Below are 144,179 nucleotides of genomic sequence, written 5' to 3' on the forward strand. Positions count from 1 at the left end.
AGCCCCGTGTGCTCTGGTGCCCTTACCTGGGGTAGCTACCAGCCGCCTGCACCACCAGCCCCAGGTGCTCTGATGTCCTTACCTGGGGTAGCTAACAAACATCTGCACCTCCAGCCCCAGGTGCTCTTGACGTCCTTCCGTGGGGCAGCTACCAGCCGCCTGCACCTCCAGCCCCAGGTGCTCTGATGTCTTCACACACTAATACACATTTACACATAAACTAAAAAAACTTTAAAAAGCTCACGTAAGCTTTTTATGTTTGTATTTCCATCAATCATTACATCAATAGTTGCATAAAACTTAAACATTCTTAAATAAAAATTATATAACTATACATTATATAAGTCCTTCCAGTTCAAACTATTTTATTTTATTTTTTTTTTTGGTTTTTCGAGACAGGGTTTCTCTGTGGCTTTGGAGCCTGTCCTGGAACTAGCTCTGTAGACCAGGCTGGTTTCGAACTCACAGAGATCCACCTGCCTCTGCCTCCCGAGTGCTAGGATTAAAGGCGTGCGCCACCATCGCCCGGCTCAAACTATTTTAATACACTGGGTTCACCCCACATCGGAAGAAAGAAGAAAGCATCGCACGGTTCATCAGTTATTCAGAAGGCTTTGATTTCTCTGCCAGCAGTTCTTACTTTATCTTATTTAAACACAGAGACCATAGTTATGCTTTTGACATGCTTTGTGCAACGTAAAACTCTCCCACTCTCCCAGTCCCTCAGGTCCAGCCCTTGAATTCCTCCAGCCACACTGTTAGTTTCTTAGAGAACGTTACTCAGAACATTGGAAAAGGAGGGCCGAGCAGAATGGGTCACAGGAATTTATTATACAAAATAATATATAGGGAGGAGAGGGGGAGACGGACAAGAAAGTGAAAGAAAAGGGAGGAGGGAGGATTTTTACCAAATAATAGTTCACATTTGATTATTACTTTGTATAGTGAAAAAATAAATATAAAAGTGAAGTTCAGCATCAGTTTCAATAAATGAATGAATTTTTTTTTATGAAACTCAGCATTTTTTCCCTGAATAACCTGCAGCAAAATAGAGATCAGATAGTCTGATGATAATATGTACCAAAATTGTCAGTAACATGAAGCGTAGTGATCAAGTTTTGAAAACATTCTGTTAAAGTGATCAATAGGGCCTAAATGTTCCCAGTTGCTTCTTCTACTTGACAGATACTAACAGCCTTAGTTTTATAGTAAATATAAAAAGACAAGATACAGAAATTAGCTGGGAATAGTATACTATTCTTTACATATGCTTATCATAAATAAATAAAAAAATCCAAGAAAGGTCCATGGTCAGGAAGAATGTTTATTAAACCTGGAAACTCTGATCCCCAGTATATATGAATATAATGCTCTATTTTCTCACATTTTGAGCCATTTTGATTCCCAGACAAATAGAAACACTATAATGCTCTTTGAAAGATGATCAGTTATTGACCATAGGAAAAAAACCCTAGATATTGAAATAGTTTTTCAACATTCCCTCAGACTTTTTGTGTATATTGGCCTCAAAAGCTCACACACCAGGGGAAAACTTTGCCATTCCCCTAGGCCTGCCCTGGGAATGGCTTTGCCTTTCCAGTGGGTCTGAAGCATCAGGGTCTTGGACCTGGTCATGTCTATGTCAACAGTATACATCAACTCAGGAATTCATCCTCTTCCCATACACCCAACATCTCACCTGCCTGTTGTTCAAAAGCTCGCGAATCACATCACCAATGAAGAGAAGTGAAAAAAATGTAAGTCAGATACTGGAGAAGCCCCGTGAAATCTGTCCTCTGCTCACAACAGCCGTGGTCACCTGTGCGGGCTCAAGCCAGTCACACGTGACAGCATCGAGGAGGGAAACCTCTACTCTGCTGAGAGCTGACAGCTGCGGAAGAGAGAAACTCACTGTCTTTACAGTGAAGACACTGAGGAATTCCCACAGCCCAGAGGATGTCCTTACACACGTGTGTGAACGAGGACACTGATGAATTCCCACAGCCCAGAGGATGTCCTTACACACGTGTGTGAACGAGGACACTGATGAATTCCCACAGCCCAGAGGATGTCCTTACACACGTGTGTGCATGAGGACACTGATGAATTCCCAAAGCCCAGAAGATGTCCTTACACACGTGTGTGCATGAGGACACTGATGAATTCCCACAGCCCAGAAGATGTCCTTACACACGTGTGTGAACGAGGACACTGATGAATTCCCACAGCCCAGAGGATGTCCTTACACACGTGTGTGCATAAGCAGCACTAACTAGACCTAGTGACTTATTAAAAGAGAGAGAAGGAAAGGGGGAGCCAGGAAGTAATGAGGGTCGAGATGTGTTGGGGTCCTCAAGTTGGACGAATGGAGTGAGGTGGATATGATCCAATTTAAATTGTATATATGCATAAAAAATTCAAAGGTTTCAAACTATAAAAATGTTCACTGCAAACTCTCAAGAGCAGAGAATGTCCTATTGGCAAATTTTGTATTCTGGTTGTTATCTGAATGTTTAATATGGTAAACTGATTGGTGCTCAGTGGATGACTCCTCAGAGACTTCTTTCTGGTGATCAAAGGTTGAAGAGCTAGATTTTGAAGATATGAATATACACAAAGTGTGGCTTTTATGAAAGGTCAGCCAAATTTTAGGTTGGAACAATTTTATAATCTATTAGTGATTAAGATTTTGATTAGTGATTAAGATAGCTTTGAACGAATACTTCCCAAACTTAAGCTTGCTTATCAAAATATGAGAGGCATTTACCATGTTAGGAGTGGTAGAAAGTTCGATTTACACTCCTGATCAGCTGTTTCGGAGTCCATCTTCACTGACGTATTCATAGATTTCAGAGCATTGGTGTGTGTGTGTGTGTGTGTGTGTGAGAGAGAGAGAGAGAGAGACAGAGACAGAGACAGAGACAGAGAGAGACAGAGAGAGAGAGAGAGAGAGAGAGAGAGAGAGGACATCATATCTTTTCTAGATTTGTTTCGTTAGTGAAAAGGAAATAGGATTTTGCTTTTACTCCTGCCAGCAAGCCCCGTTTTGTAATCTGAGAACACTAGGCGGCAGGATGAGACTGCAGATCCCCAATTCCTTAAAGACCAAACATTCACTGTTTTTTACAGTTCTCCAGAGTTCCTACTAAAAGTATACCGTGTGACTCTTCAACTTCTGCATTATGTGTATTACAAATTTCTTAACACTTATAAATACTTAAATTCCAGATAACACGGTTGTGGGAATTTATTTTGATGAATGAAAGTTTGAAAAAAATAGAATAAATTACAAATTGCTAAAAACTTTCACAAGTTATATTAATGACAATAGTTGAATAATAATGTCTTCTAGCATAGGGAAAGTTTAAAACTATCTGTCATTTTTGAATTTAATAATTAGTTTGTTTGCAAATATAAACTTGGCCATTTAAAAAATGAACTATGAGTCAAGATGTCAAATACAAATTTAAATACAACTTTCATTTTCCACAATGAAGATTAGTATTCAAAAATGTGAAGCATTTCACAACACGCCCAGCATAAATTGATACCATTAGAGGAGAAAGCATCGTTTTCACTGTGATCTGACTCTGCTCCAGAAATAGAATGAATTATTTTAAACCTTTCTGGGAAAGGAGATTGTTGGGCCTCCAACAAATGCTCGCACTTCAACTCTTGTTCTTTATGTACTGCTTGTCCATACAGACAGAGCCATGGAACAAGAGTGACTACATGTAATTTCTCACCCAGACGGGAACACTCCTGACCCTGGTTCTGCCTTTGGAACTGAGAAATAAGACACTCAGCCCAAGACTGCTTGCAGCCAGGGAGCTCACTTCACCTTACTTAAACCAGGAATGTCCAAGATTTCAGGTCTAAAATCCATTCTACCTGCTCTATCTCATGCCGTATCCGCCCGTCCTCTTTCTTCTTTCAGTAGACTCTCACAAATACCACCAATCAGACAATAAGAACCACGAACATTCATATCTACCAAGGCATATCAAGAAAGAGGCTTTTTGAATAGGTAAATATCTGGTTGATTCTGATGTAAGTGGATGCTCTTAGGGAACGCGTCATGAAATGTTGTAGGAAATACTACAGGCTCATGAAATTGCTGTTGTTATGTGAATGACATGCATGGATTGCTCACTTTAAATACAGCTTTTGCACTTGTGAAACTTTAGGCACAGGAAGCCTTATTAAAGCATTATTACTTACCTTTAATACATAATTTGTACAAACATGATAAAAATTGGTTCTTTGGTTTTGGACATAGCGTACTCATTCTCTCTCGATGTGGTGTTGGGTGGAAACTGTTTTACCAAATGCAATTAATTATCCTTTACTTTCAAAAAAGTCTTAACAGTACCTGCTAAGTAAAGTAGTAAATGCTGAAGTCAACTTGTTATCTTAATAAACTTTCTTTTGATATAAGTGTGTAAGACTTATGAGTTTCTCAAATAGTGAATTCTTCTAAGGCATGAAGCAATTAAACTTTTAATTACATCAATGATTTAACAATAAATAATGAATTTTGCATGATTAGAAACACAAAGCATTGCTAATTTAGAATATAATATCCGACAGCATCCACAAACTATTTTAAAATGCTTTCTTTGACCACCCTTGCACGTTCTCTGGGAATGGTCTATCTATAGCATGCTCCATGTAAAAGGGTTTTGTTTTGGTTGTTCTTAAAGAACCACATTTCAAGGCAGTAGCAACAGAAACTCAAGCGGTCAGTTAAGTCAGCAGAACCCCAAGTTTGTCACCCACGATTTTCGTTTTAACTGGTTTAACTTGTGGCTATAAGAGCTTGTTTTGGATCCTCCTGATTAATTGCCTTCTGAAGCAAGGGCCGTTTTGTAGGGGAGCTATTTGCCTTATTTAGAGGCGTTGGTACTTCTGAGCCCCATAAAGGACCAAAATGGAAGAAGTAAGTCCTGCAGTAAAATTTTGAAGTGGACAAACTTGGCCGTTCCTCAAAATGCCTTTCATTTGTGTAGCGGTCTTCACTAGACAGAAAAGTGGACGGGAAGCCCTCTGCATGGTGCCTGCCACTATGTGGCTGTACTGCCAGCATCATCTGCTAATTACAGATAATGTTATATTATTATGTAGACAGTGTTCTGTTGCATGCTGCCTGCAGGCCAGAAGAGGGCACCAGATCTCATTACAGATGGTCGTGAGCCACCATGTGGTTGCTGGAGTCGAACACAGGACCTCTGGAAGGGCAGCCAGAGTTCTTAGCCTCTGAGCCATCTCTCCAGCCTCCGAGAATGTGGTTTCTTGAATGCTTTTCACTGTCTTTTACATGACAAAACAGAAGACACTTCTTAGTTGTGCTTTATTTCCTAAAGAAGAGTTATTTTGAGTGCTAATCTGAAACTACAAACTTGATCACTACTTATCAAATGATTAAGCAGCTTCACTGTGTTCTGGGAAAGGTCACAAATGAGACACACGTGGGATCTATATGACTGGATGGCTGCATTAGCAATACCCCGCTGGCTCAGAAATGCCTCACTGATTTCTGGAAATGGTATAATTTCATTTTACTGTAGGTATGCAAACATTTGTTGTCATGCTAAAGCATACATGTGAGAGGTTTCACCCAGTCTTTTCACTTGTCCCTGCGTATCTCAATACTCTAGCCTCCCAGAAGCCCTTATAGCATCTATTAATATAGCATGTATTAATACAGCATGTGTTCATCTGATTATTGGAATGTATGTTTACTACTCTAAGACACATATACGATACTAACCAGAATTATCCTAAATCTCTATGCCACAGCCATAAACCTGTGTGCTCAACCAATAATCTATTCTAAATATTACAAGTTGTCTTAAATTCTCCGTTTGTAAGAGCTCCTTGTACACCTGTCATACAGGAGAATGGTCACTGGCTTGTGATTCTCCAGGCATCATCTCAGAGAAAGAATTCCTTTCCTTACGAAGACTCTGCTTTGTTTGAGCAAATCCAATGAATGAATTAAAAAATGTTAATGCTTTAACATTTATGGAAATATGTGTAGCTTTCTACACACCAGTCTGTCCGGCCAAACATTCTTAGAATGGGATATATGAACATGGACTGCGATCATTTGGAAGTTAAAATCTTATTATTTTACTCTGGGCTTTACGTTGTAAATACCCTACCTAGAAGTTCTGTCAAGATCACCCCAGCAAGCGTGAGGACCTGCATGGGTCGTAGCCACTCTATTTCTTTACTCCTTGTTCCCTGTGCGCTTGGGACTCCACATCAGAGCTCTGCCTAGGCACCCAGGAATGTCTTTGTTGTTCTTCTGATTAATGGTTATTATTTAAGGAGGCAGCAGTGATTTACAGAGTTGATTTTTCTTCTTAAGAGAGGAAGGAAACAGCACAACAAAAATGTAATGTAACAGTTCCCTAAAGAAAGCAAAACTAAAATTCTATACAAAGTAACTTCCCAATGTACCTCACAGGCTTACTCTGGCTCCTAAGGCCACGTTGTGTCATTTCAGCCTTTTATATAGCTCTTGCTATATGGGTGATTGATTGAGATTGTCAATTATGTCTCTTACATATATACATATATATATCCTATTATATATGCATACATAAAATTGAAGATTTTGTAATGAATTTCTTCCACAGATCTAGATTGCAAAAGTTTAGAAAGACCACAGCCACATGCTATTCTTAGATTCTGTAGCCTCTGTCTTTACTTCCGTTACTAATCTGCACGGACTCCGGGCTCCTCAGTTTGATACTATTAGTCTGTGCCTTTGACCTCAGTCCTGTGAGATTTTCTTGCTCAGAAGAGTAGCTTACAACTTTCTAAATGTTATAAAATACATTGATTCAAAGTTTAAAAGATATAAAGAATTCTGGATATTATTTCATCCTTTGTTTTTGGTTTGCCGGTGAGAAATTCGGTGCCAAGGTCATGTGACTTTTAGTATTGTCTGGTTTCAGGAGTTATGATTATTGCCAAATCTCATAATTTATCATATTATCATATTAGACAAAACTAACTAACAATATATTTCAGGTTTACAGTTTTTTCCCTACTAATACTCAATGTTTTCTTAAAATACTTATGATATAATTATGTTTAGAGATGAAATGTTTTAAAAAATTAAAGTTTTTACTATATAAAATTATTTCAGTGTATCATGTTATAAAATAGCCACAAAACGTTTTCTTTAGGTTTATTTTGAGATAAATATAATGTTTAAGTTATATACAGTGACATAATTACATCAAAATTTTAAAAGTATGTACAATGATTTTACACTCTGTACCCAAATTGACTTTATAATACATACTTATGTCATGAATGAGTAAAAGGAATTTTTAGAAAGAGCAGGCCAAAGCTGCTTCATCTCCTTGTGCAAAATTGATTGTGGAACTGGATCACATTTAGTGCTCCGAATTATTGAGTCTGAAGTAATTCTGATGCTCACAACTCCATGCGCATTTAAGAGAAAGATGTGACAGATAGCACTGGCTCCATTTGTTCCGGGAACTCTAATTCAACACACACACACACACACCCCTACACTTAGATTGCCTTCAAATCACAGTCAGCAAGTTCCAACAACTCAGTCTAGGTGAAAGCCAGCCAGCTTTGGCTGGTAACAATGTGTTCATACAGCAAAGGATCTCTGTCTGTTCAGGCTGCTTCTTGCTCTTGTCAGAGGGAGAAGCGAGCTGTAGCTGCTTTCCTGGGGTAAGCTATTTGAGAAAGAAAGTAACCTAACACTAACTGCAGGCGGGGCGGGGTGATGTAACAGGAAGCGGTGATGTTTCCCTTCTGTGACTGATCACTTACAATCTGACAACACTCCCCATCTCCTCAGAGCAAGCCCTCTCTCTCCAGCGGCGCAGTCCTGCCTTGACTCAGGCTCCGCTGCTTGGAGCCTGCAGGACCACATTGCAAGGCTGAGACTCCCGCACCTCGTCGCCTGGGAACTCTCTCCTGTGGAATCTCAGAAAATCAAATCCCTCCTGTGACTACTACACACAGAATTTCCTTAGAAGCTGTGCTTGGTAAGTGTATTACTCAAAATATGTATTCTTAGTAAAATTCTCAGGTAGTTTGGCAGTGTTTCTAGTGGCTTTGAAATAATGTTGAGACCGCCTTTTTTTTATTCTCCACAGGGAAACTAGATAGTGTTACTCCAGAGTGCATACCAGATCTATTACTAGTGTATAAGAGTGTTTACAGCGGTGTTTAGAAAATAAAATTACCAACTAATAACAACGTGAATGGGCTGAAAGGCAAATTTCTGGACAAATTTTGAATCCGGAAACAATACCGTTTAAAACTAGTTCTGCTATTAGCTAAATTCAGCTCTGACAGCTGGAAAACATCTGCCTCTCAGGAAGGGTCTTTAAATTTTCCACATAATCAGTATTCTAAGGAAGGGGTAGCAGAAGACTCACCAGGTCCAAGCCTTCCTGTGTGACGGAACACAAAGCAGGACTGGTGCTTTTTACTTCTGTTCACACTCAGAACTAACGAATTCTCATTGTTCTTTGTTGCCTGATCTGTGTAAATACCTTTGCTTTTGTTTTGCTTTGTTCTTTGCTGTTGCTTGTTTGTTTTCTTGGTGGGGATGTTCCTGAACTGTTTCCACTGTATTAAATACATCTAAATACTGTACTAAATCTTGTTTTACAAGTAAGGTAAGGAAAAACAAAAAACCAAAACTAAAAACAAAAACTACCTAACTTAAACAAAACAAAACAAAAAACCCGAACTGCCCAGTGTTGTTAAAAAAAAAAATGCAGTGATCTCTACATTACTTCACGGTTTTTAAACTCTGAAGCCCAAGAGCTGTGTTACTTCAACTGTCCTGCAAACTTTCAGGGAGGAATATGATAGGAACTCTCTATAGATAGAAAAACACGGTGCTATGACAAGCGAGTGTATTAACTCCTTAAACTGAGGAATTCAGTTAGGTATTCAGAGAAGCATCCTGGAACGATGCTGAGATGAACCATCTGTAGTCCCCTCTCCCACAGTACAGACCGTCCTGAGAACTTCAGAAACTAGTGTCCAGTTAGCAAGTGGTTGTTATGGAAGCATTGCAAATTATCGCCAGGGGATGTCAGACATCAGATCTGGATCCAAGTGGTGTTTATTAGCATAGTTATTGAATTCTATGTTTTCTTGTTTAAATGAAATTGTACACTGCGAGATGCCTTTCCATGCTAGCTGCCCTTCTGACCACAGCCACCCGTGGTCTGGCAAACAGTGTCTTACAAATTCATCCTGAGTAACTCCTCAGTGATTCTTGGCTCTGTGCCCAAAAATGTTTTTCAATGTAATGGAAACATTAGTTTCATATACTTGCAATTTTTAAAAACATTGCAGCTGATTTATGTTTTCAGGTTTATTATTATTATCCTCCTCATCATCATTATCATTATTATTATACCATTGGGTTCTCAGCTGTGCAGACATGGATAAGGTATTTTTAAGATATGACATCTTACAAATGCTCATTAAGTAATTAGAGAAAGAATCAACACATTAAATAACTTAATGCCATATAGTAACAGAAATTGCAAAGCTTTATTCTAAGATGGATTATTCTCTGAAATTAGGTATTATACTAATAAAATATTGTAAATTAGTAACTTTACAAACTCTTTTGATTTTTGTTGAATTAATGCTCCAAAACACAATCATCTTGTATAATTTACTTAAATATCCTCACTTGTATTAATAACATTATTTAAAATAATCTTTATTACCAAAAACCGTAACAGAAAAATGCCAAACAGTGAATATTGATGGTCATTAGACATAGACATGACTTGAGTTTATAACCGGGAGATTAAAATAAGAATTTATATCGTTCTAGAATAAATGTGGCTTTTAAAATAAATAAACAAATGTCTGAGAATGAAGCTATATTTTTTATCTTAGTTTAACTTTACAGGAGATATGCCTTTTAGCATCCTGAAATCAATGCCTATAGTCTGAGACAAGTCCTAAGCATGTCAAATAAAATACAGAATTCAGAAGCGTCATGTCTCCTGTGATCTGAGCTAGGTTTTCCCTAGATTGTTCTATTTGTAGCGCGGTATGTTTAGATGGCTGTTTGCAGCCAGTCCAACAACAGCAATAGTGTTACCAGTTTATCTCGGCTTACATTTTGATAGCCACTATTTATTTAGAGTTGTTTTCAAATTTTGCAGATAAATTAATGCAATTATCCTTAACGAACTGAAATAGGTATTCACTAAACAAAATGTATTTCATGCTTCATACATGACTTTGAGTGAACCTAGTAAGTCTAATTCTTCTTCTAGAGGTACATTGATGTTACCTTTCCAGAATTCAGATCAAGTCCAAGCATCTAATTCCCTGCTTTTGTTTGGGATTTAGGAAAGCTTCTAAAGCACTGATGTAAGTCGTATCTTATGGCAGTCTTAATGGAAGACAGGGGTCACGTCTCAAATTAAGTTGTGGTACAGCTCAGCTCCTGACTCAGAGTTCACTCACAATGAGGGTGAGTGACCAGTTCTCAAACCATGAGAGAAGAAACATTTCTCTGGGCCCAGCTATGAGGACCAGTTTGTGGATGAACTCTAAACATGTATTTATTTTTGAATGTAGTTTTTTTCTACAAAGAACTATACTACAATATTAAATTTGTAAGAGTATCCCAATGCAACTGCATAGAGACAAAACTTTGCAAAACTCCAAATAAAACCTGCGTCCCAACCAGGCATGCCAGTCTTCCCCCCCTTTGCTTATATGGAAGTTCTCTTCCTGCCCCAAGCATTCACTAATGGCAGCTGCACAAACTCCAAGGATCTGAAGTTTACGCACTTTAATTTTTAGGTGACTAGAGAAAGAAGTGGAAACAACACATTAAATAACTCAATGTTTTTATTACTTTTAAATTCGTGTGTAACTTTGAATTGTATCATATTAAGTGGAACAGTAGGTAGAATACTTGCAAAATTTGAAGAATAAATAGGAAATTATCATGCTTAAGGAAAAATGAAAAATTTGTGAATCATATGCCATAATCATATTATAATATTCACTTGACAAAAATAAATACATTTTAATATTCTGTTGCAATTCTCTGGAAAGCAGAAATGCCTCAATAAATCCAGGTGATTATTTTTTCATGTGTAATTAGTATTATAATATTTGTCAGTCAATTAGTTTAAGACAACTAATCTCAAAACTTTTTAAATTAATTCAGTTTTTAAGGTAATAAATTATTTTAGAAAAAAGAAAAAAGTTTAATTTTTACAGTCACATTAAATGTTTTATTCCCAGACAGGCAGTGGTGGCACACTCCTTTAATCCCAGCACTAGGGAGGCAGAGACAGGTGGATCTCTGAGTTTGAGGCCAGCCTGGTTTACATAGAGAGTTCCAGGACAGCCAGGCTATACAGAGAATTCCTGTCTCAAAGAACCAAAACCAAACCAAACCAAAACAAAAAACCCCAAGCACCACCAGCAGCAGCAGCAGCTCTCCCCACAAACTCAACAACAACAACAAAATCATTTTACTCTCTAATACTATTAAATAAATTTACCATTGGCTATGAACTGAATTAGGGTCTCTTAGTTTGGTAGAATTATTATCACATGATAAATTTTATTTTTACAGAACACATTCCTTTATTTTTTCTTCAGTTAGCTTCTTTATGTAACACTATATTATGTAACATGAACACATTAATGTACTGTTTGCAAATATGGTCAAAATAGGGTATTAAGGTTTTTAAAAGTAAAGGAGTTTAATCCATACATGGTTTTAATAAATATGTGACATTTTTCTACCTTCTAGTCAATTAAAAGGACAAAAATGTCAAATTCACCTAAAGCAACATGAGCCAAAGAAATGAAACAACAAATAACCAATTACTTAATAATTCTATGATATTTGAGTTATAATTTTCTCTTTTATTACTGTCTTTGGGTGGAACCTGTTTTTAAGAGAACTCTTGCTCCCCTTAGGACTGTGCCATTTTTTTTAAATTAGAAGAAACCGCCTTTGTAGAGCACACACTGTTGTAAAGACGTTGTCATCGTTCTCTTCAAGCCTAACCTGAGTTAATTGTGTTTAACCTGAGTGCAGTTAGAATAAGCAGCAGGTTGGTTTGCAAGAGTGTTCTCCTTACACCCCAGTTCCCTGGAAGATCCTTCACATGCTCTTGTATAAATAAGGCTGGCTTTAACAATGAGAACTAGTATAAATTTGTCTTACAGCCAAACACCAACCTGAGACTGATAATTATGTGGTTATCTTGTGTGTATATCTAACTCAGTTTAGCCTACTAAGTAGAATTGGAAGGGAAAATTGAGACTTTGGTCAGAGTGTCAGGGAAGAATGAATGCATTGCATTTTTAATGAAATGGTAAAGCTGTGGAAAAATAATTTCATCAGTAAAAATTGTTATTAAGAATTTTGCAGCTATTTTTATTATGAGAGTCCAAAGAGAGACCTGCTTCGTAAATGGACCTAATATTAGAATAGCAGGTTTAGTATTTTATGGAACAGGCTGCCTATGTGTGCTCCTTCAAGAACTTAATTTCAGTAAAGTTATATTTTAAAGACCTTTGTAAGAACATTCCGATGTGCTTTGTTGGCTAAGTCGAGAACAACTTGTATAATTTACCTTAGACATTTAGATATTATGTCCACACACGTGGCCTAGTAGACTCCAGCCCTCCAACACCCACGCGCTAGCCTCCAGCTCACCCCTTGTTCCTCCATTATCTATAAGCTGCGAGTGAGACTCATGGCTTCGTAAGGTCCAATGTGATGTGGGAGAATACATGGGATGCACTTAGCAGAATGTTTGCATCTGAGTAGGTGCTCAATATGTCTCACAAACCATCAGATCTTTCTGGAATGCAACTGGAGATGTAATGTATATCTGCACAAAGGTTTGTTTTTAAAACCTGCATTTAGACCATGAAAACAAAGTCTGCTTATGTGATGGGGCCCAAGCAAGTGTAACTTACAACTTTATTATTCAAAGGATTGTCCTTCTGTCCCCCTGTAGCATGTGGGCTTGTATGTGTAATCCGAGCCCTTACAAGGCAGAGGCAGGAGGAGTACCCCGTGTAGAGGTCGGCTTAGGCTACTAATAAGCCCTAGGAGAACATGGGCTGCAGAGTGAGAAGCTCTCTGAAGTAAGTAGATAAAAATAGCTGTCAAGAGTGTCAGGGAAATTTTAGTGATAAATACTATAACATCCAGAGACGCTTAAAACAAAAAGGATACCGAGAATGACCCAACAAGCTCAATTTATGTGATTGAAAGTCTTCTTGGTTATTTGGGTTTTTAGGCTGTCTTGTAGGAGATAGTCTAATTACTTTCTAATGGTAAACACATGTTTTCTTTCTTATATATTAAAATCTCTCAAGAATACCCATGCAAGAAGATGGGAAAACACATTTAGGTTATGAAAGGGTTGAAGGCAATTTATTGTAAGAGTTTGCTTTTGAGTATTTGTGGATTATGACCTTCTTGAGAGTGTAGTAAAAACTGAAAACACGTTCTGTGGAGACTATCAGCATGCAAACAAGCTTCATTCACAGAGAGACATTGTTAATGTCATTGCACGGATTCACAGGACTTCCTGTCTGATGGAGTTTGCTTTCCTGACTCTCATCCACAGAGGGGTTTCACATTTGCTTTGTCCAGACTACACTCTGCTGCCGTGGTGGTGGTGGACTCTGAGGAAGAAATTGTTCTTTTTGTTTTTCGCATCATGGTTTAATCCCACAGGGAAGACCTCTATTATAGCTCAGTTGACTACATAATTATTTCTATTAAGAAAATACTATGACTGAACTGCATGGCATTGGCAGAGGGATTAAAGGAAAGGAATTCTCATTGCTAAAGTATGAAAGGTTAAAGCTGTTTTAGAATCCCCCAACAGAGATGCCTATGTGTGAGTGTTCACAATTCATTAGCTCACTCTTTATTTCAGAGTGATCAGCTTCTAACCCACAACCCTCAGCTGTCCACATTAACACGTGGATGCAGAAAACATCTGACTTATCAAGTTCTGATACTTCAGACAAGACCACAGTTAACAACTGACCACTGTTCTTGGGGCAAATGAAGAAAGTAGAATACTAACAATACCACATTGAGTTCACACCTCTACCTGAGCTACTTGGCTCCTGCCCAAAACAGGGGCTAAAGAGATGGCTCAGTGGGTAAGCGCACCAACTGCTCTTCCAGAGGACCTGAGTTCAGTTCCCTGCACCCACATGGCAGTTCATAAATGTCTGTAACTTCAGTTCCAGGGGATCTGACATCAATGCACATAAAATAAAATTAAATTATTAAACAAACAAAAGCCCCAATATAGGGCTTTCCACATAATGAGAGTTTGTTAAGTCAAAACAATTTTGACTACTCTTTGTTATTAATTTTGATATATTTGATTAGGATGGAATTTTGTTCTTTAAGGACTAAGAGAAACATTAAGATAATTAAGGTTCCAACACTGTCAACTGGGTTGTTGAGATCTTACGATTTAATCAAATCTCATTTGAAAGTCCTCCTCTTCAAATGATTGAAGTCAGTTTTCAAAGTTTTATTCTTAACAAATTTGTTCTTAAAAATAAAACTCACATTTTCCAGACCTAGTTTTAGAATTATATGCATTAGTTCACAATGCATATAATAAAATTAACAGGGTTTATATATGAGTTTGGCAAATTTTTAGGAATACTCACTAAGTGTACAGTTTTCAGAATGACAGTAAAAGTCACGTGTTTTCACTAAGTTCTGAATGTCAACATTTGAAGGTCCCTTTTACATGAATCTTCTGAAGTTGCAGACCTGAACACATTTTAAAAACCTACTTTAATGGACTCTTCTTAATTCAGAGATAGGAAACAGCCTCCCAATGCTGCTTGTCATTGGAGGACTTTGTTATTCTAGAGATAATCTGTGCTTTGAGGAAGAGAAGCTAGCCTGCATCCTCAGACAACAGTCAGCTTCCCCTGGTTTGACTTCAAGCATTGTTCCACCTCTGAATGAATTATTTCCAAAAACCTGACAGCATCGCAATCTTAGAAGGAAAAAACACCATTTAAAAGTGTAACATATGAGCTTATCTATCTGGACATAGGTCACAATGTATCCATTCTAAATTGAAAAACTATTTGAAATAAAATTAAATTTGTATAAATACCAAAAATCATCTTGTACAACATTATGACTAGAAGTTTGTGGCGGAGCTTGGTGAGGGAGGTCTTGCTGGAGTAACGCCATAGGGCAAGAACCTTTGCTGTGGGTCACAGACGCATCGCTGCAGCCTCTGACTGAAAACTGTCCTCACTCCTCATTATTCCTGGGTCCAGGGTTCTTAGGAAACAGGGCTCAGAGTGTCTTCTTGCCTTTGCGGAGCTCCTTAGCTCTAGAAAACACGCTTCATGATCATGCTTCTAATATAAACCATCATTAAAGGGAGATAAGTATGCCATCTCACCTTCTGTATGTTTTCTGTATGTTTCTCATGTTCTCCTCCTAGACTTCACCAGCCAAAGTTGCCTCTTCCCTGTACTGTGACTCATTATGGCCATTTCGTGTGAGCTCTGCCCAATTCACTACTTACAGCCAACCTATGCCTCCCCACTCCTGTCCTCTCCTGCTTTTCCCTTATGTAGTACAGCGTGTGTTCTTTCTATACTATTAACCATCTTGCAACACTCTACTGAAATTTACATAATTGTTATATATTTTTTACATTTTGTCTATTCCTCTAACATGTTCCTTTCTCACGTATGAAGACATTTTACCAACTTTCTAAATTTTCCTACGAGTGTTTGAATGTCATAGGTGCTTAAAGTTGCTGACTAAATGGTTAAATGAAGGGATTTTACGTACTGGTCTCTACGCCACAGAAAACTGCCCATTGACCCGGTGGCTTTAGATGCTGGAGTTCCAGTTCTGAATGTGTTAGAATCTCCGCACACGTTCAAAGAGAAGATGTCCGGAAACCAATGACTATTTTATTATTCTCGGGTTAATCTAACGTTTATCCCTAACTGCCTTGGTAAGGGGAAATGAACTGAAAGAGGCTTTCTGTGATGAGCTTGGTGTTCGGGTTTCATTGAGCTCCAAGCAAGGACCCGTGCAGCTAGTGTAAACAAGAATAGAGTCCAGGATCTTGACACTAAGTGTTGAAGCTTTTCCACAAGAGGCCCAACAATGGCCTAAACTGGCAGAATTATTGTTGAAACTGGCAGACTTGCCAACCGTTGGCTCCTGACAGAGTCTTACTCCATTGCTTGCTGCCTTTCTGGACAATGGAGCTAGGTCATCTGCAAGAGCAAAATGCTGGGCAGTGGAGATGAAAGAAAGTAAGTCAAGTATAAAAAGATCGTCTGTGGGGAAACACAATTTTGGTTCCACAGGGGAGAAAAAAGTTTAGGAGGCCTTGAGTTACATCCCCGTCCTCTGTGAGTCATTAAACTCGTTAATGCCAATCAACAAGTATTTAATAAAGACTCCAAAAAGAATGCTCTCAATGTCCTTCACATGTTTTATAGGTTTATTAAACTTAAAGCAAAATCAGTATTTTATAAACTCATATGTATATGTATTATATAGAAACAGAAAAAGATTCTGACACACACACACACGAGTGAGTTATGATTAAATGGAATCTTGATCTGTCACAGTGCTCAATGCTCCATGTTTGACTTCCACCAAACGTATCTTTTTGACTTGCTATAATTCACAAGTTATAAAAATAACAACCAATCTTTTGTAATGTGGACTCGCCATTTGCTTGACAATCATAGAGCCAACCATTCATTTATGAATACCACAGAGATATTCACTCTGAGTCCAGATATTTATATAATTCAGAAATATAATTTTGGGAAGAATAAAGAGTGATAGCCATTATATTTGGATATATACAGTGTGTATTCAAACATAATGAATGAAATATGCGTCCTAGTTCCTATTTACCTTATCCTCTAGTAGCGAGGTGATGAAATTTTTAGACCATAAGCTGCAGACTGCACTGTACTCGTTTCTCTCTACGCGGCTGAAGCGCTGCTAAAAACCGAAATTCAAAGGATTTCATGTTGCCCTTCTTTTCTGTCGTTTAATTCTCAAACTTTCTGACTTCATTTGAAGCGGTCATTATTAGGTACTGTATTTATGATTAGATTATCATAAAGCATAGAGAGAGTCATGCTCTAACTTTTAAAATTTAATCCTCATTTAGTGTATTTCTAGAATGCAGAGATTTCCACTTGATTTTATTTTGTAGGTTTTATAAATAATGTATCCCAAGAACGTACATGGTGAAGCGTATGATAAGCAAGACAGTGCAATACTGTGCAGTGTGTTTTCTGCATTCCAGGTAGCATACACCAGGAAATAAAAAACAACGTGGTGCCAATAACATTTAAAAAAATTAGCAATAATATCTAAGAAGTGAATTTGATTAAATTGTGCAAAAGGCACTTAAAATAAATCACCCATATGAAAATAAATACTTTAATGAAATTTCAAGTTAAGTGCTTTTGAGTGCAAAAATGATTAATTTTTCAATTTGCAGAGTAACTTCACTTTCTCATGCTAGCACTGATCTCTAGAGTGACAAATGTATTCCTCTTCAGAAAAACAAGAATAATTGTGCCCAGATAATTATTCTTTTTCATCTAGATTCAGCAGAGGAAACAAATTCTTTTGAGAGCCTCTAACAGAATACCTAAGAGGTTGAATATAGTCTATTTAAATATTTAATGCTAAATTACATCTGTGAAATTTGCTGTGCATTTTGAATAGTTCAATAATTACTGCAGTTTGCTCTCCATTGCATAGAGAAATCTTGGTACCGCATAGGGTGGATGGTAAATCGTATGATAAAGCATGTTTTGACTCTTCTGTATGCTGGTATCCCTTTACTCTGTGAAGCATTTCTCTGCAAGCGATTAGCACCAATGACTAAATAACCTCCTAGAAAGTGAATTAGTGTCTGAATCGATGTTGTAATTTGTGATGTCACCTATATACAATGCTAGTTATCATATTTGAGAAGAGTCATTTCTACTAACTTCTGTTGAGACTGACTCACTTCAGAAAGTTTAGAAAAGTTTTTTTTTTTTTTTTTTTTTTTTTTTTTTTTTTTTTTTTGAGACAGGGTTTCTCTGTATAGCTTTGGCTGTCCAGGAACTCACTCTGTAGACCAGGCTGGCCTCGAACTCATAGAGATCAACCTGTCTCTCTCCAGTGCTGGGATTGAAGGTGTGCACCACCACTGCCCAGATTAGAAAAGCATTTGTATGCATCATAGTTTGGTCAAATATTTAAAAAATTTAACACAACCTAAAGTGTTTTACTTTTGTTTTTTTGAGACAGAATTTCTCTGTAGATTTGGAGACTGTCCTGGAACTAGCTCTTGTAGAACAGGCTGGCCTCAAACTCACAGAGATCTTCCCTGTCTCTGCCTCCCAAGTGCTGGGATTAAAGGTGTGTACCACCACCACCCAGCAAGTGTTTCACTTTTGAGGAAATCCAGTATATCACACTTGCTACAAGTAAAAGCTTAGCGATCTGTGTAGAAGTTGATGAATTAGAAATGAAAGCAACAAAATTAAAGGAGGCACGAATCAGAACATCTCACCTAAATTAACAGTAATTATTAATGACTAAGTGAAAAGTCTGATATAAAATCAAGTCAGAAATGAAATTTGAATTTTGAAAGTAAAAGGAACTATGAAAGACAAAGAAACACTAAATGAACTCAGCAGGCTGAATTTATCTATTTAAATGTATTGTGTGTGTGTGTGTGTGTGTGTGTGTAAGAATACACAAAGAATGAGAGATGGAGAATTTGAGAACGAATGGAGGGAAGTGTGGAAGGAGCTGTAGGGATAAAAGGGGGAATGTGTAAATACTCATATATGAAATTTTCAAAGCCTAAATAAATTCATTTAAAAAGGAAGATAGAATGAAATGAGAATAAGCAAAATAACAGGATAAAATCATAAGCCAGACCAGAAGATAAGTTGGCTCAGTAAGACATATTTTGTTTGCCACAACAGTAAAAAACAAAAGTCCGTCCTCAAAGCATTTAGGGTGGGGAGACACTAGGACCATGACCATGGGCGATGCATACTACAAAGTGGACTTCTTTAGTTAATAGGTAAATCTAAAGTTGTCTCGAGAAATAAAAACTTACTCTATGTTTTTGGGTACTTGGGGTTCATGGTTAAACCTAAGAGTTACTACCTAAGATAAGCTCTGAGAAGTGTCTATTAATTTGTGAAAAGCAAACAGATTTACTGTCTTCTTGGAACTCAACTGGCCAAGACAATGGCGCCACTTCTAAGTGGTGGTATCTTAGAGTCTAAACTGTTGACACATTCTGGTTTCTCAGGATGGCTTCTGAACAGACAGTCATCACATTGGAAGGATCATGGCTATTTGGTAAAATTTAAGTGCTTTTTACCAAACCTTTCAGACAGTATGAGGCGGTTCAGCACAGCCGTAAGTAATAGAAGTAATGCCTAAGTTTCCCAGTGTGCTCAGATGTTCTGAAAGTGATCTCTTTATCGCCCTGTAGATCGTGAGAGCATGCTGTATGGATAGATGAGGTTCAAACTCCCAACAATAGCACAAGAAGGTAAACAAGACATATGCTTAAATTAAGTGACCATCTTTTTCAGAAACTACCAAACTTTAAGTATTCACACTGACATACCACCCCCCCCCCGCAAAAAATATATATGTAAAACTTTCTGTTCTGAGCCTTAGCCCCGAATAAGCAGCATTGATAGCAATTTTATTCAGAGGCACATTTCCCTCTGTGGATCACTATAACAAGTATTAGAAACTTGTTATTGATTCAAATTACAATTTTTCTGCTTCCTTTGGACTCAGGAGTAAATATTAATACACACATACACAGGTGCACACACACAGAAACCTGCACACAATAAAACACACACGTGCATGCACACATACACACATGCATGTGCATACACACATAAACACAGTTGAAAGCATATATTAACTCAAGGGTTTTTCTTTTTTTTTCCGTTTTACAAAACAAAAAATAAGTTAAAAACAAAAATAGTCACATCAAGATTGGACAAACCAACATAAGCAAAAAGCCCAAGAGAAGGCACACGAGTCAGAGAGCCACTCCTTCATACTCAGGAATCCCATAAAAACACTAGACTGAAAGCTATGACATGTATGGAGAGAACCTGGTGCAGACGTGTGTCAGTCCTATGCTTGCTGCTTCAGTCCCTGAGTTCATCTGAGCCTTGCTTAGTTGATTTAATGAGCCTTGTTCTCCAGGTTTCCTTCATCCCCTCAGGCTCTTACACTCTTTCTGTTTCCTCATCCACAGGATTCCCTGAGCTCTGAGGGGAGGGATTTGATGGGAGACATCTCATTCAGAACTGTGTGTTCCAAGGTCTCTCTCTCTCTCTCTTTCTGTGGAACATCTGGCTGTGGGTCTCTGTTTTGTTCCTATCTGCTGCAGGGAAGCTTCTCTGATGATGGCTGGATAAGGCTCTGATCTATGGGTGCAGCAGAATGTCATTAGGAGTCATTTTATTGTTACTTTTTTTGGGACCAGAAGCATTTGGTTTTACCCTAGGTCTCTGGGATTTCTTGTCTTTGGTTCTTTGTCATCAAGAAGTTTTGGGTATGGGTTCCATCTCGTGCAGTGGTCTTAAGTAAAACAGGGGTAATCAGACACTGGTCAGTGAGATTCAAGGATTTTTCATCACTGGTTACCTAAAAGCCCATCACTAGTTTCCTAGAAGATTCATAAAAGAGTACGATGTACATTTAAAAAACAAAATCAGATGGCTAGAATTCAGACAAATGAATCATACCCATTAAACTTCAAGTACATAATATTTTCATATAACAATACTTGTGAACTCCCATGAATATCCAATATTTTGACTGTAAAAGGATGAAAAAAATTCAAATTGGATTATACTGTGAGAGTCAAAACTATTCCCCTATATTCTCATCATACACTGGACATCTCTGTTTTGACTTAAAGATTCAGAATGCACAGTTCTTGGCAGTCATACTGGGTTAATGCTCTGTAAAGTCCTCTCTAAGATTTGTGTCTCACTTGCAGGTTTTATCTGTAATCAATATCCTATTTAAGTAAACATTACTAGAACCTGGTTTGTCTGAGCATCAAGTTCTTGCCTAAGGATTCACGCTTACAGCTCCACCAGTAAACTGTTACCCTGAACTAGGTTCTGGATATCTGCAGATCACTTTCCCCTGCTATGATATTATTTAGCCTTAATGTTTTGATTTTTACCTTATGAAACTGCAATCATGTTTTCTGTGGCAATGGCCTCTTTCATGTAGCGTTGTGCCTTTTGAGGTCCATCACTCTTAGAGGATGTTGTGTGCTATGTTATTTGACCCTACTGCAGTGTTCATTGCATGGATGTATCAGAATGCATCCACCCTTTCTCCTGCTGAGGAATGCAAGAATTGTTTCCATCATTTGACCTTTGCAAGCAAGGAAGTCATAAACAGTTCCCCTATGTAACCACCCACACCTGTCTGTATGAACTTCTTTAGAGAAAAGACTTATAAGACCTGTTTCCAAGCAATTCATAATGCTGACCCAATTTAAATTCCCAACAATAAATGAGATTTTTATTGCACCATAGACTTTCCAAAACTGAATTGTTGTCAAACTTTCTAATTTTGCCAGTCTGGAGGGTGTAATGCAGTATCACATTGTAGTTTTGATTTACATCTTGCTGGTCATGAATCACGGTGAATTTGCATGTAAAAAGAATAAAAGTTTCCCTTTCAAACATTTGGTTCAAATTAGGTAATTGAAGTAATTGATTTGGAGAAACTGTGACTAATTCACTTTTTGTGGATCATCTGTCTATCCATCCGTCTGTCTATCTATCTATCTATCTATCTATCTATCTATCTATCTATCTATCTGCCAGACTTTCTGTCTTTCACCCATCAATCTTCTTTCTACTATCTGTGTATCATTTGTCAATCATTAGCCTTTATATCATCTATCCTCTCTTTCTATACATTTAAATTCTATTAAATATTGAAAGTAGGTTATGGAGCTCACAAATCATCTGAATATGATGTGTCCCTTTCCCCACTGTAATATTAATATAATGTTAAGACATTATAGAAGGCACTGGAGTTTGTGTCTTTCACACAAGTCATACTTTGACCAACTACATAATTGTCTTTATAACCATCGATTGAATTCATCTTATTTATTTCTTCATGGCTTTCATTTCCACTTAATATAGTTAGGTGTGGGTTTATTTCTCTTTGGCAACATTTCATGAAGAACGTTTCTTTGCTTATGTGCACATGCTCAATTTCTTTTCAATGTTCTCAAGATTCAGTTCATTTAAATGACATTGCCCAGTCAATTTAGACATTCTGCTACTGAACAAAAGTAGTTGTTTCTTTCATTTCTGCCTAGATATTTTATATTTCCATGAGGTTTGTGTAATTTTTATGCTTCTTATTGGATATTCATCTACTTTTACCACATTATTTGATACTATTATGTTTTAATGTCTGTCTTAGACAATGAAAGTACATGGCAACTCATACACTACAATTTTGTTAATATATGCAAGGTTTTTATCAACCAAAATTAACTCCATATTTAATGATAGCCGGTTAGTTGGTTTCACGACCTAATTACCCAAGGGCTTAAAATAGTCTCCCATGTTCTCTTTGACTGGGATAAAAAAAATGAAAACTTTTGAATTATACTAAGAATACTGATGTCCCTCAGCTGTTTCTATTTCTAGTGGTATTTTCTAACAAGTTGGGAAAATACTCAAAATAAACTTCAACTTTGAACCTGCGGAATTCCGTATGGGTGCCAATAAAGTCTGAGGCTGAAGAGATTTTATTTTTTTCAAAAGCATTTTTAGAAAAATCCCATTTCTAGGCTTAGGCAGCTTTGGTTCACATCTAAATAAATCTATTTAATATAACCAAATCCTAATAATAGCAATATTACATTACAATTAAATATAGAAATTATGGAAACAATGTTTTTTAATTGTAGAGTAATATTATGAGGTAATTAAAATGTTTGGTTCACAAAATACTTTATTGCTTTTAATAGTCTTTTAAAAATATGAAAATGTGTTTGAATGCTCACATAAGCCTTTGTCTTGACTTCGTAGAAATCCTTAATAATGACTTAAATGACCATTAAGGCATAACAGTCAATTAATAGACCATGAGGACAAAATCAGCCAAAGTTTCTCAGATCACAGTGGCCAAATCTGACATCTTTGAAGTTCAGTCCATGTTAATAGGGTGTGAATGCAAAGCAATGATGACTCTATTATGACTTCTTCTTCCTTTCAGCGTTCACTCAACCCGGAAAGATTTGGTTTATTCGGTAGTAGTAGATCACTAGGACTCTGTGTAAAAAGAGTTCAACTTCCTTTTGACCTGAGAAGTCTCTGGGTTCTTCCTTGACCAGGTCTATGACTCCCCCTTGCTTTTTCTATTTCCACTCTGGCAGCACTAACTCTCCACCCATCCCTGGAACCAGCCAACTCATTCCCGGACCGCCCTTTCCCTAAGGCGGTCACAGCAGCCTCCCCTCCCCCTTACAAAGTCACTGCTTCCGTAGCAGCTCCTTAGAGACCTCTCATGGCTGTCTCAGTCTCCTCCTCAGCTTTCCTTTGTCAGCTGTGTATTTCTCTGTCTCTCTTACATGTCTAATTATCGGTAAGCTTTGGCCTTATTAGCTCCAGAAGGCCAGGAACTGTGGTATCCTCAGGTTACAGAGCAAAGCTACACTTACACAGACTCCACCTCCTTCTAGTGCTGAGATCCCATGCATTAGGAAGCTCTGCCTTCATGCTTTGTCCCTCAACAACCCCGTTATAAAGTTATGTTGCCATGCTACAAAGCAAAGCTCATCTTTTTACTTCCAGGCTAGCTTAATGGTAACCTGAATGTGACGGACAGACACATCTCCTCCAAACTTCCCTTTCGAACACACCATTTAAAATTGTAATTTTAGCAGAGACACACATGAGTCTATGCTTTTCTATTTTCTAAGTTCTGTAAAATCCCACCATGTCCTCAGACTGCTGCCAAATTCACAGGAAGTTTTTTTGCCATCCAGGGCCCTACGATGATACGGTAACATCTTGTGCTACTAACTCTCAAAACTTTGGATGGTCTAACACTCAGGTATTGCATATATTTCGACAAGATATTTAAAGTAACATTTTGGATTGCCAATAAAGTCAAGACTATTAATAATGCATTAATTATAGGAACAGAAACTTCACAGAATAGTGTGTAGCTAACCTTTAAATAAAAAGAAACCTTCAGTGGCAACCCAGTAAGTTACTAATAGAGGTAGAATTATGATTATGCATATATATCAATTCAAAATTATTTTCTCAAGACATGGAGGAGTAGAATTAACCCTACAATTGTGTTTCTTTTGGCCAGATGGGTAGGGATAGTAAGGTAATTTTGAAGGTGTCCCATCATGTAGTTTATTCTAGTGATTTAATGAGGTAAGCCATGCATATAAATGTATATAATATTACTCTAGAGATGGGTTTAGCTGTCATGATATGGCCAGGTTGTTATTCATTTGCACTAACCATCTTCTCTGTTTTCTTAACCCACAATCACTGTTACATTATATGCCTGTCACTGGATGGGATAAACGTTTCTTACAGTTAGAAAGCAGAGGGTACCTCACTTATAAATAAAAGAACAAGAAGATAGTGGAATGGTTGTTTCTATATTTTGCATGATTCCAGATGTTATTTTTAGGGACCGCTAGGAAAGAGTGTGAATGTTACTCTGTCAAAGAACAGCAGGAGCCTTGGTGCTTCTAAAAGGACAGACGTGTTCCGTTGTTATAGTGCTGTGACACGTGAAACAATTGTGCGTCGGTTGATACGTGTGATAGCCCCTCCCCACAGTATCTCATTAGATTTCTTATGGTAACTTATGTTTGAGTCGAAAGAGTTTTAATAATTGAATAATGATTTTCCTGCTAAGGTACAGTAACGCTAAGGAAAATAAACTGTCCTAAGCTGCATTCTCTTGAACTCCAAGCTTCGTGAGAAGGTTCCTTTTGTCTGCTTTTAAGCTGTGGGTTTTTAAAAAGAGTCCCCAAAGTTACGCCATCAGACCCCAAAATAGACTATCAGTAACAGCTCTTTGTCCTAGTGCCTGACTTCGGGAACCCGTCATTGTTCCGTCCTTTTATGTGTCAGCTTCCTCTGCACACTTCGTTTCGGGTGACTCACGGCTCCTCGCGGGGAGGCTTCACTGCTCCAAATGCCTACGTGTATGTGAGAGCTGCCTCTTCTTCCTGGCATGTTCCAAGTGAGGCTCTGCCAGATCATGTCTTACACCACTCCTCCTCGCTTCATATAGACAGGGAGGGAAGAATCTATAAAGAGGAATATTTTTAATAGCAAAGAACTGGCTTTGGCTTGTCAATGTGTGCATCCATCTAATTTGATACTGAAGAGGATTATATAATATTTTAGAATATCATTCCAATGTGCAAGTTGTAGTGTGTACTTAGTAGTTTGGAAGAGCTGCAATAGAAGGGTCAGATTTAAACTATCTCTTTAGTTGCTTCATCTCATAAGACTTGTTGAGTGTGGATCAGACTCTCTCTCTCTCTCTCTCTCTCTCTCTCTCTCTCTCTCTCTCTCTCTCTCTGTGTGTGTGTGTGTCTTTGTGTGAGACTAATTATGCCTTTGTAGTTATTTTTATTTCTTATAATTAAATTTAAAGTAAAAATCCATTTAAATTCTGGCAAGAAATAGATTCACAAAGTCTTTCCCATAGAGACGAAACATGTACCTAGAAGTAGCAATAGCCCTCCATTACATCTGTTTGAATCAATAGTGGTTTAGTTTGGCCTAGAGTTGAGCCAAGGAGAGACGATGTCTGTGCTCAGCTCAGAGTCACTGTTACAGACCATAGCACAATTCTCTAACTCCTCCTGGCTCCTGTGTTTTAAGTCTGTAAGTGAGCAGTTTCTGCTGTAAGGTTCTCAGGTCTACTCCAGCTCTGAGAGTCTGGAGTATCTGATTAGAATACTTCGACCCAGAGAGGAGGTGAAACCCCCACCTTATGTGTATGGTTCTAACTAATAAGAAGACTAAATGTCAAGGTTCAGGTTTCCTAACTTCAGGCCTTTGAAATGGTTAATTTTTACAGTGACTGGATACACTCTAAAACTTGAATGACAGGTCGGAGAGAAGGAAGGGCAAGGTCTCTGACTGACGGCTCTCTGAGAAGGACCGAACTCATCACTAATGTTTTGTCAGCTTGCTTAAATCCTTCTGTCTCCACAGTGGTAAAGACACCAACGTTCTACTAGGTTTCTAAGTAGCTCCTATGCACAGCTCACATTTAAATCTTTATGCAGCTTGAACTGAACGATAGATGTCATTTCACGCACCAGGTCATTTTAATCCTGACTACCTTGACTAAAGATTCAGCTCAATAATTATTGCTAAGCTAAGTAATCCAAGTTGTTTGGATTCTAGGTTCCATTTGATATTTTTTTTACTTGAAGACTAGAATTATTTGTTAATTTCACTGTACTTGATGTTATTTTGAAGCTAAATAGCATTTCTAATCAATCTTGGTCTGACATATGAATATAAATATTGGTTCATAATAAATATTTTATTATTGTTTTATTTTCTATCTTAATTAATTTTTCTATCAAAGCAGGTTAGATATCTCCTACCAATTATATTAATTTTGATGAAACATTTTCTTTTAAAATTGCTGTACCAGAGTGAACACAATAAAATATAATTTAGCTCTATTTACTTGTTTATGTTCACACTGGGTGTTAAACTGAGGACCTCGCACATGCTAGAAACAGGCTATACAAGGGATGCACATCTGCCTGTCTACAGTTCATGGAGCACTATCAGAGCTACATGTCTTTCAGCTTTTCTTTGATTTTAGTCAGTTTACTCAGTAGAGCCATCTTTGAGTGTTCAAAGATGATCTCATTTTTACCTACTCTCTCTCCTCAGTTGTAGGTGCCTCTGGCATGTTGCATTACTGTGTAAAGTTCTACTCATACCTTTAGAAATATTGCTTTTATTTCTCCCGGTCAGTAAAGACACATTGACACTCTGTGTTTCTATTCAAATGAACAAGCCTCTACTTTAAACATTGGAGAAATGTCTAGAACCTCTGAAGAAACAAAGGGTGTATTTATAAAGGGGGCAGAGCGCTTGACTATGGCTTTACAGGAAGTTCCTGCTGTGGTCAATGCTCTTTACTTTCTCAGACTACTATAGATATCTCACAAAGGAAAACCAAGTGCAAATATTTGCAGCTTTTTATGTGCTGGATCTAAAACCTTCCTGTCAGTGAAAAACAGACCTCGGATGTAAAGAAAAGTAAAGTTATGGTCCCATCAGTCTGTGGATGGAACTGCCAAACTCTTGCTCCTGGTTTGCATTCCTAAAGGTTGTTTGGAAAGATCCATTTCTTTGCAATCAGAGCGTTTTTATATTCTATTCTATTATTATCATCTGCTCTTCTACCTCCTTCCCCTTTTTCCTCTTTGTATCTGTTTTTGTTTTTTAGAGACTGAGTTTCTGTGTAGCTTTGGAGCTTATCCTGGAACTTGCTCTGTAGGGCAGCCTGGTCTCGAACTCACAGAGATCCTCCCCCATCTGCCTCCTGAGTGCTGGAATTAAAGGCTTGCGCCACCACTGCCCACCTGAATGCTGTTCCTTAAGAGGCTCCATCTTGCTTTATGAGACACAGGATCTTTCATTAGCCTGAAGTTACCTCCCAGGGGTGATGCTTAGCTGTCAGTGAACCTCCTTCCCTGGCATTCCAGGCCTATCTTTCTCATATAGGCTCTGGGGATCAAATTCGGGTTATCCTGCTTTGAAGACATGCACTGCACATGTCTACCTGAGCCATCTCCTAGTCCCCAAATGGGTCTCATTTAAGAAAAAGAATACATATCATCTTTACTCAAGATATGTTTAGATAGATCAGAATTTGTCAAGTTAGCAGACTGAAGGACAGATCATAATCTCTTCATATGGAGACTTATGGCCAATAGCAGGTCTTTTTCAATGCATAAATGGAATTCAATAGAAAATTGATACATTTCAAAATGTTCTTTTAGATTTCTTGGAGAATAATAGCTAGCTCTTAACCCCAAGTAGCTGATGAGTTATCACCCTATGGACGGTACATTGGGAAACTTGGCCTGCTAGAAACATCAGAATCAAAAAGTTACACCAGCCCTAAAGAACAGTGGCTTTCATTTACGATGTATCCGACCTTTCATCCACACTCGTAGCTCCTCTTCACACTCCAACACTTTAGTTCTGATGGCCTCTCTTTCATATGCCATTATAACAGTGCTAACTAGATTTAATCAAGAAGAATTAGACTCTCATATATTTAACTGAGTTTATTACTAAGATACTACACAAATGAAAAATGTAGAGTCAGGTCTGGTGGTCCAGGCCTATAACCTTAGCTGCTCTACTTGGGAGGATGAGGCAGGAGACTTGCAGGCTTAAGGCCCATGTGACTTATTGTGACTCCATCTCAGAATGAAGAAGGAGGAAGAACTGGAAATGGAGTTCTGTGGGAAGACTCACCCAGTGCACATGGAGCCTTAGGTTTATCCCTAGTAAAACCGTAACAGTATTAGAAAATGGGAGACACTCTCTGCCTTTTATGTGGTCTAGCAGCTCTACGTCATTCAAAATCTGTAGACATTTGTAATCAGAAATGATTATGATGGGAATGCTTCACATAGCCATTGTTTATAAGCTAACCGTTATGAAATTTTATACCTCTGCTATTTTGTAAATTGACATATAATTGTATGCATTTGGCACGTAAAATGTGATATCTTGAGGCACATATGCATGACATCGGACAGCTAGATCCAGTCAGTTAGCACATGAATCCCTTTACATAGTTACCATTTTGTTTATTTTTTTGGTGGGAACACTTCTGGCATTTCTCAAGAATCCCCTTATATTGCCGTTAACTACGATCACCATGCTGTATAAGCAGTGCATCTTTCAAGCTTACTCTTCGTCTGTAACTGACTTTGTGCACTTTGACCAATATCTCCGCAATCACCAACTCCATCATCTCCATAAAATCTTTGGGGACCGCAATGTACTGTCCAGGTGTGTAAGATCAACTATGTTAAGGTCCACAGACTGAGGCCATGTGGTGTTTCTCATTCTGGACCTGGCTTATTTCTCTCAGTATAATGTCATCTGAGTTCATCAGTTTTTTTCCCCCCAAAATTGACTTTTACATTTCCTCAGCCACTCACCAGATGAAGATGCTTAATTGGGTTCCATATCTTGGTTATAGACAGTGTTGCAGTCTTCATGTTCCTAAGATATGTGCAGAAGTGTTATAGCTGGGTCTCAGTTCTATTCTTATTGTTTTAGAGGAATCCCATTTTCCATAACGTCCATGTCGGTTATATTTCCATCCACAAAGGGAAGGTGTTCCTTTTTCTCCATGCTACCCTTATTTGTCTTCTTTCATGGATTTCATCATCACTGTTCTAACAAGTGGGAGGTGATATCATGGGGGCAGGACCAGAGAGACACTAATTAAAAGATAAAAAATGACATGTATCTAGGGCATGGTCACAGTATGGGCACTAGTCGATGACATTATATTTTCTTGACATATCAGCCATTCAAATGTTTTCACCCAATATCTTATTAAAAAACACTTTAAAATCCCTTTGTGTTTGAATGAAATAATGTCAAAGGTGCCGAAAGCCTGCCATAAACACCGCTAGATGCTGACATAACATGCAAGCTGTCTCTGTGCACTCAGATCTGTATCTTTTAAGCAGTTTATCCAGAAAGATTTGTTTCCCTTCTGTTTCTCAACATTTTCAAGGTATTCTGCTGCTGCTGTTGTTTTTATTTTATTTTGTTTGGTCCTCATAGTCCACTGTTACATTTGCTGACCCAGGAGCACACTTTTAAGAATTGACTTTGGGCATGCCTACGGTTCTCTAGGGTACCGCTGAAACCCCCTTTTGTGTGAAAAGTTCAATGACATACATGTGAGATTAGGCCCTTAGTCAATGTCCCAGCATTTGCGTTGGTGAGGGGGGAACTCTTCCTCTCCCGCACCCCACATTCCATCAGTTAATGAGTTCACACTCAGGTGATGCAATGCATCAGAGCCTCTTCTTCATGTGCCGCCTGTAGGACTTTCTCAACGTCATCCATTGCCCCAGGCCTGCGGTTTGCGGCACCAACCAAAGAATATCTCAACAGCATCATTTTCTGTCTATGGCCAAATCAACCAGTTAGTCAGTACAATAAGTGAACACTTGGCAATTCATGTTTTCTAGGAGGTTCAGTTACTGAATGGACGGGGACAAAACTATGAAGGGAAGAGATTGCCTTGTTGACTGCAGGCAGAGGGCATCTTTTGCCTGTTTCATACATGTGCTTTGACCTAGGGTAATTTATATTGATAAAAAGATAGTTTTCTCTCTCTCTTATAAGGTAGGTTGCTGACAATTACGGACTTTTTCAATTCAGAATGGATTTCAAATTGGTTGTGCTTTACATAAAGAAATTAGCAGTAGGCTTAAAATGTGTTTGTATTTGTAATTCTTGTAATTTAAAGTTACTATTATGTAAAGCAGTTGACTAATATTGATAAATTCAGGAAACTTTGTGAGTAAAAATATATTAATTGACTTTGGTAAGGAACTATAATTAATTACACAGCTTTTCCATACTCAAAGCATGGTGGGAAAATTTCCTTCTTTAATGGGCCCCAGAGGTCCAGGCACATAATTAGCATGATATACGGGACAAAAAGGTGATCAGCATCCCGAGCTGGATGGAGAATGATATACGGGACAAAGGGGTGGTCAGCATCCCGAGATGGATGGAGCAGGATATGCTGGACAAAGGGGTCGTTAGCAACCTGAGATGGATGGAACAGGACCATGCAAGAGTCCATCATGGACTTAGAACACTGAAAAAGTTAAAAATGTTAGAAGGGACTACTGTTTCTTAGTTGGTGATAAAAAGATAGATTAGAGCGAAATTTACATATAAATCATATAAATGAACCCTTGTAACAATATTTTCTCAATTTAGATATAACACTTCCCATCCTTCCTGCTGGATTGGAGCAACTAATTATATCCAGTATTAAATTTTCATTGCGGTAATAGCTAGCATTCACTGAGTGCAGATTCGTTGCTAGATCCTTCATTTTGTGATCATGTCAGTGCTGTAGAGATTGCATCATTATTCACGTTTTATTTATGTAAACCTTGAGTTCAGAAGAGCTAAATAGCTTTTCCAAGTTACAAAGATATGTACCTGAGTTTATATGATTAATCAACATAATGCAACTTCAGGCATTATCTATATTGCATTTGGTGCAAATTTCCAGCCTTGGCAAATATCTAGCTCCAACTTCCGTTAGGTCGAGGTGTTGGCAAAGCAGTTCTCAATTACCCCCGCTGGTATTGCATAGCTACTCAAACACAAACCACAGTTTTCTCTGTCACCATCAATACACAAACCTAGAGCCTGAGTGAAAGGAGCACTGAAAGATGAGGCCGTTAACAAGAACTGCTGATGGTACGGTAATTTATATTATCCGGAGTGTTCCAAATCCACTCTTATATTCTTACTACATTATTAAGAATGATTTAAATATTACTAGCGTCTAATAGTATCCTCTTGCTTCCCTCCTATTTAAGAATGGGCAAGTGCAGTCAGACTAACAGGAAAAGAATAACAACCACCACAGAGCAGCGGCCAGATAAGCACTGCAGCTGCCTTGCAGGTTGAAAACACAACACTCTAACCATGGTATCAAGACGACATGCCTTGCTCCTGTCTTTTGCCTTTGCTCATTTTCTTTCTCCTCTTTAGAATCTATTCTCTTTCCTTACACTGCCTCCCTCATGCTGGGATTAAAGGCAGGTGAGCCTTTATTGCCCTCTAATATACATAAGTGAGAGTCAACTTCATAGTTATAACAATGTTTTTATTTCTCCTTCCTTCTTTCTCCTACCCTCCTTCTGCCCCTCTCTCCGACCCAATCCTTCTTTCCTTCCTTCTCTCTCTCTCTCCTCTCTCTCTCTCTCTCGTGTGTAAACATGGGAGTATTAAGATTGAAATCCTGTTTGCATGCCGAGCTTGTGTTCCACCATCGTACCCACTTCCCTTTGTATACATGCTTTATTTAGTTTTGTATGGATATTACATAATACCAAACTATTGTGGCTGAGTTTGTCTCAGTTGTATTAAGAGTACCTGTGCTGGAGTCTGGGGAAATAGCTCTCACTGGCTAGGAACACTGATGTTGTGCAAGCAAAAGACCCGAGTTCTAATCCCCAGCACCCATATAAAAAGCTAGGTATATTACCTGAATATTAATCACCCCTTTGTCCAGCATATCATGTTACGCATGTGTCTGGGCCACTGGGGCCCATGAAGAAGGAAATTTTCCAATCATGCTTTGAGCATGGCAAAGCTGTATAGTTATAGTTGCTTACTGAAGTCAATTAATATTTTTTTCTTGAATATGTCTTTATTTTTATTTATTTATCTATTCATTAAAATTTTAAAAATTTATTTATTTATTAAAAATTTCCACCTCCTCCCCTCCTCCCTTTTCCCTTCCCCTTCCTCTCCAGTCCTAAGAGAAATCAGGGTGCCCTGCCCTGTGGGAAGTCCAAGGTCCCCTCCATCCAGGTCTAGGAAGGTGAGCATCCAAACAGACTAGGCTCCCACAAAGCCAGTACATGCAGTAGGATCAAAACCCAGTGTCATTGTCCTTGGCTTCTCAGTCAGCCCTCCTTGTCAGCCAAGTTCAGAGAGTCTGGTTTGATCACATGCTTGTTCAGTCCCAGTCCAGCTGGCCTTGGTGACCTCCCATTAGATCAGTTCCACCATCTCCGTGGGTGGACACACCCCTCACAGTCCTGACTTCCTTTCTCATGTTCTCCCTCCTTCTGCTCTTCATCTGGGCCTTGGGAGCTCAGTCCAGTGCTCCAATGTGGGTCTCTGTCTCTATCTCCATCCATCGCCGGATGAAGATTCTATGGTGATATGCAAGATATTCATCAGTGTGGCTATAGGATAGGGCCAGTTCAGGCTCCCTCTTCTCTGCTGCTCACGGACCTAGTTGGGAAAATCCCCTTGGACACCTGGCATCCCCTCTAGAGTCAAGACTCTTTTGAACCCTAAAATGGCTCCCTTAGTTAAGATATCTTCTTCCCTGCTCCCATATCCACCCTTTCTTCATCTCAACCATCTCATTTCCCCAGGCTCTCCCCAATCCTCCCCTTCTCCCTTCTCTCTCCCCCCCTCCCCTTCCCCCCACCCCACCCCTACCCACAGTTAATATTTTTTTACTGACAAGTTTTCTGGATTTCTTCATTAGTCAGCTGTTTCACATAACAGTCACTTTAAATCACAAGAATTGTAATATTGTTCTTCCCTCAGTCAGGAAACTTTACAATCTTAGCTAAAACTTGGTATTTGCCTCTGCAAGGACCCTTCTTGGTTTAGTCAAACCTTTATCCCATGTCTCCAAGTCTTCCAACACCTCTGCGCTTTCCATGAATCCCATCAGCTCCTTCTCTTCTTTTTCAATGACCATTGTTACAAAAGGAGGGAGCAGATGCGACGTGATTGCTTCTTTCTGTACACCAAAGCTCCCCAGAACTGCTATCCTGCCCGGCTCTGTCCTAGTTTTAAAAGCTGGTCAGCTCATCCTTCCCAGTGCTGCTTGGCATCCCCTTTCCTCCAGTCTTCGGAGAAATCGAAATGTCTTTTGTCTGGTCAAACTCACTCATCCAAATACATCCTTGTTATTGCTGTAAAGTGTTGATGTCAGCTTTATCTAAAAATAAAACTGCACTCCACAGGTCTTCCCACACCTACCACTAAGCTTCTCCTTTTCAAAAGCCACCCCATCTGAAGGCTTCTTCATTCTTGTTTCCTTCCCTCACACAGGGCTCCGCTGCCTAAACCCAACTGTTTCTCCTTACTGGAAACAGATATCTGCAGGTGTTGCCGAACACAGACCAGAGTCTTTGGCAAGTTACCGAAACCTGAGCTCAGTGTGTTCTTTAGGGCTCTACCTGCCTTCCAGGCCATCTCACAGGTCCTCTCCTTTGCCTGCTGTCCCCATCCCCCTTCTGATAGAAGCTATTTGCTTTTGTGTTGTTCAACTGCCCTTCAACTACAGATGTCTAGTGAAATACCACTTCCTCCGGGAAATCATCCCTCGAGCCACTGTATGAGGTCATCTCCTTCCTTCGTAGGACTTATCTTCATCTGCGACTTTAAATGTGTGCAAATGTTTAACTCCTGTCTCCGCAGAATAACTTATAAGAAGTTTCATCTCATCTCTTTACTCATACCCAGCCCTCTCTCAGGTGCCCACTGGTACTTGTTGCGTGAATATAACCGAACGTCAGCGGAATATAGAGCCTCATGCGATAGCGTGTGCATTCTACCCTGGAACATTGCTGTGCTGCTGTCTGCAGTGTGCTGACAATCACTCAAATTGTGTGACTTTAAAGTCAAATATTGCTGCCAAATCTCTTTTGCTTAAAGTTACTTAAGCTTCTTAGCACTTGTGAAGGAAAATGTCACAAAAAAATATGTATTTCGTCACAGATGCTAGATCCCAGCATCTCCTTCGTTGGCCCAGAGAGACAACTTTACTTCCCACCAAGGTTATTTCCCAAGTCAAAACAAGCAAGCCTTGGAAGCTGGCTCAAAGGAGGGAGGAAGAGTACTTGTTTTGGAAACACTTTCCCAGGGAGATCAAGGCAATTGCCCATCATTATTTGACAAACAGGGTCAGTTTAAGGCATTCACATGTAAAATATCTCTTCATGAAACCACTCAGAGCCTGGTGACAGTCTGAGGAGAAAGAAATCCCTGTGAGGAAGAGAAAAGACTTTGCACCTTTGAGCAGGAAGAGTTGCTGGCCTTTTCTGTGCTCTGAGTCATTTACTTATAAATCCTGTAAACGAGATTGCCACTTCTTTATAACAGATACATTCAATACTTCCACAAAACGGCTTTAATCACTATCTGGACTAGAGAAGAGAAAATGGGATAAAAACGATAAGAGAAAAACTGCTGTGTTATTTTCCTTGGTCTTTGGAGTCTTCAGCTATTACAGGGATGTAATTACCTCCTTCAACTGTGTGGTGATTACATTACTTCTTTTCTTTTACTAAAAGGTTACTGGTTGCTTTCTAAATGGCAAAAATTTATATATGCATGTCAATAACATAATAAAAAACCTAGATTATTCCAAGAGTTAAAACGAAATCTGTTGTAGAAACTGTACAGAAGAGGATTGTAGCTCGAGGTATATTCACTGTCCATGTTTATTACCGTGGTGAAAGTATTGTCTTCAGTGGGGATTTAGGGTAATGTTCTCTCTCTTTCTCTCTTTCCCTTTCTGTTGTAGTTTTGATACACTTAAGAGTGCTCTAAGTAATCTTAAAATATAATGTCAGTCTTTTTCAAAGCATTTATTAAGGCACTGGGAAGATAAAATTAGTGGTAGCTATAAAACAAAATAAAAAAATCAGTTATGTATGTATGTATGTATGTATGTATGTATCTATCTATCTATCTATCTATCTATCTACAAGCAGAGGATATTATATATTAAATTGTAATTTTTGTCTCCTATAAACTCCAATGTAAATAACGATTAAAAAATGTTCTCTGTTTTCAGTTTGAACTTTAATATTTAATGTATATGCATATACATAAACTCTACACACACACACCGACTACACAGTTGTCTACACACACCGACTACACAGTTGTCTACACACACCGACTACACAGTTGTCTACACACACCGACTGTACGGTTGTCTCCACACCTTGACTATTCTGTTGTCTATACATACGATGTTATTGTCCTGTAACAGAAGCTAAGACAGCACACAAAGATAGGATCTTTAGGAAATCATTTGTACCCTGCTCAAAAAGTCTTAGATCCACAGTTCTGTTCTAGAAGCCATTCTGTCTCCACTGTAATCCCTGGGTTTGATTAAAATTAGAACCTGGGTTTCTTCATATGCAATTTAATGTTTGTTTTAATTTTTTTACTCACAACTTTTTTGCTAACTTTTATGTGTTTATGCTAACTACAGCTGTATTGTCAAAGCCCCACATATTTATACTAGACTTTATTTCAGATCTCAGTCCTTACTTGGTGCCCAATGATTAATTTTCTATTTTTTATTTTAAAATTGTATTTTCTACTATAATATGAAGGTCGATATCAGTACAAGTGATAGTGAAAATGTACTACTAAAATCTGAATGTGCACTACAGGTGAATTAATAGAGATCACTCATTAAAATTTTCGTCCCCTTCCCATTTGATAGCCATGATTTATTTATTTTTTATTTTTCTTTGTATTGAAAATAGATTTTTTTCTTGCATAATATATGGTTTTTCCTCTACTCCTTCTAGTTCTTCCCTACCTCCCTTCCCATTTGGAACCACCCCCTTTCTGTCTCTCAGAAAACAAACATGTTTCCATGATTTATATGTCTATTAAGTTTTTATGTTCTTCAAAGTCATGAGAAAATAATTTCTTCAGCAAGTTTATTGATTTTCTTTTTTTAATTTTAAAACTTAACAACGTGAAACATTTTAGTAAGTTATGTGTATGTGTAAAACACCCAGCAAATACACCATAAAAGTCAGCAAAGTGCATCCCTTTTCAAATAGTTTTTTCAAATAGTTTTTCCAGTTCCAATGGTAGCACAGCAATATTTACAGATTTGAAAACAGTAGATTGAAAACCGATAAATTAACTGTGAATAAAGCTTAGGTTCCCAGCGCTTCTTTGTGTTCCAGAATTCTGCTTTTTCCTTCTCCTTGGTGGTTCCTTACATCTTCCAGAATCAGAACCCTCCAAGATTTTTCTTGACGGGACTTTCCCACAGATAATTTGTTTGAAACATGAATTGATTATTGTTTTATTATGTTTTCCTACATATAATTTTTATAGATTAATCAAACATACACTGTATATTATAGAACAAAAAAGTATCTGAAACATTCTGGGACTTAAAAAGCCATTTAAAAGGACAGATGAAGGGATGGTTTTTACTCTCATCAGGTGCCCTCGGCCCTGAACCTTAGTGGAGTCTGTGATAAGTTTTGACGAGACACAAACGAGGTGATTAAATGCTCTCTGCTTCACAGCCACTCAACGGCACTAATTTCTAGGAGCACATAGAGCATCAGAATATGTAAAATGATGAAAGCATGCACACACACATTCACACACGCACCACATGCTACGCACACACACACGTGTTCCCGTGTACATGTAGACCTTAAAATAGTACAAGTAAGAACATAAAAAACAAAATGCCAAGTTATTCCCAAGTTCTCAACCTCAAAGGACATTCTTTTACACGTAAGTGTTGCAGCCCCCCTTGAACCTTGCGTCCGCCTTGCGTCTCTTTCCGCCAGTCTGTCTGGAACTAAGAACCCCCCATTGTTTGCAGACCACCACCTGACACCCCCGGTTCACTGGAACGGATGAAACTAACAAAATAAGAGTTGATAGTGCAGACTCAGGGACTCCTGTGGCAAAGCGTGGAAGACGCCCTCTCCTTATAATGCTATCCTCAGGTAGAAAGAGAGACAGAGACAGACAGACACATGGCATTGTTATTCATTACTGCTCTTAAAGAAGAGGACAAACACGTGGCAAAGTCAGAAGCAACTGGGTTATGCACACACGGCGAAGTCATTTGATTAGAAGCAAATGACGGAGACACAATTCTCTTCCTCATTCATTCTTGAATGCCTTAAATCTCACTAGCATCGGGGGCCCACAGCGTTTACTTTACAAAAAGCTGGGAGAGTTGGCACTGTTAAATATTCATATATAATTTGACTCAACATTACAAGTTTTGTAACTGTGACCAGTTACAGAGTGATCCCAGACGCGATGTTTCAGCTCTGGGGAGAGGCCACCACTGCGCAGGCAGTGTTTCCCGGGCAGTGTGCTCAGCTGGTGATTGGGGAGAGTAGCACCTGTGATCCCACATGGGCCTTAGCAAGCACGTGCTATTCCCATCTTACAACTGCAGAGGCCTGGAGGAAGGCTCAGGCCTGGCGGCTGCGGGTGTCCAGGATGCTTAGGCCTTTTACAGGCAATCAGTATCCTCGGCCGCCCTGCGACTCATTTCTAGGGTGCCCACCCCCGAAACTTCTAGTGTTATTTTTAAGTGTTTTTTTTTTTTTTTTTTTTTTTTTTTTTTTTTTTAAATGCCAAATTGCCATGCCGTTTGGATAATCATTTTGGCTCCTGCCCCCAAACACCTCATCGAGTTTTCCAGCCGCGGGCACCACTAAAACATCGGTTAGATAGCGTTTATCTTTTGCTCTTTTTCTTCTATTTCCTTTTGAGATTGCCATTGTTTTGTAGCTCAGACAGACTCCTTTCAAGGAAACCGTGTGCGAGGAAGACAAACACGTAGCTGGTGACATGGGCTGCATTGCAGTCAGAGAAATGTGTCAACCGAGGCAGCAGGGTCATTTCAAAACAGCCGAGTCAGATTCAGTATATCCTGGCTGTTTACTCGCTGTTCAGAAACAACAAGAGACATTTACAAAGGGCAAAGTGAAGGAGAGCCTTATCAGGTATATCCAGAAGCACCCCGCACCTCAAAACCAATAGATTTAGCGAAGACGTGTTTTCCAGACCGCTCTTTACCTGAGTGCCCACTCAGTCTCAAGGTACTGAGTTTATAAAGAGGGGCATCCTTTTTCTTTAGGATATGAAATGTTTAAATGCTTAAATGTTTACAAGCAAGTTTTATTTTCTGTTTTGATTTTTTTTTCCTCTTGTAGAACTCTGCCTGGGTGTGCAGACTTTCCCCCAGGTGGCTTGTCTGAAAGTGTGACCGTCGGGAAGGTGCGCCCATTTCTTCGCAACAGTTTTTATTTTGGTTAGAACGCACCATGGGAAGAGTCCCAGGGCGGGGGCGGGGCGGGGGGGCTGCGAGATTAGGAAACATTTCTCTGTTGTTAAGGTCTATTAAAACCTGTCAAGCGTGACAGGGCTTTTTTTTTCCCCCCTTTAACACATCCTGGTCCACTTAGAGTTGAGAGTCAGAAAAAGTGCTTGGCACAACGATTTAGCAGGAAAGAAAGCTATTTTAAAAGTCTTTTGGGAACATGTTTGTGTAACAGGAAAAAACATACAATTGGGTTGATAATAGCAGCGCGTAAAGGTTAGAGCCGCTGGAATGGGTTTGCCATCTTTTTCACAGGGAACGCGTTGTCCTTCGGCGGCGGCTCACACTTAAGCCCAGCTTAATTCAGCAAGGAGCCCCTTCCTGCAGACTTCTTTTACACTGGAAAGTCTATTTTTAAATCACAACTCAGACATAGTCCCAAGAGTTGATAATTAAATTAAGCAGTGTTTGGGATGTGCGAGATTACAGCTGCTCCCAGGGAAACCCTGCCCGCCCATGCCTGACCGTCACATCCAGGAGTCCACTGGTGAATTCCCCTGAGCCGCTCAAGTTCCTCACCGTCCCCTGTGTCTCCATCACATGGTCTGGCTCACTCCTGCATCCTTGCCTTTGTGTTTCTAGGTCTTCATCCCTAGAAAGCTGGGCTCTTTATCCTCTGCTTATACACATCCTTGCTGACTTGAAATTCATTCGACACTAATGTTTGCTTGTTTTGGGAGCTTGGTTTTTCAAGATAGGGTTTCTCTCTGTAGCTTTGGAGCCTATTCTGGTATTCGCTCTGTAGACCAGGCTGGCCTTGAACTTAGAGATCCGCCTGCCTCTGCCTCCCAAGTGCTGGGATTAAAGGCATGCGCCACTACCACCTTAGACACTAATGTTTACAAAAGTGATCAAAACTAATTTGCACACACATTATCATAGTATATAGTTTTGTTCCTTCATACTGAAGACAGCTCATTCCAGACCAAATGTCTAGGACATGATTGGGATGGGGGGGGGGTGCCCATTTCAAGGCTTTCTTTTGCAGATCTCTACAGTCATAAAGTCAAGGCTCCTGGAGTCATAAAATGTCTGAGCTGGGCTCAGGATCCCCCATCCCCCAAACCAACACTTCTCTCAATTGTCCCTGAATCAGTCATTGATTCCTATCCCAAAACCCAATATCCAATTCTGGGGATGACCTATACTTCTAATATCACAGACATTTAAATATGTTTTTCTGTGTCTTGGTCACAGTGAGCTGTTGAAACCAATCAACTTGGGTTGAATTCTAACAGTCGTGAAACTGAAACCTAGCTCCGTGTCTGGGTTATTAATAAAGATTCCCTCTCTGCTTATTCTCATATGATGTCATTGATGGCACACAAAGTTCCAAATGTGCACGTGTACACACATACATGTACACACAGTGCACCCCCCTCCTTTTCCTCTTTGTGTAAGCCAATCCCTTGGTGAGACTCTATTCCATCTAAACTTACCACCTCCAAATGCTCCATTTCCAAAAATGACCACATTGAAAACTAGCATTGATGTGAACCCTGGGGTCGAGAGAGGCATAAACCTTCTACCCGAAGTCTTGTCTGTTTCCAATCCTATCTTGTTTGCTCACATGATAGTTTACCCAGCTCACTTGCTTAGAGTGCTTTGCTGTATAGACTTCTAATATAAATTAGTCTCTTCAACAGTGTGCTTTTTTCTCTTTGAATGAATCCTTCTGATTTCCGGAAGGAAATTTTGTCATGCATTTTTAATTTTTTGAGAATTTCATATGTAAGTGTCATATTGACACCGTTTCCAGCCTCTCATTTCTCACCAACACTTCCCTATGACCACCCCTCAAATTTATGACCTCTTCTTTATTTTTGATAAATGCATCCCCTTCCCCCCACATTACTGATCCCATTTAGTGTTGCTTGTCTGTACATGTTTTTAAGACTGAACTCTTGGGACCAAATAAGACTAGATAATCCAGCAGAGGGCTCATTCTTGGAGGAAAGCGATTGACTCTTTCTCTGTCTCTCTCTTTGTCTCTGTCTCTGTCTCTCTCGTCATTGATTGTTCTTTATCTAGGACTGGGCCATCACTCTTTAGATCCACTGAATTTAAGTGTTAGCTATGTGACCCAAGCTAGTGGGAACTCACTGATACCAGACTGACAGCTGGGGAACCTGTGTGGAACCGAACTATGCCCTCTGAATGTGGGTGACAGTTGTGTGGCTTGGGCAGTTTGTGGGATCCAGTATTTGTTCCTAGTGAATGAACAGGCTCTTTGGAGCCCATTCCCTCGCTCCGCCTAGCTACAGTGGGGAGGGCCTTGGTTTTGCCTCAAGTGGTGGTGTCAGACTTTGTTCACTCTCCATGGGAGGGCTCACCCTCTCTGAGGGTGGAGGGGAGATGAGGGGAGCAGGAGGAGGGAAGGGAGAGGGAACTGAGATTGGTATTCAAAATAAAAAAAGATTGTTAAAAATTAAAGTGTTAGCTATGAATTACTAGCAGGGGATGATAAATTCTTAAATCTTTTTTTTTTGTAGAAAATATTTACCTTTACTTTGGTAAAGTAAAAGATCCTTAAGTATCTAGATCCTGTGACAGGAAGACATACTTTGTGCCATTTTGTAGGTATTTCGTGCTATTTCAACCACAGGGTGAAGAGTGAAGCTTGCTTAGTCTAAAATTAGTGAACTTTCCCTCACAACTTTCCTCAACGCATTTACAAACCAAACCAAACCAAAACTTAAAGTCAAAAGTGTGTGGTCACACACGATGACGTTAAATATGGCCGGAGTGAAAGGCTCTGATCACGTCATTGACTTCTCGACAGCATGGCATGCTTTGCTGACTGTCCCTGCTTGGCTCTGGTTAAAGGACGCATAGGAGAATACCCAGATATGGTGCCCTGCCTGTCCTTCAGCTACAGTTTGAAGATGTGCTCTTCTGACAACCCTTCCAGAAGGGAGGATCCAGACTCTATCTCCATGGCTCATCCAGCCTAAATCAGAGGGTTCGTTAGCCTCATCAGTGTTGAGTCACGTCTTCAACTAATTCTTTCCACATTAGATGTAGAGAGTGTGCTGCATTTTTTTTTTAAATGGTTCCCTCCCACCTTTTACTAATTGGGCTGATATTGGCCACTTGCCTTTTCAAATAAAAAGAGTGTGACCAAAATGACCGGAAAACGGCTAATTATGCCCACAATGGGGAAATTATCCCCATGAGTAAATACTCCAAAGTATAAAATGAAATCCCAAACGCGATCACAAAGGAATCTCTCTTAATAGTTATTCAGACATCCAGCCGGAATACTCATTAGATAAGCAAGTCAGCACAGAGCGGCTGAGCTCCTTTGGCGTGTATCCTACACAATGTTAGTGAAGGCTCTTCCAACCCTCCTTGAAGTCAGATTAGAAGGCTTCATGTAGCCATCTTTTTTAAAAAAAACTTAGAATATTATTTTTTTTATGATGCCACTATATACAAAAATTTTGCTAGAGCTTTTGTTCCTACAAGCTCACTATTATTCAGCCAAATGATTCATTTTCATTGTCAGAGTCAAACTTAAACTCTTAGACTATTAGTAATTGGAGACCCAAGGAAAATATTCCTAAGACATTAAAAACAAATAGAGCAGAAACAGTGTCAGGAGATTGGTTTTAAGATGTTAGGGTTGTAGGTCTTTAAAATGGTTTATTTACTTATCTTCTATTTATTTGCATGTATGTATGTCTGTATGAGTGTATGTTTGGCACATGCATTCAGATGCCTGAAGAGACGAGAGGGCCTTAGATACCCAGGAACTGGAGTAGCAGGTGATTGTGCACTGCCCGTGCGTTGCTTTGATTTCCAGTACCCACATCATGCAGCTCACAGTCTCCTGCAAGCGCAGCAAGCTTTTTTTTTTTTTTTTTTGGCGGGGGAGGCAATAATGTTATTTATTTTTGATTAACACAGTGTATTTTGATCACATTCAGCTCTCTTCTTCCATCTCTTTTCAGATCCATCCCTATCTCTCTCCCCATTCAACTTCATTCTCTCTGTCTCCCTCCTCCTCTTCCTGATCCCTTCTCTCTCTCTCTCTCTCTCTCCCTACCTACCTATTGAGTTCAATTGGTATTTCTCAAATACTCTGGTGTGAGGCCAACTCTTGGAGTGAGGTCAACCTAACAAGGTCACACCTTTAAAGAAGGCGTGTCAATTGCCAACAGCTGCAGAGATAGAGGTAGGGCTTCCCACTCAACATCTTGACTCCATTCTGGGATTTTGTTAGCTGGAGCTTGTGTAGGGCTTGTCCCTGCTGTCCCATCACTGTGGGTTTGTGTGGCTAACTGCCCTCTTTCCTGTAGTCATCCACCTCTTCTGACTTGTACAGTCTTTCTGTCTGCTATTTCTTGACTCCCCCTCCCCACTATACAATTATTTTATTGCTACTTCATAATTGTAATTTTGGTAGTGTTACCAATTGTAATGTAAGTATCTGATATATGACCTTAAAGGGGTTGTGGCCCATAGGTTGAGAACCACTAGTATAGATTCACATTCAAAAACCTTCTAAAATAAAAAATAAGAATCACTATTTATGATCCAATTTCGTGATGCCAATGTTGACATTCTAAAGCATTTTACCAGTTCATCTGCTTATGTATTCAGTAAATAGTTATGAGCTTCCACTCAGGAAAGTGCGCTCATCACTCAGACGTGGCTTCTGTTTATACAAACCATACTAGCAAATAAAAGGAAATAGAAAATTTAAAGGAATAACACACTGCAATAAGATATAATTTTAAAAGGTCAAACTTTATATCAGAGGACTTATTGCAAACCTAGTTGCATTTTGAATTTTTATAAATCGAAAATTCAGTTGGATTATTCAATGTTCCAACTATCCTAGACAAATGAAAACTCATGTTTGAAAATAAAATATAAACAAATATGAAACATTATTATTCTGTGTTTAACTAGAATTTATTTTCAACGTTTCTGATATTGCAGATAATCAATTCAAATTCAAGTGTAAATAATGTGTAACTGTAGACACGTGAGGCCAGAACATAGATGATCGATACTTGTGTTGATGTGACCTTGTGTGCTCGAATGTACACAAGTAGAGATAAAATTGGTAAGCCTTCCAAACAAATTTGCTACAATCTGACTCTATACTAAAAGACAAAGTAGAGATATCAGAGGATTAATTGAAAAAATCATGAGGAAATATATTTATGAAGGGTAGCCAATCATAAAAAGTTAGCTCATTAGAGGCAAAACCTTAAGCCAACTAATGATGCATTTAGTTTTGTAGCCTTTGATTTAGTGTTTTGTATTCATTTATTAATGTTTTGTGCTTATGTGGTGGAGGAAAGCCTTGCATGGCATATCTGTGGTGGTCATATATTTGCTTGCAGTAAATATGCACATTTCTAGGCCAACTGTGTTCTTATTATATAATCTATTGTTTATATTGAAAATTACATTCAGGGACTAAGTTGTCTTATGGTAACTCAAACATAAACAAAGAATCTAAGTATCAGGATAAAGACTCTCCTTCCCAGTATCATTTCTGTAGTTCATTAAAAATTAGAATAGCTTAAGAATATGTAATTTTAGTAGAGGTATTACTTAGAAAATTTCAGTTTGTTATGGAAATAGTTTTGTCTTGTTAGCATCATTACATTATTTTAAATCAATCCATATTTTAGGTCATGACCCTTGTAATTAAGAAGTTATTGAAGACAATGTCGAGTGTGGGCCAGGAGAAAATGTGATTAGAGTCTGGAGACGACCGTGCATGTGAGTATTTGGAAATAAGGTTTTCCCCGGGTGAAACGCCACTAACAACTGAAATAGCAGCGCCTTAATTACTAGACTGCAGAAACCTGGGTTCGTATTTACAATCTAGTGCCCTGTATTTTAAGGCGTGAGAATCATACAGTTTGGCCTGCTTGTCTTTTTGTATTTAGCTCATGATCCCAGGCCACAGAATTCTGCTCCCCACAGTTATTAACCCATCCAGTAGTTCCTCACAGCCATACCCAGAGGCTAACTTAAAACAATTATTTATTTTACATCCAGGCTGCAGTTTCCCCTTCCTCCTCTCTTCCCAGTCCTTCCTCCATCCCCCCCCCGCCCCGCCCCCTGTTTTTTACCCCCAATCCACTCCTTCATTTCCAGTTAGGAAAGGGCAGGTCTCCCATGAGTATCAACAGAACAGGGCACATCAAGTTGCAGTAAGCACCTCCTTATGTATTAAGGCTGGGCAAGGAGACCCAGTATGAGGAGTAGGGTCCCCAAAGCCTGTATATGAGTCAGGAAGGCCCTATTCCCACTGTTAGGTTTCCCATCAGAGGACCAATCCACAAACTTGTGACATACATGCAGAGTACCTACGTCAGTCCCTACTTGTGCTTTAGTCCTCAGAGGCTGACTTAATTTGGATAATTCTTCACAGGTGTGCCTGGAGGATTGCCTTCCTACTGATTCAAAACCTGTCCTTTGATAATTAGTATTAACATAAATTTAATCACAATTTTCTACAGTGAAGAATTAAGAATTGATATTTCTCTCTCTCTCTTTCTCCTTCTTCTCTTCCCTCCTTCCCCCCCTCCTCCTTCTAATAGAGTTTCTCTGTGTAACAGTCCTGGCTGTCCTGGAACTCATAGAGATCCACCTGCCTCTGCGTCCCGAGTGAACCTCTTGGCTTGAAACTTCATTTTTATGTTGTTTGAGTGTTAATTATCAAGGAATTGGCCTGGGAATAATTTCCTTACTTAATTTGAAGTCAGGAAATTACAGATAATGATGTATATATAATAAAATATAAAAGATAATTATATAAAGCTGATTCTGTTTGTAGTTAAATAATTTTGTTCAAATTTTAGTAAAGGCAAGAAGAAAGATACTTTCTAATCACACAAAAAACTTATACAAAATGTTTTCTTATTTGTAAATCAAATTAAACTAGAATATATTTCACTAAACTCTGTTACACTTTAAGCAATAATGTCCTCACTACTTGTATTACTATTTAGGATTACTGTAGAATTATAACAGATAATTTTCTTTTGAAGGAATTATTGATTTCATGAGTATTGAATTTTATATCTTTCATTTTTGTTACAGTTTGAACATACAGCACATTTCATTTGGACTCTAAGGATGGAGAAAAAGCATATACTATATTTTGTGTTTCTCTTGCCTGTTAGTATGGTAAGCATTCATCCCCACATATTTATCTCATTAGTTATGACTAGGTTTTACTTATAATATAGCTCCAAGCGATAAAAGTTAATAAATACAAGTTATAGTAGTTATTAGATGAGTACATTGATTTCATTTTTATATTCAAGTAATATAGCAATATTCCACTTCTCAGTATTTTTTATACTTTGAATTTTTATGACCAATATGAACTTTGGGGTCTTTGGAAGATTAGTGAATTCAAATGTGCAAAACTCCTGGTAGAGTGGCAAAGTTGGAAAACCGTGGAATGACATTTCATGATAGTACAGTTACACACAGCACAGAAAATACACTTAGAGAGACACATGGGTTCTGTTATTTGTTGGAAGAGAACCCACATTCTAGTTTTTAACATTTTTTTGTTCCACCAATTGATTGTCATCTAGGAGACATGTGCTGTATTTTGTATTCATTTACTTATTCATTCATGAAGTTGCTCATTCAAATAGCTCTTGCTGCTGAATTTGGGGCAAGCGTGTCTCCGTGTGCATGTGCACATGCATGTGCATCTCGACATATGTGTGTTAGAGCTGTGAAGCCAGAAGAGGATTAGCAAAGCCAAAAGAATTGCATGCCTCCTGGTTTCGCTTCTTATTGATGTGTCTCTTCGTCTTGCTCTCTGCATCAAATTAAAGCAAGCCTTGTTGCTCTTCTTTATATGAGCAAGAAACCCAGAGACCCATATAATCTCATCGGATTCTGTGACAGCAAAGAATTTTCCTCTGGTGTTTCCAAGCAAAGCCATCAAAAGTATTCAGACAAAGGAATTAAAAAAAAAAAAAACCAGTACTGAAAACTTCAATGAGCACACAAAGCAATATTATGTTTCTGTGAGTCTACACAGTGGAAAATATCCTCAAGTCTAGAAGTAGTCTAGAGTCTGCACTTATGAGATGTTATCATGGGTGGCTGACTAGACTTCAAAGGACAGAACTGTTTCTTCAACTAACACCCTCAGTTAAGTGTGCCAACAAGCTACACAGGCCAACTTGAGTTCCCTGCAGGCAATACTGTAGATATTACCGATCAGCGTAGTGTAATACAAAGAACTCTGACCCTTTCCCACGGACAGTGTGTACATATATTTGAAATTATTATTACTTTTCTTGATTTCTACAAATGTTTTCAGAAAAATAGTCTTATGTGTTTTGTTTTTCTAATTCTGTCTTGGAATAGAATGTAGTTCAATCTACAGTGCTTGCTTAGCTTACATAAGATGCTAGGTTCAACCCCCAATGCTGAAAAATAAAACCAAATGACTTAAAGTTGTCTTGTTCTAGAATTTCATTGATTACTCCCCAGGGTAACTGCTGTATAAATCTAAGCAGGAAACTCAAACCTGCCAGAAGTTTGAGTTAACAAACTTAATTGTTAACATTAGTGCTAATCAGGTAATATGATGCCATCCAGTGAGAAAATTATTACTTTGACATTACAAGTGCACAGAACTTGATGATTTCCCATGTTATCGGTCCTCCCTGATATCTGGTTGCTATTTTCTACTGTTTTACAATATGAAAGAGAGTCTAGCTAGTAGTGATGGATACCTTACCAACATTCACAGAGCAAGTGAAAACCCTGGGGGGCTATAAATATAGTTGTTGGCATTTCAGAACAAGTGTTCAGGCTGTGCTGTAGTCGGCCAGCTACCATAGACGTGGGCAAGTCAATGGTGCTTCTCAGTGCTGGCATTGGCATCGCCCTGAAGGCTGATTGAAACTGGACAACACAGTAAGAGTTTAGACTACAGAAACCGGCGAACGCTATACACTGGGGGCTTTCCTCTTGAGAGTCATTTAGCGACCAGGCGCCTCCCTGCTCTTACTGTTTTCCACCAGGTCTCTGATAAAGATTTCCACCATTCTAAAGCCATTGTTGTTTTCCTTCCTTAGACTCTTGTCACAGCACAGGCAGAAGAAGAAGGCTTTAACCAAACGGGGCTGGGAGTCACTAGAAACAAGATCATGACGGCTCAGTATGAATGCTACCAAAAGATTATGCAAGATCCTATTCAACAGGCAGAAGGTAGACGCTGCTAATTCTACATGCACTTAACACATATTTAAAAGAACTAGCTATGTGGGTTCTTTTCATCCATTAATTAAAAGTTAACTAGTTACTATTTTCTAGTTTATGTAAAATTTCTTGATGCATTGTGAAGTGTGTTTATGACATGATCCAACTCACTCCTTTTAGTAAAATTCAACACAGTGCTTTCTACACAGAATTTTCCAGAATTATCCTTTAGAAGGTGTAAAAATATTAAAAAATATTAGTAGTTATTAATATTAAAACAAGACAGTGCATTTTGGAATTTGAAAAGATACACTAAAAATAGCTGGGCGGTGGTGGCACATGCCTTTAATCCCAGCACTCAGCAGGCAGTGGCAGAGGCAGAGGACTCTCTAGGAGTTTGAGGCCAACTTGGTCGACCAAGTTCCAGGACAGCTTGAGCTGTTACACAAAGAAATCCCATCTCGGGGGGGAGGGGTAAAGTAGGGGTAAGAATGCATTTTCTAAAACGTAATATACTTCACTTTTCCCTTTAAAAAATTAAATACAGGGACACTAATTAATAACTGTCTCATGGTTAGAATAAAAGATAGCCTGATTTATAGAACAACAATTGCTTGGAAGAAATTTAATTGGCCCTAATATTCATGCAGGGTCATTTCTAAATCTGGTTTGGATATTATTATTAATAATTCTTAATAGTTATTGTAATGCTTGCCTAGTGACAAAAATCAAGCAATTGTGGGTTTTATGCATCTTCGTTTCCAGGAGACTTCTTTACACTGAGAAACCTTCCTTAAGTTTGCTTTCATGATCAGCTGCAGAGACTTAGTGCCCTTTATTTCTGTTTCCCCTCCAAGGCCTTTACTGCAACAGAACCTGGGACGGCTGGCTGTGCTGGAATGACGTCGCGGCAGGAACGGAGTCCATGCAGTATTGCCCTGACTACTTTCAGGACTTCGATCCTTCAGGTGGATGCTGGAATTTAATCTCACATCTTATTGAAATCTGTTCAGTGAACATTGTGTTTATTAATGCATTTGGAGCCCATCGCAAAAGTAGTCTAGAAAGATTTGTAGTCTATAATTATCTTGATTTCAGCTTTCTATTTCTGAATTCATTTAACCAAAGAAAAAATTTGAATAGAAACTGTAGGTTTATTAAACTCCCTTTAAATTTTTTTTTGTTATTAAAGAAAAGGTTACAAAGATCTGTGACCAAGATGGAAACTGGTTTAGACATCCGGATAGTAACAGAACGTGGACAAATTACACTCTGTGTAACAACAGCACACATGAAAAAGTGAAGGTATGTAGCAATTGTGAGCTGAAGTCTGGTTTAGACTTTAAAACAGCTCCCTAAGTACTGGGGAAAGTAGTCAATGTTCCATTCCACACTGAAACCATTTCCTGGTATCATTTGAGAAGAACAATGGAAAACAGTCTGTGGAAAAGCTGCTTTTAATTCTGTCATTGTACAGGGAAAATAGTTCTGTTATGTTACTGTGTATTTACAAGTCAATGTCTCAGTATAGGGGTTTCAGATTTTCCACAGAAAATATAACTTAAAAGTGTAATATAAGAGAAAACTTTAATTTCTAGTGGAATTCTAGAATTATTCCAAAAACTGCCTGTAGGCAAACAGGATAAGCTTAGTGGGTTCGAAACCTCCACCTGCCCTTCAGTAGCAGGCACCCATATTAACTGGCTGTGCAAGACACTTTCATTCTTGTTCCCGCTATGAAACTTAGAATTAAAGTCACAGTTAAGGACATTACTCACAGAGTAAAGCTTGACTGAAATACTTTCATGTAGTTTCAGTTTGTGTGTGCATGATTAAAAGTGTGAACTTTAATATGTGCCTCCTGTTTTGGCACTTTATCTGCCCCATGGCCATGGCAAGACACCCCTGGTGTGCTCACCAGGATAAATGCACTTTCTTCAGTGGATCTCGGAAGGCCATTGTGGTGTAATCCCTCAGTAACTGCATGGTATCACTGTATTTATGTATCACGTATGCGCTGCCTATTCAGAGATGTTTAAGTTAACAAACCCAAACCCAAACCCAAGCCAGCTGACCACCCACCCACCTATCCACAAAATCAACCACCCACCTACTCACCCATCCACCCAGCCAGCCAGCCAACCAACCAAACAACCATCCAACCAACCAACCAACCAACCAACCAACCAACCAACCAACCACCAACCAACCAATCAACCAACCAGTCAGTCTACCAACCAGCCAACCAACCAATCAACCAACAAACGAAACAACCAACCACCCACCTACCCACTCATCCAACCAACCAACCAACCAATCAACCAACCTGTCAACCAACTAGTCAGTCAACCAACCATCCAACTAACCAAACCTCTAAAAATATTAAAAGTAAATTGAAAACAAAGAAAATTAGAACTGAGAATGATAAAACCCATTTCTATAGATCAAAGGATCTTTTAACTTTCCATATTAAGATGTCTCTGAGACTCAGATTCATGAGAAGAAACAGACACACTCAATAGGTAAAGAAAGCCTTATCAGGCATTTAATTCTGCACAAATTAAACCTTGAGTATCATTTGATTTTTAAATATAAAATGCAGATTTTGTGTACAGTATTAACTAGACCAGTAAATGCATTACCTCAAAGATTTAATATGTGACTTCTGATTTCTTAAAAAGGAGCATGACTTATAAGTATTTGATAACTCACTTGGCATATATTTGAATAGATGTACTTTATTTACATGTTTTCAAGTATTTGTTGATTTTTCAAGCAAGTGATTATAAATCTATCAACATGGTTTTTTAAAATAAAATTTATTAAATTGTATCTTATCTAATACACAAGTAGATTTTAGATAAAGAATTAATTCTATTTTTTTAAATCACACAATTATAGACTGCACTGAATTTATTCTACCTAACTATAATTGGACATGGATTATCTATTGCATCCCTGCTCATCTCTCTCATCATATTTTTTTATTTCAAGTAAGTATATTTAATTTTTAAAAAACTGATAAATTAAGATTATGTGTGTATTTAACTCATATGCTGATGAAATATAGGTAACAATATTAAGTTTAATATTTAAAGCAAACTTCAATGTTTTTATTTTAGTTTCATGAAATAGGCAAGTTATTAATGAAATATCTTATTCATAATTTTATAAGTTATTAGGCATATAAAAATAAGATCAGCTTTCTTTATTTACCTGAAGATAATCTTTAAAAATTTATATCAAGTACAGGCCTCAATTGTCATTCTCTGCTTAAAAATTTAGATTGCTTTTTGCTGCACCTCATGTAAACACAAAACTATGAATGAGTCCTATCATCGTCTCTGCCTCTCTAGCTTGGTTAAATATTTCATATCTGGGAACTGCACTTGATCATTTCTTCAGGAGACTCTCTCTGAATTCCCTACTGGAGCTGTAACCTATTTACAGTGGACACAATGTAAAAATTTGAAAGCATTTGAGAGACGATGATCTCTTTAAATTAAAAACCATTCCAGCTGAGACTCTTCAGATGAAACTGTCTCTTTTTTCATGTAGTACGCCAAAACATCCCAGGACATTAAATTTCTGAAGGCGATAAAGTTAATAGCAATTACACTGCATTCCAAAACCAGCAGTAAGAAAGAAAACAATGGTCTCCTGGCATTTTACATCATATGCCTTCATGCAATTCTGATTTAGCAAACATGTCAGTAAAATATCCACCAAGTGAGAATCAAAATTAATACTACTTCCTCTTGTGAAAAAATCTAAGAGCTGATAAAATGCTCACTGGGCTTATGAGGCAAGTGGGGCTGCCAAGGCAAACAATACTGAAGCCAAACTGGACCAGGAAAAATAGAGCATCGGTCTAAATCCCTGTCAGACTGCTCATTCATTCAGTTCTCAAAGGAGAAAACACTTTCATAATAAACGGGTTATCAAGGAGGTTGAGAAGTTAAAGCAAACAATATCTATTTTGATTATATCATTAAAGTACAAAGAACGTTAAGTCATAAAGGATTAAGATTCATAGCAATATGAATCCTCATGAGTATAACTAGCTATAATCAGGAATAGAGTTTGTACAGTAATGAAGAGAAGAGACTATATGGCTTAATTTGAAAACCTCTTAATATAGCTGAATAAAGTATAGTGAACATCTCTGGTTATCAATAGACCTCATTGTCACTCAAAGTTTTCAAAAAGAAATTGTTCACTAATCTATCACGAATGTTGACATGGTTGGTCAGAGAAATGGTTCAGTCAGTAAGGTGCTCTGTATGGAAGCATGAGGACTTGAGTTTGAATCTTTAGCATTCATGTCCCAAGCTGGGAGCAGGAAACTGCTGCCTGGAATTCCATTGCTGGGAAGGTAGAGAAAGAAGGACCCTATGGTCCTGCTGGTCAGCCAGCCTAGCCAATTTGGCAAACTCCACGTTCAACGGATCATACTATTTTAAAAAAATAATTGAAAGAGTTGTTGAGGAAGATGTCTGGTGTCAATTGGTGGCCTCTACATGCATACACATGTGTGCATGTTTCCACACATGTACAACGAGCTGAACACGCTTATACACACAAAAGAATATTAGATAGCCAGCTGTTCCTATTTTGGGTTTATAGCTGGGCTTGAAGGTTTATAATGTTCTTTCAAAGCCTAAGAATCTATGAATGGAGAAGTAATTTGAATTAGAAAGAGTTATCTTTAGGTTAAAATATGTAACATCAAAGAAACTGGTACTTTTGCATGCAAAAGAAATTTACGTAGGTAAATAATCATTGAGACAAATTTCTGACTTAGTGTTTTGATGTCTCTACTTATGTATATTTTACTCTAAAAACAAAAGTCATTTGATGTGGGAGGTCCTTCTGTATATGTGTTGCTTTTACTAGTTAATGAATAAAGAATCTGCCTTGGTCTGTGATAGGGTAGAGTAGAGCTAGGTGGGGAAAACTAAACTGAATGCTGGGAGAAAGAAGGCTGAGTCAGGGAGACATCATGTAGCTCTGCCAGAGACAGACACCAGATGAAATCTTGCTGGCAAGCCACAGCCACATGGTGATACACAAATTAATAGAAATGGGTTAAATTAATATGTAAGAGATAGCCAATAAGAAGCTAGAACTAATAGGCGAAGTAGTGATTTAAATAATATAGCTTCTGTGTGATTATTTCAGTAGTCTGGATGGCCGGGAAATGAACAAGCAGGCTCATACAACAGTCATTCAACTGATATTTAAAGGTTAAGATTTAAAGCCTCCAAACTATCCATGGAAATCACTTTTTCAAAGATGAACTCATATATTTATTTTAAATACATTAGTTTCAATGATATAATAGACAGATTCAAACCTCATTCCCCCAAAAGCCAGTAATTTGACATTGTCACAAATACTCCCGTATCTTGCACCTGGGCAGCAACATCAGCTGGGTCCTGCCCAGCTTATTCATCCATGCTTGGAGGGAAGTGTGAGGATTAAGAAATGGCAGCTAGAAAAATCAGAGATACAAAAGAAAAGACAGACACAGGATAGAATCTGGAAGGTAACTAGTATAAATGAGATTCGCCCCTGCTGATTTCCATAGGTTTTATCTATCCAATCCAAAGAGGAGGGGGAAGGCAAGAGGCTTTTTCACTAAGATGCAAAGAAGAAAGTAATTACCTTTCTCAATAGCCAATGCATCAAGTAACCACACTCTAGGTCAGAATATTCTCCTAGCCATACCTTGGGTCAAACCTCCCTTCATAGAACCTTGAAGGAGCAAAACCAGGTCTGAACTCTCTGACCTTTCGTCAATGTGAAATGGATTCGCTTCTGTGGGCTCCCACAGATGCTTTATATATAAACAGCCCATTATGTTATGTCGTAAAAGATCAAGATATACAGTGTTAGAAATATGACCCCTCGAGTCCAAATAATTAGGAATAGAGTTTGAATAATAAGAAAGGAGAAGAAGCTAGCAGTAGGTGACACATGCCTTTTATCTCATGGGGGCAGACATAGAACCTCTGAGTTCGAGGCCAGCCTAGTCTACAGAGAGAGTTCCAGGACAGCCAGGAGGGCAACACAGAGGAAACCCTCTCATGGAAAAAATGAGAAGAAATTATGTGGCTTAATTAAAAAATTTTAGGAAAAAGAAATTAAAGAGCAATATATAATAAATATAAATATTTGTTATTTCCTAACATTTTTACTCTTAAAAATAATCATATAGTGCCACACAAATGAAATCTTAAAGCGGATGAATTGCTTGCCAATGTAAGAAATTTGGCGCCGGGCGGTGGTGGCACACGCCTTTAATCCCAGCACTTGGGAGGCAGAGGCAGGCGGATCTCTGTGAGTTCGAGACCAGCCTGGTCTACAAGAGCTAGTTCCAGGAGAGCCTCCAAAACCACAGAGAAACCCTGTCTCGAAAAACCAAAAAAAAAAAAAAAAAAAAAAAAAAAAAGAAATTTGGCTCTTAGCCTCTACAAAAAATATTAAAAGACTGAAAATAGTTTCTTTGTATATACCTAATGTTTATACTAAAATTACAACGAGCTGTTTATTATACTGAACTTTATAAAAGAAAGCATCACACATTTTTAAATTGTGAGTTAGTATGACAGACACACATTTGGACCTGAACATAATTTTAACAAATGGGTCATATTTTAATCTTGATATCAATACTTATTCATAGTGTGTACTTCACCTAATTCTGGTTGTAAGCAAGCTCAATGTTTTCTTTTTATAAAGTGAGCTGTCATGTTTTCAGTAGACTGTAGTATAATCATATACACATCTCCTCATCCTGGATTGGGATCCTTGACAAAGTACAGATGCCACTAGAGTCCAACTTGCTGAGACAATGAGTCTTTTTTGGGGTTACTTAGATGAACATGGGGGAGGAGAAACTGGAGTAGCAATGACTCCTAGAGAGCGGCATCCCCAAGGCCCACCCAATCTGGGAACCTGTAACACCTGGCACAGCCTGAAAGTTGCTCAACAGGCTGGAGATTTCCTTTCCAGCTGTCTCATTTGGTTTAAACATCTTCGGGGTTATTTGGGCTGGTTCCTACTTTTCCCCGGCAGCTGGGGTGCTCCCAGAGCCCTCTTTTCTGCTCCTCTTCTCTGTATTTTAACTTCAACTAGTCTGGGAGAAGCTCTCCACGTTTATTGCTTCCTCAGTCATGGAGGGACTTAGTGAATGTGGTCAGTTTCAGGGACTTCCTACTGCTGTTTTGACTTGTTTATCTTTCTGCTTCAGGAGCTTCCCTCAGGATGTAATGTTTCAAGTCTTGCTGGAAACTTTTGCACATCATACATTCACACAGTATCTAGCGATTATGAACTTCTCAGAAAATAATGAGTTACTGTTCACTTGGGAACACTGGCTAGCTACATGTGTGTAGTTACCCAGCAAACAAACTAGCTACATTTGTGTACTTACCCAGCATTATCCCCATGTCATAGTCAAACAGTTTTTAAAAGTATTAGTGTAGATCTCTAAAGAACGTTAGGGACATGAAGGAAGACTCATATGACTCACGAGTCAGAGATTTGTGATGTGATAGTGTCATTGAAAGGCTTTTTTTTTTATTAACAAGAATATCATTAGAAATTGTAGATAAGAAGCCATAAAGATACTATCTGGGCTAACTTCTAAACTTTCCTCATTTCCCAGAGGAAACTAAGAGCTAACTTTCCCAGGTCTTTCTCAATCTATAATCTTTCTGTTTGACTTAGCTCTTTTCTTTGACTTGAATGTTCTTGAATTATAGATAGCTTGAACAGAAGGAAACAAAACTACAAACCATTCCTTTGTTATTATCCAGGCCTGAAGTGAAATACAGCAGATGCTCACGGCAGAACTCGTGGTATTTCAAAGTACCTTTCTCTGTGTCAAAGTCCTGACTGTTCTAGAATTTGCTCTGTAGACCAGGCTGGTCTCAAACTCACAGAGAGCCTCCTGCTTCTGCTTCTCAAGTGCTGTGATTAAAAGCATATGCCACTACTGCCTGGCTTTCAATTACCTTTTATATATGTAGTCATCATTACAGAGATGTATCAGAGCATGGTGCGATTTCTCATGCTACTTCTCATGCTTGCTGTGCAGATGACATTACCACCTACACGACCGCTTTGTGATTAGAGTAGCAGTATTGTCACTGAGATGCAGTGCTGAGCAGTATCTTATTCAAATCAAATGTTCGCAGGTGTGGACGTAGCTATCACTATTTCTATTGAAAGTCCATTGAAAGTTCCCAGTTTCGCTACTTCTAGTAAATATACTATAAGGTCCTTAGAGTAAAAATTAAAAAGCAAGACTTTTAGTTTTGTATGTACCATATTTGGAAAGAGATTGTCATAATGCCCATGTAAATGAAAGCAAATATGGAATGTATAGTTTGGTGATAAAATTATTTCAGAAAAAGTCTATGGATACAATTGTGTGAAACACAAGAAAGCATCCTCCTAATAAATAATGTCTAATAAAAATAATATAAAAACATCAAAAAATGAATGTCAGGAGAGTAAAAACCATTTCTGTTTTGTTTCTTCACACATCTTAGGCCTTAATAGTGTCTTGCATGAGATTAGCTCTCAATGAGCTTTTGAAGAATGAGTAAGTCCATAAAGGCCTTGTAGTTTCCATTCAGAAATGACTTGTCATAGTGTGCCTCTAACCTCAGCAAATTCCTTGAGGCTTTCCAGGCTTTATTGTTTCCATCAAGAAAGCGAGCAGATAGGTCAGGGCTCTAAATTCTGACCCACAGAAGCATCCAAGTAAAATAAGATGGCAGACTGCAGCTAAATCAAAGAAAGTCGGGCACCTCAGAAATCCCCAGATTTAAATGCTGCATGAAGCATGCATATGGACCGTCAGGGGTGATAGCAATGACAAATTTTGTGCCAAGTAACCTGGAAACAATTTCTAGAGGAGCTGATACTTCAGATAAAATCTCTGTGTGTGAAAATCCATCCACGTATTCCTTCTGCTTCTTAACCCTGCTCCTCATGTGGCAGACTATTTCAGTTAGTCTTTGGTAGTGGAAACTCTTTTCTCCCCACTTTGGTCATCAAGGGTCACTGATCCACCCTCATAAAAACCAAGAACTGCACAAAATGTTGATTCAGGGTACTGTTTGTTATTTTTTGCTTAGAAAGGGAAGACAAGGGTCTACGACTCATCCATGCTTTAAATTAGAAACAGAGAACATGGAATGCTGTTCACCAGATAGATTTGTTTTATATTAGAGCCAATTAAAGTAAGGAATCAGAGCAGGAGATTAAAAGAAAGAGCAGAAAGGGAGGGAGAGACAGAGCCATAACTTTGGGGTTTGCCAAGCCCTCAGAGGCAATGCCTTACTCATAATAATCCTTGGAAAAACAAAGCGGAACCCTTTAGATAAAAAATAAATAAACTTTACTGGGATTAGTTACAAATTATGTTTTAATTACTGTGCAGAACTGAAAGCGTACCAGGCGTGCATCTTACTTTCAACTCAGATAAAAGGCTTTATCTGCTTGCACATAAAAGGGATCATGCAGCATCTATCTGACTTGTCAGCGAAAACGTGGTGCATTTTCTTTTATATCTATCTATCTATCTATCTATCTATCTATCTATCTATCTATCTATCTATCTATCTATTTCAATTTGTTTTGATTTCTTGAAAGGACATCTCTGCTGAAATTTTAGATGCTACTCCCAACTTCTTTTAAAGCAAGTTGCATATTTTTGAGGTTGTAGAAATTTTCTTTCTAGGTTATTGACCTGAGTTTCTAATAAAACACTGCAAGAAAAAGATCCCATTGGTGAGTCAAGTATTCTCAGCTTAGTGATATAACCTTTTTTTTTTAAAATTTTTTAATATATTTATTTATTATGTATACAATATTCTGTCTGTGTGTATGACTGCAGGCCAGAAGAGGGCACCAGACCTCATTACAGATGGTTGTGAGCCACCATGTGGTTGCTGGGAATTGAACTCAGGACCTTTGGAAGAGTAGGCAGTGCTCTTAACCTCTGAGCCATCTCTCCAGCCCCCATGAGATAACCTTGTAGTTTGTCTGCATGCACCTTGTATTTATACGTTTCAAGACAAATGACCCAAGTGCTCACCTGTTCCCAGCTCAGATCTGAATATCTTTAATTATTATTAGGAACATATGTTTTATTTGTTTTCACATTTCTCTTGAATTAAAGCATGTCTATTTTTTCCTTACAGCTCTTATTTTCTTCAGAAATTATATATAATTTAGCCATGAAGTGAGCTGAGAGTCAAAGGAATCCTACCTTGAGTCTTGTTCTACAAATCTGTCTGATAAACCAGGACAGTCACTTAAAAGTGGCTCGTTCAAACCCAGCTTTTGATGTTTCAAGTAGTTTGACAAGGGCTGAGTTCGCAGTCAGCTAGAGTTGTCCAATGTCAAGATGTACCCACCACACCCTTGCTTTCCAAACTCTTGTGATCCATTTGTTTTCCTCAAGTTTTATGTGCTTAGGTCCTGAAGTATATTGGGTTGTACGCATGTGCCCCAGGCTTTCTCAGTTTAACACTGTATATTGTTTACCTACATACGCTTTTCTTAGTCTTGTTTATCAAATCCTACTCAGCTTATCTCCAAGTTGTACTTTATTTATTTATTTATTTTTTGGTTTTTCGAGACAGGGTTTCTCTGTGGTTTTGGAGCCTGTCCTGGAACTAGCTCTTGTAGACCAGGCTGGTCTCGAACTCACAGAGATCCGCCTGCCTCTGCCTCCCGAGTGCTGGGATTAAAGGCGTGCGCCACCACCGCCCGGCTCCAAGTTGTACTTTAATCAGTGTATTGAAAACTGTGCTCTTCATACTGAAAGTCGTGTGAGTTGAACTCATTTCCATTACATAATATGAGTCGTAGTTGGAAAAAATATTAAAAGTGTATACCGACTTATGTAATAAAATTGCATTTCCACATTAGAGTATCAGATTTGGGTAAGAGCAGCATAGGGCAAGAAGTAATAGATTTTGCTCAGTAAAAACCATTTCTACTCTAAGATAACTGTTCTTAGTGGCTTATTGAGGAGAGTCTCAGATATGGAAACAAAATAAATAACCCACTGCAAAATGCGATTCTTTTAAGAAACAATTGCATAATTTGAAACTACATATATATGTTAAAGATAAATGTTTACTGATGTTTTATAGATTTTAACTTCTTTATAAGCAGATTTTATGTAGTTTTTTGAAAAAACTTAAACCAAAAGTGCTACTTAAATGTGTCTAAATTAAAATGATATAAACCAACATAAAATTACTTTAGCTGAGCTGGCAAACCATTGCTTGGCATAAAACTATACAATTATTTAATTGCATTAAAACCTGCGATACAAAGAGAACGTGCAATAAGAGTCATTTTCCTCCAGAGGGGAATGTATTTTGTAATCTCATCTTGTAGTCTTGCAGACATACATAATTTCTTGATCCACACACAGAGATGTGTCTATATATGAGAAACTCAAGGTAAACGCCTCTCAGAATTGTGCCATCATTTTAGTAGTTAGGAAATGCGAAGCCATTGAGTGACTAGAAACTGTACTGCTACACTTGATGGTGGGGCATTCAGATGTTAAAAACTGAGATCTTAAATAGGAGGAGGAGAATTAGACAAATACAATGCACAACATATGTATATGTGTAGAATATATTTATATATTTTCATATATATAAATAAAAAAGCAGAAAAATAAACATAACATTTGGCTGCAATCCCACAGAATGAAAAAATATTTTGCAAATTAGTCTCTTTAATTGATTTTCTCCGGCTGTAGAAAGGTGTAATATCACCTTACGCTGTCACCTCTGGTCTTCTTCCTTCTCAAGACACTTTAATTAAGGACATCTTCTCTACCTAAAATCCATGTCATCGTTATTCCTTCGGGACTGAGTCTGTCCTGAGTATGACTTCTACTCTGACCACATCCTTAGAATTTTTTCAAAAAGAGCACAAGTATTAAGAAGGACATCAATTCATGTGTCTGTTTGCTGTCCACTGTGATAAAAATAATTATTCGGGTCTTGCTCTGAGCAGTTCACAACTCTTCCCCCAGAATTCAGAAACAGTGCCAGCAGATAACTCTAAACAACAATTAGGAACTAACCGAGTAATAAACTGAACCCCCATTACTTCTTCAGGACCTTTCAATTCAATAAGTCATCTGTTGGATGTATGACCTTGAATGACCTTCAGTTTTATTAAAAGATAACGATATAAGGGGTTGTTAAGGCAATGACTCTAGCTTGCTTATGTTAGTGCCTGGTATATATTAAAGACTCAATAAATGGTGGCTGCTGTCATTACTGATTTTACCTCTGAAAGGGTTTTGTTTGTTTTCGGAGTGCAAGAAATGCAAACATCCGAAAGATTGTTTTCTCTTCTGATGGTTTCCTGCCCATTAGGAGGTGAGGGAAAGTCCTTGTATGAGTAGCTCACAGATAGGAAGTGTTCAGCAGCCTTCTCCTTGTGGCCTTGAAGAGGCGGCCCTGAAGGGCAAGGACGGGGAAGGAAGGACTTGATGGAAGAGGACCACTTCCAGGCAGGGATTTTTATTGAGCATTCTATGGAAATAAACACAAATCCTTTAATGTGTCTAGATAATAAAAAAAGAGCTGTCACCAGAGATTTTTTTTAAATGTTCCTGTCACAAATAATCAGATGTTCTTATTAGCACAAACCAGTTCAACAGACAAATGATCAAAATTTAGACCCTCCTTTGGGTGTATTAATTGTTTTCTGCCTATTCTTTCTGCTCGTACTCAGATTGGCATGAGATGTCCTTTGAAATACATGTCCAGTGACTTAATGGGAAGTGATCTGAGCACCCAGTCATTAAATTAGATAAACCAGAATAAGAAAGTAGTTCTCTATAGACGGGGGTATGGCTGTCTTCCATTCTTCTCTACTTTCTGCTGCTCGTCACTAATACTGAGAAAAGCAGCTTAAACATTTCTTTTCACAAGCAAACCCAAATGGAAAATTAAGGCAAGATCCTTGACCACATTATCAGCTGAATTTTGAAGCAGCAGCAACAGAATATGGTCACCATGATAGTAAAGACATTGGTTTGGAGATTTGTGTAGACAGAATAGAATTCCTTGGGAAAGTAATTTAGGTTGTTTGATCAACTGAAAATCCATCGTCCTGAAGTTATCTTCTGAATGTTGAATTCCTGTGATTGTAACAAAAACATGATACGTTTTTAATTCCTTTGTCAAGTTACATAAACCATGGTTATTTCACTACTGAAGCAGTTTAAAACCATTGAGATAGAATTTGATGCCATCTTACTATTGCGTCAGGAAACTGTTGACTATGTAATTAAAGTTAACTATGCTAAGGATGCTAAAGGTAATAATTAGCATTGATAAGTGTTCCCCATGTCATGCTTTATCATACTCAACCTTCAAGGCAATCATGTATGATTCCTCTAGGACAAATAAGGACTCTGAGGATTAGAGATGTTAGGAACTTATTCAAACGCATGCTGTAAGGAAGGGTTCAGCTTCAGAAGCCCAGTCAGGACCATGTGTGCTGACTTGATGCTATCTATCTGCTGTAAAACTGTTCCAGAAGATGCGGAAATGGCGTCATTGGCATATTTGTAACAATTCCTCTATAACCCTGCTTACCAGAAGGTGCATCTTGAAACGATTTTCTAAAATAATTATCAGAAAAGACTACGAAATGGAAACAATACAGACTCTTTAGCCACATTTTTTATTCTGTTGTTATACTAAAATAGAAAGGGTAGTGATTAAAAAAAACCAGTAAGTTATTTTTTGCAAAGTATTTCCAAGGATTATAATTGCTTTTAGTACTTGAGGAAAGTAATAATTTAGAGTAGGTAAAAATGGGACATAGATTAATAATTGAAAAATATCCCTAACTAGGCATATCTAGACACGCAGCACTGTGCATGTTTTCTTTTCTTTCTCTTTTTCTTTATTCTTCTCTCATAAAATACATCCTGACCACAGCCTCCTCTCCCTCCTGTCCTTCCTCCCCTCTCCCCCAGATCCACTGCTTCATTTCCTTTCAGAAAAGAGTAGGCCTCCATGTGATATCAATTGGATGACTAATTCCAGCACTTTCGAGGCAGAGGCAGAGGCATGGGGGTATCTGTGGGTTGGAGCCCGTCCTGAGCTACATAACAAGATTGAAGCCAGCTAGGACTACAAAGGGAGCCCTGGTCTCAAAAAAAAGTCATTAACTGTGGAAGAGAATTTGACCGGCATATACAAAACCATGAGTTGCAGTCCCCAGGACAAATTTTATACGTATTTACCTCAAAATTTTTAGCATGTTTCAAGTAAATCATTTGTTTAATAATCAGATTTAAAAATGTCACAAGTTGATTTCTATCTGCATCAATCTTCTTACATGTGTTAATGAGCTTGCTTAGAAGGCAGCAATAGGAATCACTACAGTCCGAATCTGCGACCTTTCTATCAAAAGACCTTGATGGAAGCCATATGTCAGATTGCATCTGTCTGCTTTGTTTAATCTGTGCAGGGCCCAGAGGCAGACATGGAAGAAACTAGAGCAACAGGCCAATGTTTTAGACAGTGGGGTATGTTTTCACAACACAGAGGGAGCGGATTTGGCGGCCATCTAGTTTATTCTCACAGTCTTGACAGCTCAGATGAATGTCAGGATTGCTACAACCCAGAGCAGTGGCTTGAGTTACGTAGGCTGATACTCAGTTACCGCTTCAGAAGACAGCGTGTAGCGGCTGCTCATGCCTAAGTTTACACCATTTATGACAGATGGGGAAAGGGGCGATCACATGCAAAGGAAGTTGCTAAGGGGAACGGATACGTAGGCTAGTATCAGAAGGGGCAGGATGTCACAAGTACAAGGAGCAGTCTAAAAAGGTTTTAGCTATGGCTAACACTTTAATTTCTTCCAGTCTTTTCCCATGAGCATATCATACATACATATCAACACTTACAATCATCTTTTAAGATCATATTTATTGTTGAATTTTATACATGTATACCATGTTATCATAAATGTTGGTACTATATCCCCCTAATCCTATCTTTTAACTTTCATTTGCTATTTCAAGTATTACCATATTTAATTTAACTTGAGTTAGCTCATCAGTTGGCAGTGCTGGAGACTGAACCCCATGGCTGTGTGCATGTTAGATGGGTGCTCTTTTTCCTAGCACAGTGATTTTTAAAATTCTATTTGAGGTAGAATTTCACTAAGCTTTTAAACCTGGTCTGGAACCTTCTGTAGCCCAGGCAGCCTTGAACTATTAATCCTCCTACCCTGACCTTCCAAATAGTTACAATTTCAGGCCTCTGTCACCAGGTGCATGTAGTGCTCTTTTCATAAAGGACTTTAATGCTTGTGATCAATTGCTTTAAAATCCTTCAAATTTGTCTTTTAAGCAAAGTTTTCTAATCTTTAATCATAATTGGAAAATTATGTGTATTTTTAAAGACGGGCATAAGTTTTATACAATGACTTAGATCAGCAGAAAATGACAAACTAGTTACATTAAGGGATTTTTTTTTTCTGATAGCTTATTTACTTAAAATCTGTAACCCAAAGAAGTAAATATGTGCATCACTAAGTAGTTCCTCCCTAAACAATGCTTGGAATGCCATAGGAACAGTCGAAGTCCCCAGCAGACAGTTGGCGGTTAGGACTTCCGTCGTAGGAGAGTGATCTGGAGAAAAACTGCATGTTCTGCTAGTTCCTGTCAGAAGAACATCTTTGTGTGGTCCTTCCCCTCTCCATCCACTGTCTCCCTTGTCACTGCTGTGTCATTTGTTGGAAACAGGACTGAATTTCTTTAAATGACAAGAATCGTGCTACTCCTCAAAATTCTCGAAAATTCCTGTCTGCTGTAGGATATCTTCAACACTCTGTAGATCAGACTTTATTTGGGCTGTCCTCTCATTGCTGCTGTGAAACCCAGCCAAGTTCACCGACTCTAGTATGAAACCAGGAGCCACAATTCTTTCTATCTGATGGACTGCAGACGGTTGCAAGCACCTGCTGTCCAATGCCCGTCTCGGCTTCACTCAGTGGTGATTTAAGAACTGTATCAAGCTTTTCTAAAGCTTTACTGATAGCATTCAGCATGCACTGGCAACCTTTAAATATTAGTTTGGGTTATGTTGACTTCCTTGTTCTCGGACAGAGTAGAGCTATGTAGACCTACAGAGCCACACGCATTTTGGAACGAAAACCTAAACTTTGTAGTTTCAAACGTGGAAATCATTGGTACCCGTTCGAATTCCGAAGTTCGACACATTCTGGTTTTTTTTTTTTTTTTTAATGTAAAGGGAGGTGGCAAAATGATACTAATTCTTTAATTTTCAAAGCAGAAGTCTTGGAGTCATACAGGGTAGTTTCTCAAGGGAGATTATGTGAATTAGTTTTAGTAAAATCCTTATGAGGTTTGTTTCTGCAAAGAAATGTCATTATGCATTCCTCCACACATGCTTAACTGTGCAGTCAGCAGTTAGCCTCATGTAGCTTTCATTTTTTTATTATTACCTGGAACCCCAAATAAAACTGTTCAATTTCTTCATGAGGGAATCTGTGCAGGAATTTTCCCTTGAACGTGGGCCAGCTAGTCATGTGCAAAAAAAAAAAAAAAAAAAAAAAAAAAAAAAAAAAAAAAAAAAAAAATCTAAGATTGACTGTGGATTACATCTAACAAGCCGCTTTGCTCAACTGTGGTGACATCTCTTCTAAAATCTACCCTTTAAAAACGCCACAGGGCCAGTTTTTCTTGGCTTTATACAAATGATAGAAGGTCAACCTCTTTTTATAGCTTGAGGATACCTGGGTCAACCAGAGAAATAATCAGCAAAACCGAACAATTTTCCATGATTCCTAATTTCTGTTTATAAAGCTAGTCTAAATACAATTATATTTCCCATGACTGGTCAGTATAAATACAGCCCTCACCACCGCAAGGAAACATACTTGTCTATGAAGACAGGGGACCCTGCAGTGTAGCCAGAGGCGTTGTATCTGCTGAGAGTCTCAGATAAACTGAAGGATCCCAGTTCATTATCATCATGGTTTTGATTATGTAACCTCACTGAATTTCAATTTCTGCTTTTTCAGAATGAATTAAAATATTGTGTTTGAATTAAACAGAAGAAATTAATGCAGAGGTTTTGTACAGACAAGTTCCCCACCCCTACATATGGGCTCCTCTACCAAGCCAACTCATTTCCATCTGGGCTTTTCCTCAATTAAAACTTTTATCAAGTGAAAATTATGGATAAAAAATATTTTTTTTCAAAATTAGAGCAATCTTTATCAGTTGAAATTGTACTTTATTTGAATTACATCTGATTACAATTGTAGAAACATTTTATGATATCAACACAGGGTTTTTTATTTTTATTTATTTGTTGATTTTGCCTTGAAGGAGCTTAAGTTGCCAGCGGATCACCTTGCATAAGAATCTGTTCTTTTCATTTGTGTGTAACTCGATTGTGACAATCATCCACCTCACTGCGGTGGCCAACAACCAGGCCTTGGTGGCCACAAATCCTGTAAGTAAAACCCTTGGAGAATTAGCGGGAAGATGTATGGGATGGGGGTGGTTTCTGGTATGGAAAATGTATGTTCTTAAATTAATACATATGTAAAGGCTGGGTTTGACATGCAGGTTTATCTCAGCGATATTAGTGTCTAGGGAGGTAAATTCCCTCAGTATTTCCACAGCCTCAGTTCGCTTCTGGCTATGGAGCCCATTTGCTCAATCCAATTTAAACAGCAATAAAAGCAACTGAGTTTTTACACGAAAGAAAACCATATGTAATGGGAACTCTAAATTATATTTTGGCATCAGGCTTGCATTAAAAATTTATTAAACCATGAAGATAAGGACTTACATACTTTGTATGTAGAATAAAGTTAAAATCTGTTAAAATAAAATGTTCCAATGCTCTACCAATCATTGTCTCAATAGATACTGATAACATTTTCTTCCTAAAGCCATATTTAAAATGTATGCTAAAATTTATATGTATATGAATTTCCTATGATATTTATATGTAAGCTATACTTGGATTCAAATATATGTATATATAGCAGAAGTAGTCACACTTTTGGAAGCATCTAGTTTAATGTCGCTGCAGAACTCCAATTTTGGATATGGATGTGTGTGTCTGTGTCTGTATTTGTGTGATGTTCTGTGTGTTTGTATGGCGTGTGTGCTGTGTGTGTTTGTGTGGTGTGCATATATGTGTTGTGTGTGCATGTGTGGTGTGCATGTGCGTGGTGTGTGTATGTGTGGTATGTGCATATGTGTGTGTGGTATGTGTGTGCATGTATGCTGTGTGTATGTGGTGTGCATGTGTGGTGTGTGTAGTGGTGTGCATGTGTGGTGTGTGTATGTGTGTGTTTGGTGTATGTATGTGCTGTGGGTTTGTGTGTGCAGCATATGTATGTGGTGTGTGTGTCTGTGTGTGTGGCGTGCATGTGTGGTGTGTGTATGTGTGTGTGTTTGGTGTATGTATGTGCTGTGGGTTTGTGTGTGTGGCATATGTATGCGGTGTGTGTGTGCTTTTGGGAGCATCAAGCTGTGTTTTCTGGATTATATTATCTAGTTACTGAAGTCAGAGAAGGGAAGGAGTTTGAAACAAATGGGTCAATAATAACATGTGTTTTATGTGTTTTTAGGGTAATTTACACAGCTCTGAAGTTTCGCCCATGGTTTGCACATGTGCATCCGGGTGATTTAATCTTTCTCATGTTTCTCTCTAAAGTCACTGGGGCAGGAAACAGGCCAGGATATAATTAGCAATATAAAACAAGAGCTGACATTCTGCCATTTCAGAATGAGTTTCTCTACAAATGAGAGGATTCATAACCCAATGGGAGATTCTAAATCAAGGGTATATATACATATGTATATATATATATATGTTAAAGTACAGTGAATTTATTATTTAGAAAAGCATATTTTTGATTATAGTAACAGTGCTCTCCACAGAAATATTTATTGAAGTATAGTCTAAATGCTTTCTCCCATAATAATTTATATTAATTTTGTTTAATTTTTTTTGTTTTGTTTTTTGTTTTCTGTGTGGTTCTGACTGTCCTGGAACTTGCTCTGTAGACCAGGCTGGCCTCAAACTCAGATATCTGCCTGCCTCTGCCTCCCGAGTGCTGGGATTAAAGTGACATCAGAATCAGATTGAATTAGAAAGGAATGTAATACCTATATAACTATTGAAGGTTAAATACATCATAAATATACTCAAATTGTGCAGTTAAAATTATTTTATCTTTAAGAGACTTGGTTGTCATCTTGTAAAGCACATACTCCATTGTTTAAAATTTTGTAAATGAATTTTCCACACAGATGAGGAAATGACTTACAAATATCCTTTAGGAAGGTGTTATTACATGTAATAATGAAAGTAAAATTATAGACTTTTGTTTAGGATGCAGACCTGATTAATATCATATGAATATTTGCAAATTATTTCACTTTTCTGCTACTAGGTTTTTTTTTTTTTCTGTACAATGAGTGGCCATTTTCAGTGCATGCCTCACGGAAATATTCAAGGATTTGGTAACTATGTTTAAATGATAATTGTCCAGAGACCTTTAGGGTGACATTCATGCACTTGCTATGTGCTCTAGTCCATGATAACTCTAGTTGTTCAGAGCCTTTAGGATGACATTCATGCACTTGCTATTTTCTCTAATCCATGATAACTCTAAACGTCTTTCCAGTGCTTTAGCTTCATTAGAGAATTACTCAGTAAGTTTTATTTATTCCTGCGGAATGAAGGTTACAAAATTTTCCAAGTATTTGGACATGTTTAATTAAGTGCAGATAAGTCTATCAAAGTTTTTCTAACCGAAAGCCACAGCCACAATCAAAGAGATTGCAGTTGTAGACGGGTGGACAGTTTATGTTTGTTGTGCAATAATCAGAACACATAAGAAAAGCAGACACCCTCAAGCAAAGGGAGATTTTGGACTTTGCAGAACTGTTTGGAATACCACATGGTTCTTAGGAACTGATAAAGTTCATGGTTAATAACTTTAGGCCATCACGGGGTGGTGTTCAGAAGAGCACTGTACGACCCAGACACCCTTGTATGCACAGTTGTGTGGTGGGGAAAGAAGAATCCCATGGTTTCTGAAATAAACTGGACAAACGCTTCTTGTGCGGATTTCGTAGACTAAGAACCACTTTTTCCCTTGTTACAGGTGAGCTGTAAAGTGTCTCAGTTCATCCATCTCTACCTGATGGGCTGTAACTACTTCTGGATGCTCTGTGAAGGCATTTACCTGCACACACTCATCGTGGTGGCCGTGTTTGCAGAGAAACAGCACTTGATGTGGTATTATTTTCTTGGCTGGGGTAGGTGCCACTGTGTTTCATGATTGAGAAGGCTTTCAGCTCTCAGGCAGTGTGACTTATTACCAATCACTCTTAACATGTAAACCGATGCTTTCCTCGCTGTGATGGACTGAACTATGGAAAGCCAAGTGTCACAGACTCATGGTTTCTCTAGTCTCATTTTGATTAATAATACGTCTTTTTAAACTTTGATATTCCAGCGACAAGCTTATCTTAGTTGAATGACTAAAACAATAGAATTAAAATTATGAATTAAGGATATGGTTTTCTGAATTTCCTTTGTCGCATGTAAAAAGAGGTCACTGGTGTTTTAAACTCCACTAAGGAACCTTTGAGATTTACTTCCCTCCCTCCCTGCCTCCCTCCTTTCCTTCCTTCCTTCCTTCCTTCCTTCCTTCCTTCCTTCCTTCTTCCTTCCTTCCTTCCTTTCCTTCTTTTCTTCTTTCTTTTTCTTTCTTTTCCTTCCTTTTCTTCTCTCTGTCTGTCTATTTATTTTTGAGACCGGATTTTTTTTGGCTTAGAACTTGCTATTAGATTAGGAAGGCTTTGAACTTGCAGAGAATCATCTGAGTGCCCTGTAGAGATCTTATTAGACTGTCATTTTATAGTTAAACTAGAGATGTCAATAATTAAAGTATGCAAAAGATCTACTTCTTTTACATAATCTCTTGGCATTGTGTGTGCTTCTTAAGGTCATTGGAATAAGGTATAAGAACATAATATGTAGAAAATTGATTCATGTAGGACAAGTTTTCAGAGATAAAGCAGTCATTATACATTTTAATTATCTACCTAGATGGAGATGTAGATACTGAGATAGATTTAAAGACATATGTCTGTTCACATACCCATTTGTTAGCACATTCTGATTGTCTTTATCAAACAGTTCTTTACTTCAGTTTTTTCAAGATCTTATTTACAAGCTTCAAAACATGCAGAAATCTTGGTATAATAAACGTATCTTCTCTTTTTTTCCTTGCAAAACATGGCTTGCTGTGAAACCTGTCTTTTACAATAGAAATGATTATCAGTACCAAAAATTTCCAACATTGATATTACATATTAGCCAAGTTCATCCCACAGAAATTAAATGAATACAGAAATTTTTTAAAGGATCGTGACTTAGCAGCATGCTGTGGTTTTAATCTTTGGAATCTTACTGATTCGGAATGATGTATGATAGTCTAGCCTGACAGTTTGTCACATCACACAGCAGACGTAGGTGGCTCATTATTTTTTGCTCATGAAGTGTCTCCAGATGTCATATTTGTGCCTTCTTTGAGAAGCCTCACCTGTAGGGAAAGACAGCCGTTCATCTGTGCCTGCTTCTTTGTAGGGTTTCCGCTGCTCCCCGCCTGCATCCACGCCATGGCCAGAAGCATGTATTACAATGACAAGTAAGTTGGCTTCCGTTTGTGACTTCTATTAAAACTAAGCAAAATGAAAAGCTTCTGTTTATACATTGTTGTCTTTACTTTATCCCCTAGTTGCTGGATCAGCTCAGATACCCACCTCCTCTACATCATCCATGGACCTATTTGCGCTGCTCTACTGGTATGTAACTAAAACCCCCTGTTTCTCACTGTTGCTCGTATTTCCTGAATCTCCTCTCCACCCTTGTTAGTCAGAGTTGATGCGCTGCTTATCTCAATGGGGCTCAATGAAGGTGTCATATTTATGAGATGAGCAGGAAAAGTAAATGGCTAATTTGCAAGTGGTGGAGAAGCGTTGGGGATCAAGTGTAGGAAGTTGCTTTGGCAGCCTAAACTCAAAGTGAGGTCGAAGCAGTTCTAAAGGAGTTAGAGAAATCCTAAGAGCCATGCAGCAAGCACTCTGGCTTGGGCTTGTGGGAAATAGCTGGTGCCCAGACCACAGCCAGGCAGGGAAGAAAAAGCAGAAACAAATACGCGAACTTTCTCTCTTCCTGTCTCTGATTTCTTAGTTCCGCTCACTAGCCCCAAATACAGTAAATGTCAGAGCGTCAGAGAGCCTGGGTGATGATACCATGAGTCCTGCCTTCTGAGGCAAGTAGCAGAACAGAGGATGGTTCTGATAGGAAACCACAACACAGCTCCACAAGAGTAACAGGCCAATGAAGGAAGAGCGCTGCTTAATGTATTCTGTAATTACAATACTCATCACTTAATATGTGTTAGCAGTTGGACATTTTTGAATGTGGCTATGTTACCAGATAATTTGTAGAACTCTATCGCAATTGGGATTTCCTCTTTTGGGTTCTTAGTCTCCTTATTTAAATTTAGAAACACCTGTGCATGCACGTGCATGCGCACTCCCCCCCCACCCCCCACAACGTTATTGCAGTTTAAGAGAAAACAGCAGGGTAGTCAATCTGTCAGTCTTCCCAGCTGGGGAAAGAAAGAGAAGGAAGAGAGAAAGACATGACATTTGTAAGCAGCCACAGAGCAGAAGATGGTCAGGAGCTTCAGAGAAAGAGTGAGACATCCCAGGGCATCAGGAAAAGCACGTTAAGTTTTAGAAGAAGAGATAGAAAGCACAACAAGAAAAATTTACACTGCTCTGCAAGCGTTTGCTTTTTCTTTTTTTTAAAGAATAAGTAGATTATCTCATTGAGGTGATAATTTTTCCTCCCACCTCCTTAACATGGCTTACGATGAATCAGTTTCCTACAGGGTGCCCAGGTGGTGGACAGGTCCAGGTAGAGAGGCTCTTAAGGTAATCATCTCTCCATGTAGGGACAGAGGCAGATTCAATTCTGTCCTGGAGGAAATAGCTCTCCTTGATAAACTGTAAGAGAGCCCTAATACCAATCTTCAATGGATTCCAAGGCTACTATAGTATTTCCAAGAAAAGTCTCTAGAATCATTTAGAAAATAGGCTGAAACTGAGGAATAGATACAAGCTATTTCACCTTGAAAATCTAGAGATCCAATTCCAAAGCTATTTATCAGAAAGGATTAATGTCTGAACTTGATTCTGGGTCACATGGTCATGTGTAGTCTTGAGGCAAGGGTGCTAATTTAGGAAGAGTTAAGAAGCCAGAGCTTCTTTCTGGCATTCCTAACCATAAATCCAGGAACATACCCCACTTCTGGCCAGGGATGAGAATGGAACTGTGCATTTTGGGGGTCCTTGCCCCTAAGGTGCCTGGGCAGTTTCATCTTCTGTACTTTTTCAGTTATAGGGTGGCAAAGACCACATGTTGTGCTTCCATTATGTTTCTTCAATGAGCAATAAAGGAATAGAAATTAGCACAGAGAGTGAGAGATCCTAAGACATTTACATTTCCCAAGTGATATTTTGCAGTTGGCATTAAGTTTTATATAAAAAGAAAAAGATGTATATTTCTTAAAACAAGTTAAACACTTTGACTCTTGCTTTCAGATTCTTTTCTACACAAAAATTCTATTATTTGCCACTTTTTCAGCTTCCATTTAGTTTGCATGATCGCCTTAGAACATTGTTGATGTAGTTTGCAATATCATTGTCAAACTATTCTCAAAAATATATCATAACTGAAACTACTGGTAACTGATAGCTGCCTGTGTTTAGAGCCCATTTCTATTTCATATTGAACAACAGGTAGACCTGCTAATCACTTCATACCTTAAAATGCTCATTTATAAAATATAACTCAATAATGGTCATTGTTACACCAATAGCAAGTTGACAGTAAAAAATTTAAAAGACAATGCCATTTGTACCATTCATACAAATATCTACTCATAAATTTAACTAACTAAAAGAAATAAATTTAAGGAAATTAAAGATCTCAACAATGAAATTTATAAAAAAATAAAGGAAATAATAGCAGATATACACATAAGTGGAAAGATGTCTCATGGACTGAAAATATTAATACTACTAAAATGTCTAATGTATTGTCTCAAATTATCAACCGATTTGGACACAACACCCATCAAAATGTTAATGGCATTCTGTACAGAGTTCGGAAAACAATTGCAAAGTCATATGGACTCAAAAGATATAGAATTTACGAAACAGATGTAAACAAAAATAACACACAATGCTAAATTTAAAACATAGTCTAAATCTATGGTAATAAGAATAGAACATGACTGGCATGAACTAGACACCAATGACCTGTGGAACAGCATAGAATACAGATTCCAACACACATGCTCATGGCCCAGTGATTTGAAACCCAAATGCTGAGAATATCAATTGGTTACAAGCAGTCACTATGGGGAAGTAGTGCTTGGGCTCGTTTCATTTTTAACCTTTGTACGACTTTGCTTTCTCTTCTGTAATAACAGAATTCCGCAAAAAGTAGGAATTCCCCCAACAGGCTTTTCAGGTGTAAATGACCTTGTCCTGGCATGTGATTGACAGAATGCCTAGATTACTATGAAAATGCACAAAAGAGTTCTTTGAGCAATTCTTCACTTGTAGTTTCCGCATGCCACCACGATTCAGTTTGGAACAGAGCTCAAAGAAATGTGTGCAGGCTATCCACAAACAAGCCCAAGTCGATATTTTATTGCCTATGATCAGAGTGCAGAGGTGTTTGTGATTCAAACTGTTCAAACCAGAGATATTGATGAAGCAAAAGCGCATGCCAAACAGAAAATGTAACACAGCTAACTCAATCTCCAGAAAAGCCTGTCTATACCAACTTTGGGAGAGAGGAGCAGAGATGGATTTTCAGTAAAAATATCACGTACCTCATCACCCTGCTCAGCAAATTTGTCTTCATAAAACACCCGACTGTGAGTGACCTAAGGAAAAACTAGGAGACTCTTTCTTAACCTATTGGAATAGTTCTGTCCTTGTTTTCACTCCAGAGTCCCTCATTGGCTGTTTAGATTCCAAGAGTCCAGGTGGGGCTCTAGTTCATGTGTCTCTGAACAATTTTAATAAAGAAGTCATCTAAGCCACAATCCATCTTTCTCACTCAGACCTCCTTCACGCTCCCCTACCCCAGCCGGTACTGGCACAACCATGACACCTTTACACACTGCTGAGAAAGGATGCATTTAATTTGAGATCTTGGAGACGCTTAGGTCCCTTGAGGGCATAAGTAAGAAATTATTGCCCGTCCTCAGGTGAAAGTCTTCAACACTGCTCCTGTAGCTGCTGTACTGGCTCTCTGCTTCCTTCTGTGGCCCTGGGAATGATGGTGATATGAAGATGTCCTGTGGTTTTTACCAGTTATTGAACATCACAGATGTCCTAGTAAAAACAGGTTTCTCAGCACACGCTAATACCTGCACTTCTTCATCTCCCCCAGGGATGGGCACTATAATCAGCTGAGTGCTCAGCCCTGGGTACATGAAAACACACGAGCAGTGCTTACAGAGATACTTACATATTTATATGAATGTCTAAATACACAGACATGTAACAATAATAAAGAAAAAGAGGCCATGAATTTGAGAGGGTGTGGGGATGGGGATTTACCCGAAGGGGTTTCAGGAAGGAAGAGGAGAGGGGAAGAATGATGAAAATGAAGTGCTCATGTACAAAATTTTCAAGAACATAAATATATTAAAAAATCAGGAATCTTATCTATCATCTATCTATCTATCTATCTATCTATCTATCTATCTATCTATCTATCATCTATCTATCTATCATCTATCTATCTATCATCTATCTATCATCTATCTATCTATCTATCTATCTATCTATCATCTATCTATCTATCTATCTATCTATCTATCTATCTATCATCTATCTATCTATCTATCTATCTATCTATCTATCTATCTATCTATCTTCATCATCATCATTATCTATCTATCTATCTATCTATCTATCTATCTATCATCTATCTATCTATCTTCTATCTATCTATCTATCTATCTATCTATCTATCTATCTATCATCTATCTATCTATCTATCTATCTATCTATCTATCTATCTATCTATCTATCATCTATCTATCTATCTCCCTCATCCCCCCCCACTCCACCTCCATCCACTCCTCAGTGAGGGTAAGGCATTCCATGGGGAGTCAACAAAGTCTGGAACATCACTTTGAGGTAGGATCAAGGTCCCCCTCCCTATATCTAGGCTGAGCAAGGTGTCCCTCCAAAGAAAATAGGCTCCAAAAATCCAGTTCAAACAGCAGGGATAAGTCCTGGTCCCACTGCCAGTGGCCCCAAGACTGCCGCAGCCAAGCAACTGTCACCCGCATTCAGAGGGCCTAGTTTGGTGCTATTCAAGCTCTCCTGCTGTCGCTCTGAAGTCAGTGAGCTCCCATTAGCTCAGGTTAGCCGTTTCTGTGAGTATCCCCGTCATGGTCTTGACTGCTTTGCTCATATTATTGCTCCTCTCTTCCTTCGAATGGACTCTGGGAGCTCGGTCTAGTGCTTTGCTGTGGATCTCTGCATCTGTTTCCATCAGTTGCTGGGCGAAGGTTCTAGGATGACAATTAAGGTAGTCATCAATCTGATTATAGGGGAAGGCCATCCTCTCCACTACTGCTTAGGGTCTTAGCTGGGGTCATCCTTGTGGATTTCTGGGAATTTTCCTAGTGCCAGGTTTCTTGCTAGCCCCATAATGGCTCTCTCAATCAAATATTTCTTTCCTTGTTCTCCCTCTCTGTCTGACAGAGAACATGGATGAAAAGGATGAGAGAGTATAAATAAATTGAAATTAATGCTTCAAAAACAGGTTCTTAACTACTGAGTCAAATTTCATTTTCAGATTTCTGTGAATCTCTTCAAAGACAATGCAATCCCTTTAGGAAAGTTGCTACAGGACAATAAATAGTAAATTGTAGTTGTGGAAAGTCATTTACAATTAAAGCAAATCAAAACTTCATCGTCTAGGTTGAATGCCAACTGGTTCAGTTGTATGATCATCTCTTTATAAGCATAAAGAAAATGACAGTCTTATTTCAGGTACTTGTTATAGAAATGTTTATATAAAAGGGTGTTGTGGCGATGATCACAAAAAAGGAAGAGAAACCAAATATATACAGAGTCGTGATGGCACAGTATGCTTGGGGAGTCCACAGTACGGGCACCAGTGGAAAGACGATTCTTTCAAATTTAACGTTTGTTGAGGCTGGAGAGCTGGCTTCATAGAGAAGAACACTTGCTGCTCTTCCAGACGACCTGTGTTTAATTCCCAGCTGCATATTAGGCAGCTCACAGCTGCCTGTATTTCCAGTTCCAGGGATCTGACTTCTTTCTCTGTGGCCTCCATGGGTATGCACACACACACACACACACACACACACACACACACACACACACGAATATATCCTTAAAACCTAACGTTTCTTAAGAGCAATTCCTTTTTCTAAAAGTGTTTATGATCTTACTTGGAATCGTAGACAACCCTTAATATTATATAGAAAATGAACTAAGAAAATGACCCAAATATTTCCTGGATGAATGTGTGCCATAGTGATTCTACCATAATTTTATTTTTCTAAAAGTTAATTTCACCAAAATTCATGTACCTATAAACTGAAAAGCATTACTCTAGAATACACACTATTAATACGTGTATTATTATGCAAAATGTGCCTTCAGTCCTTATACATAAATAATCCAAGTTTTATAAAATCTTCTCATAAAACAGTTCTCATAAAGCATCTTAGCACTAAACATGAACGGACTTTTAGATGCTCTTTTATTCTTTTAGGTCAATCTCTTTTTCCTATTAAATATTGTACGCGTTCTCATCACCAAGTTGAAAGTTACTCACCAAGCGGAGTCCAATCTTTACATGAAAGCCGTGAGAGCTACCCTCATCTTGGTCCCGCTCCTTGGCATCGAATTTGTGCTCTTTCCCTGGAGGCCTGAAGGAAGGGTTGCCGAGGAGGTGTATGACTATGTCATGCACATCCTGATGCACTATCAGGTAAGGGACTCCCGCCAATCAAGAGCCAGCTTGGCAAGTTTTGTATTGAGTTTGCATGGAGGCCTGGTTTTCCTCCTGGCTGCTTCTGTAACAGTGGATTATAAATACAGGAACCCTTTTTGATTCTCGTGCCTCCTCTTGGACCCTTTTCCTTCTGTTGGTTTGTCTTGTCTGACGTGGGTGTGATAGTGTCTGTTTTATTATATTTTACTTTGTTATATTTTTAAGAAATGAGTGAATGAATGGGTGAAAAACCTAATCACAGGAGTAAAGATTGACAACTGAACTGTCAGGTGTATCTGCTGGGAGGGCAAAAAATAAGTTTTCTTTAATGGAATGACACTGGGTATATCAACCACGCTAGAGAGAACCAGGAGTAGTTGGCCAACTTATAATCGACTTTCCCAGGCTTTGTGTGTGTGTGTGTGCGTGTGTGTGTGTGTGTGTGTGTGTGTGTATGCTTTTGTTTGGTTACAGTTTAGTGTTTTTAGTTTTTTTTATTATTTGTTTATTTTTCCCTTTTGGTTTTATTTTGTTTTCTTGGTTTTAGGGGGTTTTGTTTTTTATTGAGTATTTGTTTTTTGAGAGAGCTTAGAGTTGGGTGGGGAGGGTGAGGGAGAGGGGAGGATCTGGAAGGACTTGGGGGAGGGGAAGAATATGACCAAAATATCTTCATTTTAAAATTGTTTTAAATAATAAAGAATATAATAAAAATAGATCCAGATAATTCTGTTTTCTTTTTAAACAGGGTCTTCTGGTGTCTACAATTTTCTGCTTTTTTAATGGAGAGGTATGGTTATTGATTTTTAATACTTTTATAATTTAAACATTTTTTTTTTAAAACAAGATGGAATTATAAACTCCTCCAAAAACAACTATTTTTTTTTCTGAGACTGGGTTTCTTTGTGTAGCTCTGGCTGTCCTTGAACTTGCTCTGTAAACCAGGCTGGTATCACATCTGCCTACTTCACCGCCTAAGTGCTGGGATTAAAGGTGTGGGCTACCACCACCCAAGCCCAAAACAACTATTTCAAGTACCAATTTTATCACAGAAAAAAAAATAACATAAAATTATTTTTTTGTAGTCCCAAATTTTCATCTCAAAATTTAGGTAATATTAGAGTTGAGAAATAGGGAAAAGTTAGACTTACTTCAAAATACTCCATGGACGAGCTAGCCCTTTCGTCTATCGTGAGAATGTACTAAGTCTGGATGCTGCTTTGGGGCCAGTGCTGGGCAATCTTTAGTTTCATAGAGCCTACACTGAGATAGAATCTACTCATTTCCCCCTTTGTCCTTTTCAGTAGACTCAACTATGTAACCTTTTGATGGGTTTTACCATAGATACAAACGATTAAGACAAATTGACATTAGAGATTTATAGGTCTTACCTGAGGAATTCCTGCTTGAGAGGCTTCAGTAGTCTGTCCATCTGGATATTGTTACTGCTCAGTGGTTTGAACATTATTGACTTTGCTTTTTATTTGTTTCTGGTCTACTTGGTCAATTTTCATCTGGAGCAAGCTAGCAAAACTGAGCACAGAAATCGAGAAAGCAGCTCAGTGAGAAATAGGCACTGGACAACCAAGAAACTCCTCAGGAAACCTCAGATGGGGAGCACACGGACCAGATGGCATAATTTATGAGGCTATTTCCTATAAAACAAATCATTGGAAATTATACTTATGAAAAACTATAAAGTCCTTTGTCCTTGTCTAAGTAAATTTTTACTTTTTCTTGTTGGATGTAATCACACAAATTGTTTGAAGTCAAAGTTAACATGTATGTAACTGAACCTAAAGCTGTTACATGATATTTGTTTTAGAACACCACATCTAACAGTGGGGTAGAACAGCGCACTGTCAAATGTGGCTGTCGAGTTGTTAGTGCAGTGACTCTTCTACATCATACATGACAGTGACTATTTCTCTCTAGAGAATGCAACAAGAGAGAACCCATAAACCATTTGTTTTGACAGGAAAACTCGACAGCCTTTATTATGAGTCACACTGACTTTATTATGACACACTGACTTAGGCAATCCTGTATGTTGCTATACCAATCAAATATTCATGAGAATGATATGAACACATGTCAAAGAGTATGTATGAAACAGGGAAGATGTGCTTTTTATCTGTAGACACAGATTAGTGTCTTTTAAATATTTAAATCGCAGTCACTAGTAAAGTAGGTGATGTGGTAGTGGACTAGGGTTGGAGGCGCTAGAGGACCAACATGGTGGTACCTTCCAACTCTGGAAGCACTTCTTTCTAGGAGTTATAGTTTGGGAAATATTTGGAACCAAGGAAAGCATATTTGTCCTTAAAAAATGGAAATAAAAGCAAGTTATTTACATTAATGCTGAAAAGGTAAACGTAAAGGGAGGAATGCAAGGAGTTTATACAATGCCTCAACCTCATTGCTTCCTTAGAACGCTTCCATCATTCTGTTGCTCAGATAACTCATTGTTTTAATGAAAAACCACGTAGAATTGAGAAATCTAATTTTCAAATTGGCGCTCTCCTTCCGAAACAGCGTCCAGGGAATATTGAAGTTAGTGCCTTGTATTTCTGTTGTCCTTTATCTGTATAAACAAAAGAGACACAGTACCTTGTTCTTCTGCCATGCCTTAAATTGAGAAAATTTGGCCTTGAAAAACTTTAATAAGAAGAAAACGTTTGAACGAGGTTGTTGCCAGATCCCTCAGTTTATGACAACATCTGTAATATCTGTCCTCTTTCCTTCTGCTTGGGAGACACAACCCCTGTTGGAGCATGATTCATCCCTCATCTGAAGAAATGCCTTAATCCCTCCCTTTCTGCCTCTTTGCCTCTTAGTTTCTTCCCACTCCTGTAGCATGAAGGAATAGCTGCCAGATTAAGTCTGTGTGGTTCCAAGTATGTCATGTTTTTGTTAAAGTCAGTTGCTTGGCTTTAGTTTCCTTCTTGCCCTTCTCGTTAGGTTAAGTGACTTGCTTTTGCCTAATATCTGCGCTTTGCTTGACTCTCACTGCTGGCTCTTCGCAAACATCTATTGTCCTCTCAGTATTTCTTGCTTGTTAACTGTAGTTTGACAAGTGGCCAGGCCACTTCAGCGCCAGTCCACTCAAATAAAACTGTGTCCCGGTAACATAAACAGGAGCTGTGGTCATCAGAATGCAGAGGAAGCAACAGTGCATTATATGTATTTTCATCAACTAAACAAAAGAATTTGTTTAGAAGCCTTAGCATTCTACAAAGAAAACTGGGTAGTTTTTCTTTATAACCTCTCTCATAGTCTTCAAAATTGATTTAGGTTAAGGCGTATTTAGTCTTCAAAATTGATTTAGGTTAAGGAGTATTATCATTGATCCTTACCGTGTGTTAATGAGCATATACTATGCTAAGCATTTGATTTAGCTGCCTGTATAAAGTTCATATACAAACCACTGAAATCATATCCATATCTTTAATAGAACCAGCCATTTTTCATTTTTTCTCTTTTAAATTTATTGAATGTCTAATTTATTCTCTGTTAAGTAAGCGTGATCTTGTATTAGAGAAAGCAGTTAAAATGTAATGTTTTTTAAATTTTATTTTATTTAAGTAACATTTCTTAAATTTATCTTACATACCAACCACAATTTCCCCTCTTTTTTTTCCTCCTGTTCCCTCCCGCTGACTTCCATCTACCCGCTCCCCATCCACTCTTCCTCTGTCTTCAAACTGTAACATTCTTATCACACCAGTTTGCAATGACTCTGGGTCTTTATTATATTCTTTTTAAAAAACTTTGATAACTAGTAACCCACATTTCAGGATACTGTCCTTTCATGATTTAGGCATCAAGAAGAAATAAGTTGTTGGTTATAGTCATATATTCTTCAAGGACAAGCATCTAACAGTCAAACTCATTTTGACTGCTGGGATTTGGTTAGCTTTTCCTTGAAAACTATCTGTCCTAGGACCTCAAGATGGCATCTTCTTGTTGAGGTCTTTATAACATTAGTGTGGAATATTTTATGGGAAGCTACATCCCATGACCATTTGATTGAGGCTATGCAGTTCCATTATCTAATTCTTCTAGTATTCATAATAAATGAGAAAAATATCTATAAACATGAGAACAAAATAACTCCCACCCAAAATAGTTACATAATTGTTCAAAAATACCATTCACATCTCTGAATATTTACATAACACATTATAGCTATCATTTGCTTGCATTTTTGAAGCTATTATATACATAAATATTACTGCTACTTTAATTTAAATATCTTATATGTTGATTTAGAATTAGTAAACCATATCTTCACAGTGCACAGGATTATCCCACAGCACATAAAAACTGGTTAAAAGTTAGTTGACAGCTTAAGAAAATCTCTCCAAGCAATGAGGACGCAGGCAAGCATAGGTCAGGCCAGAGCGGCAGGGTGAATGCTTCATGAACCGAGAGCGGTCAGTCTCTAAGCTCGCTTTCCAGACCTGAGAGTGGAAAGGTGACGGATGGTATTTGAGATGGAGCTGAACATTCTTCTTTGTGTTTAGTGACTCGGTATGAAGAAAGTCTTTCTAGTGCTCTCAGTTCAGTCAGAATCAGCACCACTGCATCTGATATACTACTCAGAATCTCTAATTTCCCTCAGGAAAAAAAAGGCATTAAAGTTCACATCTGTTTTAAGAAAGAAAGATTCAAGAGAAGGGCTAGGAGTTAAGAGCCCTTGCTGCCCATGCAGAGGACCAGGCTCCTTCCTCAGTATCCACACAATGACTCAGAAATATCCGTAACTACAAATCTGGGTCCCTAATTTCCTCTTCTGGCCTCACTGGGCATCAGGCGTGCAGGCACAGGACACAGTTATAAACATTCAGACAAAACATTCGTAACATAAAGCAAAAGTAATAAATTAATTGAAAATATTAAAAAGGAAAGAGGGAAAATAGGAAAAAGTGGAGAAGCGACATTCTTAGACATTTTCCACCGTAACTCTTGTCCAATCCAGTGCATTCCGTGATTTCAGGAAGTGAGGTCTGTGAGGACAAAGGCTCTGGCATTTTCAGAAAGTGGCACATTTTTAACATACAGTGATCATTCAATAAAAGCTACGGTTAGTAATGATGGTAGTGTAATTTCCCCTGTGTTCCGTGTTCTTTTTATCTGCATCATTCCCCAATTCGTATACACTCTCATTTCATTAAGGTATTGATATAAAATCCATATATACATATTATGCTGGAAATGAAAGGTGTGGATGAATTGTGTTTGACAAAAATACACATAGCCCATTTGTATTATTATAGCTTTAAAGACTAGACACAGAATAAAAATATTAAAGTATTAATTAAACCAAAAATACAGATTAATTGTAATCTGTTCCCTAGTATAAAAGTGTTTTACTTAAAGTTTGTGTGTTATGTGTACTGAAGACCAAATTTAGGACATCAAACAGGCTAAGCAAAGAGCTTATTCAGGAGCTAAATCTCTCTCTCCCTTTCTTTTGGCTTTGACACAATGATATTCAGGCTGGCCTGCACTTACTCACACTAGCATGCAGATATTGACCGTGCGGTCTTCCTGCGGAGGTTTCCTTAGTCTCTTAAAGTATAGACTAGGATCATTTGGTCTTCCTCTTGAATTTAAAAAATAAACCCTTTCTGCAAAAACATTTTTGCTGTGTTTCAAATAAGACGTTTTCATCTCAACTAATGGGTTGTTCTCGCCGCTTCTGCTTCTTGTTGATTGATAGGTTCAAGCCATTCTGCGAAGAAATTGGAACCAATATAAAATTCAATTTGGAAACAGCTTTTCCCACTCCGAAGCTCTCCGCAGCGCATCCTACACGGTGTCTACCATCAGTGATGTCCAAGGGTACAGTCATGACTGCCCCACTGAACACTTAAATGGAAAAAGCATCCAGGAGTTTGAAAATGTTGCCTTAAAGCCGGAAAAAATGTATGATCTAGTCATGTGACAGTAGAGCCCTCACCTGTTTCCTGCCACTCGAACCTATGATTTCATAATCAGAAGATTTAATAGCGAATGGATTGCTTGAATGCTGCAAAGAAAGCCCTCAAATGAAATGAGACTTGTGTTGATAAGTGTCCAACCCTCTCTCTATGGGGGAAGAGCCTCAACTGATAGTGTTGGCCAGTAAATGCTCCCACTGGGCTGGTTTCGAGTTACCAACCTGTTAACTGTGGAACTGGAAAGAAGCTAAACACAATCACCTCTTGGGAGCCGCCAGGCTTTGGAACCCGCACAGCACTGCACGCATGCCCACATGGGTGACCGCACCTTCACACCCGCGCTGACCAGAGAGCTCTGAGCTTCTCACCCGAGGAGACCTCGCTCCATTTTACAGACATGAAAAGATTTGTGATTTATGTTGGTTATGAAACTCTCTGACCTATGGTCATCTGTTCAGAGGAGACTCCAGCCATCTTTACGACGTCTCCAATGGACTAGACGGAGTTTGTTATCTCTGTCATCTCATGTTCTTCTCCTTAAGGAAAGCAGCTGAGCAGAATGCCTATGGGTTTCTCAGTTGCTGCTACAGACAGTTCTATCCTGTGGCATATCCAATCTGACACTTGGTGAGCAAAATCTAGAATTTGCAGTCTTTTTCTGAATCACTAGGGAGACGTATTGGTGGAAGCTGCAAACCCCTTGTCAGCTACTTTCAAAAAACCTTAGTGCAGGCCTCGGAGGAGATCAGTTTCCTGAATCAGTACATAGAAACCTTGGCCTTTCCATTTCTACTGTGTAGACAAGTGATCACTCATTTTATGTGAAGGGAATCAATGAAGGATTTCTTTTTATCTTCTAAATCTGAGGGAGGGAGGGAGGGAGAGAGAGAGAGAGAGAGAGAGAGAGAGAGAGAGAGAGAGAGATTGATTTTGTGCAAATGAACCTGTAAATACTCTGTCATTTTATTTTATTTTTTTCAATTCTAAACAGAACCTCGGTAACTTTGAAAGCAATTAGATAATGCAGCATTATGTGTAACTTAGTATCTGATGCTGTATCTGGGCTGATTTTATGGTAGAGTCCTGAAGTCTATATTTGGTAAATATTTTAAGGACAACCAGATACCAGCATCAGAAGTCTGAGAACTAATAACAAACCCCAGAAATACCAGTGATTAAATATGAAATATTTATATAACAATGCAAAGCCATAACTTTACAAACACATTATCTTTGGTGTGCTGACATATTTCTTCAATTTTAATGATGACTCACTAAAATCAGGAAATTTTTAACACCTACAGCAAGAAAAACTGGTCTGCTACACATGCAGGCTTTAATTCACTAAAATATTCTTTACTGACTTTTACTAAATGAAGCTATCTAGTTTTGAAAAAGACCCAGGTTATTTTTTTAAATGAACCATAGAGGAATTTTTTTCTATATAATATACACTGTTTCAATATTTCAGACTACTGTGGGTGATAATACAAGCCAGGGAAAGCCTTGAACTTACCATGGAGGAGGAACTGTCAGGTGCTGAATAATTAAATTAAGGCAGAAGAAAGCCTTGTTCCTGAGGTAAAGAGACATCTAAATGGATTCAGTTCTTCTAATATTGTTTTGTTCTGGACTTTCTGAAGGGCAAGATTAATTTCAGTTAGTAAAAGTCAGTTTGGGGAAAGTCATGTATGTGTTTTTTGAAGCATGTCAATCAGGTTACAATGGACGAATTAGAAATAATGATTTATGCTGCAATAGTTGTTTAGCATCGTCAAGGAAAGTAATTCAGATTGTCAAGAACTGACACAGTAGATGATCTGGTATAAATATTTGTAATTTATCTATATAGGCAAAGGTGTTACTAAGGTGGGTTCAGTTTTGTGGATTTCATAGCAAGCCATCATTAGAAGGGAATGCAGATGGTTCTGAACTTTCAGTTGCCAAAACTGTACAAAACTTTTTACCACTCTCAGATTTTAGCTATTTATTGTTTAGAGGTCTAGATTCCTATCCTTGCTGACAGTGGTCACGTGGCTCTGCATTCTCCCCAACTGTCAAGTATTAGCCGTAAATGATAGCACAGAACGCTGTTACCAGAGAGCATGTTTAAGAGGTGGTATACATTTCCATTGTATTATTCTTTTACCATATTGAGCGTAGCTGAGATTTCTTTACTGCCAACATCATCTGCGGCGTGATCCTCAGCCACACTGGTCTGAGATTTGTCAGCTTTAGTTTTGTGATGATATTTGAAACTAGACTTCTAAAGCTGAAGTGCCAATGAAAACTTTCTGTATTGCTTGTAGACAACAAAAACCTGACAGTTTTGAAGGGAAACTTCTCTGGTGCCTAAAAACTAATTTAGAGAATTTCTGGTATTTTAAAAGTTAGATCTATCGTTTTTCTACAGTTGTTTCTTATAGTCATGGCTGACCTTTTTAGAAGTGACTTTGTATTTTTTTATTGATAAGCCATTCATCCTGGAGTTTAATGTTTGTTTTAATATGACAAACTGTATAGAATTTAGCAGAACTCGCGGTGTTCTCACTGCTTAGATAGTTTAATGTGAATATTTTAATTTCCTTCGTGTTTTAATTTACTCACAGAAACATTACCTGTAAAACATATCCATGATGTTCCAGTCACTGAAGAGAACGTATGTTTTATCTATTAAAAGTCTCTGTTTAGGTCTTATGAGAATATTAAAGCTAACATTGATGCTCACTCATCTCCTCTGGAGAACAGAATAACTGAATCTCTCACAAAGTTCTTGCCACAATTGAGATATTTTGCAAAAATAAAAGATGATGTCTTTAGCCTTTTCTTTAAAGACTTCAATAAACTAGTAAGTGAATTAATAAATTAATTAAAAAGATTAATTTGTTTTCATGCTAAAACTCTCACATGCACAGGTTTTTACACTGTAAGAAAAGGAAGATCCTCTCACAGAAGAACACTCTTAGGGAATCATCCTCCTTTCTGCACTGTATTTCAAAGGGTGGGTTTCTGTTAAATATTAGAAATAAGAAGAATGAAAGTTTTTCTCAAAAGAAAACATGGTCATAACCTCATACAAATAAAAACTTAAATGTGTCAAAGATTTTGTTTAACTCAATAACTAATGTTGGAACCAGTAATATGCCAAATGAGAGTTTAAAATACCATATATGCTTGAGAATATAAAAATACACGTAAATATACAAAGTATTTGTATTTAAGAATACTAATCAAGTATACATATTGGTAAAAGTAGGCAAAATAGTCAATACAATTAGACTACAGACCCAGGAGAGACAGACATTAAAATAATGTACTAGTATTGATATAGAGTTAAAAAATAACATAAGGCTTACATAAGAACAAAGTGCTTACATTTAACAGAACTAATCCCTATGGTATTTTGAACTATTCAGTGGCAAAAGGCTAAAATACAATAGAGCCAACTAGACAGATCATATTACCTCTGAAATTAATCATTCATAAACGATAAGGCTCCAAGTGAGATCCTAATAACAAATGCTAATACACACAGAAAGTGGGGTCAACATTGTTACAGCTGAGATTGTTATTACATTATGAAACAAACCTAAGTCTACCAACTGTTCCAAGCATACACGACTCCAGAAGCACACTGGGAATAGTATAGTATGAAATGGAATTCCTCCAAACGGAGTTTACCATTGACACGGTATCTGACAATCTGTTCCAGCTTACTTTTTAACTAAAGGATGTAACGAGCACACACAACGATAGGTTTAATTTTCAGATACAGTTGAATTTTCCTCCCCATACTCTTACCCACGTTCCCGCCCCACCCCACCCCCTGTGCCCTTCCATCCCCCTTTCTGCATGTCACACCAGTGCTATTGTCACCCTTTCTGGACATTTTTTCTCCTCTCCTGACCTCGTTAAGTTTGTAACTTACAGATTTACACCCACGCTCACCTCTGTTTATGCACACACACGTAGGCATTAAAAGCTAAGGTTTGTGTATAGGAGAGATTCTGTGGTTTTGTCAATGAATCTTGGTTATTGACTCAGTGTAATGCGCCTAGGTCCATCAGTCTGCCTTCAGTTATTTCCGGGTTAATCAACCTCCTTTTGTTATTTTGCTTTTCTTTATAGCAGAATAAAATTCAGTTGTGCATATATCCTGGATTCTTTTTATTCATTTGTCTACCGATGAACATCTAGGTTGATTCCATTTCCTTGCTGTTACAAACAGTGCCTTAAACACGGGTGCGTGAGTACCTCTGTAATAAGACACAGAGCCCTTTGGCTGTATATCAGGAGCAGTATAGCTGGATCACGTGGACATTCGGTCTTTAGTGTTTGGAGAATATTCCCCTGATTTTCACAATGCTGTACTATGACAATGCACTCTCACAACAGCAGGAGTTCCTGTAAACACGAGAATCTTTGCACAATGCTGCTTTGTTTTGAATCTATGAAAACTGCAATTCAAACGTCGCAAATAAATTTACAACATAGTTTACGGCAGATGCAACTATTAAAAAAAAGTTGTTGAACTAAATCCGGTTTCATCTCTCTTATAATTACAAAATGAAATGGTTTATGTTCCAACTGGGGAGCGTTTCAAAAATCCCTCAGTTGACCCCAAAACAACCCTTCCCTTGAATCAAAATTGACACGCTAGTCTCTAAAAGTTTTGTAAACATTTACCTCGGCTTACAGTATGCAGGAGCAAGGGTGGAAACAGCACAGCTTACAGCATGCAGGAGCAAAGGGTGGAAATACAGCACAGCTCACAGCATGCAGGAGCAAAGGGTGGAAACACAGCACAGTTTACAGCATGCAGGAGCAAAGAATGGAAACATAACAGAAGTCAAAATGCATAGTCGTTTATGTCTCATTGTGTTCCATGTGGAACATGTGCACTACATGTATTTGTGTGGTCCTGAGCTTCCCCCTGCTGAGTGCCAAGAGCATCACAAGCTGCCTGCTTCTGACTGCACGTATAGGTTCCAAAAGGAGCATACATTATACATTCCTAAGCAGAGAATTCATTGCGGCCCAGGAACCCAGAGATGGCCTTCTTTTTCTTTGCTTTGTTTTTGTTGTTTTTCTTTATTATTATTATTAATTATTATTATTATCATTGTTACAAAATGCAGTGCCTGATGGTCCAGGTCTACATGCTCAGGTCAATTTTGTAGACGGCAGTTTGTGTGTGGCCTGTAATTAACACGTGCTCCTTGAATTCAGGGTAGCCATACATTCTAGTCTGTCTTAAGAATTTAGATGTGTTTTCTTACAGCTCTGACATCAATCCTGGTTCGGCATTTGTAGTTCTAGGGTTAGATCCATGGGAAGAAAAATAGAAAGAGGCATTGGCCTCTGTTTCTTCACTTACTGTTCCCAGCTTTGGGTTTGCTTTGCCTTGGTATTTCTTCCTGTGCTGACAAGTGATCAGAATCAAGGAAATGGGTCTCCCTAGAACATAAGTCTGAGCTTGTGAGCTTACCCTAGACCACCAGCGAACCCTAGACCACCAGCGTACCCTAGACCACCAGCGAACCCTAGACAACCAGTGAACCCTAGACAACCAGCGTACCCTAGACCACCAGCGTACCCTAGACCACCAGCGTACCCTAGACCACCAGTGTACCCTAGACCACCAGTGTACCCTAGACAACCAGCGTATCCTAGACCACCAGTGTACCCTAGACCAACCTAGTGGTGCTCATGGAGGTACCATGTGAAGTTTTAGCTGCATTTTCCTTCCTGGTGTGGGTTTTACATCTTCTGTGACCGCCCTTAGGTTTCAGGAATGATCTGGGAATGAGCAAAGGGACTTTCCAAAGGGCAGAGAGGGTAGTTTATTCCAGAAGCAGCATATTTATGTGCAAGTCTCCAGGGATTTTGAGTTTCCTAAGAAGCCTAAATTTGAAACTAATTTTCTAGATTGTTAAAAATATTTGCAAAAGGGAAGTAGAAACTTATTGAATTACCTTGTAGTTTTATTTATATACTTGACATCTATCTAATATATAGGCTTAATATTAGACTCTTGCCTTAGATGTCAGTACTAAGGAAGAGCCTGAATACATATGTTAGATAATAGCACCTTGGTTTTCATAAAGCATATGTATTCCCACACGTGCTTCTACTAATCCTCGCTTGTCCCAAGTTGAAAAGAATATAAAATAGTTAAATATTTTTTTATTTAAGCCATAGATTTTTCCATATCTAATATATATTATAATAATATATTAATAATAAAACATTTATTATATTGATTATAGTAATATATTAAACCTCACACATGTGGTCTTCAACAGGTCAAACATAATAATTCTTAGGGACAATATCAAACCAGCTATTAATTTACTGTATTATCATTCCACTGTTCAAATATTACACCTGTGAATCTCGGTGAAACCTTTAACTTTAAAATTACGAGAGTCCCTGCAGAAATCATGAGCGTCTTCCATGGTCGCATTTTAAAGTCTAGCTATGCTGCTCTTTCCAAGATCATTTTAGATTCTTTTCTCACATTAAAACAATAAATATATCTTCCATTCTTAAACTTTAAATGTCAGAGTTTACATGTCCTATTTTTGATTTAATTACTTTGAAGAATATTAGGCTTACCAATATTTTTTTATTTAATTACTCGGAAGAATATTAGGCTTACCAAATCCTTCCCTCTCCTGTCCGGTAACTATGTGTGAGACCTGATCTTTGCCAGAGGTGGGTATCACATATGACTTAGAAAAGCAGACGTAAAATTTCACACCTCTTCTTCTTTTGTCTATAAAAATGCATTCAAGTTTGTTACACATTAGACAGATTGCTTTGACTTCCATCTTTCTCAAATTGTCCATCACATATCTGCCTCGGGCAGCAAACACAGATGGAAAGCTCTCAGCATACCATGTAATGTAAACAAATGAGTTGATTCCTTAGAACTGATTTTGCAGACACTCAAAAGGTTCCCTGAAGTCAGTCTCCCGGTAGCACAGTCTGGTTGCTGTTCACCTCATCATGGTTGGTTTCCCTCTCCCTTCCAGCCAGCTCTTCTTTCCTGTATCCTCACTGTTCGGTCCCACGTATTACCTTCCCCCTTGGCTTACCCTGCTTGTCCCATTTGATGAGAACTTCACACATAGTAGGTCCTCAATACATAACTGTTTCATTTTTTTCATCTAGCAAAACTATCTGAACTGTAGAGAAAATGCAATCCTTCCATGGTAACTGAGAATGAGTTTTTGACAGCTTTAGCTCATGTTACATTGTTACCAGATTATTAAGATAAACTAGTGCCCATTTCTGGTTCTAATCTGCACATACAGACAAGAGACAAACTAGAAGATATAACAAAGTGCTCTCAAGGACTTCTTACTGCCCCCTTAATAACCAGTTTGAAGGAACTATCTGAAAAACAAGATCTGGAAGAATAAAAACGTGGTTTTAAAATAGTTTCTGGAAGAAGGAATTGACAAAAGCGGAAAAAGCCCCGCTACTGTACAAAGCCAGGGAGGATAGGCATGTCCTTTCCTCATTGTCTCTTTGTTTTTGTATCGAAAGCAGTTCATCCCTTTCTGCTCTGTTATTTCCTGTTGGAAGCGTCTGTCCACAGTAACTGCAATGGAAAGAAACCCTTTTCATTCATCTGACACCACCATTGAGCTATCACACACGGCAGTCGGGTCTACTTGGCTTCTTGCCTCTTTGGAGCCATAGCCAGCAAGGCCAGCGCATAGAACCAGGATCTGAAACAGGGTGGAAGCGATGGCCCTGAGCTGCCCTCCAACCTTCGCTTGTTTTTGTGGTTTTCAACTATCCATTTCCTCAGATGGGGGTGGGTCGCAGCAGCAAAAGGATTGTCCTGAAATATGCCGTTTCTGAGAGGTTCTAAGGGTTTCAGAGGTGTTGATGGGAACGCGCAAATCAACAAGCAAAGATTTGCAAAGCACGCAGAAGGGGATTTAAACGTGGAGTAAGACTTTGCATGCAGAGGCAGGAAACTGGAGGCCTTCTAGTGATTTCCAAGGAAGTGCTTATCAGCTGTGATGTGACAGTTATGGGTGCCCCCCAGTGAGGTAGGTGCCCCAAACAACCGAGGTAGGTGTCCCACACTGAGATGGTATCCCACAGCCAGGTAGGTGCCCCCCAGTGAGTTAGGTGCCCCCCAGTGGGTTAGGAGCCCCACACTGAGGATGGTGCCCCACTGTCAAGTAGATGCCCCACACCGAGGTAGGTACTCCATAGTGAGGTGGGCGCCCCATAGTGAGGTAGGTGCCCTGTTGCCAGGTAGGTAACCCAGGGTCAGGGAGAACAGTTTATTCTCTATCTTCCGTAAAACACATGATTCACAACCTGTCTTTTCTGTTGTATCATAGTGAGCCACATTTACCATTTATCAGATTGCAAAGGAAACATCTTTTTGTTGTTGTTGTTGTTGTTGTCTGAGACAGGGTTTCTCTGTAGCTTTGGAGCCTGTCCTGGAACTAGCTCTTGTAGGCCAGGCTGGTTTCGAACCCACAGAGATCCGCCTGCCTCTGCCTCCCCAGTGCTGGGATTGAAGGCATGCACCACCATTGCCTGGCTGAAAACTATGTTTCTTGAGAGGGAAGCCCTATGCCTTAGGGACTAATAGAGTCCATGAACTTGGATGCAAAGAGAACATCGTTGTTTTCCTTAACTGGCTAAAATTTAGGATTTTTTCCCACTGTATATAGGCATGAAGAGCTTCAGCTCAGAAGAGCAACGGTTAGCCAACAAGAGCGTGCCTCGGAATTTCCTAGACAGCTTGGTGGGAAACTCACTGCTGATTGTCAGACTAGGCTCACTGAGAACTTGGAGTTAGAACGTTCTCAGACGCGGCTAGTGTGCCTGATCCAGGCGCATCCTGAAGGCTGTTGCAGCAGCATTGCTCAAAAGGATGAACAGTTCTCACCACTGAGACCAGGAGCTGTTTAGTGCTTATTGTCTTGTAATCAAGGGTTAATGCGGCAAGATTTGGAAACCATGCTTCTACATGGGTGCTGCAATTGTTTACCACTGAGGCCCAGAGCTGTTTAGTTGTTATTGTCGTGCAATCAAGGATTAATGCGGCAAGGTTTGGACTGTGCATCTACAGGAATGCTGGAATTGTTTACGTTTTCTAAAGAGGGTTAGATATTTGCTGAGGGGTCCATGCCTTGAAAGGCTGGTCTCTTCTCATGATAACAATATAAATAAATAGAAATTGTTGCAAATTTATCAAGAATAAACAAATTTTACATCTATCCAGGAGAGAAATACAGGAGTTAGGAAACTGCATAAAGGACTTGACCCAGAGTAATGCATCACTGTCTATAAGTGTACCGTGAAATCTCCCGTCTGACTGATGGGCGATCCATTGTGACATCAGAGGTCCATCCTGTTCCTCTTGCTCTTATCCGGGACACTGTAGAATTCTAGCTAAGAAAAATCTCGAGTTCTATTATGTAACTATTAGTGTAAACTGACGCACAGGGAAGGTATCTTTACATCTATGCTTGATTTAAATTCCAAAGTTTGTTTTCCCACTCATAGTTCAGTTAGTTCTGCTTAAAATTAGATTAGTCTTTTTCCCCCTCTAGGGTTTATCTGCTCTTTTCCAGCCCAAAGTACAAAGTATATGTAAACATCTTGTGGTGATGAACTCTTGTCTCATGGTCTTTCTTCCTTCCAGTGACTGGAGTTTTAATTATTAGCTCCTGAATTAAGGTTCTGAATGGTTGTGAATTCGATTCTAAAATTATCAATATTTCCTAGGAAAAAGGAAGAAACAAGCCATGCAGGTGAAAGTAAATAATTGGTATGACAGGGAATCACCATATATGATATCCTCTACTTAATAATAATTGGTGTGATAGGAATCACCATATATGATGTTCTCTACTGAAGCTCTAGAAGTTAATTGTTGGGGGAGGCTGATGGTTCATTTCCTGGCCACCCAGACATCCAAAATAATTATATAAAACCGTATTAATTAAAACACTTCTTGTTCAATAGCTTAAGTGTATTGCTAGCAGCTCTTATATTTTAAATTAACCCATTTCTATTATTTTATATTTTACCACGAGACTTGTGAACTACCTGCAAGTTTCTGGCTGACAGCTTGTGTCTTTCTCCTCTGGTGGCTCCATGGTTTCTCCCTGACTCTGCCTACTCTCTCTCTATATATATCTCTTCCAGTCTGGCTATATTCTGTTAAGGCATTGGCTGAAAGTAGCTTCTTTATTAACTAATAAAAGCAACACATATGCAGGAGGATTTCCCACATGAGTTCATATTGTGCTGAGAAGTCTTACATCATTATGTTCTTTCCGATGAGTGTGTATTGTTTTGTGTAGCTATGCCATGACGTTTAAGCTTAGCTACATAATCATGAGGAGGAAGCCAAGTGTGGTGGTGGAGATCTACAACCTAAGCACTCTGGAGGTTCACAAGTTCAAGTTCAACCAAGGTACTGCAGACCACATCTCAAAAGGGGACTCTTTGTCTGAATATAGAGAGCCTTAAAATAAGAAAAACGTGAGGATAAAATTAATAATATTCTCAGGACGCCAGGCAGCTGCTAGAGCAGAGGTTCTCAGCCCTCCTAATGCTGTGACCTTTAATACAGTACCTCATGTTGTGATGACCCTCAACCATAAATTAATTTTGTTGCTGCTTCATAACTGTATTACAATTCAAATCACACTGTAAATTCCTGTTTTCTGATGGCTTTAGGCAACCTCTGTGAAAGGATCATTCATCCCCAAAGGGATTGCGACCCACAGGCTGAGAACCACTGTGCAAGAGGTCACGGTACAGCTACATTCATTACCAAATATTATAGGAAAATCAACAACCAAAATAAATTTAGAAAATTAGCTAAGTCCTGCCAAATTGAACTACAGACATTTAGAATTTGAGAATCTTGAATACAAAACCACTCTGATTTCTCAAAGAAAAATGCCTGAGCCCTTTCATGTTAAGCCCATTATTTGATTTACTCAGGCATTTCTGAAGCAACAAAACCAGGAATCGGGAAAGATTGAAGCGCAGTTCGGCTTGATGCTAAACTATGAAAGGGAAATGACGTTTTCATTTTCCTTGTGTCAAAATAAATAAAAGCTTTTTATTAACATCCAAGCTCTCCAAGACACTCCAAGATTTATTCTAGGACAGATAAAAAAATCTGGAAACTATCAGTGGAAGTTTTTCATCTCTGCTCATTTCACAAATCCATGGGAGGGTATCAGCTACTAAGTGGTTAAATGATAGCACACAACCGCTTCGTTCCTTTGATATCCTTCCGTCTCATGTGAAAGGCCAGAAGAGGATAGTGTAGTTCTGAGATCAATTTTACTAGTGCCTTGTTTAGTTATCACAGGTTTGCCCCCAATTTCCTGTCTTTTGGATTCACTTTTGGTAATGATTGTTTTCAGTTTTGGCGAAAAGAAATCTCAGCGTATCTGTCAGGAATGGAAAAAGCCTTTACTGACTATACCAAGTTATAACAAAGTTAATAGAAATCACGGAGAGCCCTGGGGAAGTCACAGGCTTGCATAGCACAGACCTGTGTGTGAAGCAGAGTAACAGGTTCAAAGTAACAGGTTCTTCAAGCAAGCCTGTACTGAAGGAGTTCTCGAGAATCAGTTTGCTTATCTGGGGGCCTGGTAGCAATAGGAAATACAAAACACAAAGGACAAAAAGAAGGCATGGGATGCTTGAATGGTGCAGTGTTCAGTTGTGCAGGGTTCTGAGGCGGAAAGTCAAGCAGGGTGGCCACAGGCCCATGGACAAGCAGAAACAACATTTCAAATGATGGATTTGACAGAACTGACCTACGGCACTGGGAAAAGAGGACAGGTCAGACAGACATGAGTTGAGGGCAGACTTTTATTTAAGGTCAGATTTCAGGAATCCTTTCATCCCCCTTTCCCTGCGGTCAATGATCTATCTACTAAATACTGAATGGGGAGACCACTGGGAAAGAAACAGCTGTATTTAGACATATTGACAGAAGATGATATTGGGATATCAGCTCAACTATCCTAACCTCTCTTTGTGTCTGTTCTCTGCCTCATCCTCTCTGTCCTTCCCTTTTTTCTTCCTCTCTCCTTCCTTTTCTTCTTTCTCTTTTTACCTACCAACCCCTTACTCTTTGCTGATTCAATAAAGGTTTGGTAGACGAGGCCTGTGAGACTGACGGGAACTGTTTGGAGTTAGTAGGGGGTAATGTAGGGGGCAGTATTTGAGGGATTTGAGAGAGTGGTCATAGTTATGTGGCAAATAACTTGAATTTGAGGACAGTTGAGAGTGAAAACTCAGAAAAGTTGAAAGAAAACAAGGATCTCTGAAGTAGAAGTGGGAAAAAAATGCAATGAAGTTTCAGGAAGCGAGGAGGAGAGCTTAGAGTCAAGCTAAACTTTGCAAGCTTGCAGATGCTGAAAAGCAGGAAAACATTGGTAACCGTGGTAGGAGGTGTAGATGGGCAAGACTGGATGAGTCTGTTCGTTTATTCGTACACACGCATTGCAAAAGGTGTAATTTGCTGTGTTCTCTGGTCACAACACAAACACAGCAATGCATGCTGTCAACTATGTCACACTGAAGGACATGGACGCTACATCTATTTGATAGTCTTCCCAGCAAATACATGATGTGCAAGTTATGCCGGTCATGTTAAGGGCTTGCACTACCACCTTCTAAGAATTATATTTCTGTCAAACATGCATTTAATTACTTGGCGTCTATCACTTTCTGCCCCACATCTTTATGTAATGAATCAAAGACATACCTCAACTGGTTCTCTATCAAAACAGCCACTCAGCTACGTGTGAGATGAACGTCACTGAGAATTTCTTCTAATTGTATTGAGTTTGTTTCCCATGCTCACATGATCAACAGGCGCACATCATTACTTAAAACTTATGGATAGAATAGGAATTGAGCAAATGATCATTAAAACTTCCAAGTTAGAAACACAAACATACACCTTTTAAGTAGCAGTCTTTCAAAATAAATGACGTATCCAGTCATGATCGTTACACATACAAAAATCTAGCTAGCTACAATCTGTTATTTTTTTTCCAGTTGAAGTCATGAGACTCTCATTCAACAACTTCCTTTAAACTGCAAATAACTAAAACAGAATTACAACTCTGCCTTGCAGGGTTAGGAATTAATTGTAAATAAATTTATATATAGTAAGTAGCTATAAAAAATTAGTATGTATAATTTTGATAATATTATTAATGAAATATATTAAGGAAAATTTATAATAGTTATTAATGAACCTAAAATTGAGACTCTGTTCACTGAAATATCCTTTATTTCTTAATCCTCTGCTAGGCACTATAAACACCTAGATTAATTTAATCCAAAAGCTTGGTGCGATGGTTTATGCTACAGTGTTCAAGACAGACTATCCTGGTAACTATTGCAAGAAACTGTGATTAAAAAAAGCAGAAGAAACCCTAATAAAGTATTACTACTGATTAAATGATGGAAAAAGAAATGAATTGAAACTCAACATTTTAAGAAAATTGGCTAAGGCAGAAAATTTCACTACTAAAATTTGTCTTTTAGTTTTCTAATGAATTATACTTTACATACTAAATCTATACATTTATTTAACCATAATTTACACATTTCTGGTGCTTCCTAAAAACCTGTTTTGTCTTCTTTTTTTTCTAAAGTGTTTTGTTTCCATAGGCATTGTGTTTAGTTCTTAAGAATTTCACTTTTAGCTAGTGGAGCACTCTTTGCTTCCTGTGCCTGTGACCTTAAGTTCTGCTGACTGAGAAATTTTGCTTCCCGAGATGGTGGTGGTGTGGGGGCACAAACCAGGAGAAGCAACAAACATTCCATTGACCTGGAAGCTAAGACTTCCACCTGGCCATTTTGGGCTTCTGATGCCCTTGAGCCAACAGGCTAAGAAAGGAATAGTAGTGTTAGGAGCTCATCCATCCAGGTTACTGAGGGGAAAATGGATTGCTTGTCCACATGGAGGTAAGTAAGATTATGTCTGGAGTGCAGGAGATCCTGCAGGGCGTCTCTTGGTGCTGCCATATCCTTGAGTAAAGTCAATGAGAAACTTAGAGTCTATTCCAGGCAGGGTGACAAAGGGCACAGACCTGTCGGGAATGAAGGTGTGGGTCTCTCCTCCTGTAGAGTCCAGACCTGCTGAAGGTGGAGGAAACACAGTATGGCAGTGGAGAAAGGTAGTTATAAATACCTTCTGATTCAATATGTTCTGATCCATACATATAATTTGGGTGATGATCAATTCAGGCCAATTAGCCTATTATCAGCTTACTCTTTAACTATTTCTGGTGAGTGCATTCCGCATGTTTTCTTCTAGCCATTTTGATATGTACAATGTATTCTTTTGCTTACTGTGAGGTGGTAAAATACCAGACCTCCTCCTCCTTGCTCACTTCAACCTTATTCCTTCACATAAGATATCGGATAGAAAGAAATTTGAAAGTGTTTCAAAAACATGAAGAAATTATGTATCAAATTTACTCTTGTCATCACCATCTTATTTTCATGAATCACAAGAAACAGTAATATTCAGTATAATTAACACTTACATAAAAATATTTTGAAAGTGTAGCTTTTTAATGGAGACCACGTATCAGGGCTTTGTGAGTTTATTTAATAAATTAATTGCAGCTCCTTTTTACTGAAGTCACTTCCTGATAAACAGCCAACATGAAAGAATAAATAAATACAAGACAGTCTCTGACTTCCAGGCTTCTTGGCCAGTCGCAGCTGGCATGTTGTGATCTTGGCTTGGTGACAATGGTTATAATTACCTTCTGCTAAGTGTGTGAACTCAGTCCAGCTCTGCACGTCACAGGTTTGTAGTTCTGTTGGGGTAAAAATTAAGATCAGCGTTGAAGACGGAACCAAGAGCAAATACATTTTCCAGCCCCTCCTCCCCTCGGTTTCTCATTTCATCCGATTGGAATTACTCCCAACTTTAAAGAAATCACAGAATGAATTGCCTGTTTCCAGCCACTGTTTGTCCAGCAAGTCAAACACACACATCTGCAGCTATAAAATGTCTCGCCTTGTGTATGTGTGGTATTTTCTGTGTACTGAAATAGTGTGATGTTTTTGTGTGTGAACACTATGATGTTTACATCTTTATAAATCTACATACACAAGCTAGTGAGCAGTTTCTGAGACGTACTTAAATCTTGTGATAATGATTATGTACTTTGAATTAGAAATTTTCCAAAAATCAAATTGATTTTTGTATCACTTTCTTTCAGAAAAATATTAATTCAAATATATAAATTGAACTACAATAAATGATATTGCTGATGTAAGTGGCTGGTAATCTATTTATTGAATTTATAAGAATTGGCATCAAAAGGAGAGAGTGCAGCAATGAAGAGAGAAGATGAGTGAGAAGCTGAGAAATTTGAGGCTCTCAACGATGAATTTCAAATTTCAAATACAGGAGAATCTGGAGATTGAGCGGAGGACGTTTTGTTTCAATCGAAGGGTGGGAAAAAAAAAGTCACTTGGATAATGTGACTAATGCTGTCACCAGGGACTCGGCTACAATAGGACAGATAAGAGAAGACAAATGAAATCAATTTTCCTTCAAGAGAGTATGTTGCAAGAGTTTGATTATGAAAAGACTGAGAAAGGGAGGCGATGAGAAAGAATAGAATTTCATGCCCAAGGGCCTGGAAAGAAGACGGTTGAAGTCATACAAAGAAAGGGACAGTCAGAGAACATTTAAAGGGAAACAGATGGCTGAAGTCTGAGCATTGATAACACTCACAAAAGAAGACTTATAACACGCCTTTAAAATAAAACACACATGCATATGTATTTGCAGTACACCTTGTGTCAGTGACGCTTCCACGAGCTGTCTGCCTCTGGCTTTACCTGGAAGGGGGTTGGCCATTTAAGAGCAAGGAGGAAAACTTAAGAAAACAGCGTCAAATATATTGACAGTTAGGAACCGATGGGTATCTTAATGTCACTCATTTAGTGTTACTTATAGTTTTATAGTATTTATTTATATTTTATAGTATAATTTATAGTCTAGGTACAATATTAAGATTTTTAAAAGTATATTTTTAGTCTTCACCACACAGTTTTAGATACCATAATGCTTCCATCTTGCAGATTAGAGAACCGAGACTCGCAGAACCTTCGTAATTCAGCCAAGTTTGTGGCACTGAGAAAAAGTAGAATGAGTATTTGTCCCAGCTGTGACCCAGTGGGGCCCTTAAGCTGTTCTCTTCAGTAAAAGCGGAGAGACTGTTCTGCTTTAGTGGCAAAATTATAATTATTCTTTTAGTTACACTTTTGAAAATCATAATTAAAATCACATTCCTTCAATTTATCCTGCCTGTTTCTCCCTCTACCTCCTCCTATGTTCCCTCCTCTCATATATCCTCAATTTCTTTCAAATTGATGGCCTCTTCTTCTTTGGTGTGCGTGCGTGTGTGTGTGTGTGTGTGTGTGTGTATGCATGCACGTGTGTTGCCACCGGGCTGACAATGCTTCCCCAAAGAGCCATAAACTATTCAACAAAAAAATGTTCCTGTAGCAGGCATGAGAAATCACCATTCTAATCGCTGTCTAGGATAGACCAAGTGACCCCCAAAACAATATAGGGAATTGCTGATGCCTTTGATTGCCCCTCAGAGGTGGAAGGTAAGTTCCTGTTGCTTCAGAGGCTTTGAATGCAGGACTCAGGAGATTCAAGCTGTAGTTAGGAAGGAAGTCTCCTTCCTGGGGGCTAACTTTGATAGTACTGGAAGATGTCAAGTTGTCAAGGGAGGAAAACAAGCAATAGTTCTACCAACCCTTGACTCAAATGAACCACGCAATGGCCAGCATGGCACGATATCCCCAAGCATACAATAATGGTCCTCATCTTGGTGGTACTCAAAACTGTCTAATTCTATGGAAGGCCCACTCAACAGTGGAGAAATAATGACTAGAAACCCAGCTAACTACCTGGGGCAAGGGAGGTCATGGATCTTAGTAGAGAACTTGCTACCACCACCGTATAAGGCCAGCAAAATTTCTAAGTACATTCTAAACATTGGAATTTCTTGGCAACTTATCTCTTAGTGCTATGCTGGGTTAAAATTAAAATAAATTTATTTATTAAGAAAAATTAATTAGCAAATTCTATAAACAAAATGATAATGTATAGTGTATAGCTACCACGTACTTCCTTAGATACCTTTTTCAAGGCTTCTCTGAGAATATATTCATTATAGTCCTTGCCTTTATATTAGCTAAAATTTCAAAATTTAGAGTCAGATATATATGTTATTTTCCCTTCCGATGTAGCAACATAATAATAATAACTATAGTGAGTGGTACATCTGCATACCAGAACTGTTGTAAGTACTTTGCCTGTATGAACTCTATCCATAATCACAACGACACCATGAAAACTGTAATATTATGATTATTTTTATCAGTAGTTAAAAGAAGATCGTGTAGTAGGCAGCTTTCAGAAGTTGTGTGCATTAAGAACAATACAGAATGCAACAGGGCAGTATTGCATCTCTGGAATTTGTGCAATTAGGCCTTCTGATATTGAGCAAGCCAAAGCTTAAGGTACTCCACCCATCACGGCTTTAGTAGCTTACATAGATGTGGGCTAGAAAAATGCTCACCACGTAAAACAAATTAAAATTATAAAAACCCAAGGAGCCACATTTCTGGTTGGACTTTGCAAAACTTAACATGCACTTATATACTTACATTAAATGTGCCTATAGTCTTATACTTACATTTTATGTTTTTTTGGGGGGTATGGGAAAATAAGAGAGCTTGAAAACATGAAAACAAAGAGCAGTTATATTAAAAACACAGAAAACAACATTTTTAGAGTTTTAGTTTTATTTGACTTGTTTTTTTTCCTTTTTTCTCTTTTCTTTTTCAAAAGGGAGCCTGCCTTGTTGACTATATTGGTCTAGAATATCAGGTTCCATAGATCCTTCAGTCCAAATTCTTATCTAGGTAGGCACACTCCGTCAGTCAGGGATATTTTGACATACAGCACTGATATCCCGTTACCATGTCAAGAACCACAATTCTTGAAAGTTAGAATAAAATGAACCATTCTTGAACTTTTAAAAATATTCTAAAGGTGATGAGATAGGGTTATGCTCCATTATAATTAATTTTATATGTTTTTACCAATTGATGTTTATTCCTTATAACAATTATATAAAATTTTGAGTCTACCATTTTATGGATAAGTAAGCAACTATATTAGGAAGTTCTATAGTTCTTACAAAGCTTCTTACATAAATACATGCTGGTAGGAGAAAACCATGACAGACAGCATTTGGACTTTTGTCCATAGTTAATAGAGTACAAATATGTACTAGACAAAGTACCACATGGAAATCTGTGCAACTTTCCCGAGACCAGTGTGACTGGCAAGTTCTATTGTCATTACTTCACAAACTCAGAATTATAATTCTCCCATTTTTTTTAGTTACTAAAGTACATTAAAGTGTACTGCCAGATAAGGAGAGATGGCTCAATGGTCAAGAACATTGGCTACTCTTCCCAGCACCCACAGGGTGGCTCACAACCAACTGTAACTTCACTTCCAGAGAACTTGATAATCTCTTCTGGATCCACAGGCATCAGGAATGCAGGCGGTGCACAAACATACACAGAGGTAAAACACCCACTCACATAAAACACAAAACAAATCATATTTGCACAGCATTTCCATATCCTAGCCTTGGTGCATGCTCAATAAATTACAGAAAGTATAAACGTATAGCATCCTATTGTAGCTGTCTGTGCTTTAAGGGAAAGTATTTCTCCACAGTGGACAATTGCATTTAAGTTCTCTCTCTCTCTCTCTCTCTCTCTCTCAATCTCTCTCTCTCTCTCTCTCTCTCTCTCGTTTTTGGTTTTTTGAGACAGGGTTTCTCTGTGTAACAGTCCTGGCTGTCCTAGAACTCACTCGGTAGACCAGGCTGACCTCAAACTCACAGAGATCCACCTACCTCTGCCTCCTGAGTGCTGGGATTAAAGGTGTGCGCCACTACTGCCCTGCTAAATTGCTTTTCATGCAGTATATTTATATCCCAACTTCACTAGGTTCTCACTCTTTCTGTAAAAAAACAAAACAAAGAAAAACAAAAATCACGACAAACAAAAACGAACAAGACCAGACCAAATCCAGCACTGAGAATGGCAAGAGGCCAGCTGTCTCCAATGAACGTCGTCAATGGGGTATACCAACCAGATGCCAGGACTCTCCCAGGAGTAGCTTGCCAACACAAAATGGGCTCCATGTTTGTGTGTGTGTGCATGTACTTTTTGTTTTATTTTTGGCAAATGTATGGTTTATAACTATAAGGGTCCTATGTGAAAAATATCAGTCTGTGAGATAAATTGATGATTGATCACTACATGACTTTTAAGTAGTTAATTTCTTTAATATCATGGGGGAAAAGTCCAAGATTTTTTTATAGGCACTTCATTTGATTAACTAAGTCTCCATGACCAAGAACAAACTGTTCCCTCTGTCTCTTAGCCTTTGTAATTAGTAGAAGGCAAATGAAATGAATGCTTAGTGTAACGATTACATCTTTCTCCTTTTTACTATTCTAAGACAACATTAGGCAAACTGAAAATCAGAAATGCCCAAGTGTGCATATTCCTTTAAATATATGAGGGGAGGTGCTTAAAGATTTATGACATTTATTTTATATTGTGACTTCTCAGTCCTTAATAGGCTAACAGAGTTTGGGAAAATAAATGCCCCATATTTTGTCTTTTGGTTTGGTGTTTTCGTTTGTTGTTGCATATGTGATACCAGGAGTTGGGAGGGTGAAGTCTGAGCGGGCAAGCCAAGAGTGCAGAAATGGAGAGAGTTCATAGAAGGAGAGGCGAGTTCCCAGGATACAACAGCTTTTCTCCAGGGGAGCTCTCGGGTGGTTCATATTTCTTCTGTTGTCTCAGGAAAGATGGAGGATTTTTCTCACCTAATTTATTGACTAACTCACCGTAATCTAGAACACATGTCATGCCTCAGGGCGATCTTTCAAACACTCTTTTCCTTTCCACTTTTAGCATTTATCTAGATTCCTATCTACAACTAAAGGGAGATCAAATTAAAGATTAGTAGATCTTTTTTTTTTTTTTTTTGGTTTTTCGAGACAGGGTTTCTCTGTGGCTTTGGAGCCTGTCCTGGAACTAGCTCTTGTAGACCAGGCTGGTCTCGAACTCACAGAGATCCGCCTACCTCTGCCTCCCAAGTGCTGGGATTAAAGGCGTGCACCACCACCGCCCGACTAAGATTAGTAGAATTATTTCTCTTTTCCAACAGTCTAAGGTAAATTTCTGTAAAAACATCAGAAAACCAAGGGTATTTTTAAATGCACGTGCTCCTTTAAGACTTGTAGAACCTTCATTTCCTTCCTGGAAATGCATTTGCTAGCTCCTTTCTTTATTCTTCATGATGCCCATAAATTGGACGCATTTTGTTTCCTTTGGGGTTGGAGAGCTAAGACACCTTGCAAAGATTCACAGCTGGCCCATTATTTTCCAGCTTCATGAATATTCATCACCATTTGAAAAGATAGGATGGCAAGGGAACTGCTCAGTTCTAATAAACAGCAGTGTCTGTCCCACTCCTAATAGTGGCTTCCCTGTTCTTAGACATTGATGCATCAGTAGGACACTAAAGAGAGAAAAACCCCCTCCAGAGGGCGAAGGCTGGAGGAGCCCGAAAGGATCTGACTGAAGGGGTTAAGTCATCTAAAAACTTGACACATGAAACCTGGGCCCGGCAGAATCACAGGTAACTCACAGCACACCCGGATGCTTTCAGACCACCTTGCATGGCTCTTACCCCACCGAGGGAATTTGGAAGTGGACTAACACACAATCCACAGTGGAGCTCAGCACATGAAGACACTGGACTATTGCATCCCTAATTCTTGACACTGGGGTGTTTCTTTTCCAGCACCTCCACTGTTGTGTTGTTGTTGGCTCTTGTAAAGAATTTGCTTCTGGTAATTTATGACTACTGGTATGAAATAAGAAGTTTTTTTAAAACCCCATGCATATTTAACCTAACACCAGAAAAACTTTCTGTTGCCTCTATTGTTGAATTCAGAAAAAAAAGAAAAAAAACATTTTAATAAAAACTGTTCCTGCCATGCCAAACTAGGCATAGTGTCAGGTAAACCAAAGCAAAGAAGAAAAACAACCATCAAAAGCAGGTGCTCACAAGCTTTCTTTTCCTTCCTTCCTTCTTCTTCTTCTCCTTTTTTTTTTTTTTTTTTTTTTTTTTTTGCACTTAACGTTTTGTTTGCCTGTTTGCTTTCCTTTTAACAAATTCCCCTCTAGACCTTGGCACACTCAGTCCTAAATGGTAAATGGGATGTCTTCATCAAATCGTCTCCTCAGGGCTCCTGGAACCCCATGATGGAGGAGGCACAAAGACTCTCCCCTGTATATATATTGTGACTTCCAGGTTAGTGTTTTTATGGGATGGCTGAGAGTGCAAACAGCTGTGTTTCTGATTCTTGGGCTCTTTCCTTCTGTTTGCTTTGTCCAGTACAGTGTGTTAGTTTTTGCTTTTCCTCTTGTATTTATCTTATTACAAATTATTTTGGCTAGAATGTAGGTTCACCTAAAATATACAAAGTGTAACGCATAGTAAAAAAAGAAGCATGAAATTTTAGGTTTACCAAAAACATAAGCATACCATTAATGCTAAGATGAATTATACACATGAGAAAAAAATGTTTCGTTATCAATAGAAACGATTGTTCTTTAACTTGGAAAGCCATTATAGGTAAGATTCAATATTTTCTTTTATGTTCCTAACATATTTATTCAAAGCAAAGCACAAAATTATACAGTGGTTGTTTAGAGTTCTGTGGGGCTGCTGAGTACACACACACATACACATGCGCACTTTTTAGACTTTCCTGAGTACTACAACAACAAACTATTTTTGTTCAGACGCTTTATACTGGAGAGAGCTATTTTTACAGTGAATCACATCCTGGTCTTCAAAAAACAATGGGATAAAACTGGGTCCTCAATCCAGGGGTGATATTTCCACTGTGAACAGGAAGTGTGTGTGTGTGTGTGCTCGACTTTGCTGAGTTCTTGTCTACAAAGCTCTCAAGGATTGATTGAGTTTACTAAGTATTTGTTGTGCATTTTATCACATGAATATTTTGCTTTCATTTTAAATTAAGTTTTTAATTGTTCTCAAACATTTATAAATTACTAAGCTTTATTTGCTTTTTCTGGGTTCTTTGGTCAATAATCTATTCACATTTTTATTTTTTTTTCTGAAATTTTAATCTTATCTTACCAATTTAAGAATGAGTACACTGGCTGTAGTATTTTTACTCTTCCTTCTGATTTCCATAGAGATGGCTCTTCAGAGGTTAGCTAAGTGTGCCTTTACTGAAGGGGAATGACCTTGTGAATCAAATAGTCCTGGGCAGCTTGCAGACAGATGGAGACACCCACTGCACCTGAGATTTGGGCTCCAGAAGCGAGCCAACAGCGAGCTTTTCATTTGTTTGTATTTTCTTTAGGTGGGATGGTGATGTCCAGGCACTTACTCTAAAGGGTTACCATTTAAAAAATATGAAGAAGTCTTGCCAGATCAAAGCCTCAAAAGTGATACTGAGTGTAGTTGATGACTTACCTGCTTTAAACATCTGTAGGGTTTCTCTCTTCCCTTTATCACTAACAAAAACAATTAAAAATAACAATAAACATTGTCCATGGGAAGAAAATTTCCTCTAACTAATGCATTTACTTCCATTTAAATGCATTTTGAAGTGAGAACTATTTGTTTTGAATTTAAAAAATGTTTGTTATAGAAAAGTCTAGAAGTTTAAAATTTCCACCATAGCTAGACTTTTTTTTTCAATATTTAGCTCCTAGAAGGAGAAACTACAAATGACATATAGAATACGCATGTTTACATACACAGGTGGCCATGCACACATACACACACACATATTCTTAATTTACTAATTAAATGGCAGGAATTTAAATGTGAACCATTATTAAACTTGAAAATCTTTTTCTGAAATAAAAGACAATTTTTGTTTTGATTTGAAAACTTCAGGAAAACGGGCATTTTCAAGATAATTTTGAAATGGACTAGCGATATAGCTAAAATGAAAAGATTAGAAATAGATTTTGGTATATAGTATTTATTCTTTTAACAATCTCAGAACTATTTTTATAAAAGTCCCCAACCCCCAAACCCCCCACCACCAAAAGACAGAATCTCCACAGGAACCCGATGCATCGTCTTGTTTCAAGATACACTTTTGAAGTACAGATCTGGGATGAGACAATTGATTTTGAAGGTCTGCATTAGATAGTTAATTACTTAACACGATATTTCTCAAGTCTTTCTACCATAACATGGCATATGGATCCTATTAGATTGAGTCAAATGAACCAAGAACTGCAGGCAGCCTATCGCCAGTAATTAATTATCCTAATTGAGCCATATTAACGTTCTGTCTTTGTACCAATAAGTTGTTCACACGTTGTTTTTTTATGGTACAATATACAGCAGTTAAATTTAAGACAGGGAAATAGAATCACATTAATAATAATTAGACAACATAGATTGTGACTCAGATAATAAAGTAAATATCCAATATGTTTGCAATGTAATTAGTTTGTGGGTTAAGAGGAAAACACTTTCACAAGTAAAAAAGAAAAAAGCTTTCCATTTGGTAGAGGTTTTCCAATAAAAGAGGGAGGGAGGGAATACGTGAAATATTACTTTGTGTCTTTAGGACTGGTCTGAGACCATGTGTAGGGGGCAGAGACATTTAGGTCTATTCACTGCCAGCTTTTTTTGACAGCCTAGGGGATAGAGGGTGCCTCTCAGCACCTACTTCCTTTAAGAATAAGACCCCAGCTCAGAAAAACTTTCTTCCATCCAGGAGAAAAAGATTTGCATGGATTTGTCTATAATGACCACTTTGGTCATAGTGGGCAGAGCAGTTTGATAGCAGAACTGTGATCTACAGTGGAGCTTGACGCACACTGCACTTGCGTGGGGTAAGAGCTTAGAGAGCAGTCAACAAAAAAGTCTCAAGAGCCTATTGTACTGTCCTAAACCTACATTCAGGTGGTTCAGGTATGTTAAAGGAAGACAGGAACCAAAAGAACAGTGCAAGGTCTTAACATGCAAACACACCCATGGGGAGAAGGATGAGGGCTAGAACTCTGAGACCATTCTCAACTTTAAAAAACACGCTTATGACCTTGAGCAGTAGAGACGTCAAAAGCTGTGTCCCAGCAGGGGATTTCTCTAGCCGTGTGAGGTCTCACATTCCCGTGAACACAGCCACCTTTAACTGGGAGGGAGGGTATGGATGTATCAGAATAAATCTCACAGTTCCGTCCAAAACCTGTGGTGCCTTTAGACTCGATTTGCCTTCCAGTTCTGGCCCCTGCTGCTCTCATTTTACTTCGGATTTGTCCTTGGTCTTTTTCTTCTAGGATGCAGTCTTTGTGGTTTGGCCTCTTGTCAATCTGAGTTTCTTGTGTTTGTCTAGGCCAGGATATCAATGAGAACTCTTAGCTCTGTTTTCTTTCTTCTTTTTCTTTTTTCTAGTAGGTCCTTGGATGAACAGTATTCTCCTCAGGCAGAATCTAGTTGTGGGATAATGAGAACACACCATCATTCCTGCATTCTTTTGTCTGATAGATTGGCTATTGCCACGGGTACAAAGAAGATGGATGAGCATCTTCCAACCACATCTGTCTGCTGGCCCTGCAGTGCTCTGTCAATCAGACACACCCTTCACGGGCTACTCTTAGTCCAGTTCTCTAGCCTGAGCTACACTTTGCTGCCCTCTTCTGACCCATGGCTCCTATGGTTTGTTTTGTTTTGTTAATCTACTTAATTAGTGTGTTGTGCATGTATGTGCTTGAATGCAGAAGCCAGAGGACAGCTTATGTGCATCTGTTTCTCTCTATGTGAATCCCAAAGGCGGGACTCAGGTTGCCAACTTTGGCCGCAGGTACTTTTACTGGCTGAGCCACAGAGATGGTTCTTAAAAAAATGTTAACATTTATTTCATTATAGTTTTTTCTCCATATTTTCCTTTCTTTCATTTCCTTCCCTGGAGAAGAAAACTCTTGGTTTTTTGTATTGTATAGATATTAAAGCTATACCAACAACCATGGTTTGTCTAGGTGTTATAGGCTACAGTCAAGAGCAGGGAAACAGATCCTGCCCCCTCAAGTTTCTTCCTGTTTAGGGGTTTGACATCTCAGCTCCATGAACAGTCTGGTTTATGTGCTGTCAAGTTGTTTGTTCACCTGTAGTGCACATTCAGATTTTAGTTTGTTTACTTGTTTGCTTGTGTTGGCACGAGTTCTCCATATGCTGTTCAGGCAGTCATTTAACTCCATCCTTCTGCCTTAGCCCCTGAGTATCGGGTTTACATGCGTGTATCCCCACACCTGGCCTGGGGGGTAAATACTGATTGTGGGTATTTGCTCCCAGAGACGTTCTAGTACTAACACTAGTTTATAAAGTCACCCTCTATGCTGCTACCTCTAAGGAAAATGTCATTTGTTTTTGTTTATCTCTTCACTCTTTTTGTTAATTGTTTTGGGCGAGCAGCAAGGAGACATGTGACCTCTCCTTTCACATCACTACTTAGTAATGAGCAGAAACATGATTTCATTTGGAGAAAAGTCAAGAGTGGTTTCAAAGAAACCAGGATACCTGCCCCCCCCCAATGGTGTAATGCAATAGAACAGCCAGTCTCTGGGTACCTGATTCCTCTTCAGGTCCTAGATGCTGGCAGAGACCACACTCCTCATGTCCTAGATGCTGGCAGAGACCACTGCTCCAAAGTACAGAACCAGGACAGGAGTAAAGAGGAGGTTTTGATATTTCATTATAGTTTTAATCTGGTGTGAACCAATCAGCTTTCAGGATCTCTATGGAATTAACTCTTCTCAGGTTCCTGTTACTTCTATCATTCCTATTCTATCAGCCCATTAATAATAATTGCTGTTTCATGATGTTTAAGAAGGTAGAGTTATATTGAACATGGAGAAGTTGAGCTGGTACCTACCTAGATAGAGTCTTCACCTCTGCTAACTAGTGTGCAAGGTACTAGAAGGTCCGATGTATGCTACCGCAGGAGAATGGTAAACACTGATCCAACTACAGACTTCAGTCTATAGTGATGGCCCGTCTGCAAGAGGTGCTACTGAAGTAGCGGCACAAAACTTGCAAGAGTGACCAGCTGATATCTGATTGGATTTAAGGCTCCCTCCCTGAGCCAGAACACATCCCCTCCACTGCTCCAGGGGTCAAGAACTAGAAACCAGACAGGCCAGGGACCTAGCGGAAAACAAAAATACAACTGCTCTGTTAAAGGAACATAACCATAAAATGACTCCTAATAGCATTTTGCTATGCTCATAGATTAGGCTTTGCTCGGTTAAAATGCAATGGAGATCTGTATATCTAACTGAGACAGAGATCCATATATATAACTAAATGAAACAGAGATCCATATATATAACTAAATGAGACAGAGATCCAAAATAAAAACATAGATGATTATGCTAATCCTAAAAATGCTTGTATTTATTATTTTGATGAGTTCACAAAAAATCTAAACTACTACAACTATATTTACATATTCATTAATTCAATCAGTATTTGTTTAGTCTATTAGTACTGTCTAATAAGTAGCAGAATGGATTATCCATATTGATTTGTGTTTATGGTGATTATTCCTATCTGGTCTATGGCAGTCACTGAGTCATCAAATCTATGGTTTGGTGGAACAGATACATGTGCCCTCAAGTCTGTGCCCTTCAAACATCAGTGATAGGATAATACACATAAACATTTTAGAGCATGTACCCCTGAAAGGCAGAATAAGAAAAGCCTCCTGAGTACTGTCATACATCAGCCAAGAAGAGTAGAGGATGGCAATAAATAAATAAAAGGACAGAAGCAAGCATTTAAGCGAGATAATGATGAGCTGAAATACACGAGTACACAGCATAGAAAAAATCCCATGATCACGTCAGAGGAAAAAACCGGCAAGGGTGGAAAGTAGGTTAGAAAGTGTGGAACAGATAATGAAGGTGTTTGAATTCCTGTATGCAAACCTACTAGCAATTTTTGTGATGGACGGTCACTAAGTCACTTTCAGCGGAGTAAGAACGTGTTCAAAAGTGTCCTTCCATTTAACTCTCTAAGTCCTGCTGGACCAACGGACAGGAGGAGGATTTGCCAATGGTGTTGGAAGGGCAGTGTAGAGGACAAGGAATCAAGAGACTTAAAAAGTACTTTCCTTTAATCCCAGCACTCGGGAGGCAGAGGCAGGCGGATCTCTGTGAGTTCAAGACCAGCCTGGTCTACAAGAGCTAGTTCCAGGACAGGCTCCAAAACCACAGAGAAACCCTGTCTCGAAAAACCAAAAAAAAAAAAAAAAAAAAAAAAAGATTCAAAACCAGAAAATGCTATCACAACAGAAAGACAAGAAAGACTACAGCTTGACTACAACATCATGGAATTAGGTAAAAACAAAATGTTGAGCCAAAGACTCAAATCTCTTGGAAATATCCCACATTCAAACACACTCACATCTTCCATATTCCTAAGAAACACACAATCAAATTTTCTTTCAAATCAAAACATTTCAAATATTAAAAAATTCAACTAAAAAGTTTGAAACCTACGCAATACGAGTCAGTGACTCAGGTCAAAGCCTCATTCGCCTTTACCTGCTGAGAGGCAGGGCTGAGAGCTCGGGGTTCCTCTCTATCTGCTTCTCTCTCCTTATCCCTGACATCACCTGTGTCAGCCAAGGCGGCGTGATTTCCTCTTAAAATCAGTGTGTATGCTTGCTTCTCCCCTTCAATCTCCATTCAGTGAAGTTTGTAAGCTATCTTAGTTTTTGCTTTAATTCTTCAGTTATGCCTGTACATCCTCTATCCTTAGCAGCACATATACCTCATTTTCATCTTTTCCAAACCCTTTATCTTCAGACTAAATTATATCTAAAGACACAGCTCAAAGAACTTGCTGGGCTTTTTGTTTGTTTCGATTTTTCAAATTCATTTGAATTTCCTAGCATGCTTCTGTGCAAAGTAGTTCTCCAAAGCAACAACAAAATGAGGAAATGAACAGAGAAAAATGGAAAGAGACAAAGTTACTTTGTAATTCTAAATAATTCTGCAAAATAGCACAAACGGTTTAATTAAGAAACGCCCGTTTTTATTGGCAGGTTGGCAGGGAAGGCTTCATTAGCTAACTGTTTTCTGGTGTATATGATCCCATATTTCATCTGGCGGCCTGAGCAGAGTGAATGGGATTCTCGTGAGTTACATAAGATCACCTTGGAAGCGAAAGTGTCGGATCCTGTGCGCCTTATGAAAACAACTATTCATAACAGACTCAACAAGAGCTCAGCTGGAATCTGTGATGATGATCCGCCCCTGGGCCTCCTTTGTTGAATGAACACAGAAGCTTTCTCACAAGAGAACGAGCATCTAGGACCCGAGGAGCCATGATCTCTGCCTGCATCTAGGACCTGAGGAGCCATGATCTCTGCCAGCGTCTAGGACCTGAGGAGCTGTGGTCTCTGCCTGCATCTAAACCTGAGGATTAGTGGTGTCTGCCAGCATCTAGGATTGAGGGAACCTTTATAGGGTTAGCAAGAAAACCTGGCTCTAAAGAAATTCCCAGGAATTCACAAGGATGACCCCAGCTAAGACTCTAAACAATAGAGGAGAGGGGGCCCGATCTTGACTTGCCTTGTTGTCAGGCTGATGAATATCTTAAATATCGCCATAAAACCTTAATACAGCAGCTGATGGAAGCAGAGGCAGAGACCCAGAGTGGAGCACTGGACTGAGCCCCCAAAGTCCAGTTGAAGAGTAAAACGAATGAGAATATGAACAAAGGGATCAAGACCATGATGGGTAAACACACTAACAGTTTAACTGAGCTAATGGGAGCTCACTAACTCTAGTCGGACTGGGAAGGAACAAGCATAGGATCAAACTAGTCCCTCTGAATGTGGTTGACAGTTGTATGGCTGGGGCAGACTGCGGGGCCACTGGCAGTGGCACTGGGATTTATCCCTACTGCACGTACTGGCTTTTTGGGAACCTATTCTCTTTGAATGATACGTTGCTCAGCCTAGATACAGTAAGGAGGGCCTTGGACCTTCCCCAAAGCAATGTGCTTTTACCCTCTCTGAGAATTGGATGGGGGTGGGGTGGGAGGGTGTGTGGAAGGAATGGGAGGAGGAAGGGAGTGGGAACTTGGAATGGTATGTATAATGAAAAAAAGAGTTTGTTTTCTTTTTAAAAAAATAAAGAAAAAAAAAAAGATGTGTGTCACCACTGCCTGGTCTGTAAGGCTGAACAGTGCAGCTGTTTTACTCTGATCTTCAGGCAAGCTTTATTAATTAAAATACAAATGAAATATCACTACACTCTCCTGTGACCAGATTGACGGCCTCGTCCAATTGTCACCAGAGAGTCTTCATCCAGCAACTGAGGAAACAGATGCAGGTCCCCAGAAAAGTTCTGGGAATGCTGCAGAGGAGAGGGAGGGTGGAATGTAGGAGCCAGAGGGGTCAAGGACACCCGAACAAATCCCACAGAATCAACTAACCTGGGCCTACAGGAGCTCATAGAGACGGATCCAATTACCAGGAAGCCTGCATGGCACTGACCTAGGCACTCCGCATATGTTACAGTTGTGTAGCTTGGTCCTCTTGTGGGTCCCCTAACTGTGCTAACAGGGAATGTCTCCAGCTCTTTTATAGGCGTTCGGGACCCTACCCCTCACACTCTGCTGCCTTGCCCAGCCTTAACACACGGGGAGGTGCTTAGTCTTACTGAAACTTAATAAGCAGGGTTTTGTTGATACTCATGGGAGACCTGTCCTTTCTTGAATCGAGGGGGAGTGGACTGGGGGGAGGGTGGGAAGAGAGGGGGTTGAGGGCAGGAATTGGGAGGAGAAGAGGGAGGGAAAACTGCAGCCAGGATGTGCCGCGCACCGTGCCGCCATGTCTGCCCTCTGTGTGCTCTGTGCGCTGGCACCCAGTTACCAAGCTTTGGGCAAGGGGGCTGGAGGTTAAAATACACAGACAGACAGACAGCAACACGGGTCATCCTTGAATTCCCCAAGAGTGCCCCCTTTATTGTGTTCGGGGGCAGATTATATAGAGATAGCCACGCCCCAGCCAAACCCACCAGAAACCACTCTCCTGCCATTAGGAACTCCTGAAGGTCTCGTGCTCAGAGCAGCTGTAGGCACTCAGATCAGGGGATTACAAGAAATTGAGGATCTGGGGTCTCACTGCTCCCAACAAGGATGTAAAATAAATAATTTTAAAAAAGGAGCCACATTCAAATTCAACAGAAAAAAACAAACAAACAAAAAGAATATAAACTTTCAGCTCCAGTACCATGCCTATCTGCTTCCTGCCATGATTATCCCGGACTCTCCCTCTGAAATTGTAAGCAATCTTCCAAATAAATGTGTTCTTGTAAGTGTTGCTGTGCTCATGCTGTATCATCACAGGGATTTAATAGTAAGATATCCTCATTTTTACTGGGCTCCATCTTTCAGGCTTGTATGTAGAAAGTGCCATGAGTAGAAAACTCACAGTCTGGGCTATTTGCCACTCATTTATTTTAGATAGCGTAGTTTTTAGTTTAATAATTTTTTTTGTTGAAAATTATCTTTTCAAAATGTTCTTTCTTGCACCTTTTCCCATTTTTTTTTTAAAACGATGGATGGTGGGATGTTGTCATTATGGATTTGAAATGTTCAGAAAATATTCATCTATGGTACAGACCCAATAGATATGTGCATGCAGCATTTGTTAAGCAGAGGGTTGTGGAGTAATCATTTGCTATGTAATTAACAGCCGTGTTGCAATCTTGGATACATTTTTTCATATGCTTTATTTCTATAGGTTTGTATGTTTAGTTTTAAGTATTTAAATTGCTTGTCAATACCTCACAGACAGGATTGTATAGGAGCTAAGTAGTGACTGTCTTAGTCAGGGTTTCTATTGCTGTGAAGAGACACCACGGCCATGGCAACTCTTATAAAGGAGAACATTTTATTGGGGTGGCTTATAGTCCAGGGGTTCAGCCCATTATCATTATGGTGGGGCATGGCAGTATGCAGGTGGACATGGTGCTGGAGAAATAGCTGAGAGTCTTATATCTTGTAGGCAATAGGAAGTGGTCTGAATGCCACACTAAGCATGGCTTGAGCATATATGAGACCTCAAAGCCCACCCACAGTGACACACTTCCTCCTACAAGGCCGAACCTTTTAATAGTACCACTCTTCCTGGGGTCCATTGTCTTTTAAACCAGCACAATGAAGTTTTCCCAAAATATGGTAAGGGCTCCTAAGATGAAAAGTATATAGGGTCCAGGGAGTTAGGGAGCAACTTCCTGTTTTCTAACATGGTTGACAAGTTTGTCATTCAGTGCACACACTTATTTTCTTCTTTGGTCTTCAATGCTGGCCAAACTACAGAAGCCATCTGGAAAGAAGAAAGGAAATTTCTCCACCCAGAGCTCCATGCAGACTTTAATATGAACAGCGAACACCACTAACAAACACCATCCATCTAACTTTGTACAACATTGAAATTCTATATTTTTAAATTTAAATTCTTACACTTGATGTTCAAGAGGGAAGGGGGTTTGGATTATTATCAACAACCTGATGCACTGAGCTACAATAATTACTTGGATTTGATTTACTTTTGTGTCACTCACATGTTTTTACTTACAAATGATTAAGATGTCATCCACTATGATATGGTATGGTATGGTATAATAAGTAGGGACAATGTCTGAAGTTTAGGGAATAACACTTCAGATGACATACTATTCAAAAACATTAAAGTTATATTAGAGGAAGTCATATACTAAGTAAATCATAGGAAGTATTTTATTAACTATAGCAGATTAATCCCATTTTCCCCACGCTGTAAATCTGTAACAGTTTCAGGCTGCTCATAAGAGTCCCTTTGTCTATGAAGGAGTGGGCTGAGTCATTCAGTCATCTGGCTCTTCCTAGCTCACTATTCCACAGAGAGATGACTTCTGTTGAAGACAGTCTACGGGCATTAGCGCACACCCACTTACCCCTTGGCCTCTCCTCAGTGAACACACACAAGTTCTGGGATTCCCTCAAGAAAATATGGCATAAAGTCTCTTTTTCTGTTAAATAAACTTTTCTCCTTGGGAAAGTAGTCAAATGGGAAAACAGCTAAGAGTTACATATAGTCCACTGAGGATTATATTAATGTAGCATATAATCTGAGAAAGGAAGTGTGTGTGTGTGTGTGTAAATGTCTACATAAAAATAAGTTTTAAAGACTAGCCACATGAGAAAATACTTTGGTCATGTTAAAATATTCAAATGTGAGGAGGTCAGTCATAATTAAGCTAAAAAGCAGAGAAACAGACTAACTTCAGCTAGACTATAAAGGGATATCTCAGCAAACTAAATTCCTAAATACCTTCCTAGTGATATTCAGGAAGCTAGGAGATATAATCATGAGAATTAGAAAAAAAAGTACATATACATCAACAAGACTGAATTTGCTCTGGTTTAGATATCAACTGGGTTTAGATATCATAATTTCATTTTATTTGTGATAAATAACTCATTTTAAGAGTCCTCTACCTTTTCCATAAGCCAAGTTGAGTAAACATGAGACACTTAATCTTTCAAGTTTTTAGGGATGGCCATGATTTCTGGGCCACTATCCGGGAAAGCATATAATCTTTCTGCTATCCAGGACAGCATATATTCTTTCCACTATCTGGGAAAGCATATAACCTTTGATCTATTTGTCACTCAAGGGTCACCATTTTGCTGTTTGTGTTTTACTTGCACAATGTGGCTTTCACTCAAGGACCAGGAAGTCCTGTGGGTGTTGTGTAGATGCTCTGTGCCTTCTGACAACTAGTCACCGAAGGGAAAGTATCAACAAGTTGCATGCGTATACTAACTGACTCAACTGTGAGATGGACTTCATCAAATCAAGCACTTACCTCATGTCATCAACCAATATTCTCTCTAACCTGAGCTCTCAATGGTTTAGATCCCCAACAATGAAGTCAAAGCCATTATTCTGTTAACCCCGTCTAATTCAGCGGTTCTCAATCTTCCTAATGCTGCAATCCCTTAATACAGTTCCTCATGTTGTGGTGACCCCCAGCAATAAAATCATTTTTGTTGCTACTTCATAACTGTAATTCTTCTACTGTTATGAATTATAATATAAATATCTGTGTTTCCCTTGAAAGGGTCATTTGAATCTTGACCCACGGGTTGAGAACCTCTGGACTAACACAGAGCAGTTCTAAAATCTAACCACAGTTTTCTTTGAGAAAAGGTCATTAAATATAATAGAACTTACTTATGCATCAGGACTCATCTTAAGGTGACCATTCTAACCTGAATCCATGGGATTCTATGTCTCTGAAGGACACATGAGTACAATTGCTATGTTCTTAAAGTTGAGCAAGAGACCATATCTAAGTTAGTGACTCAACTCATATCCTGTTTAGACATGAGATTTTTTTTTTTTTTTTTTTTCGAGACAGGGTTTCTCCGTAGCTTTTGGTGCCTGTCCTGGAACTAGCTCTTGTAGACCAGGCTGGCCTCGAACTCACAGAGATCCACCTGCCTCTGCCTCCCGAGTGCTGGGATTAAAGGCGTGCGCCACCACCGCCCGGCTAGACATGAGATTTTAAAAGCCAGTTCACCTACCATGTTTTTAATACTAGAAAGAGAATGATTATCCAAAGCTCTGGAAAAATTCGGTTTGATCGCCACACAGTTTTTTCTGTTTGTAATAGTCATTCTCATCTCTTCCTTAACAGTACAAAGTACTTAAGCATAGCTTTAAGTACTACTTAGTCTCTGTCATGCCCACCATCTCTACCAACAGCCTTATGTTTTAAACTAGAAGTTTTAAACCAAATTTTATAAAGAAATTTATGCAAAAACCTTTAAGATTTTTTCATGTGTTACCAAAATGACGAATTAATCCTGATACTCTCACTGTAAGTATTTAGATACTTTCTTTTATGCATATATGTAAGCAATATATAAAATAATAAGTCAATGTATATATATATAAATAATTTTGAAATTATTCAAACTTTTTTTGTTAAATTTGATGCAAGCATTGTGTTTTACTTCTTTTGGTCTAATATCCTTAGAAAATTTCTCACAAATATCTCCAATATTTATACCAATTTATGCAATATTTACACCAAATAATATTGCAATTAAAGATTTCTTTAATTGCAGAAATTGGTAGCATTTTAGCATTCAACTTTCATATAAACCTGGCCATCCTGTGAATGTGATTCATAACCTTTCATCTACATCACCAAGTTTTGGGACTAGATTTTGTGTAAATACATGAGGTTACTAGAGAGAAATAATTCAATACAATTCTAGAAGTTCTGTCTGACAATCACTGAAATAAGGTCATGTTCTTCTCTGGATGTTTTATTTAATAATATGGTTCACTATATCTAAGCAATCTCTGTAACTTTCTGCTTACCCAGGTTCTAATCACGTATGATTAAGTGCAACAGGCCTCTTGTTTCCTAGTTTGTTTGCTTCACGTTTCATACCAGGCAACGAGTGGTGCAGAGTCATTTGAAAGACCGCCTGTCCACTGCAGAAGTGTGATCACAACCTCCAGCTTTCCCCTAGCCACGAGCCAATCAGTGCGTCTAAATCCAATTAGGCCAAATTACAAGCCCAAGGTGGTAGTCTTTGTGGATGTTCCTTGTTTCCAGAGACCAGGCTTTCCATCTGGCAGTGATTCCGAATGGCATAAGTTACACCAGGCAAGCCAAAGGGGGAAGCAGCTTTCACCCAAGGAAGAAGCGTTCCCACCCGAGAGCTGAGCTGCCTAAGAGCTGTGATTCCCCCTGCTTCTCTCAGAGGATTGTTAGCACTCTTCATCCTCTAAGGAAATTAGTGACTCTCAGCAGGACATCTGGCCTCTGCACCCACTGCTGCTGGGAACACTGGGGCAGCTTCACTCATGAGCTAGGGCCCCAGACTCCCAGTCATCAGCCCATGCTTCCAGAGTCTCCAGACACCTTAGTGAAAGTTGAAATGTTCCAACTTTCTGTCTCATTCCACTCTCTAAACAATCATCAGTTGAATACTAGTATGGGGTAAGAGTCAGCCACGGGCATTATTTGGTCCTAATGACTGTGATAGAAGGAGATGGCTAAGCTCACAAAGCAGGAATAATGCCGCAGCAGTATTTCTAATGCAGCTAATCTTGTCCTTGAACCGATAAGAGTCTCTAGGATGGTTGCTTCCACATTGCTTTTCTTTACGTGATCACATGCGTTTTCGTTTGTTTTTTGTTTGTCTTTAGATATGACCAGAGGAATGGTATTTTTCTCTATAAGGCAATTAAGCAACTCTACTTGTAACTGGAGAGAGGAAGAAGGTGGGAAGGGAATGTATCCCCAACTCCAGGCAAACCAAACTCAGACAAAAAGTCCAGTGTGACAGTGCACATCTGTAACTCAAGTGCTGGGATGGGAGGTGGGTCCTGCTGGTCAACCTGTCTAGCCAAGATGACAAGTTCTATGCTCAATGAGAGTTCCAATGTCAACGAAGGAAGAAACTCAGTATCGACCTCTGGTCTCTACATATATGCACACACATCCAGGTAAGCATATCATAGTCACACAATAGAACACATGCGTATCATCCCACTTCATAATCCCACTACGTATCACCCCACTACAATAACAGTGAGAAATAGGGTTTTGAAAAGAGGTAATGTTTTTTCATTTGTTTCTCTTTGTCCCAAGGTTTGGGTTATCTTAGGGAAGTGGCATGGAATCTTGAGCCTACATAAGATACCAAGTTTTTTTTTTTTTCAAAAGAAAACTCTCTAAATTTGGTTAAAATCCGTAAGCTATGGCTTTTAGACAGCACGTACTCACTGCTATAGCCAATGAACAGAAAACTTTCTGAGTTTTTTCTCCTTTATAATCATTGTGTATCTTGTCCATCCCAAGTAATTTTAACCTGTAACTTGCTTTTTATCCTACAAAAGAAGTAGACATAATGACACATTCACTAGGCTCTGACTATTATATGTTAAAACAATGGAAATAGAATTTAGGCAGTACATTTCTAATTACATCATGTGTATCATCTCCTAAATTTATAAGATATGTAGTTTTATCCGTGAACTCAGTTAATCAATATTTTGGGAAAAGTGGGAGACATAAGAAAGAGGACTGAATGAGTCAAGATTTGGGTGTGTTTAATGGTCACACCCATTCCTGTGAAAGTAGGTCAGTTTGAAACTGTTGCAAGAAAATTCAGACCACCCAGATATCTGTGTGAAATTTTATTGAGTTGAACACAGCAAGACGGTAAGGAAGAAGAGAGTATGGAACCTTAGTTACAGGGGGATCTTATGCTATCTAGAGAAAATAAATTTTATTTTGAAAAACAATAACTGGTGATATTGTAGCTTTTTTCACCTTTGCTATTTATTTTAGAATGGTAAAAATTTGGGTGCTAAGGGAGAAAACTTTCTGTATGTCCTACTTTCCTGTTTCATCCAAGTCTGGCTGATCCTCCTGCCTCTATCTCCCAAGGCCTGAGGTTTTCAGTGTGTGACACCAGGCCTGGTTTTATGAAGTGTTTATGAAATGAGGGCTTTGTGTATATTAGACACACACTCCATTCTCTGAGCCCATCCTCAGCCTGTTGTGTGACATTTTATTTGTTTGTTTGATTTTTAAATATTATGTAATAGCTTGGGTCTATTTCACAAGATGAGCATTTGTCTTGTCTTGAATTTAAGCTCTCTTATATTCTAAAGTTTGAATAGAAAAAAATTGTTTTCTTACCTTTAACTTCTTGAGTTTATAGCAGACTTGAATCTCTCATTCACTGAAGTTCATATTCAAAGTCAGGAAAAACAAGAATATTAAATGTTACAACTGTTATAAATATTATCACAGAACCTCAGGAAAGAAATCTCGGAGATAGAAGTCTAGTGACAGGATCCACGTGCACCGTTTTTGCTGATACCCCCGCCCCCTGTTCCTCTACCCAAATATGTCTCCACACTAGAAGAGATAAGAATGACTTTAGTGAGAAAAGTGCATTGTGGCCAGTTAGTGTAGGATCAAGAGGAACAGCCCTGCCCTATCACAAGGAAACAAATGTGAGAAAAGATAAGAAAATTCAATGAGGAGAAGTCGGAAGAGACAAAGCAGTCTAAGCATAGACTAGCACTTAAGTAAACATACTTCTTAGGAGGAAGCAGGCATGGCTCTTGAGAGGTGATTAATCAAATGAGAGGCCATCTAGATTCCAGGTTTGTAAAGGACCATTTGTAGAGTAAACACGAAGCAGAAGCAACGCTAGGGATAAGTTTATTCTCTCTTCCCATCGCCACACTTTCTTGTGCTGACCAACATTACGGACACTGCCTTTGAAGACTACTCTGTGCACAAAAGTGTTACCCAGAACATTTGAACTGAATCTCAGAGACAGTTTCCCTGAACATTCATGCTACGCCACCCAACATGTGTGAAAGCTGGAGAGGCTCTTTTGCTCTCTGAGCCACATTCAGCCAAGTGCACACTGGCACCTGCTGCCGTCTCTCAGTCTGCACAGATATCCCCTTCCACATCATCTTAGACCCTGCTCCAGAAGCCACCTTCATCAGGAAATTTTTATCACCTTTCATGAACGGCATCAAGGTGAATGAAACCAAATACCTTCTTAGCCAAGCCGTCTTTGTACTTCCTTAACCCTTCATACATTTCTGTTTGGTCTTTACCTATAAGAAGATCATTGTTGTGCTCAGCTGTGTTCATAGAAGAATTGTTCTTAATCGCCAGAACCTGGAAACAACCTAGATGCCCCTCAACTGAAGAAAGGATAAAGAAAATGTGGTACATTTACACAATGGCGTACTACACAGTGGTAAAAAATAATGACACTTTGAAATTAGCAGGCAATTGGATGGAACTGTAAAAAAACACATTGGGTGAGCCAGAAAGACAAATATAATATGTACTTACTCATAAGTGGCTTTTAGCCATAAAGCAAAGAAAAACCAGCCTACAGTCCACAACCTTAGAGACCCTAGACAACAAAGAGGACCCTAAGAGTGACATACATAAATCTACATAGGAAGGAGAAAAAGACAAGATCTCCTGAGTAAATTGGGAACATGGGGGGGGGGGTCACAGAAGAGGGTAGAAGGGGAGAGGTGAGGAAGGGAGGGGATGGAAGAAAAATATATAGCTCAATAAAAACAATAAAAGAAAGAAATGAAAAAAATCATTTCACACAAATCACCAATGACTACCAGGCTTCAAATTGCTGTATCCACATTTGATCCCCTTTGTCTATTCACTTCTTTGTGCGTCCTCCATGTCTTTTGTTGGAACTCACAATCCCTTGATTTTTTTTTAATTTGTTCATTTTGTTGTTGTTTTGTTCCACGACCACACCTCTGGATTTATTTTCCCTGCCCAAGAATTCCTTGGAGACTCATGATTGTTTTCTCAGTCTTTTAACCATCTCTGTTACTTTTTATTCTTCCTAACTTTAACTATAACCTGTATCCTCTGTTAGTGACTCTCCAGGTGAGAAACCATTGTGTATCTCTCATTTGTATTGTGATATACTTTAGACAGCACTGTCTCTTCTGACTAGGCCGTGCTTAACTAGAATGAACCATAATTCCCACAAAACAGAAAAAGGTTCATGGGTCATCACTGCCATATCTCAGATACCATACACGGAGGAGTGTGGTCCTGTAGAAACGAAAACCAACCAACTCAAGGCTCCCGAGTACATAGAAGCAATGAAAAAGTCTGAGGTAGATGGCCTAGGTCTGAGGAACATCTCAGTATCTATGTGAATAATAATCAACTTTGATAACTTTGTTACATTTAGTCTCAATTCTCCCACCAGAAAAATATACCAACTCCAATTAATTCTCTTTTAACTGACAGTATGTATTATATATAATCATTTTGAATTAAAACCTACATAGGAAAATGCATATTAATAAAACGATGCATAATATTGTAGTATAGTGCTTGCACAGTATTTAAGGCAAAATACCTTGAGGGCTGTTTGTTTTCCAGTACCAGGAATCAAGCCTGCTTAGAGGGATGCTTTACAGGAGCATCTTATCCCTGAGCTGCATTCCTAGCCTCAAAACGGAAGTTGTTAGCTCAGATGCGGCCATTAGTACTCTTTCTAAGCTTGCTTTTCTTAAATGGAAAAAAAAATTAAGATTTATTTTTATTTGTGTTATATGTGAATGGGTGTTTTGCCTGTGTACTATGTGTGTGTGGTGTTCTCAGAGACCAGAATAAGGAATCAGATTCTCTTGGAATTGAAATTACAGAGCAGCTGTCCGAGTCCTAGGGTCTAACCCGTCCTCTAGATGCCAGAGACTATAATATCCAGGCCCCACTGATGTAAGTTTAATCCACATTTCTATACTGATGGCCAAGTCGCTGCCACAGCATATTCAAAAAAAAAAAAAAAAAAAGAAAGAAATGGCTGTAGGATTCAAGAGCATCTAACCTTAAAAGAGAACCATCATCTGTGCGGTGCATCCTGGGAGTAGTGACTGGACGGCCCTCAGGCTGTGGGAGTGGGGTGGGAAGGTCTTTATTAACTGAAGCTGCTAAGGCAATGGAAGCATAAGTTGCCAAAAGCAATGAGACAGAGGTAAATAATGGAATGAGAAAGTTGGGTCATCTAAGAGAGATATACACGGGTTTAAATAGGAAGGAGAAAAAGGCAAGATCTCCTGAAAATTGGGAGCATGGGGGTCACGGGAGAGGTTATAGAGGAAGAGGAGAGGAAGGAAGGGGAGTATAGAAAAAATGTATAGTGCAATAAAAACAATAAGAGAAAGAAAGCTGAATCATAACAAAAAAGGTTTGGAAATGTAAAATTGTGTTTTAACTAATCTAAAAATTTACGAGTTCAAAAGTCTATGTGTAACTCTCTTTGAAACAACAAACTCTTTTGTGTCTATTTTCATAGACAATTTATATTCATATTTCCTGTAAGACTTTTATCTCCCAAACTACCTCAAACTGAGCTTCTTCTAATGTGTCCACTGCCATCTCCTAACAGAAAGGTAAAGAGCTTGTCTGTCACTCTCAGTTAACTCTTGGCATCAGGCCACAGCGATGCAAGCTAGTATTTTATTTGTATAATATTGGGTGAAAACCTAAGCTTTCTAAGAAACAATGATATAGATTTCCACAAAATATGCTACCCATTGTCACTAAATAATGTTCTTCTGATGTGGGATTCCCCACTGTATGCTGTGAACACCATTGGTTAATAAAGAAGCTGTCTTAGGCCTGTGATAGGGTAGAGTAGAGCTAGGCAGAGAAAACTAACCTGAATGCTGGGAGAAAGGAGGTGGAGTCAGGGAGAAGCCATGGAGCCAGATGACAGATGAGTCTCATGGTAAAATATAAAATAATGGAGATGGGTTAAATTAAGATGTAAGAGTTAGCCAATAAGAATCTGGAGCTAATGGGCCAAGCAGTGATTTAATTAATATAGTTTCTATGTGGTTATTCTGGGAGTCTGGGAGGCAAGGGAACAAGCAGCCTTCTAGTACATTCCTCTAGCATGTTTCTGTAATTCAAAGAAGGAAGATGATAAAAGTAACTCACTACCATAGTTTCCTTTTCCAAAGCACTGTGGAAGTCTGCACACCTGACCCTGATTGTATAAAGCACAAAGAAGGTACAGTCTGTTTTCTCTTTTCACTTGAGAAAAGAATTGAGATTCTTGATAAATTCAGGGAAAGCAAAACTCTGAAGACAGTTGAGCAGTAAGAACGCTGCTTTAAGGCTCTAAGAAAGCAGAGCTCGATATTCATGACCAATATTCTTTGGAAAGCTTTGCAGTCCTCACACTGGAATGAATAAAATTTCCAATTACAAATTGGCCTGATGTATCTTCCACCAGATTGAATCTTTCCTCTAATCTCTGTATACAGACTCAGATACACATAATAAAATAATCAGAGATGCACATGTACTGTTTATATGCCTGATAATCAGGGAACACATGGTTCTTATATTGAATGCTAATTCTGTTGTATACATCTGTGATAGCCTGTTCCACAATACAACTGGGTGGGCCCAGCCAATGATACATTAGACTGTAATTATGTTATCTGGATGCCTGTGTTGACTGGGCCAGTGTTTTCCTTTTCCCACGAGAACCTTCTGTCCTCATAAAGCACCCGATAACTCATCTCTCCTGACTGAAAAGCAAGTCATCTACAATGCAAGATTCAAGAAGATGGGGACACAAAGCTTGCATCTCCTACAAATCAATCTCCCATGCTGTGCACTGGCGCCTGCTCCGTGGCTCTTTGGCCATTTTGTCCTCCATGAATTACTGATATCCTCATAAATCTTTCTGAGGCATCATGCCTGAACATCCTAAAATGGACAGGGCAACCTCAGTGTCTAAAAGGAGTGCCCCCCCAGCACAGTGTGTACCACCAGGCCCAACACCGTATAGATGCTTTGCCACAATGAGCTTCTCGTCCAGTCCCCACATGCCAGGCTGGGCAAACGACTCGTTCCTTTCTTGTTTCCAGGCTTTCTCTATCTCAGGGAAAGCTGCTTCAAGCTTTTCTACGCTTTTAAAGGTTTCCTCTCCTTCTAAGCTTCTCCCTTTAGAAGTTCATTTCTACAACATACAAGGTTCTTTCTTACTTTCTTACCACGTTGCTTACAGGTAAATCTATAAGGCAGAAGCCTGAGTTGTGCTATCTATCTATTATTAGTAAAACCTCAATCCCTCAACCATTGCTCAAGGCAAATGCTCCCAACAAGTATTTGAGTATTTGTATATAAGAGAAATAAGGTACCTGGAGAATTTTGTTTTTGTTTTCTCTAAGGAAAGAAATACTGTTTTGTCTCACGCATGGCAACTGTCAGCTGTACAGGTTAGGAATAATTCTGCATGTGGCTTAACTTCTGAAACAAGATGTTTTGACAGTGATAGAAATCTCACTGAAAAAATAAATCTGTAAAACCAATAATGACCAGAAAACTAAAATTGCCAAACCTTTATAATGGTTTAAACATAGATGAGAGTAAAATAATTATAGGTAAAAGAGAGAAAATGGTATTCTGCTAGTTCTACCATGAATTCAGAAGCTACTGTTTCACATATACAGCTTGTTGGTAATGATATCTTACCAGCCATGTATTTTACAGTTGATACGATAATTATAGGTCAAATTTCAGATCCAACCATGTGGCTTTTAAATTTGCAGAAACTAAAGCAGCGCTATCACTGGCAGTCAGTATGGTAGTTAGTTAGAAGGACTTGGAATTCTGTCTGTAACAGACAATATTCCAACCAAGGAACAGATGAAAGATATCAAAATGTCTGCCAGTGAATGCTTTAGTGATTTCAAATGTCCACGTAGATGGTAATAACTCAGAACGCATTGGGATAACATAAATTTTGTACAAAATGTAAGATGGCCTGTCAAACACTGCACCACGCTTAGTCACGTGGTGACAGTAGTGGGGAGGAAAATGCGGGAGCTGGATAGGTGTTTGATGAAGCATGCCTTGATTAGCACAGACGGAAACGTAAGTATAAAGTGGAAAGACCACAGGCAAACTACTATCACAATTGGGCTGTTGAGGTGACATTTTCTTCTTTGAAAAGTATATTTGTCACTCAGCGGGATAATAATTTTTATTATTTAAGCATATTATTTTTATTCAATATGCTTTGATCATAGTCTTTCCTTTTTAACTCCTCTGAGATCCCTACTCACCTCCCTACCCACCAAACATCATGTTATTTTTCTGTCTCTTATAAAACAACAAAAACCCCACAAATCAAAACAAAAACCAAATGCAAAAAAGGAATCAAAACAAACAAGTAAAAATCAGTAAGACAAAAAATACAAACCAAACAAAAAGTACACACGCAAAATCATGGAGTCTATTTATTGTTGGTTGGCTACTCCTGGACATGTCATCTGCTCTGGAGTGAGCTTGAGATGCCACTCCACTGGAGGAAACAGATTTTCCCTTTCCCAGCAGAAAATATCAAACTGAAAATAGCTTCTTGGTTAGGAAGAAGACTTTGTATTCTCTTTGCCTTTTCACTGCTAAGATTCTGTCTGATTTGAACCTGTTTGGGTCTTGTGCGTATTGTCACAGTCTCTGTGAGTTCACATGTGTATGGTATGTGTGCCTGATTTGTTGTATTGTAAAGACATTGTTTCCACCTAGTAAACCACCATCTCTGGCTCTTACAATCTTTTTACCCCCGTTTCTGCACATATCTCTTAATCTTGAGGAAGATGTTTGATAAAAGCGTCCCATTTAAAACTGAATGCTCTGGAGTCTCACTCTCTGAATATCATCCACTTGTGGGTTCTCTGTGCTAATTCTCATGTACTGGAAAAAGAACTTCTCTCTGATGAGGGTTGAGTGATGCACTTATTTATGGGTCTATCAAACGTCAACAGCACTTATTTTAAAGCTATATTCTGTTATCAGAACCAGTAGCAGCTTTCCTCTAGGACCTACGACCCAAACTCTCTCGTAGTCTCAGGTTCTTGGCCACTTACGCAGAGTCAGGTATGGTTTCCATCTCATGGGGGTGGACCTTAAATCCAAGCTAAACACAGTGGGCTACTCCTCTAGCATTCCTGCAACTTTTGCCGCAATATATCTTATAGGCAGGTCACTGTTGTAGGTCACAGCGTTTGCAGATGGTTGATATGATGATTGTCTTTTTCCTCCTCTAGCAGGTGAAGTACCTTCTAGTAGCACACATGGGAGTCAGTTGGAGTGAAGTTTCTTGTTGGGCACCAGCTCAATTTCTTCATTTTTGAAGGTAAAGGCACAAATTTAAAGCATCAAGTAAAACTAAAAATTGGTAAAAATGTAATAATTGGCATCACAGTAAGAGAGACAGAACTATCGGGTTGAGAGAATACATGTTACCTAGATTACAGTTCTAGGTGAGCCAGTCTACGCTATACCCAGCAGAGCTGGACTACTGTTCTGCCAAGGTTTCCTTAGTTCTGTTCTCGGACAAACCTTGGCTTAGCCTCCATTCAAACACCTTATACTGAAGTGTCTTCTTGCAGCAGATGGTAACTTACACACAGAGACCCAGAACTAGGCAATGTGCAGAGAATGACAGATTTTGGAACTCAGTTCTAAATGGGATCTCTTCATCAAAACTCTCTCCTTAAGATTCAGGGATCTACTTGGAAGAAGAAAGAATTGAAGAACCATGGCCGGGCGGTGGTGGCGCACGCCTTTAATCCCAGCACTCGGGAGGCAGAGACAGGCGGATCTCTGTGAGTTCGAGACCAGCCTGGTCTACAAGAGCTAGTTCCAGGACAGGCTCCAAAACCACAGAGAAACCCTGTCTCAAAAAACCAAAAAAAAAAAAAAAAAAAAAAAAAAAAGAATTGAAGAGCCAGAGATGGTGGATGGCTACAAAGAAAAAGCATCATCTTGACATACATGACTGATATATATATGAACATAGGGACCGTGATAGCATGTATACAACTTCACATGTTCTAACAGGCAAAATCCCAGCACTGAGTAGAGAGGATCCCATCTCTAACCAAGAAGCTATTTGTAGCTGATGCCTACTGGGAAAGGCAGACTCAGTTTTCTCCAAGAGTGTCACTGGTATATCAACCATACTTGAGTGCAGATCTGTGCCCAGGATGTAAAACAGACTCCGTATTTTTATGTGTTTTTTGTTTTCCCTCTGTTGGATTTTGTCTGTTTGTATGTTTTGATTCTGATATTCCAATTTTTTTTACCCGAGAGAACATGAAGTTAACTGAGTGTGGAGGTGGGAGGATCTAGGAAGAGTTGTGAGAAGGGAAAATATGATCAAAACATATTGTATAAAAATTTCAGTAATAAAAGTACATTGATTAAAAACTCATACAAATAAACAAACGTCTTATGTTTGGTGGCAATCATTTTAAATCTCCAGGCAGACATAGGTGGAGCCGAGCAGAGCCCCTTGGCTCCCTGGACAGCCTGTCTGTCCTAGTCAGAAGTTCCAGGCCAGCGACAGATTCTGTCTCAAAGAACAATATTTATTGTGCGCGAGGATGGAACACACCTGAGATTTTCTTCTGGACTGCACACATCACCCCCCCACACACACGAGGCATGCATGCACCTCCACTCCTCACAAAATCAAAAGAAAAAGTCAGATGAATGAATGATCAGACTGTGGTTCATTGAGGCAAAGGAATATTACTCAGTAATATCAAAACCTGTGCTAGCAAGCCACTAAAATATGAATGGACCTTGTCATTTGCTAAATGAAAGAAGCCACTGTGATTAGGCAATAGACAGTATGAATCTATATGTGAACCTCAGGAAAAGGCAGAACTACAGACCAGAAAATCATAGGCAATGGTTAGGAGGGGGAGGGGAAGGTAAGGTAGAACATAGGGGGCATTTGGATTATGAAACTAGTCTATAAATTACTGTAATGGTAACTATGGGGCATAACACAATTTTTTTTAAAAAAAACATAAAGGCATACAGGAGTAGACCCTAATAAAATTAATTATCTTTAGTTAATTTAATGTGTCAGTACTGGGCCATTAATTTCAAGCAATGTGACTCACTGTTAGCAATCAGAGAACTTGCAAGCTGGGGAGAAAGGCAGTACATGCAAACTCTGTATGATTCACTTAATTTCCTGCAACTCAGAACTAATCAAAGAGTTTGTTAGCTAAAAAATGTTAATTAACGCAGTAATAACAGTTGTAACCAGGACCACTGAAAACTTATTATCTATACGTAGTTCTCAATATAGAACAGGCCATGTTAAAAAAAAAACTGTATTTCAGTCTTAGCCGTGTGAATGGTTGCACAAAAGTCATTTTTGTAAGCAACAACGAAGGCTATTTTTGTAAGCAACAGAACAAAGAGAAATTTGTGACTCATTTAATAAGATATAACCGACTATGTCGAAATGAACTTTGTCAGAAAGGCGCTGTATGCACAATGAGACAATTATACCAAAAGTCTGCGGATAGTGTGTTTTCCTATCTGAAGGTATTGTTTAAAAGGTGCACCTGATTGGAGACCCTGCGAATGGGCCGTCACCGTGCTCCAGTGTTGACTGCAGTTGCACTGTGTGAACTGATGACTGAAGTCTGAGGTCTGTTGCTGTCTCCTTATCTCTAATCCAAACCCTTGGGAAATTCAGGTATTTCTCTCTTTCCGTAGTTCTGGGGTGATGGGGAGGGACAGGGACAGACAAGAGGAAATAGCTTTTTAGTAAACACAAGATTTTGTCTCTTCCATTTAGTGGATAGACTGCCCAAGGTTGTGGGTGCCATAGCACATTAAGGCGGCTTTTAGTAGAGCAGTACAATTCAGATTAGAGCAGAGGGAGGGAGGGAAGATCACCGTTTTCATCCCATCATTCTGTGAAACACAGCTGCATTTCAGCAAAGTCCCATGGTTACATTGGGAGAAAACACACTCTGAGTTGTTCAGACTTACGCTGCCCTCACATGGATCAAATCGTCAGGGCCTCCAGAAGCTGGAAAAACTAAAGTTAGTTCACCCTCCACCTTAAACAATAGTAAAATTTCAATAACGGGGGAAACTAAAGATGTTTTTATTTTCCTCATCTCCAGACAACTTTATCTTCATCTTCCAAGTTCAGTAAGATCCTTCAATTTTTGTTTCATATCAGAAAGGAAAACTTAGTCAAAAAGTTCACTAATTACTCCTTTCCTCAGAGGTAATAAGCAATAAAAGCTGTAATGATTAAATCCAGAACATCTTTGTTTCCTATTTCTTTGAGGAGAAGAACTGAATTAAGGGAAACCGAAGAGCACACTGTGGACTCATAACTCAAGAGAAATACATTAATTAGTTGCAACAGGAAAGCGTGAGTTACACACTTTGAAAAGTGATATAAATCATATACAATTTCATTCTGGGACTGTGGTTCATTCTCACTGTCCCTTCCATGGACGTAGTTAATGGGAACAATGGCTATTCAAGCACAGGTGGCAGCTATGTATGCTACTGCGGGTCCTTGGGATCCTGGAATATGAATCAGGAGGGGGTGAGGTTACCTTGGGAGCAGAGCTGTGTGTGGGTGCGCTTCCTGCTCGGGTGTGTGGTCATGTGCTGACTTGTGCTAGTGAGTTTATTTAGTATAAAAGTTTCATGTCATCATTGTGAGAATAACGGTCTCTCTGCGAGGTCCACTTTCTTGTCTCTCTCTGTACAGACACGGCAATAGAAAATTAAGGTTGTAGGTGACATTGTCCTGCTGATTATGTATCCTTGACATGAGGAGATTATTCTAGAGCACTCGGTCAGAGTTTATGAAGGCATGGATCCTTTAATATCAGAAAAGGAAGCAGAGTCAATGGAAAAATGACAATGTGAAAAAGTCCAAATGGCCACTGTTAGATTTCAAGACAGAAAGAGTCACAGTCCAAACCATGTGAAGGGCTTCCAGCACTTGGAAAGGCATGGTCAAGTTCTCACTAAGAACTACCAGCACAATTCATGTGAACAACTTCCAGCACTTGGAAAGGCGTGGAGAAATTCTCCCTAAGAACTACCAGCACAAATTCAGCAGCACTGATTCCTTAATTCTAACCAGTGAGGCTCGATCAGACTTCTGACCCCTTGGGCTGCAAGATAAGCCTATGCAGCTTTAACCTACTGACTGGTGAGCTGTGGCAGAAACAATAGGAGGCCGGCAGCATTTCCTTTGTCTCTATAATAAACACCTTCTTTAGAAAATCTTTTATTGCATGTACATGGCACCAAGAATAAAATCTTAGGGGACAGAAGAGACCTTGCAGTGGGTAAAAGCTTGAGAACCTGAGTTGGGAATTTCAGTACCCATGTAAAATCTAGGCATGGCTACGTTTTCTTTTTACCCCCATGCTAGGCTGGGGCAGAGACAAAAGTATTTCAGGAACTTGCTGGCCAAGAAGTCTAGTACAAGCAATGGGCTCCATGTTTAATAAAAATCTTGTCTCAAAATATAAAGTTGAGAGCAATACAGGAAGAAACCTGATGTTGATCTTTGGTCTTCACATGCACTTGCACACCCTTGCACATGTCTACACACACACACACACAAAACACACATACACGTACACACATACACTTTGGTCTTCACATACACCTGCACACCCTTGCACATGTCTACACACACAAACACAATTTGGTCTTCACATACACCTGCACACCCATACACATGTCTATACACACATATACATGCACATACTCACACACACACACACTTTGGTTTTCACATACACCTGTACACCCATGCACATGTACACACACACACACACACACTTTGGTCTTCACATACACCTACACACCCATGCACATGTTCACACACACACAATCTACTTATCTCTGTTCTATACCATGTTCCATGTTTAGTTATACAAAGCACTGAATTACATTTTATCATACAGGACAACAGGTCTGTTGACTGTTGTGGTGTTTTATCACAGATACTAGAACAGAGAATAAAGAAAGGACTCATATTGTCTTACAATAAAACTATCAGCCCAAGATGTGCCACACTTCACAGACACGAATCAGTTGTATTCGCTTCTAAGTCAACCATGATAAATGACTATCGACTTGGCAGCTTAATATAGCAGAAGTTTTTGTCTTTTATAGTTCTGAAAATCAGAAATCCAAAATGAATGTGTTGGTAGGATTGCATTCCCTTTGCAAGCCCCTGCAGAGAATCCTTTTCCACTAGGGAGTTCCAAATGTTCTTGGCTTGAGGCTGCGAATTCCAGTCTCTGTGTTCACACGACTTCTGTGCATACTGTGCCCTTCTCACGTCTTATAAATCACTTGCCTTGGCTTTAACGCCCATGATAGTGCATGAAACATCATCTTGAGATTCTTCTGAATAGAATCCAAGTAGACATTTCTGCAGTAAGACTACCATTCAGTCTACTGCACCGCTTTACAATCTAAATAATATAAATTTGTAGGGTTTCCTTCTACAGAAACAGAGAAAGTCTACCATCATTAATACAGTCTTTAGTTTTCATAAACTATTGGCTTGCACAAATGATAAGTGGGGACAATAATTCATTTAGTGAGAATTTAGAATAGTTGACTTTCATAGGCTGTTGAATGAATTGTTAATTCATAAAAACTAATAGCAAGACACTTTCAGATACACACAATATAAAAGAGCAACTCTATCCTAGGTCTGTAACAAGAAAAACACTCAGGAAACAGTGTTCATGCACAAGAATTCTCTCTTGTCCACCAAGTAAGTATTTGTACCAGAAACATTAACGCATGAGCACTACATGAAGTAAAACACATGTACATGCTCAAAAAATCTCATTTAGACCTTGAAACAAAGCCATAATTAAGTAGCAAAATTATTAAAACCTTACTTCAAGAGAAAAAGTGGGCTTTCTGACTATGGAGCTATACATAGGTAATGTGCACAGTGTTGCCAATACCTTTGAGGCTTGGGCGTGGTAACAGGTGTCTATTTTATATGCAGTCATTAAAACAGTCATGCACGTAAAGCATATACACAGAATACTTGTGAAGATATATGTATAACATAAACACATAGTCTAATTCTTCATGAATTTTTAATTTTTTTGGTGAAATCTTAATCTTACAATTACTGTAATAATGAATCAAATAAATTGAAAGGGAGACCAAACTCTCCACCTAAAGTTCGTGAATATAACGGGGAGAAGGCAAGCAACTACAGAAAGGCCCCAAGGTTAGGGAAGTTTCTGTAGTCCAGAGTGTTTCTATAGCGTCAATCATGCTTGATTTCAGCTATCATCCAACAATCTGTCTACGATACTTGAAGAATCAAAACAAGAAATGCAGTGGTCTCTAAATGCTGTGTGCTACACACAGAGCAGCAGGGTTGGCATCACCCTGAACAACCGGGGGGATTGTTGGAAGAAACAATATCCAGGCTGCTTCTTTCCTGCTTACCACAGATCCTGCCAGTCCAGTGACTTAGACTCCAACCTAGCACTAGCTAGGAAAAAAATAACGCTGATGAAAAGCAAAGAGAAAGACTCACACATTATACACCAGAGAAGAGAATCAAAGAGCCAGCACTTTTGCCGTCAATGGACAGAGGGGCTGGAGAAAGGGAAGCTCCATCTGAGGAAGAAGGCAGTTCTGAGGTCATATGGAAAGAGCAATGTTTATCAAATAAACATGTAGAAATGGCTCCTGTCCTTTCCATGCTTACAAAATTAAAATCTGCTGCGGTCATCAGTCTGCCAGCAAGCACTAACGACGTTAGGGGACGTTAATGCAATGCATTGGCTCGCTCGGGAGCAGAGGTGTCAATTTGACTTTGGTGAATATCACAGAGGCGTTCATCTGTGATGGAAATGAGTATAAAATTAGTTTTAAGTTGATGTATAAATCCAGGCTCGGACAAATCGGGCCAGAGAACTTAATTATCCCCTGCAGAATTAAATATTCCAGCTTCCACAGTACTGGACGCACTGGCAGCAATCAGAATTCTTGCCTGCAGGTCTGACCCGGAAGAAGAGGAAAATCATACTTAAAATAGAGCCGTCTTAGGGAAAGAGAGGCTTCGAAATGTCTGGTCATGTATTTTGCTTACTGAAGTTGGTATTCTAATGTCTTTTCTCTCTGAGAATATATTTCCTCTACAGTTTAAAATACACAGTCTTTAATGAAAACATCAATCAGTGAAATATATTTACATGATCAAGAAACATTCATTAATTGGGACTTAATTGCCTTAATCTAACAAGATGCAAAACATTAAAAGGAAAATCAGGTTAGCCACCCTATGTGTGGCCTGGATGGTTTTCGGGGAAGAAAGGAACTGGTCCTGAGGACCACCATTGTACCTCCTCATCTCCTTCCTCTCTCTTTATTCTGCTTTTCCCACAGGAAGCATGCCAGCTACCTCCAGGAGACTAAAGCTGATCCCAGAGCCCCGACCCCTCTCCTCTCTTTTTCCTTCCTTTCTCTAATTCTAGATCAGAGCCGCACGAGTGAGTACAGCTTATCCCTAAGGATTTGTTTTCTCTCACTGCCTCTGCATACTTCTGAAACCGCATTTATATAAAGGCCATAGGAACAAAATATAAGCTTCTCAGAGAGAAAAAGATTTTGTTTTTGGCCTCAATCTCAGTGGGAAAAGTCTCATGATATTTAAACTAATTCAAACAAATAAACTCTGAAACCTCAGACCCCTTAATTAATTACAAATGATGTACCCGACATCAACAAGCTCCCAGAGAATGCAGACTTTCCAAAATCCTTATTTTTGTGAAATAATACCTATTCCTTCAAACTTCCTGTACAACGGCACGGTATCTTTGCTCATTCACCTCACAAGTGTCAAAATAACTCCCAGGTTCCCCTGATTGGATACTTTTCTCATGTTCTCCTTTTAAAATTATACCTCAGGGAAAATTATCTCCTACACTCAGTCCTTCAGTGCTGTGTACAATCAAATTTGTTTGAACAAATGTGTTTGGAAAATGCCCTATGCGATTGAAAGTTCGCAGTGTGCATGGGTATTCTAAGAATCCTCAGCCCTTGACTCACAAGTAAATCACTGCTATCATTTAGATGTTTCTCTGGAAGAAAAAAGTTCCCCAGAGTGCAAGAGAGGCAAAAATAACTCAGACTATCAAAGATAATCTTAGAAAATGATGCTTCTGTCTGCCCTATAAGCTCGCTAATATCCAGTCGCTATTATCGGTATATTCCCTAAATTTCATTGTGAGAAGTAACACGAAAGGACTTCTACTGAGTCGGCTCTTTTTTTATAACCTCTACTGGAGTGTGGAAGAAACCAGTCCTTAGGAACAGAGGTCAGACCTTGTATTAATTTGCTATGTGGCACGATTGACTTTACCATAGGGAGACTAACTGCCTTCCCTGCACCAGAACGATCCAACCAGGCAAGTTCTGAAAAAGGATGGATTCCTCCGGTGCCTTAAAGCACCGAAGAGGGCATTTGCTTGTCATGGGGGAGGGCTGAAGTATGAGGACACAGACGACCCCTGGGCGCTGTCTGGCCATTCAGACTCCCCTAGCTGGCAGAGCTCCATGTTCTGTGGAAGATGATGCGTCAGAAACCATCAAGAAGGGCCCTGCTCTCTGAATACAGAAGGGGACTCCGCGGAAAATAAGCACCCTGCCCGGCCCCGCCCCTCCCGGCAGACAGTAAGCAGATGCAGAGTGCTCTTTGACATACCCGATTGTATTCTCACTGGCCACCCTCTGCACTGAAACCTTTAGTGGCTTTACACATCTCATTTTTTTTTCTTTTTTATTGAAAATAGTTTCTTTTCTCATACAATATAATCTGATTATAGTTTCCCTTCCTCCGTTGTGCTAAAAACCCTTTCACTAATATTCTGCCCAGCTCTTCACCCGGTTCCTATGCCCCTTTCTTCCATGGGCTAATCTTACTGGTAATCTTCAGTCTTGGAATCATGAGTCTTCTGACTTCCTCTGTTATATTCAGTTGTTCGCTTCCACCCCCGTTTCCGGAGTCATGATTATTAGTCAGAGGGGAAGCGCTGTAAAATTACGTTCTCTGGGAAGCGTTTTTACCTTTACCCCCCATACCATCCCTTCCTTTACACATCAGAGCACACGTGACACAGCCTTTAGCAAATCATTTAAACAGGATTGTTTACAGGCAACTTTTCAGGCACTACCAACCACACGCAATGTTTAGAGTCACTGTGTGCACCCGAATTTCTGATATTTGTAAGCGCATATACAACTAAGCGCTAAGCAAAAATCCATGGAGCTATTCAACTGCCTCCTTTAAAAACAATTTAATTGAAGATTGGGCCAATATTTTGAAATTTATTCTCTTTAAAAAATAGCTTAATATACTTTAGCTGATGTGTTCTTTGACAATTTCATATGTATATGTAATATATTCTGGTGACATGCATCCCTTCACCTTCTCCTGTCTTTCTCCTACGCTCATCTGCTTCTCATCAAGTGCCATCCCTTTTCATGCTTTTGATTTTGTTATGTGACTCATTGGATTTGAACAGGGCCAGTAATGTGTGCATGGCTATGAAGCTACCTGCTGGGGCCCGAGTACTTCATTAGTGGTTACATCTCTGAAAATATTTACTATTTGTTCTTCGTGCTTGTATTTTTTGTGTTCTGTTTTGAAAGTCTTTTCCTGCCCTCCCCCAAAAGAAAGTCTTTTCCTGTGCAGGAGTCCAATTCCTCACATTCTCTTCTGTCTAGTTCACTGTATCTGATCTTATATGGATCATTGATCCATCTGGAGTTGAGTTTTGTGCAGGGCAATAACTTTGGATCTATTTGGATTCTTCTACATGCAGCTGTCTGGTTTGACCAACATCATTTGCTGGAGATGCTCTCTGTTTCCCAGTGTGTTTTTCTGCCTTCTTCTTTTTTTTTTTTTTTTTAAAATAAAGCGTCCATAGGTGTGTGGACTTATATTTGTCCTTCAGTTAGATTCCAGTTGATCAATGTGTCTTTTCCTATGCTGAGACCATGCTGTTCTGCTTACTATAGCTCTGTAGTACAGTTTGAGATGGAGGATGGTGCTACTTCTAGGAGTTCTTTTCTTATTCAGGATTGTTTTAGTTATCCTGATTTTTGTGCTTCTATATGAAGCTGAAATTCGTCCTTTAAAGTTCTGTGAAGAATTGTATTGGAGTGTTGATTGGGATTACATTGACTCTGTGGATTGCTTTTGGCAGGATGGCCACTTTTACTATATTAACACTACTGATCCTTGAGCATGGGAGATCGTTCCATCTTCTGATATATTTTCCAGTTTCTTTCTTCAATGGTTTGAAGTTTTTATCATTCCAGTCTTTCACTTATTTGGTTAGAGCTAACTCAAGATATTTTTTGAGGTATTCGTGAAGGCATTGTCCTCCTGATTTCTTTCTCAGTACATTCTTTATCTGTATATAGAAAGGCTACTGTTTTTTGTGAGTTAATTTTGTATCCGGCTACTTTGTTGAAAATGCTTATCAGCCGTAAGAGTTTCCTGGTGGATTTTTATGAGTTATGGATTTTATGTATCACTTACATACTCTATCATAACATTTGCAAATAAAGATACTTTGATTCCTTCCTTTCCAACTTGTATCTCCTCGATTTTCTTCAATTGGTTCATTGATCTAGCAGCGATGTCTAGATTTATATTGACTAGGTATGAAGAAAGTGGGCAGCTTTGCTTTGTTCCTGATTTCAGCAGAAATGCTTAGAACCTGTCTCCACTTAGGTTGATATTGGCCATGGGCTTGCTGTAAACTGCCTCTGGTGTTCTGATGTTCGTTCCTTGTTTCCTTACTTTCTCCCGGGCTTTTATTATGAAGAGGTGTTGGATCCTGCCAAAGACTTTTTCTGCATTTAATGAAACAATCGTGTAGTTTTTAATCATTCAATATCTTTATATGGTGAATTACATTTATCGATACATGTATGTTAAACTATCCCTGCATCTCTGGGATGAAGCTTACTTGATGATGGAATCTGATCTTTTTGATGTATTCTTGGATTCAGTTTGCAAGTGTTTTATTGAGAGTTTTTGCATCTATATTCATAAGGGAAACAGGTCTGGAATTCTTCCTTTGTTGAGTCTTTATGTGGTTTAGGTATTGGGTAACTGTGGCCTTGTAAACACGAATTGAGCAATGATCCTTTTGTTTTTGTTCTGTGGAATAATTTGAGAAACATTGGCATCGATTCTTTGAAAGTTTGCTAGAATTCTATGCTAAAACCACCTGACCCTGGGCCTTTTAAAGCTAGGAGATTTTTAATTACTGCTGATATTTCACTAGGGGCTATAGGTGTGTTTAAAATGCTTATTTGATCTTGATTTAACTTTGATGGGTGATAAATATCAAGAGAACTATTCATTCTTTTAGATTTTCCAATTTGATGGAGTACAATATTTTAAAGTATGTCCTTATTATTCTCTGGATTTTTCTCAATGCCGTTTGTTATATTCTCCTTTTGAGCTCTAATTTTCTTTATTTCAGTCTTCTCTCTGTCTTTTAGTTAATTTGGTTCAGGGTTTGTCAATCTTACTGATTTTCTCAATGAACTAATTATTTGTTTCATTGATTCTTTGTGTTGTTTTGGTTGTTGCTGTTTGCTTCTATTTTACTGATTCTAGCCCTGAGTTTGATTATTTCTTCCTTCTATTCCTTTTGGGTGTTATTTCTTCTTTTTTACTATTTATTTTTTTTAAAATGAGAATTTCCTTTAAAAAGGAAAAGTGTTGACAAGTAAACAGAATAGTCAAATATCCCTGGAGTCCTGAGACAACTAAGTCTCAATGCTGTATTAGAAAAATCACCAAAACTGTGCTGCAAAACTACTCTTGCCAGCAAGAATATCTGGAAGCATTCTCTTTATCTCATAAATTTAATAGAAGAGCAGAAACTTGTTTTAACTGAACATTTTAATTATAACCTGCAAGATATGTTACTAGGGGATGAACATGATAGTCATTCTTTTCAAAAAATGAACAGTCTTTATCCTGAGAATTCATTAGCAGGAAATAGCCACGGTTAAGTAATACCGAACATGAAATTACCTCCACTCGTGTATTCACCATGAATTCCCCTTCAGAAGTGTAATGAACGGAAATTAATCATCAACAGCAATATAACCCATAAAAAGATTTAAGCACAAGAAATAAAAAATTTAAAATGCCGCAGATACACTGACAACTGCTTTGTAAAAAGTGGTGAAAAATATTAAGGTATTATGACACGGGATGGAAAGATGGCATGGGAGCATCATGGCGGGCTAGCCACACAAGCACGAGAACCTCTTGAATTTCCAGAACCCACATCAAGACGGACACTGTAGTTTTGTCTGCAGCCCCCATGGTCCACCAGTGAGCTGGAGGCTGAGACGAGAGAAAGCCTAGAAGCTTGTATATCAGGGAGCTGACATATCCCAGGGGCAGACGACAAAGGTGGAAGGTGAGGACCAACACCCGAGGCCATCCTTTGACCTACACTCGAATGTTCTGGCATACATGTCCTCACATACAGGACACCAAAACAGCCCCAAATACAGCACTAAATAAACTCTCCCCACATGCTTTAAACCCACTCATAAATATTTTACTGCTGAATACAACTCTTCTGTCTCATTTAAAAACTTAGGTCAGGTACTTTGATCTGTTGTGGGGAATATAATGAAAACAGCATATTCCATACATGCTACAGATAATGAGACCAACGATTTAAATATTATAAATGAAGATTTCAACGGGGCTTGCTAATATTGCTGTTACTACGTGATCAGTTCTGTGTAAAAAGCTTTTGTGTTTATTATTTCAGCAATACTCACGAGAAAAAGAGAGCATTGGTTATCTCCATATTTTTAGGGAGAGAAACCACAATTTTGAAGATGAAACAGCGTATCTAGTTGCATAGTGTCAGAGGTTAGATAATTAAGGTTTGAACACCAAATAGCTTCAGTGCCTTGGTTTCTATGCCATGTAGTTCCCGGGCTGTGAGCAATCATTTTCAGTGTTTCACTTTGTCTTTTATTGATACTATAGGGTTGTTATACTTATTTCTCTTCACAAAATGAGACAATTAAAAATAGTAAGCCTAGTCTCTTATGTAGTGAATGAATACTGAGCACCACCTTTTGGGCAGATAGAGAAAAAGAAACTAACCCTTAGCATTGAGCCCCTAAAGTTGAGAAATTAGACAAGTGTGCTTCCTATCAGTATATCTACAGCATTATTCCTTCAAGATCTAAATGTGTCCATGGAACTCTTCTGCTTCTGCAATACACGGAGCCAAACTCCCAAAGCTGTGCAGACTGTACAACTCCTGCCATTCTATCGAGAAACAAAGATTGTTCTCATTCATATAACCTGGTCTCACAAAGTCAGCTGAAGATCAGAAAATGCTGATCCTCACGTGAGTGTGTGTGTGTGTGTGTGTGTGTTTTATAGGAGTTGGACACAGCTTTGGGTTTTTTCTTTCTCCTCCTCCTCCTCCTCTTCCTCCTTCTCTTCTTCTTTCTCCTCCTTTTTTTCTAGATTTTGGATTTAGAGATGAACCCCGGCTACTCTTTAGTCTTGACCAACCAGCTTTCAGAATAGAATATCTACCATATTCCTCTTGGTTCTCAAACTTCTGGATTCTGGCTCAAGTACTGCCTGCTCTCTGCTTTGCCATCCTGACAACTGCTCACCAAGGGACTCAGCCGACATAATGTTATAATTCCAAACTATCTGTGTTTCTTGCTGTTTCTATGTCTCTCTCTGTCATGTTCTCTATCCTCTATAGCTATCACCACACACAAATGAGTGAGTGTTCCTTACTCAGGTCACACCGAGGATGCTAACCTGTTCCAAACACCTCTCATAAATACATGCAGGGAAGAGGGGTTTTGTCAAATAATTGACATCCCTTTAACTTATTAAGATGGCAGATAAAATTAATCAGAAAAGAAGATATGACAAAGATATAAGGCATTTTTAAGGAATACTACTTAGGTAACTCCATTGGTTTCTAATACCGAAGGTTTTCTATTCAATGCACTGATTTTAGATTATTAAAAGGGTTTGCGAACTAGAGCAAGCCTTTTCCATTTGGTTGGAATATGGTTCCTTTTATAGAAGGCAAAAGCAAAGATTTTCCAAAGAACTGCATGATGGGACATATAAATAACACAGAACCAGCCATAAATAGTTGAAACATATATAATCTTACAGTTATTTCTGTGACTTACTTGGTAAGTAATAATGGAGTTAGGCTCAGTGTTCATGGTCACTCCAACTACTGAACCAAGTCTTTGTGTTGATTAATCTTGATTCTCTATGTGGTTTTATTGTTAAATACCTAGATTAAGATTAGTCAAATACACATCTGGGTAGGCATTTCCAGAAACAATAGATCATAAGACTTCTTATCATTCATGGATCCAAAAGTTGCTATTGGAAAAATAGGACTATTTCTATTTCTCTATGGAGAAAGTGCTATTCTAGAAAGTAGAACCTGGTTGGAGGAAGTCAGTCACATGGGCTCATGTGAGTCCTGGAGGTATTAACTTCATCTGGCCTATTTCCTCTGCTTCAGATCTGCCACGATGTGAACAACTCACCACGCCCTCCCCACTGAACTCACAAGCAAAACAAAACCTTCCTCCCTCAAATGTTTATTCCAGGCATGCTTCCGCAAAGCTGCAAACATTAGCTGAATGTTAGTGAGAAACAAGTTAGAATAAACATATCTTGAATATTGCAATCTCCCAGAAAGTATCTACTTAATATAAGAGTAAATACATGAGGGGCTGGAGAGATGGCTCAGTGGTTAAGAGCACTGGCTGCTCTTCCAGAGGTCCTGAGTTCAATTCTCAGCACCCACATTGTGGCTCACAGTCATCTATAATGAAATCCGGTGCCCTCTTCTGGCATAGAGGTGTACATGCAGATAACTCATCATATACATGAAATAAACAAATCCTAATTAAAAAAAAAGAATAAATACGTGAATAAGTGGATAGATTAATAAATTAATGAAAGAGAAAATGGCAGGGCATACTCATTCTCGATGATCTCACAGAGGCAATGAACAATAGCTTTGCAAAGAATGGAACTGAACCATTCCTGAGAACATCATTGAAGAGAGTGTTCGTAGGTGGAAAATGTGGGTTAATGCTTGAATGTTCAGAAATGCCAGAACATATTTCTGGTCCCCTTAAGCAGCATTACTTTGTTTTTCACGAATAGTTTATTATATCTAAGATATTCAATGACATTTTGTTTTATTTACATTTTTACACGTGATGAGGTCAGAGATCCTTGGTTATAATTGAGGCTGATTCAGGCCAGAGATCTTATTCTTCAATACTAGTAAAAAGAGTGATATCCACATTTACTTCTGTGGAAGAGTGAAGTTGCTCATATGGGATGTCTTCATGTTTTCCTTTGCATTTTCTGCAGCGTTTCAGATTTTTTTGACATTTGTCACTCAGTCCCAAGCTTCAGACCTAGGATGAGGGTTAGAGTGACAGACACCACAAGTAAAAACTTCTCCATGGGGGTTGCCTTCTGCTTCTAGGGGACGTAGACATTCGCTAAAATGATCAGCAAACCTTTTCCCATTGCTATCAGGTAATATAATTTTAAGTCATGAGCTAGAGTGGTGTGTTAGTACAGCAAACAAAATCTAAAACTCTATGACCTGAAAATAGCATCTTATGCCTATAGTCATTGCCCCCAGAAAATAGAAACATAGTCAAAATAAACTCAAGAAATATTCTATAAAATTCCTGACCAATACTCCCACAGGCATCGAATCAAGAAAACTCATAATTTCGAGGTTCTTGAACTACCCTAATTTTTAAAGGATTTTTGAATTTAGTAAGGTGTTAGCTGATATGTATTCTCTCTCTCCTTTTTTTGTTTTTGCTACAGATCCTGAATTCTGATTCTAAAATAGTAAACTCTTTTGGGGGTTTGAAAGAAAATGGCTTCCACAGGCTCCTAGAGACTGGCACTATTAGGAGGTGTGACTTTGTTGGAGGAGGTGTGACTTTGTTGGAGGAAGTGTCACTGGGGTGGGCTTTGGGGTCTTAGTCTTAGATGCTCAAGCCAGGCCAGTGATTCACTCTTCCTGCTGCCTGTGGGTCCAGATGTAGAACTCTCAGATACCTCTCCAGCACCGTGTCTGCCTGCATGCCACTATGCTTCCTGTCATGATGATGGACTAAGCACCTGAGCTGTAAGCCATCTCCAACTAAATGTTTTCCTTTATAAGAGCTACCCTGGCCATGGTGTCTCTTCACAGCAACAAAACCGTAAGACATTTTTTCCACATATTTGAATGTTAATAATTCATTCAAATGCTTTCAGCATTTACATTTTTGGATTTTAGGAGCACACTTAGAGTAGTAAACACAGCAACTGAAATTATTGCTTAATCTTAAAAATATTTCTTTTTTTCTCTTTATTTTATTCTTTTTTAATTAAGATTCCGCCTCCTCCCCATTTCCCATTTCCCTCCCCTTCCTCCCACACATCGCCCCTCCCCCCACTCTCCTCCCCTTCTCCCTACTTCTCTCCCCCTCCCCCACTCCATTCCCCCTCCCTCTCGAGACTGAAGAGCAGTCCAAATTCCCTGCCCTGCGGGAAGACCAAGGTCCTCCCACTTCTATCTAGGTCCAGGAAGGTGAGCATCCAAACAGGCTAGGCTCCCATAAAGCCAGTTCATGTATTAGGATCGAAACCTAGTGCCATTGTCCTTGGCTTCTCATCAGCCTTCATTGTCCGCCATGCTCAGAGAGTCCAGTTTCATCCCATGCTTATTCAGTCCCAGTCCAGCTGGCCTTGGTGAGCTCCCAATAGATCAGTTCCACTGTCACAGTGGGTGGGTGCACCCCTCGTGGTCCTGACTTCCTTGCTCATGTTCTCCCTCCTTCTGCTCCTCATTTGGACCTTAAGAGCTCAGTCTGTTGCTCCAATTTGGGTCTCTGTCTCTATCTCGATCCATCGCCAGATGAAGGTTCCGTCCAGATGGAACTCCTCAGCCTTAAAATTATTTCTTGAGGCTGGAGAGATTGTTTAGTAGAACACTGGCTGCTCTTCCAGACCACAGGGTTCAATTCCCAGTACCCACAGGGCAGCTAACAAACTGTCCGTAACTCCAGTTTAAGGGGATCCCATGCCCTGTTCTGACCTCTTCTGGAGCCAAATACACATGCTATTCAGACATTTATGCAGGTAAAAGATACACACATATTAGATAGGTAACAGAATATCTTTAACAATTTTCATTTAATCGTTCCATTACATTTAAATCTTCAGTTTCTACAGGGACACCGTTCAAATTTTAATGTCAAGATATAGTGTTTATAATTACTAAAACAGCAAAATTACTCAAATAGTCTGGAGGAGTTTCCTACAGATATTTCTAGGGGATGGAAACACCCAGGGAGCTGAAGGAGTTCCACAATTCTATCGCAGGGCAATGGTCAGAGAAGGGAACTGAGAAGACGCCTCATCAACCAGAAGAGGTGGAGGAACTAAAGACGAGATCTCCAAGGAAAGCAGGGGAAAGCAGGAGGACTAAGAAAGGAAGACTTGTTTCTGTCGAAGTACCTTCCATCACTTTTTCAGTTTCTGTTAAGCTGATCCCGCCATGACCCGGACTTAGGAACGTCTTTATAATCCCCCTGTGGGGATGGGAGTGAGACCCGTGAAATAGAAGGAAGGCAGATCACCCTGTCACAGAGCGAGCTTAGGGAGCGTGAAAGTCGTGTCGTCCAATTTTCTCACTCTGTCAATGAGACAAGCGAGGACAGGAATGACGTAGTCCCTGGCGCACGGAAGCAGATTATTTCACCTTCTCGTAAACAAAACTCAGAGCGGGTCCACGTCCTTCAGTCCTAGAGTTCTTCCTTTGAGTTCTTTAAAAGACCTTAGACTAAGTCAGCTGATGTTTTCGGATTCAGATTTATTTCCCCTGT

General features: G+C 38.8%; 1 protein-coding gene across 1 annotated transcript; it reads left to right on the forward strand.

Moving 5' to 3' along the window:
• Positions 1-7,834: 7,834 nt before the first annotated feature.
• On the forward strand, positions 7,835-86,656 carry Calcrl (calcitonin receptor like receptor). Its single transcript, XM_057755275.1, has 14 exons — positions 7,835-8,042; positions 44,788-44,878; positions 46,208-46,294; positions 48,220-48,352; positions 49,201-49,311; positions 49,536-49,648; positions 51,245-51,336; positions 65,781-65,907; positions 68,585-68,738; positions 70,075-70,135; positions 70,226-70,292; positions 76,339-76,557; positions 77,306-77,347; positions 82,283-86,656. Exons 3-14 carry the CDS (start codon positions 46,244-46,246, stop codon positions 82,505-82,507), a joined length of 1,395 nt encoding a protein of 464 aa, XP_057611258.1. The 5' UTR covers positions 7,835-8,042; positions 44,788-44,878; positions 46,208-46,243; the 3' UTR covers positions 82,508-86,656.
• The last annotated feature ends 57,523 nt before the right edge of the window (positions 86,657-144,179 follow it).

The sequence above is a fragment of the Chionomys nivalis genome, chromosome 22, assembly GCF_950005125.1.
Source record: "Chionomys nivalis chromosome 22, mChiNiv1.1, whole genome shotgun sequence".
NCBI lineage: Eukaryota > Metazoa > Chordata > Mammalia > Rodentia > Cricetidae > Chionomys > Chionomys nivalis.

What these genes read in the sequence shown, in the direction of transcription:
- Calcrl (XM_057755275.1), top strand. Translation starts at nt 46,244, where the DNA reads ATGGAGAAAAAGCATATACTATATTTTGTGTTTCTCTTGCCTGTTAGT. An exon ending in TCAGGACTTCGATCCTTCAG is followed by an intron (nt 49,312 to 49,535) that starts GTGGATGCTGGA and finishes TTGTTATTAAAG; the next exon opens with AAAAGGTTACAAAGATCTGT. An exon ending in CTATTTGCGCTGCTCTACTG is followed by an intron (nt 70,293 to 76,338) that starts GTATGTAACTAA and finishes TTATTCTTTTAG; the next exon opens with GTCAATCTCTTTTTCCTATT.